Source organism: Pongo pygmaeus, chromosome 18, assembly GCF_028885625.2.
Source record: "Pongo pygmaeus isolate AG05252 chromosome 18, NHGRI_mPonPyg2-v2.0_pri, whole genome shotgun sequence".
Taxonomy (NCBI): Eukaryota; Metazoa; Chordata; class Mammalia; order Primates; family Hominidae; genus Pongo; species Pongo pygmaeus.
The window spans coordinates 1,237,203-1,345,689 of NC_072391.2; the positions used below are offsets into that span (position 1 = coordinate 1,237,203).

At 62.8% G+C, this 108,487-nt stretch overlaps 3 protein-coding genes and 1 long non-coding RNA gene across 7 annotated transcripts; 1 reads left to right on the forward strand and 3 right to left on the reverse strand.

The window, feature by feature from the left end:
* Positions 1-20,627: 20,627 nt before the first annotated feature.
* Positions 20,628-25,013, reverse strand: LOC129015502 (uncharacterized). The gene is made up of 3 exons (XR_008494603.2): positions 23,895-25,013; positions 21,379-23,061; positions 20,628-21,006 (listed from the first exon to the last, which is right to left on the reverse strand). It is a non-coding gene; the product is annotated as an uncharacterized LOC129015502 (long non-coding RNA).
* A 526-nt stretch (positions 25,014-25,539) lies between these two features.
* On the forward strand, positions 25,540-93,092 carry CACNA1H (calcium voltage-gated channel subunit alpha1 H). 3 transcript variants are annotated; one of them, XM_063655186.1, is made up of 35 exons: positions 25,540-25,804; positions 26,058-26,373; positions 65,699-65,811; positions 66,293-66,426; positions 66,787-66,884; positions 69,487-69,646; positions 71,338-71,653; positions 71,802-71,894; positions 72,746-73,535; positions 75,089-75,531; positions 76,021-76,172; positions 77,034-77,219; positions 77,920-78,037; positions 78,194-78,349; positions 78,712-78,802; positions 78,958-79,166; positions 79,979-80,359; positions 80,981-81,081; positions 81,316-81,439; positions 81,529-81,597; positions 81,733-81,917; positions 82,120-82,246; positions 82,421-82,546; positions 82,656-82,745; positions 82,901-83,093; positions 83,468-83,485; positions 84,720-84,871; positions 85,889-85,998; positions 86,158-86,291; positions 86,439-86,509; positions 87,840-87,918; positions 88,794-88,915; positions 89,085-89,529; positions 89,847-90,007; positions 91,295-93,092. In XM_063655186.1, the coding sequence occupies exons 2-35, from the start codon at positions 26,076-26,078 to the stop codon at positions 92,306-92,308; spliced, it is 7,059 nt and encodes a 2,352-aa protein (XP_063511256.1). In that variant the 5' UTR covers positions 25,540-25,804; positions 26,058-26,075; the 3' UTR covers positions 92,309-93,092. The 3 variants fall into 3 exon arrangements, with proteins under 3 accessions (XP_063511256.1, XP_063511257.1, XP_063511258.1); XM_063655187.1 differs by lacking the exon at positions 83,468-83,485; XM_063655188.1 differs by lacking the exons at positions 25,540-25,804; positions 26,058-26,373; positions 65,699-65,811 and having other exon boundaries at positions 66,402-66,520.
* TPSG1 (tryptase gamma 1) lies at positions 92,978-95,776 on the reverse strand. 2 transcript variants are annotated; one of them, XM_054453588.2, is made up of 4 exons: positions 94,743-95,776; positions 93,973-94,238; positions 93,516-93,661; positions 92,978-93,416 (listed from the first exon to the last, which is right to left on the reverse strand). In XM_054453588.2, exons 1-4 carry the CDS (start codon positions 95,060-95,062, stop codon positions 93,108-93,110), a joined length of 1,041 nt encoding a protein of 346 aa, XP_054309563.1. In that variant the 5' UTR covers positions 95,063-95,776; the 3' UTR covers positions 92,978-93,107. The 2 variants fall into 2 exon arrangements, with proteins under 2 accessions (XP_054309563.1, XP_054309562.1); XM_054453587.2 differs by having other exon boundaries at positions 92,979-93,661; positions 94,743-95,727.
* Positions 95,777-99,795: 4,019 nt separating this feature from the next.
* On the reverse strand, positions 99,796-101,652 carry LOC129016007 (tryptase alpha/beta-1). Its single transcript, XM_054454874.2, has 6 exons — positions 101,602-101,652; positions 101,331-101,391; positions 101,006-101,177; positions 100,631-100,896; positions 100,338-100,501; positions 99,796-100,253 (listed from the first exon to the last, which is right to left on the reverse strand). Exons 2-6 carry the CDS (start codon positions 101,389-101,391, stop codon positions 100,089-100,091), a joined length of 828 nt encoding a protein of 275 aa, XP_054310849.2. The 5' UTR covers positions 101,602-101,652; the 3' UTR covers positions 99,796-100,088.
* Positions 101,653-108,487: the final 6,835 nt, after the last annotated feature.

Genomic DNA, 108,487 nt, shown 5'->3' on the forward strand with positions numbered 1-108,487 from the left:
CTACTGCAGGGGTCAGGTGCCCTTCCAGGACCCCGTCGTTTTGCCCAGGAGGTTGGCAGGGGCAGTGGCTCAGCCCAGGGTCGGGGGACAGCCTGCAGGGCCCCTCGATGCCCAGGACCGTTCCTGAGGCCAGCCTGGGACAGATGCCCCTGAGGGATCCTACACTCTGCACAGGAGGCATGACCCTCCAGAAGCCCCTCTCTCCAGCCTGGAGAAGGCACAGGTGGGTGTGGGGGTCCGGGCAGTTCTGCAATTAGGGTGGTGTGTCTCCACATGAGTCTTGCTAATTAGGAGGAAGCCACATCTTCCAGTCTCGGATGGGCAGCAGCACCAGGCCCTGGTAACAAAAGGACCCCAATAGGCTTTGCAGATTTGACACTTGCCTGGGGACGGCTCCATCTTATTTGAGAAAGTGCCGTGGGCTTTGCCGGGAACCCCCCTGCTGTCCTGCACCTCTTTGGTGGAACATCTGAGCATCCAGCATGAGAACCTCACCAGGACCCTTGGAGTTGCCGCTCACTAGAGCACCACAGTTCTCCCAGTCCAGGAAGGCTTCCTGGAAGAGGAGGCGCTGAGCTGAGCAGGGTGGGGAGTGACAGTTGGGGGTCCTGGGGTGGGAGGGGGTGTTCATTCCTGGGCCACACCGCAGATTTGACACTTGCCTGGGGACGGCTCCATCTTATTTGAGAAAGTGCTGTGGGCTTTGCCGGGAACCCCCCTGCTGTCCTGCACCTCTTTGGTGGAACATCTGAGCATCCAGCATGAGAACCTCACCAGGACCCTTGGAGTTGCCGCTCACTAGAGCACCACAGTTCTCCCAGTCCAGGAAGGCTTCCTGGAAGAGGAGGCGCTGAGCTGAGCAGGGTGGGGAGTGACAGTTGGGGGTCCTGGGGTGGGAGGGGGTGTTCATTCCTGGGCCACACCGCACACTCTGAGCACCTACTGAATGCGGGAATGGCTGGGCAGGGTGCAGGGAACACTCCGGAATGGCCCCATTCAGGTGGGGGGAGGGACCGGACAAGACAACAGAGGAGGTGTTGATAAGGACTTGGGAGAGCGCAGGAAGCAAGACGATGGGATGAGAGGGGCCCCAGGCGGCCCCCGTGTCCCCAGGACACCCCCATCCCCACTGCTGTCTGTGGGAGCTGTCAGTGTCGCTGGGCTCTGGGTCCTGGGGAGCCCCTGCTGAGGTGCGTGGCTCTCCATCCCTGTCCTGGCCTCGCCCGTGGTGACCAGGCCCCACGTCCCAGCCTCTCTGTAGCCTGGGCATCAGTTTCTTGCTGGTTCTGACTGTGAGGATTGGGGGTGGGGACACGGCTCTGGAAACACCCTCCAAGTAGGCAGCTGTGTCCCTCCCTGGTCTCCCATAGGGCCCCTCCTGAGAGCCTGGGGTCCTTGGGCAGACCCCAGGGAGCCCAGGCTGACCCCTAGAACCGGCCGTTTCCAAGGTCCTCCAGGGCCTCTGGGTCTGAGCCTGCGTTTCTTCACCCATAACACGGGCAGTGGGGGCCACGCCCTGACTTCTGGGGTCCTCCACGCAGCAGCAGCAGATCAGATGCCCTGACTTGGCTCATCGGGGGACAGGCACAGTGGATGTGGGAGGATGGGACAGTTACCTGGCCCAGGGATCCTGCACAGACGCCTCCCGGCCCAGATGGACGTGTGTTGGAAACAGAGGTGATATTTGCCTTTCAAGGCATCAGCCCTGGAAACCGAATATTTTACTTTGGGATCAGGCTGCCCAGGCCGCACCACGCCAAGTCCACCTCCAGCCTGTTTGCGGGGTGGGGGTGAGGACTGAACCCCACAGTCCTGACGCCTTGGTGTGCCTGCCCCGAGGAGGCCGGGTGGGACTGGGGACACGTCTCTCTCCCCTAAACCTCCTGTACCCACATGGTGAGCCTCTGGGCACTGAGGGCCTTAGGCAGTGACCACTGGGGTGAAGTCTAAATATCCCAGCTCCCTCCTGAACAGACACGGGGGGAGGCCCGTGCCTACCGCTCTGGAGCCTCCTCTGTGGCCCTTGCACCCAGCCTGGCTGCTGTCCGCCCGGGCCCGCCCCTGCTGCTGGCTTTTCCTGGGAAGGCTGTACTGAGTCAGGATCTGCTCCCGGGAGGATCTGCTTCCGGGAGACTGGCCGGATACACCCAGGGACACTCAGCCTTCCCTCTGCTTGCCCCAGCTCCGTGCGGGCTGCCACCCCTGCTGGTGAGTGCACGGCTACTGTTTGCAGCCCCCCACCCCAGGTTCCAGCTGGGTCCACAAGGCGGGTAGCGTGCTTCACCCTCAGGTGAACACCGGGGGCCTCGTGCCTCGCTGCTGGGACATCTGCGCCATCGTGCGGGCTGGAGGCGGTGTGCGTGGAGGGCTTCCAGCTGGTGTGTGTCTCCTTGCTGGGTTCTGCCTCGCCCACCGTGCCCCAGGGCCCCTGCAGCCACTGTGCGGAGGGCAGACCCCGGCAGCCAGCCCAGGGCCCAGCCCCCGTGAGCGCACGTTACGTGCCCGTGGATTGGGAGCCTTCCTCCGGGCTGCACGCCCTGCCCAACTCTGCCTGCACCCCTGGGAAAGGGTGGGCCCCGCCCCCGCTCCCCGCTCCCCGCTCCCCGCGAGCTCGCTTCTGCCTCAGTGGACAGCTTTGCCCATTCCCCGTGGCACTGGATGGTGTTTCCTGGGGGCCAGAGGCTCACCTCATTTATATGAACAAATGGATGGAGGGCCCTCAGGGACCCCTGCCCCTGTCCTCCAGGCCCCTAGCCAGCCCGAGGTGCCTCAGGGCCTGCGGTGGCCACAGCCGTCCCTTCTGGCCTATGCACCCTCCCAAGGGACAGCCCCATGTGGAGGCTGGGGACGCCTTCACTTCGTGAGAGCTGGGGCAGGCCAGGCTCCTCAGAGACCCCCAGAGGCTGCCCAGGAGGCTGAGGGAGAAAGACCAAGGGTGTGGTCTGGGGTCCATCTGGTGAGGGCCGGGGAAGGCTATGGCTGAGGGGCCAGAAGGTCCCCGGGGCAAGGACGGCCTCAGGCCCCTTCATCCCTCTCCTCTGAGGTCTGAGTGATGGATGGCCCCATTCCCAGGTCACACTGCAATGACCTTTGACCCCCAGTTTATCCATCACCCCGATAATGCTGCCCCCCAGGCCACCAGCACCCAGGAGGCTTTCCCGGGCCCACCTGTGGATGTGTCCCCCAGCCTCACACTGGGCAGGCCCTGGGGAAGACAGCAGATGGGGGCGGCAGAGGGGGCCCGGTGCAGGTCAGCTCCTTCCCAAAGTGCCTGGCCCCTCTCTTGCTGTCTGCACCTAAATCATCCTCCAAGCTCGGTGAGGCTCCCCTGGGTAGGCTGAGGGCCAGATGCAGTGGAGGGGCCGGGGGTGCAGCGGGGGTGGGGGGGGCCGGGAGTGCAGCGGGGGTGGGGGGACCGGGGGTGCAGCGGGGGTGGGGGGGCCGGGAGTGCAGCGGGGGTGGGGGGGCCGGGGGTGCAGCGGGGGTGGGGGGGCCGGGGGTGCAGCGGGGGTGGGGGGGCCGGGGGTGCAGCGGGGGTGGGGGGCCCGGGAGTGCAGCGGGGGTGGGGGGGGCCGGGGGTGCAGCGGGGGTGGGGGGGCGGGGGTGCAGCGGGGGTGGGGGGGCCGGGAGTGCAGCGGGGGTGGGGGGGCCGGGAGTGCAGCGGGGGTGGGGGGGGCCGGGGGTGCAGCGGGGGTGGGGGGGGGTGGACCGGGGGCACAGTGTGGGTGGGGGTCAGGGGATGAGCTGCCCTTGTGCCCGCCCCTGGTCCACCATACCCAGCAACACCCCCTTCCTGGCATGGGGCTGTTCCTGGCTCCAGAGACTTCAGTATGGATCCCAAGACCGAGACTGCTGTCCGGGCTGCCTGCCCACTCCCTTGTGGGAACCTGGGGCCAGGTCCCTGTTGTGTTCCCAGAGCCTGGCTCCAAGGAAGCTCTGAGGCCTAGGCAGCCTGGACGAATGTGCCCCTTGGGTCTTCCCCAGGCCTGGGCCTGCCTGAGCTGGGGGCTGCAGAGAAGCCTTTCTGGGGGTGAGGTATCCATGGGGCAGCCCACCCGGCCTGCAGCCCCCAGACCAGGCTGCGGCACGGAGATCCCCAGACTCCCACCCACGCCCCCTGAGCCCATTACTGGCCTCTGCTGCCCGGCCGCCAGCCCGTCCCTGGCCTCTCTTGCCCATGTGCCAGCCAGTCCCTGGCCTCTCCTGCCCATGTGCCTGCCCTTGGTGTGCTTCCCGGCGGGCAGGAGTGACATACCACCTTCCAGTGCAGAAATCTAGGTGTCTCTGGGCTCTGGGTCCCCACCTTCCTTCCAGGCCTAGGGACGGTGTCCCACACAAGAGAAGGCACACGTCCCAGGTGAGGGTCCAAGTGCTAGGACCCCCCTGTGCACACCTGGACAGGCTTCGGGGCCTCCCTTGGCCCTGCTGGGGCCCACGAGCAGGGCTGTGGCTGCTGGTCGGGAAAGCTCTGCGCTCAGCCCGTGGACTGGAAGCTCGGGCAACGTGTTGGGTTCCTGCGGCTCCTGTAACACAATGCCACCCCCGGGGGGTGTCAAACGACAGAAGCATCCTCTCTCCCAGTGCTGGAGGCCGGAAGTCCAGTGTTGGGTGTGGGCAGGGCCGCATGCCCTCCGGAGGCCGCAGGGGAGGTCCCTGCCTGCCTCTTCCAGCTCCCAAGGGCTCCTGGCGTCCTGGGCTCTGATCTCTGCCCTGACTTCTGAGGACGCCAGTGTCGGAGCGAAGGCCCACGCGGACGGTCCCACCTGGAGGTCCTTGACTAGGCCGCATCTGCAAAGATCCTTTTCCCAAGAATGTCGCCTGCACAGGCTCCGGCCCCAGGCTGTGCTCACGTTCTGGGGGGTCCGCCGCCCACCCCTCCGCAGGTGACAGCTCAGGACTGCTTTGCAAGAGAAGGCACAGCCCACAGAGAGAACAGCCCACGGCCCGCCTGCTGCTGCTGTGCCCCTCCCCAGGCTTCCCCACCCCACCAGGACAAAACCCCCCAGCACTGGGACCACCTCGTGTCCCCTCCTGCTCCCTGTGGGGCAGAACCGCCGGGTCTGGGGCCGCCTGCTTAATTCCAGAGCAGCTCCCTCCTCTGATCAAACAGGGGCGCGAGATCAAACAATTCATTAGGAACCCGTCCTGGGGGAGCGTCTGCTGCCGGGAACTGACTCAGCTATCGAGGGGCGGAGGCCAGGCTGGGGCCGGGAGACGCAGAGGGGACTCGGTGGGGATTTGGTGGGGGGCGTTGGGGCTTAGTGGGGCCGTGTGGGAGCCACTTGGTTTGCATGTGGGGGCTAGGAGGGGGCGCTTGGGGGCACGTGGGATGCCATGTGGGGGCTGCATGTGGTCTGCCTGGGATCTGCGTGGGGTCCCCATGGGGTCTGTGGGCACACGTGTTCAGCCACGCCTGCAGGACCACAGTACCCACTGCCCCGTGTACACAGCCACATGAGGTTAACACCTTCTAGCACATTCTGGGGCTCACCTCCTGTTGGCCCACGGCTGGGACAGACGCTGTGTCCACCACTAGCTCTGCCTTCTCAGTGGGACCAGCATCTGCCCAGGAAGGCCCCCAGAGAACCCCGCCTGGTGGATCCAACTGAGCCCCTGAAGCCCCAAGGGCAATGGCCGCCCCTCCAGGCTTGGCTCAGTACAGGCCCAGGCAGGCTGGGCCAGGGGTGCTGCTGGGAGACGGACTAGGGCGGAGGCCTCGGCGGCCTGGACAGGGGCTCAGGCTGGCCTCTGGGCACTGGGGGAGCTGACCGTTCCACTCTTGCTCACAAAACACAAGAAGGCCCGAGTAACAGGCTTCACACTGCCCGGGTCCCCTCTGCGTCCCCCTCCCCAGGCCTGCGTCCACCCCCAGGTGAAGGGAGTGAGGGCCAGTCCGGTCGAGCAGAGAGGAGACCCCGTCCTGCACCTCCCAGGCCACAGGCCCCCACCTCTGCTGTCCCTGCAGCCCTGGACGGCGGCTGTGCTGCCGGGACACCAAACCAGAGGCGTGGTCCCCTGGGAGGCTTGCGGCTTCCCCCAGCCCTGCGGGCCTGCTAGAGCAAAACCGGGTTGTCCAAACGCACCTTACCTGCTGGGTGTTCCCTGGGGGTGGGACGGGAAGACCCCCAACCTCAGGGCCTCGCTCCTCCCCGGGATCTGCCCAGCTTCCCTCTGTCTGTCCTCCGGCAGGAAGGCCTACAGAGATAACCAAGGCAGCCGTGGACAGGCCAGGCACCCAGGTCTCAGCCAGGCATGCGGCTCCTGTGTCTCACGGCCATGGCCACCCTCTGCACAGGAACAATGACTAAACCCCTGTCACAGGTGAGGAGACCAAGGCTCAGGCGGTAAGGACACCTGCCCAGGTCACGCAGCTAGGAAGGCCATCACGCCTCAGACCCACATCAGCTCCGAGCAGCCCAGAGAGGCCAGGGCCAGGGGTGCCTGGTCCACGCGGCGGTGGGGCTGCCGGAGCGTCCGTGAGGCTCAGGCTCCCTCTGTCTTGAGGTTTCTTCCTCCCTGCCCTGTTTCTCCTCCAGCCCTGGTCACGCCCCGAGGGCCAGCCCAGGGCCTCCATACACGGGAGGCCTCAGGAAGCGCTGGGTCCACCTGGAAAGCAGCCACGGGCCTGGCCTGCATGTGGGTTCTGTCTCCCGTTCCTGGGGCCTGCAAGACATCGAGAGGCCTGCTCACCTCTTGCTTCCTCCAGGCTGATACAAGGCAGAGCCGACTCACCCCAGCCCTGGGGGCTCTGTGCCAGCAGCCACCCCACAGGGACACCCAGAGCAAACAGCACAGGGGCCCCATGGTCACGAGGGCCCGCCTGCCAGGCAGTTGGGGTGGAGACGCAGGACACCAGGACTGCAGGGCGCCCGAGGGCTTCCTGACACCACAGAGCCCACCATGGCAGGGCCGGCCAGGCCACGCTGGGAGGGACTTGGCTGAGAGCACGGGGCATCCTGGGTCCGGGACGGGCGCTGCGTCCCCTCAGTGCGTGGGCAGAAGCCCTGCTGGGCGGGGTCTTCAGGGATCACGGAGGGCAGGGGGACCAGGCACCTACCCCACCCCACCCCACTCCACTCTAAGTCCCTCTAGGAGTCCACTCGGGCAGGGGGACCAGGCACCTGCCCCACCCTACCCCACCCCACCCCGCTCTGCGTCCCTCTAGGAGTCTGCTCAGGAACACCTTTGGGGAAGGTGGGTAGGGCAGTGGCTGCCATCTGGAAATTCTAGGAGAGCTCCCCCGACCCTCTCCGGGGGCCAAAGATGCACCATTCCCAGGTGTGGGAGGGAGGATAAGAAGGGGCTGGTGGCTCATCTTCTCCTTGGGAGAGCTCGGTGAGGGATGGTGTCTCTGAGGAGCTGACTAAGGTCTGGACCCTCCCCAGAAGGAAGCCCCAGCCTCTCCCGCCGTCTTGGCTCCAAATTCAGGGGCCACACCCTCCCAGTCCATCCATGGACTCTGACCAAGAACTCTGGGTGAGCCAGCCCTGCTGCCACCTGCACATAGAGACAGAGAATGAAGTCCTCCCCTCAAGCCCTCCCCTCTGAAGGGAGGCCAGGGAGCACCTGCTGTACGCCTGGTAGGCAGGGCCTGGGTGCCCCACACTGGCATCCCTCCTCCCAATTTCAGGGCCCGTCCCCGCCGCCTCCCTGGCCGCCGTGCTCCATCAACTCCTTCTGTTTAAATATTTAATCTGGTTAAATATTAAACCTCTTCCAAGTCCCAATTATAGCCGATCGATTCTCCACCACAGCTGTTGGGGCCAAGCTGGCGCTCTGCCTCCCCACCCGACATCGGGGCAGCCTGGGGGATTGGGGCTGGGGGGTGCCTGGAGGCGGGGGCTCCTGGCGTGGACCCATCGCAGCTCCGCCCCCCAGTCCTTTACCTGTGAGACCCTGCCCAGCACGGCTGCCCCACACACAGACGGCTGGGCAGGGCAGGTGAGCCGGGGTCCCAGCCCTAGGTCCCCTCCGGGTCCCAAGGACTCCATTGGCTAGAAACACGAGAGAACCGTTCTCCGCAGCTCACTCCACAGTCTGCCCTGCCCCCGGGGCCTGGGATCACCCAAATTATTCGCAGGGTTCCTGTTTTCCTAGTTAGGGCCGGAGCTGGATGAAACCTTCCCTGGGGTGAGGCTGGGCCACAGAGGGGGGCCCTGAGAGCCAAGACCTATTTCTGTTCAAAATTGGTTTTTTCTTTTCTTTTTTCTTTTTTCCTTTTTTTTTTTTTTTTTGAGCCAGGGTCTCACTGAGTCATCCAGGCTGGAGTGCAGTGGCGTAATCACACCTTACTGAAGCCTCCACCTCCTGGGTTCAATTAATCCTTCCACCTCAGCCACCCAAGGAGCTGGGCCCACAGGTGCAGGCCACCATGCCTGGCTATTATTATTATTATTATTACTATTATTATTATTATTATTATTGAGATGGGATCTTGCTTTGTTGCCCAGGCTGGTCTCAAACTCCTGGCTTCAGGCAATCCTCCTGCCTCCACCTGCTGAGGTGCTGGGATGACAGGTGTGAGCCCCTGCGTCCGGCCTCTAAGATCTTTTAAATATACTGAAAAGTATGGAAAAACACACAGTACTAACCGTGCACCCCCTCCGAGGTCTAGGCCCCCATGGTGGGGCTTCAGGGGTGTTTAAATTCACAGGAGCAGAAACCCCGGACTTCACCTGCCTTTCGCCGGCTGCCCTCCTCACCCTTCACGTGAGGGAGCCCCCCACGGGTGCATAAATGTGCGCATTTGTAGACGTGCAGCAGCTTATTATTAAGTTTTACTGAGGTAAGGCATGTGTAGCACATGATTTACAAACAGTCATAAAATATGGGATAGGGCTCTGTCGTAAATCCCACATGGCTGACGGGTTCTGATGGGCGCCTCGGCTGGCTTCGGCCCGACTCTTACGTTGCAGCCAGCCTGAGACTCCACAGAGCGAGGCTGCTCCCCACCTGCCGATTCTTGCCCCGATAAGTGTGTCATCTGTAAATCTGGTCTGTGATACACTGTTCAACTCTTTCTCACCCTGGTACAAGTGCTGTTCGTGAAACGGAAGCTTCTTTCAGCTTCAACACTAATTGTAAGTGTATATGATTTAATTTGTAGTTGTGGATGTTTAACAAGCAGCTCACTCATTTCTTAGGTATTTAACCACTGGCTCTTATGAGCTGGTACATGTCGGCCCCACATGTGGCTGAATCACCTGTGCAGACACCTGCTGGCCTGGCTCTCCCACGTCCCTGCACTGTGACCCTTCTGCTGGGGATGTGGGGACGCCTGCCCAGCGTTAGTTCTGCCTCCTCCTCTCCTTGTCTGTTCCCCTGGTGTTTTCATGACTTTGGCTTGGCAGTAAGCCTTGAAATCTGCCCTTATTATTCTTTCTTGAAATTGAAATTGGTGGCCGGGCGCAGTGGCTCACGCCTGTCATCCCAGCACTTTGGGAGGTCGAGGCAGGTGGATTATGAGATCAGGAGATCGAGACCATCCTGGCTAACACGGTGAAACCCCGTCTCTACTAAAAAAAATACAAAAAAATTAGCCGGGCGTGGTGGCGGGCGCCTGTAGTCCCAGCTACCCGGGAAGCTGAGGCAGGAGAATGGCATGAACCCGGGAGGCGGAGCTTGCAGTGAGCCGAGATCACGCCACTGCACTCCAGCCTGGGCGACAGAGCGAGACTCCGTTTCAAAAAAAAAAAGTGTGATGTATGGGCCGGGCACGGTGGCTCACGCCTATAATTCCAGCACTTTGGGAGGCTGAGGCGGGCAGCATCACCTGAGGTCAGGAGTTCAAGGCCAGCCTAATCAACGTGGTGAAGCCCCATCTCTACTAAAAATACAAAATATTAGCTGGACATGGTGGCGGGTGCCTGTAATCCCAGCTACTCAGGATGCTGAGGCAGGAGAATTGCTTGAACCTGGGAGGCGGAGGTTGCAGTGAGCCAAGATGGTGCCATCGCACTCCAGCCTGGGCAATAAGAGCAAAACTCCTTCTCAAAATAAAATAAAATAAATAAAGTGTGATGCATGTACATGCCTGTGAAACCACCACTCCACCAAGAGTGAAAACGTCCATTCCACTGAAAGCCTGGAGCCCCTCGCTCCCCACCCCCCCTCCCCAGGAAGCGGCTGCCCCGCTCCCCATCACGGTGCGTGAATCCGAGGCCCCAGGATGACGTGTGAGCGGGATCAGCCGCACGCGCTGTTTTCCTCAGGCTTCTCCCACCCAGCACAACGGCCTTGACATTCACCGCGCCTCCGCGTCCGCAGCTCACTCGTCCCTGGTGCGGTTGAGTCATGTCTCTTGGTCTGAACGTCCACGGCGATTTAGCTGTTCTCCCGTCGGTGAACACGTGGGCCGTTTCCAGCTCGGGGGTACTGTAAGTCAAGCTGCCACGAGCACTGACGTAGGGAACAGCGTGGGACACACGCTTCCGTTTCTCCAGGGTCAACACCTACCCCCGTAGAGAGACGCGATCATGCACCCAGTACACATTTTTTTTTTTAGACGGAGTCTCGCTCTGTCACCCAGGCTGGAGTTCGGTGGCACGATCTCGGCTCACTGCAACCTCCACCTCCTGGGTTCAAGCAATTCACCCGCCTCAGCCTCCCCAGCAGCTGGGATTACAGGCACGCGTCCCCACACCTGGTTTATTTTTGTATTTTTAGTAGAGATGGGATTTCACCGTGTTAGCCAGGCTGGTCTCAAACTCGTGACCTCAGGTGATCCACTAGCCTCGGCCTCCCAAAGTGCTGGGATTATAGGCGTGAGCCACCGTGTCTGGCCAGTGGGTGCATATTTAACACTTTAAGGAATCCCAGCACTTTGGGAGGCCAAGGCAGGTGGATCACGAGGTCAGGAGTTCGAGAATAACCTGACCAACATGGTGAAAACCCATCTCTACTAAAAATACAAAAATTAGCCAGGTGTGGTGGTGGGCGCCTGTAGTCCCAGCTATTTGGGAGGCTGAGGCAGAAGAATCGCTTGAACCTGGGAGGCGGAGGTTGCAGTGAGCCGAGATCACGCCACTACACTCCAACCTGGGCAACAGAGCAAGACTCTGTCTCCAAAAAAAAAAAAAAAAAAAGAACACTTTAAGGAACTGCCAAACTGCTTTCCAAAGTGGTTTCACTATTTCACATTCTCAGCAGCCGTGCCAAGAGCTCCGCTTCCCACATCCTCACCAACGCGTGGTGCCACCGTCCCACCTTTGAGCCCCTCCGACAGGCAGGAAGGGTCATTGAGTTGTGGTTTCACTGTGTTCTCCCCTCGTGATGTGCAGTTTCACTCCTGTGCTTATTTGCCATCTGTAAATCTTGGATGGCATATTTATTTCAGTTTTCTGACCATTTTCAAATTGTGTTGTTGTCTTTTTAATATTAATTTTAAAGGGCCAGGTGCAGTGGCTCACGCCTGGAATCCCAGCACTTTGGGAGGCAGAGGCAAGAGGACACTTGAGTCCAGGAGTTGGAGACCAGTCTGAGCCACATAGATAGGCCCCATCTCTACAAAAAATTTAAAAATTAGCCAGGCACAGTGGCGCCTGTAGTTCCAGCTACTCAGGAGGCTGGGGTGGGAGGATCACTTGAGTCCAGGAGGTGGAGGCTGCTGGCAGTAGAGATTGCACCGCTGCACTCCAGCCTGGGCAACAGAGGGAGACCTTGTCTCAAATAATTTTTTTTTTTTTTAATTTCAGCAGTTTTTGGTACATTCTGAGTACCAGCCCTTTGCCATGGATCTGCACTGTGAGTATTAGCTCCCAATTTGTGGCTTACATTTTGATTTTTTTTTTTTTTTTTTGAGAGGAGTCTCGCTTTGTCACCTAGGCTGGAGTGCAGTGGCGTGATCTCGGCTCACTGCAACCTCTGCCTCCCGGGTTCAAGCGATTCTCCTGCCTCAGCCTCCCGAGTAGCTGGGATTACAGGTGTGCACCACCACACACAGCTAATTTTTGTATTTCTACTGGAGACGGAGTTTTGCCATGTCAGCCAGGCTGGTCTTGAACTCCTGACCTTAAATGAATCCTCCCGCCTCAGCCTCCCAAAGTGCTGGGATTCCAGGCCTGACCCACCATGACCGGCTTGATTTTGTGGGTTTTGTTTGTTTGTTGTTGTTGTTGTTTTGAGAGAGTCTCATGTTTTTTTGCTTGTTTGTTTGAGAGAGTCTCGTTCTATCACCCAGGCTGGAGTGCAGTGGCATGATCTCAGCTCAACACAACCTCCACCTCCCAGGTTCAAGGGATTCTCGTGACTCAGCCTCATGAATAACTGGGATTACAGTTTCGGCCACCACGCCCGGCTAATTTTTGTATTTTTAGTAGAGACGGGGTTTTGCCATGTTGGCCAGGATGGTCTCGAACTCCTGACCTCAGGTGATCCACCCGCCTTGGCCTCCCAAAGTGCTGGGATTACAGGTGTGAGCCACTGCACTCAGCCTGTGTTTTCTTTAAGAAATATTTGCCTACACCAAGATCACACCGATATTCCCCTCTAATTTCCTATGGAAGCTTCGCTGGTTTTCCTCTGGTGGGCAGTTGAAGAGCGTGTGTGTGGCGTGAGGCAGGGGTGGCAGCTCATTCTGGGTTTTTCCGGTTTCCCCAGCACTGATTGCTGAGAAGCCTCCTCCTTCAGTGTCTGTAAGGCAGCTTTTCTTTCTCTCTGCTTTCAAGATTTTCTCTTTATTTTTAGATTTCAGAAGTTTGAGTGAGTTGAGCTTAGGAGTGGTTTTCTCCGTATTGATCCCAGTTTGGGGTGGTTGAGCCTTTTGGATCCATAAATGCTGACTATCCAGCATATTTGGGAAATCCGGGGCCTTGCTCTGAATTGCTTTTTCTGTCCTGTTCTTGCTCCTCAGACTCTGAGGCCCCACCCGCATGTGCATTAAACCACTTGAACCTCACAAATGTCTCTGAAACCCTATTTCCCTCCTGCCACTCTCCCACTCCAGGGCTGTCTACTGTCCCTCATGGCCTGACCACTCAGACTCAAATCCACTGCTCAAGGCTCTCGTGCACACCAGAGTGCAAGGCCGAGACCCCCAGGGACGGCTGCCCCTCAGACAGCCTGGCGCCTCCTTCTCCTGGCGGCACTCAGGCCTCCCACCTGCACGCCACCCACGCCCGCTCACGCCTTTGCCAAACGCTGCTCACTCCCAGCCCCCACCTCGAGAGCCACTCCCGACCCTGGGCCTCCCGCTATGTTCAGGCCGGGGTCTCCCCATCCCAGACTCACCTGGCCTGGCTCCTGTCTCTGGTTACTGACATCTGACTGGGTCTGAGAGCAGGGGCTGCTTCTCACTTCTCGAGCCTGACACTCAGGTCCTGGCCAGCCGTCCTGGGCTCACATGGGATGCTGGACCTCCAGGGAAGGTGCATCTTCCTTCCTGGCGTCCCCAGACTGGGTGACTCCAGAGTCCTCTTTACAATCCAGCCTCAGCCCACCCAGAGGGATACGGCGGGCTGTGATGGCCAGTGGGGGTGAGGACAGCCAGGACCCTTGGACCTATGGGCAGGGGCTGGACCAGGAGGCAGAGGCGGCCGGGCTCTCCACCGCCTTGGACCCTGTGCCGCCCCGGCCCCTCCTGAGGCCTGTTGGGCCGATCAAGGGGGCCAACAGACCCTGACCCACTGGCCCAAGCCTGCAGATGCTCAGAGATCCTCCCAGGTGTCACCCAGTATGCCTGCCCAGGAACAAGAGGTGCCGCTGTTGATCTACAAGCCACTCCACATCCCCGAGCGGCCCGACGGAGGGGGGCCCTTTCTGCTGTCCTTATCTCAGTAATAAAGCCACAGAAGAGGCTATAAATCCAGGAAAATTAAAGCTTCAGCATCTCCCGGGCAGAAATCTGCGTCGCCTGCAGCTGCTCTCTGACCAGGGGAGGGGCAGCAGCTGGAGGAAGGTTGCGGGAGGCAGGGCGGGCGGGGGGGCTCCTGGAGAGGCCATTCTGTCATCGTCCCCAGGGCCTCCACACTGACCCCTGGGACTGGCCAGGGGTCCACCCCCGCCCATCATCCGCAAGGCCTGTCCAGCAAGCGTTGCCTGTTCCCCAAGTGCCCAGCCTGTGCCTGGGATGGGGGCTCAGGACCCAAATGGAGGGCCAAGGGGTTGAACCTCCAGCACAGGCCCAAGGCTCAGCCCCGGGCTGGGCCCCCGGCTGCACCCAGCACAGGCCCAGGTGTGCAGGTGCCCCCGTACCCTCCTGAGACCCCGGCAGTGGGCAGGCTCATCCCAGAGGAAGCTCCGCTTCAAGGTCTTTCTTCAAGTGGGCCCTGTGCTCACCATGGCCACTGCAGCTGGACCCATGGCAGAGCCCGCCCATCCCTGCTGCCCCCGAGTCCTCACACTCTGACAGCATCCCCTGCAGGCCTGAACCCCCTGGTTCCACCAGCCCGTCCCTCTGAGCTAAGGCTGTGCCTCCCTGGGGCTGGGCGGGGCTGTACGGGGCTGTACGGGGCTGGGGGCAGCCTAGGGGCTGCTGAGATCTGCAGCCTTACTTTCCAACCCCAGCCCTGCGCCACGGCACTCACACGTGCCCAGATGACCCCAAAAGCACCTGCCGCCCCGTCCCATCCTCTTCCCCCAAATCCCTGCTCTCTGCTGTCGGTGGCAGGAGAGGGCCTGAGAAATTCATTCACACTGGAATGGCGATGGCTGCTGCAGCGTGGTACACGGCCCCTCCTAGAAGGATGTGGCTTTTGAAAGGAAGAACCTAAGCCTGGGCAACGTATTGAGACCCGTCTCTACAAAAATGGAGAAAATTACCGGGTGTGGCGGGCGCCTGTGGTCCTCAGGAGCTACTCAGGAGGCTGAGGTGGGAGGATCACTTGAGCCCAGGAGGTCGAGGCTGCAGTGAACCGTGATTGCACCACCGCACTCCAGCCCGGTGACAGAACGAGACCCTGACTTTAAAAAAAGAAAAAGAAGGCTGGGCACGGTGGCTCACACCTGTAATCCCAGCACTTTGGGAGACCAAGGCAGGTGGATCACGAGGTCAGGAGATCGAGACCATCCTGGCTAACACAGTGAAACCCCATCTCTACTAAAAATACAAAAAAAATTAGCTGGGCGTGGTGGCAGGTGCCTGTCGTCCCAGCTACTCGGGAGGCTGAGGCAGGAGAATGGCGTGAACCTGGGAGGTGGAGCTTGCCATGAGCTGAGATCACGCCACCGCACTCCAGCCTTGGCAACACAGCGAGACTCCGTCTTAAAAAAAAAAAAAAAAGAAAAAAGAAAAAAAGAAAAAGAAAAGAAAGAAGAGCCCAGGTCGGCCACACTTAATACTTAACCTAAAGTAATGACGTGCTAATGGTGGAGGGAGGGGAGTCTTCCCAATGCCAGCACAGCATGGCAGGAGTCCTGCTCTCCAGGCAAGAACGGAACACCCGCCAGCCCTCCAGGGGCCACAAGCTGGTGGCTCCACGGTGGTCTGGGTGTGATTGATTTAGCAAGGACCATCCTGTGTGTCCCGCAGGCAGCTCTGCAGCCCACAAAGATAGAGACCAGATATACGAGGGGTCCGTGCACCCCAGGCGGCGGCCGGCTCGCTGAGCGAGGGGCCCTGCCAGCTCCACGACAGATGCTCGCCCGCCTCACTGCCACTGCTGCTGCTAGAACACTTACATCGGTAAAAAGATGCTGTTTTCTTTTACCTTCACCTCTGACAATTAGAAACTGATTTAGGGCCAGATACAGCAGCCCACACCTGTAATCCCAGCACTTTGGGAGGCTTAGGCGGGCGGATCACCTGAGGTTAGGAGTTTGAGACTAGCCTGGCCCACATGGTTAAACCTCATCTCTACCAAAAATACAAAAAAAAAAAAAAGTTATCTGGGCATGGTGGCAGTGCTTGTAATCCCAGCTGCTGGGGAGGCTGAGGCAGGAGAATCACTTGAACCTGGGAGGCGGAGGTTGTAATGAGCCAAGATTGTGCCACTGCACTCCAGCTTGGGTGACAGAGCGAGACTTCGTCTCAAAGAAAAAAAACAAAAACAAAAAACAAGAAATAAAAAAAAAGCTGATTTACTAGTGCAAGATGGAAAGAACAGCCTCTGTCCTCCCCTTGCTGTCTGAAGCCCAAAGGGAATGAGGGGGAAAATTATCAGGGCGCTTGATGCAGCCACGTGGCACGGAGGGGTGAACGCGCTCGTCATCCTGGCTGGAGCAAGGGCTTTGCGGCTGTGCACGTGCGCCAAACCTCATCGAACTGCACGCTTTACACACGTGCGGCTTGTTGTGTCTCACAACATGGCACTGTTTCAAAGAATGCACGAGAATGGACAGACTCCGTGCAGTGCATCTGCAGGGTGGACTAGTCCTCAGCCCCGAAGGGGAAGCGCTGACCTACACTCCCAGGATGCACCTTGAAGCGCCACGTCCGGAGAAAGCGGCCGGCCCTGCACACATCGCAGACACATCCAGGGGAAGAGGCTGGCCTTGCATACATCGCAGCCAGGCGGGGAGACAGCCAGGTGGGGAGACGGGAGGCTGTCCTTGCACACATCACAACCAGGTAGGGAGACAGGAGGCTGTCCTTGCACACATCACAGCCAGGCGGGGAGACGGGAGGCTGTCCTTGCACACATCGTAGCCAGGCGGGCAGACAGCCAGGCAAAGAGACGGGCGGCCCCCATTTCCCTGGGGTAGAGCAAGGCTGGTTTTGGAGGCTTGCAGGCATCCTCCAGGGCCTGGATGAGAGGAACCACCAGGGTCACTTGGGCTCAGACGCCCCCACCCGGGATGGCCTGGACCTCATCCCACATGGGTGACAGGGGCCAAGGCCATCAGAGTGTGGCCCAGGCCCCAGCCGGGCCTGGGGTACAGGAAGGGTGACTCACCCAGAGGAGACCCCTGTGCCCTGGAGCCCACTGAGTGAAGCCACTTGGCTGCACCGGCTTGCACCTGCCCTCGGTCCGCACACCCCACCCTGCGCCAGCCTCCAGGACACAATGGCTTCCAGGAGGCGTGGGGGTGGGGAGGGAGAGAAAAGACTCGCAACAATGGCCCCAGCCGGCCTGTTCTGTCCTGTCCCGCCCCAGCCTGCCACGAGACCCTGCCGAGTCCCCTCCGAGGCCGCCACTGGCACCCCAAGTGGCCAAGGCCCCCGGAGACCCTTAAGGGCTAGGAACGCCGAGGCTCCCGAGGCTGGGGATGCAGGGTCTCTGCCCCACGGCCAGTACCACGGCCCCCACTCCTGGGCCGGAATGGAAGGAACAGGCCTTCTCTTCAAGGCTCCCAGAGTGACCTGTTGTCACCCTCACGCCTGAGGTGCTGCCGTGGCCAGCTCTGGCCCAGGTGGCCTCGTTGTCCCTGTGTGTCCTGGGTGTGGGAAGCGGGAGCAGAGAGAAGGTGTCTGTGCTGCCAGCTTCCTGCTGTCCGGTGCCGCCTCCCGGGGAACAAAGGTGCTGATCCAGGCTGCCGGCCATGTGGGGGTGCACGGGCTCGGGCAGGCAGCTGGGTAGGGACGGCCAGAGTGGTGTCTGGCGCTCAGGGCCGGACTACAGCTCTGGTGGGCTGATTGCCTGGTCTCAAGGCAGCACCCTATTGTCAGCCCTCCCTCCCTGAATGCGGTCAGCTGCCTGCGACGTGGCCCGGCCGGCAAGCCCAGGAAGCCGGTATTAAGTGGAATCAGCAGAGCGTTAAACAAGGCACAAATGATTTGCAATAAATTATATAAATGCTGTCGGAGCTGTCAGGTCGCGGCCTCCAGAGCCCGTGAGGTCTCCTCGGGCAGCCCGGGGCACAGGCGTCCGGCACCCCCATGGCCATCCCTGGGGCAGCTATGCAGCCTCTGTGGATGCCAACCTTTGTCACGGCCAGGAGGGGGCCTCCCTCGGGAGGGGCTGTTCAAATATTGGCAGTTGACGACTTTACTCAGTTAACCGTAAAGATAAAAAACCTCCCGGGTGAGTACAAAAGGAGCTGGAATCAGAGCGCCTGGCTGCACAGCTGGGGCCCAGCTTGTCTCTGCAGCCACCGCGTGTGGCGCCGGCCCCTCCACTGGCCACCTGGGGATTGTAGTTGGCTCCTTTCCAGTTCTCCCAGGTGACGCAAGCTGCGGAGTGGGGACTGTCCCCCATGCCCGACCCCGGCCCCTCCGCACAGGCCCCCACCCCGGGTCTGGCTCAGCTGGTTCCTCAGATGTCCCTGGGCAGCCTGGCACCTTCTCTGAGGGGCCCCCGGGTGAAATTCCCCCAAAAACACACACTCCAGACCCACACGTGGTCATCTGTGGTTCCAAGGGCCTCGCCTGGCCGGGCCGAGAGCTGGGGCACCCGGCACCTGAGGGTGGGAGGGGTGACGGACCTGGGGCTGCCTGCAGATCCATGTTTCAGGGGCTCCTCTTGTGTGGATCTCCCCGGAGCTCACGGGGCTGGGCCTAGGCTGGGGGAGGGTGAGGTGGGGGTGTTGAGGGTGGTCAGGTGGCCGGACCTGGGATCTGGGGAACCTGCTGTGTTACGTCTTGAGGATTCCCTAAGAAAGAACCCCGGGACTCTGCACCAGCTCAGCCCTTCCTACAAGCAGAGGGGCTGTGCAGAGCTGGGGGCCAGTGAGGGAACCAGGCAGGGGAGAGGGGCACCCATGTCTGCTTTGCGCCGTCCATGGCCCCTTGAAGTCTGTCTGGAAGCACCCGGCCTGGGCTCACCCCATCCTGTCGCTTTCCCTCCCAGGTCAACCCTCCTCCTTCCTGCTCCACAGTGATCCGGGGGATTCAGCAGTTCAGGCAGAGTTGGGCGCTGCCAGGCACGTGCCCTGTACCCACCCCCACAAACCCCAGACTCAGCTCCCTGCCCCCCACGCCCTCGGAGGAGGCTTCCCTGACACGTTTGGGTCCAGGAGACTGAACCAGATGTGTCCACCCCGGCCTCAAGGCCTTGACCCAGGCCAGAGGCAGCCCCACCCCTCTGAGATCCTGCGGACCCCAAGGGACAGGCTGAAGGCTCTGCTCCCCCAGCCCAGCTCCATCCTGGGTTCTGTCTCCTCCCATGGGGCCATGCCCTCTGGCTCCACCCCTACAGGGAGCTGTTAAAAATGGCCTTCCTCTTTCTGAGCCTTCGTCACGTGCGGGCTCCCATCCTTTATGACTGCTTTCACAGCCTGAGGCGGGGCTCACACACGGACGGACGGCTCACCCACTTATGGGTGAGTTTTCAGTGCACCCAGCGGTGCAGCTGTCTCTGCAGGTCTCGTTCTGTCGCCCAGGCTGGAGTGTGGTGGCACAGTCTCCGCTCACTGCAGCCTCGACCCCTCAGAGTCAAGCGATCCTCCCACCTCAGCCTCCCGAGTAGCTGCGACCACAGGCACCACCACCACACCTGGCTAATTTTATTTCATTTTTTTTTTTTTTTCCTGTAGAGACAGGGTTGGGTCTCAGTATGTTGCCCAGGCTGGCCTCAAATTCTTGGGCTCAAATGATCTTCCTGCCTGGCCCCCATAAAAGCTTGGATTGCAGGTGCGAGCCACTGTGCCCAGCCCACAGTCAACTGTCACCACCCTAAAATAAGCCCCTTTCTGTGTTAGTCTGTTTCATGTTGCTGTAAAGGAATGCTTGGGACTGGGTGATTTCTAAAGAAAAGACGTTGATTTGGCTCACGGTCCTACAGGCTGTATAGGAAGTACAGCGCAGGTATCTGCTTCTGGGGAGGCCTCAGGAAGATTCCAATCATGGCAGAAGGGAAGGAGAACCCAAGAGTCACATGGAGGGAGAGGGTGCCAGGGAGAGGAGGAGGTGCCAGCTCCTGTGTGAACTACCAGAGCAAGAAGGCACTCGTCACCACTGGACAGCAGCAAGCCACTCCTTAGGAACCCGTCCCTGGTGCAGACACCTCCCACCAGGCCCACTTCCAACCCTGGAAGTCACGTTTCAACATGAGATTTGGAGGAGGGGCCACACATCCAAACCAAACAAACCCCCTACCTGCTAGCCGTCTCCCCTCCCCCACCCCCACCTCCCCAAGCCCTTGGCAGACACCCATCTTTGTTCTATGGATTTACCTGTGCTGAAAATCTCATCTAATGATCCTATGATGTTTGTCATTTTGTGTCTGGGTTATTTCACTCGGTGTGATGTCTTCAAGGTTCATCCACGTGTGTCAGAATGTCATTTTTTTTGAGACAGAATTTTGCTCTGTTGCCCAGGCTGGAGTGCAATGGTGTGATCTCGGCTCACTGCAAGCTCCACCTCCCGGGTTCAAGCGATTCTCCTGCCTCAGCCTTCTGAGTAGCTGGGACCACAGGCGCCCACCACCATGCCTGGCTAATTTTTGTATTTTTAGTACAGACAGAGTTTCACCATGTTGATCAGGCTGGTCTCAAACTCCCAACCTCCTGATCTGCCCGCCTCAGTCTCCTAAAGTGCTGGGATTACAGGTGTGAGCCACTACGCCTGGCTGTGTCATTCCTTTTCATGGCTGAATAATATTCCACCGATGGAGAGGCCGCATTTTGTTTATCTGCTTATCTGTGGGATACTTGGGATGTCTACACCCTTGGCTTTTGTGAACGATGCTGCTGTGGACACCTGAGTCCACAGTTCTGTGTGGACATGCATTTTCATTCCTCTTGGGTACACCCGGAAGAGAAATTGCCGGGTTGTATGGTAATTCCACGTTTAATCATTTGAGGAACCGCCCGTTCATGATCACTTTTTATTGGATGAAGCATTGATTTTCCAGAGGAGCAAATGTAAGGCTCAGAGAGGGTAAGACACATGTCCAAGGCCACGCAGCCAGGAAGTGGTGGAGCTGGCATCTGAACCCAGGCCATGCGTCTGCAGAGCCAGAGAAAGGCCCGGAGCTTCCCTCCCCAGGTCCCCAGGCAGCCTGCAGGCCCCTCACAGCTCAGTGATCTTTCAAGCACTCCCCAGCCCAGCCTCCGCCTGCAGCCCCTCCACAGCCTGTCCAGGGCAGGGAAGGGCCACCTCACAGGCCACGGCCTCTTCCGCGCAGTGCCTGGGGGCCGGTCTTGGGGACAGTGGTGTGGTGCCCTCGCTCCTCTCGTCTTCCACACAGACAACTGCCAAGGTGAGAAGGGTTAGAGGCATCTGGACGGCGCTGTCCACCCAGTGACAATAAAACCGCATGTTTCCGCACGCAGCACCATCACAGGCTTTCACCATTTAACACGGGAACTCTTACAATCATTACTGCTGAGTCTAAACTGTCCTGAGCTCATGGCTGAGCCTAGGAAAGGGATTGGGGCATGCGCCAGCCGGCAGCCACCAGGCTCCCCATCCCACGGTGTGGGGTCATGCCTCCCGCCCAGCGTGGTCTCAAGGGTTATAGATCCCAAAATTCTTTGGGATGCCAGTGCAGTCCCTTCAGCCACCCAGTCAGCAGGTATTTACTAGCACCTACTGGATGCTGGGCAGGAGCAAAGAACGCTCACCTGCTCCCCACTCCAGGGTCTCGTGTCTCTGACTCCACGGCAGGACAAAGGTGAGAGCCCGCCATGCTTCAGGGCAGCCTACCGGGCTCCGTCCTGCCCTAGAGTCTGCAGCTCAATGGGGCCCCACCGAGGCTGCTCCCAGGGAAGAAGCATTCTGGCCAGGCAGGGCCCGGGCCCGGGTCAGTGAGAGGCCCTGTTGCCTGCCCTGGAGGCCGATCCCTGCAGGGGCCAGTCTAGGCGGGGACGCCCCTCTTGTCTGCATCTTCCCAGGGCCTGGTTTCCTGGCCGCGTGGGCAGCCTCCTTGGTGGCGGTGGCCTGGGTCCCCGGCTCACAGACCACAGGTAGCAGCAGAACCCAGAGCTGGCTGGGAGAAGGGGTCTCACTGGACACCAGGCAGGGACCGCCACGGCTGGCTCTCCAGGCTTTGCCAGGACAGGACTCTGTCCACCAGCCCTTGGTCCAATTTCTGGCAGACCAGCCACGGGCACCACTGCTGCAGGGAGCTGAGGACCAGTCAGGGCGTGCCTGTTCCATCACGGCCATGCCGGGCCCCACTGCCGATGTCCTCCTTCCCCTGGGCAGCGTGGGGGACGCTGAGATCCATGGGAGACCCCGAGGAGCCCACCCCACCTTCTTGGGTTCCGCCACATGATGGCTGAGCTAGGAGGTCACTTGTACTCTCTACCCCCAGCTCTTTGTCAAAGAAAAGTATTGCCCTTAAAAACAACCCCCGCCAAAAAAAGAAAAAAGGAAACAGCGAAAACCAGAAGCAAATTTTCCAGAGACCTGGAGGATTAGAAACAATACATCTGAACGTTCCACAGCTGAATTAAACCATCTCAATGCCGGTCTCCAACCGGCCTGGGCTTCTGACGCTCAGCACAGGGCGCGCATCACGGCGTCACCACTCTCAGGATGATTTCCCGTCTTGTCTCACTGGACCGTCTGCTGTTTATGTCTTTTCTCGGTGGAGGCCCTCACATCGCGTTGAGGTGGTCCCCGCTCCGGCTGTGTGAACACGGCCGATGTCAGGGCAGGGAACATCCATGTTCCAGGCGTGCGGGCGCCTGTCCCGCCGGACGTGGAGTGTGCAGTCAGTGGGCAGCAGCCCAGGGGACACAGAGCCCCCAAGGACAAGATGGGCACGCCATCCGATGGGCTGGAGTGAGCGGAAGGCGGTGGGAGGCGGCTTCCCTCCCAGACCTTGAGCTGGAAAATGCCCGCCCAGGTGCTGGAGCGGCTCCAAATGGTCTGCAAGTTGTCCGTGGGATGCCTGGCGACCGCACACTTTCTCAGATTACAGACACTTTCTTTAAAAAATCGTGTCTGTGGGCTGGGCGCGGTGGCTCACGCCCGTAATCCCCCTACTTTCAGAGTCTGAGGCAGGCAGATCACGAGGTCAGGAGTTCAAGACCAGCCTGGCCAACATGGCAAAACCCCGTCTCTTCTAAAAATACGAAAATTAGCTGGGCATGGTAATTACATGCCTGTAATCCCAGCTACACGGGAGGCTGAGGCAGGAGAATCGCTTGAACCGACACCAAGAGGTGGAGCTTGCAGTGAGCCGAGATCACGTCACTGCACTCCAGCCTGGGCTACAGAGCGAGACTATGTCTCAAAAAAAAAAAAAAAAAAAAAAGTCTGTTATAGAAGTCCGTGGTCCTTTTCCCTTCTGCTGACATCTGGAAGACAGAGAGTGGCCGGGAGGGCAACAGCTGCTGTGTTTAGAATTCCAAGATACTTCCCAAGCGCCCTCTGGGTCTTCCCGCTACCCGGCTCCCTCTGGCCTGCCACAGGGCCTTTGCATGGGCTGCCGCTGCTGCTGGAAAGAGCTCCTGCTCCTCTTCTGGCTGCTGGCTTGTCCTTACAGAGGCCCCACCCTAGTCTATCTGGGCGCCCCCTGGCACTTAGCTTGGAAACTGTTTTCTCCTACCCGTAAAAGGGAAGCTGCAGGCATGAGAACTGGGTCTGTCTGGTCACAGCCAAGGCACCTCCACCCTCCAACCGGGCCCCGTGCACTGTCCACCCTCAACTACCATTTGTCCAGCAAATCAACGACAGCCCCCAGCTAGAATCTGGAGCTTCCGTCTGTGGCTTTGCCTTAGCTTTAATTAATTAATTTACTTATTATTTTTTTGAGACAGAGTCCTACTCTGTCGCCCAGGCTGGAGTGCAGTGGCGTGATCTCGGCTCACTGCAACCTCTGCCTCCTGGGTTAAAGTGATTCTCCTGCCTCAGCATCCCGAGTAGCGGGGATTACAGGCATATGTCACCATGCCTAGCTAATTTTTGTATTTTCGTAGAGATGGGGTTTCACCATGTTGGTCAGGCTGGTCTCGAACTCCTGACCTCAAGTGATCCACACACCTTGGCCTCCCAAAGTGCTGGGATTACAGGCGTGAGCCCCTGCACCCGGCCCACCCTAACTTTTAATGAGCAGGGTGTTGAGAAAAAGATCAGAGGTTCTGAGTGCCCTCTGGACTGGACTCCGATTCAGCGTTTGTTGTCTCCCTACCTGCTCCAGCCTCCCTCCACGGATGCGTCCAAAGCACTGGGCTCTCCTAAGTCCTGCTCCTCTGTAGCTGGGACCTTAACTGGACCTTTGAAGGCCTAATTCACCAGCTGTGGCCCTCCATCGCTGAGTAGTTGCATTAAAATAGACTAAATGTTTTCCTTTTCTTGAAAAGTTCGCGTATACAGGAAGAGGTGCTGCTGAGAGAACCTGTACCCCAGCCGGGCCCCCACACTCCCGCCTTTCAGTTCCTCGGCCCACCCCAGGTGCTGTGTGTCCTTCCGGGCCCCAGCTGGGCAGGGCCTCTTCTTCTCTCTGCACGGTGTGGCCCACCCAGGGGAGGTCCTACTTCTCTGCTGCTCACCCGCAGGTGGGAAGCCACAGCCGCCCCACAGCCTCTCCGGGTCTGCGGTCTCAGGGTGGGCCCTGCAGCAGGGCCTCTTTGTCTGGAGGGAGAAGGGGTCTCTTCCACTACCAGGAGCCCCTTGTTGGCGGGCGTGCTGAGGCGCACACCTGGGAGCTCAAGCTCCCTGGTGCACAAAGCAGTGGTCCCAGAAGCGAAACCACCCTTCCAGCCTGGAGGGGTGCCCTGGGGGGAGTCGGGAGCCTGGGCACCTGCCCCCACCTGCTGGCACCTCGAGGTGAGGCGAGCCCTCCCTGGGACAAGGGCCTGGCCATCCCCAATGCCTGAAGCGTCCACCCCTTCCCGACCAAACCACTTGCTCTGAGGGTCCAGGGGAAGGCCCTTCTGCTGGCCTGGCTGAAGGAGCAGCTGCTGGCAGGGGGAGGGGGCCTGCACTTGTCCTCGGGGGACCCTCGGTGAGTCTCGGTGAGGCGGCGGCGTTGGAGGGTGCTGGAGCACCAGGCTGCCGTCCCCAGGGTCCCCCAGATCCCCGCGCGGGAGGGGGCTGGAGACGGGGACAAGTTCGCGGAACTGCCCGTGCCTGTCGGGGAGAGATGCGAGTGCAGAAGCGCCCAGAATCCCACCCATGGACTCAGAGCCGCAAAGCACACTCCCGCCCGCCCCCGCGCCCCATCACACACGCGCACGGGCACACCCGGGACACACACGCGGCGGGGAAGGGGCACGCAGCCTCTCGCCTTCCGCGGCCGCCCGGTCCCCGCCCCTCCGCCGACCCGGGCCCGCGTCGCAGTGGGGGTGGGGGCGGCGGCGGCGCGCGCGGCGGCGCGGAGGGGGAGGGGTAGCAGGAGCGGGAGGGGGAGGGGCGCGGCATCGGCGGCTCGGCCGCCCCCGCAGTTGGGGGCGGGGAAGGACGTAGGTGCTCCCCCTCCCACCCCGCCGGAGCCTCCCGCGAGCGCCCCCTGGTGCACCCCACGCCCGGCATTGGGGGGGAGCACGATGAGCGGGGAGCCCAGTGCGGGGGAGTGGAGGGGGCGCGGGCGAGGTCCAACTTCCCGGACCCAGGCGGGGGGCGGGGCGCCGGGCGGCGACAGGGAGGGGTCGCTCGGGCGCGCGCGTCTCGGGCCGGGGGCGGATCCTCCCCGGCACCCCCCGCCCGCCCCGCCCCCGGCCCCGCTGGCCCCGCCCCGGCCGCGCCGGCCCCGCCCCGCCCCGCCCCCCGCCGCTCAGCCCGAAGTTTCCTGCGCCGCGCGCGGACGGGCTCGAGGCTCGCTCGCTGCCTCACCGGCCCCCGGCCCGCGCCCCGCGCCCCCAGCCCCGGCCTCACCCGTCCGCCCAGCGGCCTCCACGCCGCGCCGAGGCCGCCGCCGTCGCCTCCGCCGGGCGAGCCGGAGCCGGAGTCGAGCCGCGGCCGGGAGCCGGGCGGGCTGGGGGCGCGGGCCGGGGGCGGAGGCGCTCGGGGCCGGGGCCGGGGCCGGGCGCCGAGCGGGGTCCGCGGTGACCGCGCCGCCCGGGCGATGCCCGCGGGGACGCCGCCGGCCAGCGGAGCGAGGTGAGACGCGGCGGGGACGCGCGCCCGGGACCGTCTTCAACTTGCGCGGAGCCGGCCGGGGAGCCCCTCGGGGTGGGGGTGGGGCCGCCGGAGGGAGGGAGGGAGGGGGCGGGCGGGGGCGGGGGGCGCGTTTGTCTCTAATAAGAAAAGACAAAGACATCCCGGCGGCCGTGGCTGTTCCCGCAGCTCCGCGCCGCGGGAGGCAGGGCGGGGGCGTCGCCACCGGCCCCGGGTCACCCCTTGTCCTCCGCAGGTGCTGCCGGCCGCCACCATGACCGAGGGCGCACGGGCCGCCGACGAGGTCCGGGTGCCCCTGGGCGCGCCGCCCCCTGGCCCTGCGGCGGCGGTGGGGGCGTCCCCGGAGAGCCCCAGGGCGCCGGGACGCGAGGCGGAGCGGGGTTCCGAGCCCGGCGTGTCACCCTCCGAGAGCCCGGCGGCCGAGCGCGGCGCGGAGCTGGGTGCCGACGAGGAGCAGCGCGTCCCGTACCCGGCCTTGGCGGCCACGGTCTTCTTCTGCCTCGGGCAGACCACGCGGCCGCGCAGCTGGTGCCTCCGGCTGGTCTGCAACCCATATCCTTCCCGGCCGGCGGGAGGCGGGGGGCGTGGGGAGGGCGGGGGTCCGGGGCGCGGGACTCCCTCGGCGTGCGCCCCCGCGCGCCGCTGTTGGTGGGATCTGGCGTGGGCCGGGCGCGCGGGGGTGCAGGGCAGGGGCGCAAGGACGGCGCTCTTCCTTCCGAGAGTGGCGGGCTTGGGGGGCCACTGGGCGCCTCCGGACTCCGTTCCCCAGAGCCGGCTCCGGACGGAGAAGGTTGAAGCGAAGCGGCGAGGCCCCCGCGGGCTTGGAGGGGAGAGGAGTCGGGGAGGGAGCGAAGGTCCTAACTCCTCGCTCCCTTAAGGGTGTTGGCCAGGACGGGAGTTTCCCGTTTGCCCACACCTCACTGTCTGAAGGTCCTGCCCGAGGCAGGTCCCTCGCGGGTGAGGGGGAGGCCAGAGGAGCTGGAGTCAGGGGCGCAAAGTTTTCAGCCGGCGCCTGGTGGTTCCGAGTGCGTGGGGAGACCCGTGGGGCCTGTGAGTGCTGCCAGGGCCTTTTCCATGGAGAGAGGCGGTGACGTTGGTTGTGAACTCGCTTTTTCTGGCTGAACTCGGTGGCGGGGCTGATTTAAGTCATGCGCAGCTTAAGGGTGGGGGGCAGGGAGGCAATTGGCACTGCCCAGGGGGAGTCTTCTCCCCAGCCCCTTACCTGGCTGGAGAGGAAGGGGCAGCACCTTCTACTCTTGGCGAGAGCGGCACAGACTGCAGAGAAGGTTCCAGAACAGACTTGGGTCAGGGCCAGGGGCATTTCTGGGATGTACACGGAGGTCCAGGGGGGCCCCCAGCAGGTGGCCTTGGGGGCGGGTCTCCTCATGCCCTGAGAAGGGCTTTGCCTGGTGCCTGTGTCAGGGCTGGGTCTCCCCACTAGCCCCTCTGAGCCGGCAGCTGGGGTGGCCAGGCCGTGGCTGCTGCTCCGTGCCTGGGGACGGGCGGAGAGACCCTACCCGTAGACGTACCCCGTCGGAGGTGGGGAGACAGGCTGGCAGCAGGAGCGGCCTGTGTACACTTCCCTACCTTGTGTGTTTAACTGTACAAATATTAAACACAAAAGAGAAATCTGTACAAAAAAAGTCATACAGCCCGTGTTTCTCCTTTCCCAAATCCAAACATTAAGTGAGTCAGACTCATCTCTGCTTGTAGAGGAAGAGGAGGTTGCCGGGATCCCAGGGGCAGCCGGCCCGGCCAGAGGGCTGCCTGGGAGCCCCACACCCACTTCCCGGGAGGCCTTGGCCTCTGTAGCCTGAGGGTGGTGTCTGCGGGTAGGTGGGTGTCCCCAGGAGCCGAGGTGCAGGCCCGGCTTTGAAGAGCGGTTGTAGGTTTGTCTCCTCTCTAGAACCAAGGCGGGAGGTGGTCATGCCCGTTTGTTCTGGTGGAAGGTGACTGGGTGTGGGGTTAATCCAGCGGTGCCAGCAGGCTGTGGGGAAGGGGCTAGAAGGGACTGCATGGGTTGCAATGGGAGGCTGGCCCTGAGCCAAGGCCTGCGTTCCTTGTTTCCAAACGTGTGCAGACCGGAGAGGGGAAAGAGTTGAGCAGGGCCTGGACTCTCTCCTCACAGTCCGGGGCCTGGCTGCCCCATCCCCAAGCAGGGCCTGGACTCTCCTCACAGCCCCGGGCCTGGCTGTCCTGTCCCCTCTCGGCTGAGAGACTTTTGGAGCCTGGCCCTAGTGTTCTGGGCTGGCTGTGTGTCTCAGGGCTTCCAAGAAGGTTGTTTGCGTTGCTGTGTGCAGGGAAGGTGTTGGCTGTGTGGCCTCATGCGGGTAGGATGAGCCCTCCAGGAGGAGAGGAGGGCTGGGGCCAGCAGCATCACGTGACCCAGGCCCTGTCCCCAGGTGGCCTGAGGAGCTGTCCTTTTGGGCTTCATGACCTGATAGGAGGATGCTCTGGTAGCCCAAGAGTGATTTGGGTGCTGTCCTGGTCTCGGGGGCTGGATGGTGCTCTCAGCTTGGGAAGAACAGAGCGTGCCCCATCCCTGGTGTTCTCAGGGCTCTCTGGGCTGGCAGAGAACGGGTGGTCGGCCTCCTGCCCTTCGATGGCATCCCTGGCTTGGAGCACTGAGTCTGCCTGCAGCACGGCGGGACCCCCACCCTCCTCGCTGCCAGCACCTCTGGCATGCTTTGGCCCTCCCAGCTCCAAACCCAGTGATGTGGGGTGTCCCCAGTGCCCTCCACTCCAGGAGACATGGGAAGCAGAGCTCAGACCCCAGGCTTGGTTCATTCTTGGCCCCGTGGAAATGCCCGTCGGTCAGGTGGAGTGGGCTTGTAGGGGCCCCGGCTGCATGGGGGCGGATGTGACCACCAGCAGATGCCTGGCTTGTAGCGAGGGTGTGTGTCCTGGCCTCAGAGAGAACCTAAAATAAGCTGGCAGGCCTGGACAGGTGGGGGATTGGCTGAGCTGGGGAAGCCCGTGTGGGCCGTGGCTGAGGCTTTCCAGAGCTCTTCAGATTCCTGCGAGTTGGGAGGGGGAGGCTTGCAGGAGGCGGCGGGGGCGGTGGGCGGCTGGTGTGGCTGGGGCGTGTCCTGTAGCAAGAAGGTGCTTCCTGGGCCTCAGCCTCCCCTCTGCAGGGCCCCGCATCTCTCCTGAAGAGGGTGAACTCTGAGAGGGAGAGATAATCGGATTTGCTCAGGGAACCCACACTCAGTAAAGTGACTCCATGCTCCCGGGGGGTTGGCAGAGTCCCAGCTGCTGTCCGCCAGGCCCAGCCTGAGCTGGGGTTCAGTCAGCACAGGAACCTGGGGGAGGGCCCGCGTTTATCCCTGAACCTCTCTGGAACCCCCAGGTAGACGCCCGGTGCCAGGGAGCACGTGCGTGCTGGTTTCGTCTCCAGGGTGACTCCATCCCAGGCAAAGGAGCCTCCAAGGACGCCCTTATCCTTATTGATTGGCTTCTTAAAAATATAATTGTCTTAGAACTTTTGGGGCGAGTGCTGCTTCTCCTCCACAGGTTTATTTTTAGAGGAAGGTGGGTGGGATCTGTGTGTTGTCGCCCGGCTGGGTTATGTGCTGCCCGGACTCCCGGGGTTCCTGACTCCGCGTTCGCCTGCGACACAGCTGCCGCTGTCCCGGCACATGGGCGGGGCGGGGCCCCCGGGAGTGCTTGGAGGCCAGGAAGGGGGACCCTGCTTTGGTCCCTGCGAGAACAAGGGAGGTGGGCCGTGGGTGTGTAGGGACCAGAAGGTGACCAAGGGGTGCTTGGGGGCTGGGGGTTGGCAGGACCCTTTGGGAGGCGTCTCCCAGGGCCCAGGCTCCAAACACCCCGCGTCACAGAGCTCTGAGATGGGGAAGGATATATCAAGGTCATCGGGATGCTGAAGGGCAGAGCCGGGTGAGCCCATCCTGGCTCTGAGGGCCACGTGTTTGGCAGAGCGCTGCTTGGGTGGGGACGAGCTGCGGGAGCCTGAGACAGCCCTTCATGGCATCTCTGAACACTCGGTGCTGGGGCTGTCACGCTGCTCCGCGGGCGTCCCCTGGGAGTGTGAGAGGGCACCCATCTGGAAAGGGCCAGTCCCGCCTGCACCCGCCTCCCCGGGCTCCACGTGCTCCGCAGGCCCCGCCTGGGCAGGACGGGGCTGGTCGTCCCCTGCTGACTTTGCATCGTGGGACCCTCTTGAACACTTTGTCTTAGCAGCGTCCGGACATCCGAACTGGTCTCAGAGGGGCTGCCTCAGTGGTCGGAAGTCACAGGCCCAGGAGGGCCCAGAGCCGTCCCGTGACCCCTGGGCCTGAACTCCGAGCTGGGGGTCACTCGAGAGGGTGGGGCTTGGCAGAGGCTCCATCACAGACCGGACGTCCCTTCTGCCTGGGTGGACCAGGATGTGAATTCGGCAGTCGCGCCTGACCCACGGCCTGGCTTCCCTCGGCCGTGCTAGGGCGCGTGTCTCCCGGGGACCCTGGGATGCCTGGCCCTGGCGCCCTTGCCCGCATTCTGACAGGAAGGAGAGTTGCAGGGATGGGTCCATTAGTCTCTGAAGCCACCGACTGGCGTCGCAGTGTTCCTGGGACAGGTGTGGGTTCCCGCTGAGCCCTACGGCCTCCCCACGACGGGGCTGGATGTGTCCCTGCCTCCTCGGCTAGTATAGGGTGGCAGAGGCTGCCTCCCCACCCCCACAGCTGATCCTGCAAGGAAGCAGAGACACAGATGGGGCTGAGACGAGAGCGTCGCAGGGCTCGGGGGAGGGGTCTTCCCACCCACCGAGAGCTGGGGGAGCCATGGGGGCAGCTCATCCTCACCAGGGTGATGGGAAGAGGCCCCCGGGGGTGACAGCAGGGTAGGGGTCTGCCGAGCGCCTGTCGGAGTCATTCCCTCCCCTTCGTGGACGCATCAGGGCCACACGCCCCGTGGGACGTCATCTTGTTCCCGCTAGGAAGTGGGCGTGATGCCAGCAGGTTGAGCTCACCCTCCGGGTCAGGGCTACCCCGATGGACTTGGGACTCAGGCCCCGCTGGGGAGGAGGGAGGAGATGGAGCCCAGAGCAGGCCGGGCCCTGGCGGGGACCGTGCGCCTCCCAGACCCGCTTCTGCGGCCGGGCTGGCGGGAATGTGACCTTGGTGATCTTGGGAATGAGTTTGCCGAGAGAGCTCTGGTTCCGGAACCGCTCCTGCTCAGCCCGCACCCCCGGCCGCACAGGACCCCTGCTCAGCCCACAGGGATCTCGGGTTCCACCGTCCTTCTCTCGCCCGGATCTTTCATCGCTGGGATCGTCCTTGGCATTGACTGACCTCAAGGCCCCTGTTCGCCTGCCCGAGGCACTTCACGGTGGAGGGAGTCCCTGAGCGCGGCCTTCAGCCCCCGGTGGGGGGACTTGGGGAGCCGTGCAGAGTGGGGAGAGCCTCTGAACGCCTTGGCAGATGTCTTCACGGCCAGGTTCCTGCAGAGTGACCGAGTGTCCGTATCCTGGGGTAGAACGAGGGTGGCCTGAGCCCTGTGACCGAGACAGGTGGGGGCCCCTTGGACGGTGGGGTGGGCTGGACGGGCAGATTCCGTGAGCCCGGTGGGTACAGGAGCCTGTGTGGGAGGAGGCGTTCGGACTGAGACCTGGATGGGGTGTGCCGAGGGAAGGACGTCCAGGCAGGGGGACAGTGCAGGCCCTGAGATGGGGGGATGTCTGTATAGCAGATGGGAGGGAGGGTGAGGGGCGCGTGGCCATGGCACACCGGCGTGATGACCCAGGCAGGCCCCGAGCCTGCCCTCGGGAGCTTGAGGGCTGTGAGGAGGCAGAGTGAGGGTGGGGACAGCAGGTGGTGGGCTGGCCTGGGGGTCCAGGGCTCAGCTCTGCCTTTAGCTGGCCTTACAACTGCTCCTTAGGGAGGGGAGGCCTGGGGGCCAGGCTTAGCAGGAAGTCGATGAGAGAGACAGGGCTGGAAGGGCAGATGAGGGCCGTGCAGGGACAGAGGCTGGGAGTGGGGAGCGCTGGTGTCCCACACCCTCAGGCCCAGAGGGTGTGGCTGCTGCCAGCCCCTAAAGGAAGCTCTCGGACTCGTGGGCAACACGCTCCAAGCATCCGAACTTCATTCTTGCCGGGGCCAGCTGCGGGCGCCCTCCCTGGACTGGTGGAACACTCAGGGGTGGTTCTGCATGCTCCCCTCGCCTCCCCGGAGGGCTGAGAGCCGAGGGCGATGCAGCCCCACCAGGCCGGGCTCCTGGAGCTGCAGAAGAGACGTCCCGTTCCGGGGTCAGGACAGGAGGAATGCAGGGGAGGGGCCAGCCTGTCAAACACTCCGGGGATGGATCCACAGCAGCTCTGCTGGCTGAGTCCAAGCCACGGTCGCACAGTCAAGGTCAGGCGAGGAACGCCTTACCTTTGTTTATGCAGATGTCGGCCAGGCCATCCGTCCAGCCGCCTGTGCCGAGCCCGCTGTGGGAAGGGCGGGGACTGTCCCTGCCCGTCCTCGTGAGTGGGCATTCCCCTCCCTGGCTGGAAGAGGAGTCTCTTCTCTCCTCAGTGGTTCATGTTGGCGTAACTTGGAACAACTCTAAGTCGCGCAGGCCCAGGTTGAATTTCCAGGCTGGAGATTAAAAGACCGGCCACTCACCCTGGACAGATACAAGGGGTGAAGTCAGCCGGTCGCGCCCTGAGCGGTGATGTACGGCCGCCTCGGTCAGGGATGGTGGGGGCGGGGCTCGGGGAAGGAGCTCTGCTGGCTCTCAGCCCCTGCCCGGCTCAGGAGAGCTGGCAGCAGGTCTGGGCACCGTCCCCAGAGCACTGTGCCCGCCGAGGATGACAGATGGGGACCGAGTAGCAGCTTGCCGTGGTGCAGGGGGTGTGCCGCCACGTGGCCACTGGTGTTCCTGGCCTCCACGTACACTCCTCATGGGGCGGAGGTGGGCCCGGGCTGACGGGAGAAGCGGGCCGTTGGCGGGGCCGTGAGAGCCCCAGGGTTTGATGAGCCGGACGGTTGATGAATGTGCTCCACGAGGCCTCCTTTGTCCTCTTGCTGCCGCCTGGACGCTTGCCGGGAGCGGGAGCTGTGGGCAGAGAGAACCTTAGGTGGGTGTGGCCGCCGCCTGTGTTCGGAGGCCCAGTGCAGCATCGGCCCGGGAGGCCAGAGCACCCATCCTCGGGTGTGCGGACGGCGAGGAATAAGGCGTCAGCCCAGTGCGGCCCCCACCCAGCCTCGGTGCAGCCCTGGGCTCTTTGCCCAAGTTGAGAGCAGGGCTGGCAGGGAGAGGACCCGGAGGCCCCCACGCTGCCTCAGGGTGAAGAGGCCCCTCTGACCCCCAAGGGGTGTAGACCTGACACAGGTGCACCCCCAGCCCTGCTTTGATGTCTGCGGAACTGGCTCCTGCAGAAAAGGCCTTGGGCGAGACGTCAGCCTCTGCTGGCCCCGCTGGACTCGTCTGACCCTGGGCTGCTGGTGGTGTGGGTGCTTCTGCTGTTGGCGACTGATGGGAACGAAGCTGTTCCCTTGTGGATGGACCGTTAGGTGACACGGGATGTTGGCATTAATGAACGCCGTCACTGAGCCGGTGGCAGAGGTGGGGGCAAGTCCAGTGGTCTGGGTACAGAGTGGTCTTGGACAGCAGGGAAAGTGCCCGGAGCTGGGTGGACACAGACCACATCTGAGACCCTGGGCGTTTGCAGGAGTATGCTCAGCCGGGGTGGGGGGCTCCTGCTCACTCTCTGTCCCATCTGTCCCACCTGGGTTCTGCCTGCCCCTGAGGGCAGGCTCCAGGTGGGGTCGGGGCCAGGGGGAGGGCTTGGAGCCCCGCTCAGGGAGCCCTCGCCTCTGTTGACCCCCAGGCTGCCCTGTGGTCTCGTCCCTTCTCTCCTCCCCAGCTGTCTGCACCCGGGCAGAGCCCCCTGGCTGGAGGTGGTTGTCTTCTGGGCCCCTCACTGGCCTGAGAACTGAGGTGGGGACACCTTGAGGCCTTTTTTGGGCAAGGTGGTCTTTAGTAGCCCCAGATGTTAAAGACTCAGCCTCAACTGGGTGGAGCCTCCTGGGATTCTGGGGTTTCCCTGGCCACAGGAGGGGGGCTAGCGACCCCTGCCAGCCTGGGCATTGCCTCCACATGTGCCTCAGTTTCCCTGTCAAACCACTTTGGTCTGTCATCTGGGCCACTGATGGAGTGAGGCTCCCAGCAGGCGGGTGGGAGAAGGGGCCAGATGCGGTCCCGGGAGACAGGCTGTCGGCCCTGTCCAGTCGGTGGGTGGCCAGTGCAGCGGCTGATGGGGGACAGACCGCTGGCCAGGCCCCACGCCAGCCCTGTCCCCATCTGTGAGCAGCACTCTGACCTCGGGTCCCCTTGCCGCAGCCTGCCTGTGGGGTGGGCCCGTGGAGTGGGCCTGGTCGGATGCATTAATGGAGCTGCAGGCGAGGCTCGGGGCAGATCTTTCTAGAAGGCAGCAGAGCCGTCACGGTGGGTCAGGCTGTGTCCCGTGAAGTCTGAATTGGACTGGCAGAGGTGGGCACCGAGGCCCCTGCTCCAGACCCTGTCAGGGTCATGTCATCTCCTGGCCGTTGGTTTTCTCATCTGTGAAATGGGCCTGCTGCCCTCCTGGCCTCTGGGTGTGTGACGGGGACTCCTCGTCCCCACTCAGTCCCCAGGGTGGTGCAGGACACGGGATCCTATCAGCCCCATGATCCCTTGCCCTGGGCCTCTGGCCTGCAGAGCCCCAAGAGGCCATTGCCGTCCGAGGCCCCCCGGCACCTGCTTGGCCGCTTCCCCGCCTCACCTGCGGGCCCCCCGGAGGGAGAAAAATGGCCCGTGAGCAGGAGGTGCTTGACGCAGTAACGGGAGTCAGCCCCTTTCTGGATGAATCGCGATTGGTCGCCCACTGTGTCAGGCTCCGATGAGGAGCAGCCCCCAGAGAGAGAGGACGCTCAGCCTTGAAATGGGTCATTTGGAGCCTCGGTTGGCGCGGGGGCTGGTGTTGTGGTTGTGTCTCTGTGCCCTGGTTAGAAGCTGCCCCGCACGGCCAGCTCCTGCGGACACCTGGAGTGGGGGGTCCATCCTAGGAGGAGCCGAGCATCTTGGGACCCTGTGAAGGAGTCTGGGGGCCGCACTTGGCTCTGGTGAGCGGGGAACAAGATGGATGAGACCTGGGCCGCAATGACGCCGGGAGGGCAGTGTCCAAGCTGGGGGACCATCCGCCAGGGCTGTGGCGTGAAGGCCGAAGGGGTGTGAGCAGGGGGTGGGATAGTCCCAGGTGGCTGAAAACAGCTGTGGTCACGTGGGCGAGCAGTGGTCAGTGGCCCAAGGCCCTTGGAGCCCCTCTTCTCACAGCCACTCCACGGGCGCCTGGCCCTGTGGCCACGCGGAGCTATCCTTGGCTCCAGCCTCAAAGGCTGTGGGGGCACAGTGGCCGGTGCTCTGCCTGCCTGGACCTTAGGTTCGTCTGACTCTGTTTGCTGTGTGTCCCTCACTCGTCACCCAGCCTCTCTGTTCTGGGCAGGTGAGGCAGCCTGCAGAAAGGGGTAGTGTGGGCCAGTCTGCCCTGGGGGGCCGATCCTGGGTCCGGAGAGGCCACAGCCACCTCCACCAGCTCTGCCATGGACCTTGAGGCTCGAGACTGTGCCCTGGTGCCCGTCTGCAGGGCGGTGGGGGTGGCCTCGGCCCAGCAGGGCCAAGTGGGCGTCAGGGGCGTTGAGTGGGGCCCAGGTGGAGCAGGGCCCGGGAGGCAGGCCCCGGGGTACGATGTGGAGATAGGAGTCTCCCCACGGCACCTCGTGTTCCCGGAAGGGGGTGCTAGTCTGGCTTGGGAGTGTCCAGTGAGCAGCCGGCCTGTGCCCAGCCCCCTCTGAAGCCCCAGCCACACACAGCCCGGCCTGCCGCAGAGGGGAAACCCGTGTCCAGATGGCCAGAGAGCGGCCACGGCCTGCCGGGAAGGTGTGGAGGGGTGAGGGTCTCTCTCGGGGCCACACACACAGTCACTGCCGCGGCCTTTGAGGGCAGCCGCCAGCCCTGGCTGTGGTCTGATGAGTCAGCCTGCATTAGCGCCTCATTAAAATGGACGGGAACTTGTCCCGGGCTCAGGGGGAAGCTGGCCGCTGTCTCTGAGGATGGCTCAGGGTACTGCCTTGGCTGGTAGCTGGGACCACGCTCGCCCAAGGCCACTGAGCCACCGGTTCTCGTGCCAGTGCTGACCTCACGCTTGGGTGCTGGGGTGAGACGCCCCGGGACGCCACCTCCTCTCCCTGGGAAGCCTGGTGGTTGTGATGAGGAGCTGGGCTGCGTGGCGGCCACCTCGAGGGCCGGGTCTGGGGACCTTCCTGCCAGTGACTCAGCGGCTCAGCTTCTTGGTTAGTGAGGAGGGGAGAGGCCGTGTCTGGCTCAGCTGTCCCTGCCCCAGCCGAGGAGCAGCCGATGGGTGCAGCCTGTTGGTGCTGCTGGAGTGTGAGGCTGTGTGCCCGCCGGCCAGGTATGGAGGCCGGCACAGGTGTGGGGGCCCTTTTGCCTCTCCTGGAAGCCACAGAAGCAAGGGCCCTGGGCCTGAGTCCCTGACACAGAAAACCCAGGACGCTCGTTCAGTTACTTTTGGATTTCAGTTAAGTAAGAATGCTTTAGGGTGAGGGGTGTCCATGCAGTGTTTGAGACGGACGGCAGTGTCCTCAATTGCAGGGGTGCAGTCCAAGGTCCCGGGGATGCCCAAAGCCTCAGATCTGATGAACCCTGTCCTGTACGTACTGTTTTCTGTTTTCTTTTTTGAGACGAGGTCTCACCCTGTCGCCTAGGCTGAGTGCAGTGGTGCAGTCACCCTCACTGCAACCTCGATCTCCCGTGTTCAAGCGACCCTCCTGCTTCAGCCTCTCCAGGTGCTAGGATTACAGGTGTGAGCCACCATGCCGGGCCTCATACTCTGTTCTTTCAGCCTGATAGCTGAGATGGCTGCTAAGTGGCCATTGGGTGGGCAGTGGCCTGCAGCGTGGGTCCACTGAGCACAGGGGCGATTTGGACCCTGGGCGGTGCCGAGCGTGGCTACACCAGGCTCACTGCTGCACATAATGGGGCACAGTTAAAACTTGGGAGTGAGGCCTTTCTGTTGGAGACCCTTCAGATATCTCTTCTGTGAGATCCTGGCCCTCAAGCCCCGCAGAGGGGCCTCCTGGGGTTCTGTCGGTGGAGCTGGGGTCTGGTGGTGCTGCCCTCACTGGCCGGGCTCAGGATTTGCTGCTCGGGGTGGAGGGCGGCTGTCCACAGCCCTGGGGTCTGGAGGAGGTGTGGGTAAGCCCGTAGCTCCATTTGGGTTTTTGGGGGTGGGTCGAGTTGCCCCTTTTGCCGGTCCCTGGTTTGGCAGATGTGTGTTTTCTCCTTGGGTGCAGCAGGGGGGGCCCCTCTGTCCAGCATGGGCTGACCCCAGGGTGGTTTGGCTCCATGGGGTTCTGGGGCGTGAAGGACACCTGTGCAGGGGTGGGAACAGTGGTGCTCACCTGACCGGCGCAAGGAGGGGGCTCATGGGGCAGGAGGAGCGGAGAAGGTGCTGGCGTGTCCGGGCCCGGGAGTGGGTGGGGATGCAGCAGGCACCAGCTGACCACCGTGGCGCAATTGCTGGGGAGACGGCGGGGAAGAGCAGAGAGCACAGGAGTCACAGGCCCCATTGGAGGAACATTCTAGAAGCCAGATATATCGTCACAAGAATGGCTCCAGCGGGCGTGGGGGCAAAGGCTCAGAAGCGGCAGACCCAGACCGCAGTTGGTGTGTTTGAAAGCTGGGCCTGCTGGTCCTCCTGGGCCACGCTCTTTCGTGACGGGGCAGAGTTTTTATTTTCTAACCTTCCGTGGAAATCTGGGTCACTCAAATAAGGAGGATGAGGCCGATGGTCGCAGGGAGCCGCGTGGGCCGAGCCCCTGTCCTGCGCACTCACAGCCGGGGAGCTCCAGGTGGAGAGGGAGGCACCTGGGCCCCCGCAACCTGGGCTCCGGTGCATCTGGGCATGGGGGTTCAGGCAGCACAAGCCGGCCCGGAGCTGAGGCGCCCTCCCTTTTCCCCGCCAGGCGCAGCTGTGTCCCCCCGAGGCCGTTGCCAGGTGGCTGCATGCTGGGGACACCCCTCCTGAGGATGTAGAGGGGCTGCCTCCCCGCCCCTGCCCCAGCTCACAGTGCAGGTGGCTCCCGGCTCTCCTGAGTTGTGCTGGCCTCCTCATGTTCCCCACCAGATGCACCCACCAGCCCAGGGTTTCCTTTCTCTCCAGGAGGTTTGGGGCTGGGAGCTGGTTCCCCTGCTCCCCTTGAGAGAGGGGTGGGTCCTGTGGCCCCTGCTTGGGTGGTGTCTGGGGCCCGGCCCGGCCGTGTGGGGCAAGAGTGGCGGGCACGCCGGCCCGTGCGTCGTTTAATTGTGGTGCCTCTTTCTGGGCTGAGGTCCCTTCTCGGTCCTCTTCGTGCTGCTGGCACTGTAGGGGACACGTTCCCATTTGTGACTTGGAACTGGGTGACTCTGAGAGCTGACGCCGAGATTTCTTGTTTGTGTTTTCTCACTCAGACTCGGAGGATGGTGAGGCCTGCAGAAGGGGCAGGCAGGCCTGAGAGGACAGTGGGTGTTGGAGTGAGGGTGCCTCTTGCCCCTGGGGCAGGCGGAGTGTCCACGAGCAAATCCTTTGAGTCTGGAGTGGGGTCTTCGCTGGCTGCTCCATTCCTCTGTGTGGGGAGCGGAAGACAGGAGTTCCCTGTGGCTCAGACCCTGCTCAGCTCCATGGCTCCGGACCAAGTAACGGTGCCCTGAATCCCGGCCCCTGCTTTCCTCTCAGCCCTGCAGAGGAGGCCGCCGAGGCTAGAGGGCCCTCTGGCCAGCCCGGCACCAACTCATTCCTGTTGTTGGTCTTTTCCCAGGGTTATTGAGAGGTAATTTATCCACCATCTAACTCGCCAATAAAGGGTCCAATTCGGTCATTCTTCCTGTATTCTCGGGGTGGTGCAGCCCCAGCAGTGATGGGTTCCAGAATGCTTTCCTTGCCCCGAGAGGAAACCCTGCAGTCAGCTGTCTCGGCATCTCCCGCTGGCCGTTTCCGTCTCCGAGGTTGGCCTGTTCTGGACATTTCCTGTATATGGAATCCCACGTGGTGTGGGCTCCTGCGCCAGCTTCTCTGGAGCTTCGTGTGGACCGGTTGTCCATCCTCCCCGCAGAGCCCTGACCCTTCCACGGTTAGATGTGCCCTCATGTAGACGCCGCGGTGTTTATTTCTTCACCGCTAGTGGATGTCTGGGCCATTTCACCCTTTGCTGCTGTTCATGGCGCTGCTGGGCCGTCCCTGCTCCAGGTTCGGGGGAAACCCTGCCTTCATGTGTCTTGGACGTAAATCTGGGAGCGAAATTGCTGGGTCAGGCAGGAACAGTGTTGAGTCCTCCAAGGAATGGCCAGGCTGTTTTCCAAAGCGGTGCCCACCTGTTGACCCACCTCTCACCCCCAGCTTTTGGGTCCCTGAGCGGTGGTTCTGCAGCAGTGAGTGCTGACAACCACACCCAGCCGGAGTCCAGGGCTGTGGGCAGCGGACACAGCCCTTCCTTTCCTCGCTGACCCTTTGGGGCGTCTCCCGTCGAGAAACGGCAGCCCCTGACCTGCCCCGTGGGGATGAAACGGGGTCTTTGCGGGGGGCCTGTGGGGTTTGGGCCTTCTGTCAACAGCCCGTCCCGGTGGATGGGGCTTGCCGGCCGCCTGCGAATGTCAGGAACCTTGGAGTCCTGACGCACAGGGGTGCGGGGGCGATATTGGTGCGGAGCAGGCGGGGTGGCGCCCGGGCCGCGGGTGGGAGAATCTGGCGTGTGTGTTTGCACGGCATCCATCCCTCCATCCGTCCTCTGGAGAATTTCAACACCCACACTTGGAATAAAAAAAAAATTATTAATGAGCTTGGTGCGGTTGCCATGGGAACGTGTTGCTAATGAATCTCTGGGGTTTCCTGTTACCTTTGCTGAGCCGAGGAAGGCTGGAGCCACGCTCCTCACCGCGGCGGTGACACTAATGGGGTTGCCGTGGCAACGCATGTCACTAATCCCCAGCTGCTCCTGGTTGACCGGCCCGGCCTGTGTTACATAAAGCGGTTTGGCCCATGCAAGCCGGCTCCTGGCTAGAAACCCCGAGACCCCTCCTTTGCTCCCTGAAGGGTGCCCACCCCTCCTTCAGGGACACACCTAGACACGGGAAACGGGACACCTGGAGCCGTGGCGCTGGCGTGTGTTTAGAAAGTGCACCTGCGAGGTTGGGGCTTGGCCTGGCCGTCCGTCCACAGGGCCCGGGCTGCCCATGGCAGCAGGTGCTCAGTAAGCACTCACCCCACCAGTGCGTGGAGCACGTGGGGCCTCGGGAGCCAGGCCTGTTCCCCGGGGCTGCCTGGAGATGGCCGCTTGTCCCCAAGGCCTGGTGACCGCACCTCTGTCTGCCCTACGTCTTCAATTTGGGGGACATTTTGTAAGGAGCCACTGTGTCTAGGCCAGAGATGTTTTCGGAGGGGTGCCTGTACCCCGAGAGGTGGACCAGAATTCCCCTGGGGCACGGTGTCGGGAGACCACGGCGGCCTCTGATGCCCCCGCTCCCTCCAGTTGGGGCGGTTCATGTGGGACCCCCCCCCCCCCAGTGACAGTGTCTGCCCACCTCGCCCCGATGAGCCCACCATGTCCAGTCTGTTTGGACGCTGGCCATCCAGCAACCCCCATCTCCTCCCTCCCAGAGCCTGAGGCCTGCAGTCCCCGAAGCAGGAAGGTCTGAAGCTGGTGGAGTCCATGCAGTCCGACCACCCACCCCGGGCTGTGGTTCTAGGATGGGGCCAACGATGTGGGGAGTCTCCTGGGCGGGCGGGGAGGATGCTGGACTTGTGATTGTGGCTCCTTCATGGGCCGCTCTGGGGGACCCTTCAGCTGCCCTGCCGGGTACCCAGGTCACCCCACAGCTGGGGAGATGTACCCTGCAGGCAGGGAGGGCTCCCTGGAGGTGGTGGCAGGTGGGGTCAGGGTGGGGAGGTTGATGATCCAGTGTGTCTGGTGGTCGTCAGTGCCCCCCGAGCCCCTCATGCATCGTGCTCGGCCGAGTTGGCCCTGTGTCAGGAGCCTGCTGGGCCCCCACTCATTGCCCTCCAGACCCTTCCAGAGTCCCAGGGCACCATGCCCCACTCTGGGTGCCTTGTCCTAGGGGGATCGTGGCACCCCCCAGCCTTGCCCTCCAGGCCTCTCCTGGAGCCTGAGGCCCGAGGAGGGGTGAGGCTGTCTGCATCGGGCACTCCCTCCTACTCAACCCGCTCCTCACTTTAGGGGCCTCAGGGGGTGTCCCGCTCTGAAGTACCCTGGCCCATGAACCTCTAGGAGGTGGGCTGGGGCGAGTTTGCCCACAGTGGAGTCTAGGGTGATGCCAGGGGGTTCTCTGTCAGGGTTACGAGTGCGGGGGCTCGGGTGCTCCGTAAGCACAAAGCCTTGGGAGCAGGAGATGGAGGGAGGGAAGGTTCCGGACTATTCCAGATACCAGAACGCTGGGTGCGCATCCCAGAGCCTGCCTGGCAGCGGGCGGTCTTTCTGCGGCGGGGTGGGGGTGGGGCTTTCTGGGGGTCTTAGCCTGGAACGTGGATGTGGATGGGCTTCCTTTGCTGCTGTGTTCACTGTGGGCGGCACCGTGGCTGGTGGCTGAGTCTTCTGCCCCAAACAGCAGTTGGTGAAGGCCTGGCATCAGATGATGCCTGGGCTGGCAGAGCCCCCGACCTGCCCTCCCATCCTCCGACACGGGCGTTGTGGACGGGGCTGGTGGGGTGGGCCCCGAGAGGGTGGCAGGGGCATTCGCCTTGGTCCTCGCCAGCATGCCCGCGGCCCCTGTGACGTTCCCCAAGAAGCAGCAGCAGGGCTTGGCGGGCGCAGGCGCGTGTCTCGTGTTCCCCGTGGGCAGCGGCCCCACGCTCCAGCCTCTCCCGCCGAGAGACACTTCGGAGCTGTGCGGGCCATGCTTTCGCCTCCGCCCATCAGCCGGCTCCCAGGGTCCCGGTGCTTCCCTCAGAAATCAGGGAGGCCCCAGCCCACTCGTCTGGGTCGGCCACAGGCCGCTGGGGGCAGCTGACATCACTGTGGCTGTGGGGGCTTCAGGCCAGCCGACTGGTGCTCATTCCCAGGGACGTTTGTCTGTCTGCCTCCCAGGCCTGGTCCCTGGCCCCAGGGTGAGCGGGGCCCGTCTAGAGCCCAGGACTGGCTTCCCCATGAGGCCGGACATGGGCGTGTGCGACCGCCCAGCCCTGCAGTCACGTTGGGAAGCTCAGGGGTTTGGAGCTGGGCGGCTGGGGTGTTTTTCTGAGCATTTGAAATATGGCCTGCCCACGGGTCGGGATCAAGGATGTTTTAATTCCTAATTTAGACTGTTTATGTGCAGGGCTCAAGTCCCGGTGGGAAGAGACAGTGTGGGCTGAGCCCCCTTCCCCCCCCGCCTCTCCAGGGCGGCCTCCCTGCTTACAGCGAGCTCCCAGCCTCTGGGGGGTGCAGGGTCTGCCTGCGGGTGTGCCGGGGGAGGGGCCTGACCTCTGCACCCTGACCCCAGCCCACCCGGGGGTGTCCCAACTGCAGGGTTACTGAGGCTCAGCCCACCGTGTTCCCACCCACGGCGGAGCCTTCTTTGTGAGGGGCGGGCCCCTCCCCACGCCTTTGGGCCTTTCCCTGGGTGGGGAGCTGAGGTCGCAGCACGGCTATGGGGCAGCAGGGCTCCCTGGGGCGGAGCCACCGGACAGGGCCCGAGGAATCCGGGGCAACACTGGGCAGACGCAGCTGTCAGCCTGGTTTTCCGTAAAAGAGACTGGGAGAGAGACAGAGGCAGGGGAGGGGAGGGGAGGGAGTGGACGGGAGGGGACGGACCGTGAACAGCGAAAGACGCGCCCCCCACACCGGCCTGCGGCCCCCCACAAGCCCAGTGGGATTTTGGGGTTTTCCAACTTTAATCAGGGAATACATCTGTCTCCCCTGCATGAGTGATCTGTGGGGCCTGGTCGGCATCCTGATTGTCATGCCGACCGAGTTTGTGGGGCCCTCCTCGTGCCCCCACGATCTGGACAGGGGTTTCGGGGTGAGGGAAGCTGGGCTGGGTTGGGCCCCACCCCGCCGTGTGCAGGAGGAAGACGCCAGGAGACCAGGGCACGGTAGGGCAGCTCCCCACTGCGCCCCTTCTTTCCTGTGGGCTGTGCAGGTTTTCTTTTTGTTTTGGGTGCTGGCCCTGGTCCTGTGGGTCAGGGTGGAAGGCACCAACCTCGCTTTGTCTCTTTGGCTCAGTGGTTCTCGTGTAGAGGGTCGGGGTGCCTGGTCTGGGGGCCTTCTGCTCCCCAGGGGGACAGGTGCAGCCAGGTGTCAGGACAGGGCAGACCCTCTCTCTAGCTCTCCCCCCATCCACTGCACCCACAGCCCCTCTCTCTCTCTCCTTTCACACCCTTGGCTCCCTGTCCCACTCCACGACCAGGCCTTTGTCCCTGCTGAACCCCTCCCCTCCCCTAGTGCCTTCCCACCCACACCCCTGGGGTGCTCTCTGGGGAGCCCTGGAAGTCCCTGCCCTGCCTAGCTGTCTGATCACCCCCGCGCCGCCCAGGACCACCTTCTCGTGGGGAGGTCTCTAGGGCAGCCTGCTCTGTGGGGCCCTCCTGGGCGTCTGGGGGGATTGTGGGGCTTTGGGGCTGTCAGCAGCCCAGGGGGGTAAGAGGATGAGGCCCAGATGGGCCAGTGGCCGTGGGGACAGGCTTTCCTTAGAAAGTCACTGGGGTCCCGGGCAGAGAGCCCCCGCAGCCCATTTTTTGGCCTCGGGCTCTGACCACAGAGTCTGCAGAGCCTGGAGCCTGGAGGAGGCCCTCGGGAAGCTTCTGGAAACAAAGTTTGAATGGAGATGGGGGTCACGGTGGGTTTTATTTTCCAGGCATTAAACTCTCTTGGCTGCCGCAGAAAACCAGAGGAGCCTCAGGCGGCTTTTGTCCCTCAGAGCTGTGGGGTTCCTTCATTTCCTGTTTGCCAAGGCTGCCTGGGGGCTGGCTCCATCCCTCCCGCCTCCTGGGCCGCGCCTCGGCCCACAGGGACCATCACCCTCCCTCCCTCCTGGAGTCCCTGGAGCTCTGGGCAGCCTCCCACTGTCCACAACTTTGCCACTCTCTCAGGCTGGGCAGACACTGCCCCCAACTCGGCTCCGTCTCCGAGCGCCCGCTGGGTCTGAGGCGTCTGTTCTGGGCTCTTCTCACCCACTGACGAGAGGGTCAGGGCAGAGCCCAAGGCCGGGGAGCAGTGTCCACGGGTGTGGGTATCTTCACAGGCTGGGCGGGTGCCGGGCGGGCGCTGGGTTCCAGGTGCGGCATGGGGCTCGCGTGGGCCCCACTGCCAGGTGCTGTGGAGTCAGAGCAGGTCGGCTCAAGGTCCTGGGGTCTCCAGCAGCTTTCACTGAACTCTGAAGCCGGCCTGCAGGTGCCCGGACATCACTGGGAAAATGCTGGGGTGGACAGGGCCCTGGGCCGCAGGGGGTGGGCCGCACATGGTGGGTGTCGGAGCCGAGAGTGGCGGCGTGCCTCAATCCGGCTGGCCCAGGGTGAGTCTGCCTTTCCCGCCGGACAGCGCACCTGGAGCTTGGCAGAGTTGGGGCTGGGGCTCCCCCAACAGTGCGTCACCTCGGCCTTCACTATTGAGTAGAAAGGAGCTCGGGGAGCCAGGCCGTGCTGTCCCCAGTGTTCCAGGCTCTACCTGGGCCCCCCTCACCCCATCCCTAGGCTGCCCCCAGGCATTCTCCCTTCTTAGACAGTGGCAGCGGGGCTGCCCTCACCCTGCCCTGGGCCTGGCCCACCTCCGTCTGGGGTGGCCGTGGGGTCCCCAGCAGGACACGTATGTACCTGTGTGTTGTCACGCGCATCACCCGCTCTGTGGAGGGAACCCCGAGACGTGGGAGCAGCGGGTAGTCTGCACTCCACGCCGCTGGATCCTAGCAGGAGCTCCCGGCTTCCATAATTAAACGATTTATTGTTAAAGCAGCCGCTTCCCCATAACCAGCTTCCTGCAGCCACAGGGGCAGACCCGCCCGCATGGGTGTGGGGCAGGGAGGTTCATGGGGTGAGCTGGGGCACCCTTCTCCCCAGGGCACCCAGGGGCAGAGTGGGCTGCTGCTGCCTGGGTGCCCCCGAGGGCTCCTGTCCAGGCCCAGGGCTGTGGGCTGGGAGGACTCACAGCTTTGCTCCTCCGAGGCGGGGCAGGGGCTGTGATCAGGGCCAGGACGGCCCCGTGGGGACTCTCGCAGTCACTGGCCCTAAGCCTTGTCAGCTGGCCCCAGGGACACCAGGGCCCTGCAGGTGGGTGCTGCCTGGGAGGGAGGGGAGGGGTGGGGCCAGAGTCCCAGGGCCGCAGACCTGCCCTGGGTGTGGCGTGGGGAGCCCTCCGTGTGGCCGTGGGCCTGGGGAGTTGGGGAGCCCAAGTGTCTTTGTGGATATTGGGGTGTCGAGGTATGGGGCAAGTTGGAGGTCCTAGCGTGTTTAAGCGGCTGATGGGCACGGGGTGGAGGTGCCCAAAAGGCTGAGGGTGGGAGGGGGCAGCAGATGGGGTGCTGGTGGCCAGGCAGGGAGGAACGGGGTGCGGAACTTTGCAGGGGTTTGAGCGGGTGGCATCGAGAGGCCCAGCAGGCACAAAGGTGGCCAGAGCCCCGGGGTGGGGGGATGCCCTTCCAGAGTGTGGGACGACGCGTGCTCCCCCACAACCTCCAGAACAGCGGCTGCGCCTCCGGGCCTTGGGCCCCTTCACGCTGGTGTGGACGGACGAAGCCCAGAGCCTCTGCTCCTGGGTTCTCTCTCTAACTATTTACTTTTTTAGTATTTAACATGAGGAATTTTTAAAGATTGTTTACTAACTCACTTAACCACAATAATAAGCTCTTTGTGCGTTAACATAACACGTTCTTTTATGGAAAAGGTTATATTTCTCAAAACATTAAAAACTCAGAAGAAGGGCTGTTTTGCAGTTTTGCAAAACCCTCTGGCCTGGTGGAAGCATCCGGGGACGCCCGTCGGAGGGGTGAGGGAAGGAGGGTGGGGCTCCCCTGCCGCCGTGCTGAGAACCACTGGTCTAAACCAGCAGGCTCACCCCGGGAGAATTCCCCCACTCCTGAAAGGCTGTGGGCGTTGACCTGTGCACACCGTGGGACCTCACACCACATGGGGGTTGTGGACATTAACCTGTGCACACAGTGGGACCTCACATCACGCGGGCCTGTGGAAGTTGACCTGCGCGTACAGTGGGTCTCCTGATACGGGGAGCTGTCACCTAGCTAACCTCATAGTCCCTGCAGCCCTGAGACCCACCGCAGAGCCGTGGCCCCTCAGATGAGGGGACTGAAGCAGAGAGTCCCTGAGGAAGGGCAGAGGTCCTGGCGGCCTCGGTTTGCTCCTCCCTCTCATGGCACCCGGCTGAAGTCTCCTGTGGGACTCCTGGGTTCAAGGCCACCCCATGACCACGGGCCAGGTGCCTTTCTCTCGTTCCTCCTGGAGCCCACCCTTGGTGGGGGCTAGACCGCAGAGCCCAGGACATGGAGGTAAGTAATGTTTCACAGCAGCCAAGCCTGAATTTAGCCCATTGCTGCCAGGTTGGGGGGCTCCATCTTGGGGTGCTGGCATGAGGCTTTCAACAGCTGCAGTCAGTGCAGCCCACCTGGCCCAGCCTGGACTCTGCAGGGTGGAAGCTGGGGTGTGGCCATGGGGAGGGAGAGAGGGAGGGAAGGATGGGGTCGCCGTGGCTCTGGAAGGGAAGCCCCTGCCACACTGAGGGCTGTCTGGGCCCCTCCCCCAGAAGGGGCAGAGGTACCTTCCAGAACGCAGCAGAACAGCGTGTGTCCAGCCCCCAGCCGGGAGAGGAGAGGCGCCCAATGTTAGTTTAAAAAAAAAATGACTCAGTTCACAGAGCCTGCCTTTTCCTGCTGGCTTCCAAGAATTCCGATCTGACTTAATGGATCGAGTTGTTGGTGGATCGATTCAGACATGGACGAGAGCCAGGATGGCCGACTTGGCGCGGCCCTGGCCTCGAGGCTCCCCGGGCCCAGGTCTGCAGCCAGCTGGCGGTGGGCAGGCAGGGGGCCAGCGGGAGGCCCCCACCCCCACCTTCACCCCGTATCCCCACCTCCACCCCCACCAGCCGGGCCTGGCCATGGCTCCGTGGTGGGTCTCAGGGCTGCAGGGACTGTGAGGCCAGCTAGGTGGTGGCTCCGTGTATCAGGAGGTCTACTCTACGCGCAGGTAAGCTTCCACAGGTCTGCGTGACGTGAGGCCCCACCGTGCGCACCGGTCAACACCCACTGCCCCACATGACGTGAGGCCCCACTGTGCACGCAGGTTGAAGTCCAAAGCCCCTATGTGGTGTGAGGCCCTACTGTGTGTGTAGGTGTGCCTACCAAGGGAAGCCCTCCTGCATGTGGGGTCCCCTGCTGGGTTCTGGGGAGCCCCGGGAGTGCCACTCACCTCCCGCGCAGGTCCCTTTGGTAGTTTTGCGTTATGCAGGCTGGTTGTGGGGCACGGCTTTGAGGGGGTTGACAGGAGACAGGGTCTGGGGCCCCCAGGACTCCCCACTGCTGTGTCCTCGCTCCTGCTGGGCCCTGGCCTGGGCTGGATGCACCCCTGCCCCTCCACCCTGTAACCTCCAGCTCCAGGGCACCACCCACTCTAGGTCCCCGTCTGCCCTCCGTGTCCCGAGCTTGTCCTTCACTGTTGCTGGGCCCACTCCTGACAGCTGGCCCCGTCCGTTGACTCTCACGTCCGAGAATCGGACGCGGTCCCTGACACACGCTAGTTACTCCGCAAATGCCTGAGGGAGGAGGAGCAGCCCAGGTCTCCTTCCTAGAGGAAGATTCCAGGAGTGGGTTTTGAGGGCTGTGTAGGAGTGTTCCCAGGCTGGGGAGGTAGGTGGGCAGTAGGTGTTACAGGTCGCAGGCGAGTTGGGCTGGGCTTGGGATGGTGCGTTGCGGGGCATGGGCCGGTGGCCCCTGCCCGTCTCAGGCAGACCCTGGGCTGCCATTCCTCCTGCCCGGACCCCCAGTGCAGGCTCTGCAACAGCCTGGAGTCTGACCCCGGTTCCTCCATCTGGACCTGGCCTGGGGGCTGCCACACTCCCAGGACATCCTGGTGGCTGCCGGGGCCCAGCCCCGTTCAGGGAGGCGCCCCCCACTCCCATCGCCCAGTCACGGGACACGCCGTGTCTAGTGGGCTCTGCTCTTTACACCTCATCGCAGATTGGCTTGTATAATGGCTCAGCTGGGTTCCAGACTTTGGGAATTTCAACCTAACCCGTTAAACACAAAGGGTGTGTGGTTAGAGATGCTGTGCGGTTAGAGATGTTTGTGCTGGAGCTGCCCTGACTGTCGGTTCTGAGCTTGGAGCTCTAATTAGTGCCCAACGGGACACCTCACCCACCACGGGAGGGCAAGGGTGAGGCACAGCAGCAACGTCTCAGAGCTTCCCTGCCTACCCTTGGGTCCAGCTGTGAGGACAGCCAGGCATGGGTCTAGGAGAGTTATCCACGCAGAGTGGGGTCGGCCGCTTCTACTCGGCAGCACCAGGGCCTCTGCGTGGACCCCAGCTGCCGGCTCTTTCTGCAGGTGATCATGGCAATGACCTGTGGCTCAGGGGCTGGGGAGGCCTGGGGCCAGTACGTCCCCCCCCATGCTCAGAGGAGACGGGCCTGGGCTGCTGTGGGGACCCCGAGAATGGAGTCTGGGTCTCAGGTGACCCCCCAGCCGAGGGGTGCCGGGTTTGAGTCTGCACAGGCCCCGGGACCAGCCACTCTAGCAGTGAGCAGGGGCCTGATGGGGGTCAGGGGGCCGGCTGGGCACCGAGTCTCCGTGGCCCACAGGGGATGCACCATGAAGCTCAGTTTATCAGCCAAGAACATCATGGTGCTGGGAGGGGAACGGGGCCGCCCTGCTGGGGAGCTGCCTCTGTCCTGCAGTTACGTCCGCCCCCCCTCGGCCCTTCCCCCGAGTCTCCTCACCCCAGGGGACGGGGAGAGGGCCCTAAGGATGGCGTGGCCTTCTGAGGGCCGAGTGTTCGTCTGCTACAGCTGCTGTGAGGATGTTCCGCGGACGGGGTGGCCTGGGTTTGGCCTAGGTAGGGGCTGCCTGGGTACAGGCAGAGTCCCCCAGGCTGGGAGGCATTGGAGGAGGCCTGGGCAACCTCACTCCCTCCCCACAGGAGCTTCCCCCAGGCCCTCCGCACCTTCTCTGAACCCTACACTGAACCCCAAAGGTCACTCTGACTTCACAGGCTGCCTGCCACCTTCAGGCGTCTGTCCTGGGCGGCCCTGTTGGTCATTCCACTGACATTTACAAAGGACATCTCGGACTCTCGGACACTTGGATTTCTAAGTGACACAGGCTGGATGGAGTTTGACTCCACCAGGCGCTGCTGTCCCCCAGGCCTCTCCCAGGGCCGATCCCCTCCGGGTCCCCTGCTGCCCGGGCCTCAGCCCTGGTCCTGACATTTACACACTGCAGACGCCGGCACCCTCGGAGACTCGGCCTGAAGTTCAGGGCCGAGGGCCCTCATGGTATGGTGTGGGGACGGCGTCTGACCGAGGCCCACCCTGCTGTCGCCCCAGAGTCCCCCAGGCTGGCACAGCTAGCGGCTCACGGTCACACATGTCTGTCATAGGTTTGAGGGCTGAATTCTGACCCAGGCAGAGAGTGCAACGAGCTCCAAGTGGGAAATGGGGTGTTGGGGTGGAAGGGAAGGGACTCCACCAGGGCAGGCTTGGGAGGGGGCATCTTGGTCTGCTTGGGCTGTGACAGAAATTCTGAGGACGTGGCGGCCGGGAACAGAGGGAGTTTGTTTCTCGGTTCTGGAGGCGGGACGTCCCGGGGAAGGGCTGGGCAGGATCAGGCTCCACGGGGGCCGCTTCTGGGTGCAGACGCCTGCTTCTGCCTGTGTCCTGACTTGGTGGGAGGTGGAGGAGTCTCTCGGGGTCCTTGTTACAAGGGACATTAACCCCATTCCTGAGGGCTCCCCCGCTCCTTACCTCACCTCATCTCAATCACCTCCCAAAGGCCCCATTGGGTCTCAGCGTCTGAACTCAGTAGGGACACAAACTCTCCATCCCCAGCAGGTGCCCAGGCTGCGGGCACTGCCCTTTCTTCCTGGGCCCCCCCGTGGTCCCTCCCCCACCCCCTCCCTGGAGACCCCATGGTCTCTCCCCCACCCCGGAAACCCCTCATGGACTCTCCCGCCCCCTCCCTGGGGACCCCATGGTCCCTCCCCCACCCCGGAAACCCCTCATGGACTCTCCCGCCCCCTCTCCTTGGGGCCCCTCATGGTCTCTCCTGGCTTTTCCTGGGACCCCACCACTGGGCTGTCCTGCCCCGGCTCCTTGGATCCCTCCATGGTCCCTCCCGCCCCCTCTTTCTGGACCCTCCCCCACAGCCTCCCCGGCTGCCTCATTTACGGGCTTCTTCTGGTGCCCCCATATTCATATCTCAGAGTCCTAACCCATCCCCGAGTCCCCATATTCATATCTCAGAGTCGTAACCCACCCCCGAGTCCCCATATTCATATCTCAGAGTCCTAACCCACCCCCAAGTCCCCATATTCATATCTCAGAGTCCTAACCCACCCCCGAGTCCCCATATTCATATCTCAGAGTCCTAACCCACCCCCGAGTCCCCATATTCATATCTCAGAGTCCTAACCCACCCCCGAGTCCCCATATTCATATCTCAGAGTCCTAACCCACCCCCGAGTCCCCATATTCATATCTCAGAGTCCTAACCCACCTCCGAGTCCCCATATTCATATCTCAGAGTCCTAACCCAGCCACCCGAGTGCCTCAGAATGTGACTGTATTTGGAGATAAGGGCCCTTTAGAAGGAGGTTAGGTTTAGGTGAGGCCACAGGGGGACAAGATGCAGAGGGGTGACAGGGGCATCTACAGTCCAAGGACAGCAGCCGCAGGAGGAGCTGGCCCTGCCCACACCGTGGTCTCAGACTCCAGCCTCCAGGCTGTGGGAGAGTGAGCGTCTGTTGCTTCAGCCGCCACCATCTAGCAGACCAACGTCCAGCCCCAGAGGGGCCACACTGTCCCTCGGGTCCCTCCCTGCCCCCTGGCCGGAACTGGCTCACCCTTGGCCAAGAGCTCCGGGGCAGGTTGGGCCCGGATGCCCCTGCCCGTCTCCGCCGAGCTCCGGAAGTCGGGACTGGGGTGAAGAGATGTGGCAGAGTGGCCGGGGCAGGCAGGTGTGGCTGCCGGGGCAGAGGGAGGACTGGACGGTGGCATTTCCCCAGCAGGGAGGCCCTGTGCCCCTCCCAGCCCCACCATTTTCCCCAGGGGATAAACTGAGGCTCTGTGACCTCTGTCGGGTCACACAGACCCTGTTGGGTGGTGAATGGGTGACCCGTGGTCACCAGGCTGTAGCGGGTGTAGGGTTCAGCCCTTCCTGCACGCTGTTCCTCACACCTGCCTGGGAAGCAAAACCACAGCAGAGCCACCCCTGGCTGGGCCTGGCCGTCGTCTCCCCAGGAGTGACAGCTGTGCTTTTATCTGACGCACCTCCCATGACTGGTGGAAGGGGTGTGTGGCGGCCCTGTGGATGGGGTTTGGCCTCAGGGGCTCCTGAGTAAGGTGAGTTGGGGGTCCCTGACCTCAGTCACCAGGCTGTGGTGGACGGAAGCCCTGACTGACCAGGCATCGGGGATTGGGGGACCCCCCTATGGACTCTCCCGCCCCCACGAGGTGGGGGAGGTGGGAGAGCTGACCGAGCCGCTGCTGAGTGGCTGCTCCGTCCTCCTCATTTATTTATTGATGTGTGTGTGTGTGGTTGTTGCTGGTGTGATCTCGGCTCACTGCAACCTCTGCCTCCCGGGTTCAAGCGATTCTCCTGCCTCAGCCTCCTGAATAGCTGAGATTACAGGCGCCCGCCACCATGCCTGGCTAATTTTTGTATTGTTAGTAGAGATGGGATTTTATCATGTTGGCCAGGATGGTCTTGAACTCCTGACCTCAAGTGATCCACCCGCCTCGGCCTCCCAAAGTGTTGGGATGACAGGCGTGAGCCACTGCGCCCGGCCTCTTTTTTTTTTTTTTGAGATGGAGTCTTGCTCTGTCGCCCAGGTTGGAATGCAGTGGCGTGATCTCGGCTCACTGCAACCTCTGCCTCGTGTGTTTAAGCGATTCTCCTGCTTCATCCTCCCACGTAGCTGGGATTACAGGCATGTGCCACCACTCCCAGCTAATTTTTTTCTATTTTTAGTAGAGATGGGGTTTCACCACCTTGGCCAGGCTGGTGTTGAACTCCTGACCTCATGATCCACCTGCCTTGGCCTCCCAAAGTGCTGGGATAACAGGCGTGAGCCACCGCACCCGGCCCATTCTTGTTTTTTAATATACATCTGGTTGCCAGGTGATACCGAGGGGGCCGGGCTCTGCAGGGATGGGGCTGAGGGGTGTCGTGTGGATGGACGGCCAGCACATTGGGTGCCCTGGGTGGGTCCCTGTCCCTGCATACCGGGTCAGCCGGCTCCTGTGTGTGCACAGGCACGTGGTGCGTGTCCGTGTTGCAGAACACTGGGTGTTGCAGGCTGGAGCTGGGTTTTCACACAGATTGAGACCAGGCGTCGCCCACAGAGCGTGCGGAGGCGAGAGGGACTCGGGCTGCTGTGGGCTGGGGAGGAGGGTCCCATAGCTGGGGGCAGAGCAGGGCAGGCTGGGTGAGGAGGGGGCATCCCAGGTGTCTGAACCCCAGGTCTGTGGAGGCCCGAGGTCTTAAGGGAAGTCCCCAGTGGTGGGACTGGAGGTGCCCTGGAGCGTGGAGGGTGGGCACGTGTCCTGGCGTCCCTGGCATCCCCATACCCCCTCCAAGGCATAGCCACAGTCTCTGGGTCCTGAGCAGGGGCTGCAGTCACAGCCAGGGCATGGAGGGGCTGGTCTCCATAGCGTGTCAGGTGGGGAGTGGCCCACCTGGCCTTGGCTTTCCCGGGGCAGGGGTCCCCTCGGCCACCGCGTGGAGTAGGACGCGGGTAGGGAGGGGCCTGGGCAGGGCGGGCGGGGCAGGGAGGGATGAGATGCAGACTGGGGAGAGAGCGCAGGGTGCGCAGGGCGGCCGGGATGCTGCTGAATGGGGGCCTGTGGCTCCCACAGGGAGGCCCCTTAGGTGAAGAGGACCAGAGTGAGGTCAGCCCTGGTCCACAGCCACCCCTGCCCTGGACTCCCCGGGCTAGCACCCGACCTGGCCGCCAGTGTGCTGAGGACAGACCTGCTGGGCCACGTTGGCAAGGGCTCGCCCCGTCTTCCCGCGGGAAAGACCCGTGGCGGGACTGCTTCCGCCAGCTTCCCGGCCAGACCCGAGGGTGGAGCTCCAGGCCATGTTCCCATGGAGGGAGCGCCTGGTCCCCTGGGGTGGTCTCTAATTTGGGCCACGGCAGCTGTGCAGTGGCGCTCAGGCGGTTATTTCTGGCATGGAGAATTCCAGCCCGGAGCAGGCCCCACAGGCCCGTCCCGGGGGCGGGCGGTCGTCTGCCCCAAGGTCCCCTCCTGGCTGGGTTTCTGCTGCCCACGCCTTTCCCTTCCAAGCCTGGGGGCCCGCAGCACCTTCATATGGGGACCAAGATGGGCAAGGGCGAGGCCAGAGGAGAGGAGCTCTCACCCGGCATGGCCGGCCCCTCCACCTCCTGCTCCCAGGACAAAGCCAGCCCGACCAGGTGGCCCTGACCGGAGGCAGCCGCCGAGCCCCCGGCAACGGTGGGAGCTGAGCCAGCGCTTTGACGCCCGCGTCGGCCAGGAGAGTCTTGGGGTCTGCTCCAGTTCAGGCAGAACATCCTGGGTGGTCGTGCACCCAAGGTACTTGCCGGCGTGGCTGCACGCTGCCACCAAGTGGCTGGCAGGGCCTCAGGCTTCTCGGCCTGCACAGCCAAGCTTCCTGCAGGCACGGAGACGAGGGCTGGGATCAGGCACTTTTCCACTCAATTATGCCTTGAAAAGTTCCCAAATCAAGCTCTTTATTAGAGATAAATAGGTATATTAGGTCTCTTCCTAATTAGCATGGCTTTTAAAATTGCGCGCAGTTAGAGGGAGCTGTCCATGTGTGCTCCGGCTCTGTGGTGGTGCTGCGAGCCAACCTCTCCTTTCGTCCCTGGAGGTGGGGGACCCGTCCTCGTCTCAGGCTGAAGAGGGCTGTGTGTGTGTTCTCCACTCGTGTGTGGGGTGAGCCCGGCCCATGCACATAGGCAGCTACACACATCACACACCCACACCCGGACACGCGCCTCAGGTCCCCACGCTGCCCTTACACACGCGCCCCTTGCACATGCATGCCCCCCTCGCACACGCATGCACACAGGCCCACTCTGCTGCCTGTCCCTGGCTGCTGTGTGCTTCCGGCCCTCCCTGTCCCCCCACACAGATGGACACGATGCTCCCCAGGGTGAGACGTGGCCGCCCAGGTGAGCCTGGTGATTCCCCGGGCCGTGGCAGGGGCGGGGTCCGTGCCTGAGACAGCGCAGGCGATGTGATTGTTTTGGCCCCTCTGGTGGGTGGCGGGTGGGAGGCTCTGTGGGGTGAGGGAAGCTCTGCGGGGTGGGGGAGGCTCTGCGGGGTGGGGGAGGCCCTGCGGGGTGGGGGAGGCGGGCCTCAGCCCACCTGGGTGCAGCCCTGCAGACATAGAGGTGGAGGCCAGGGCCGCTCTCTGTGGGGCCCGAGTCTCCCGAGGCCATTGCTCCTCGGGGAAGGAGCTCCGTTGAGGCGGAACGTTCCGGCAGCCGGCAGTGAGCCGTCCACTCATGGAGTGGTGACTTCAATCCCCCAGGTGGTGGCCTGTGGTGGGCGTGGGTTCCCCGCACCCCTGCGCTGGGGGCGGTGCTCTCCCACGGGCAGCCCAGCCCCCGCGCCCTCCTGTGACCCGCGGCGCCGGCTGGAGACAAACACTCCATGTTTGGCCGCTGCCCGGGCTCTCCACCCCCCACCGCCTGTGTGAGTCACGCAAGTCCAGGCGGCTGGCTCCGGCCATGTTCCCCTGGCCAGGCCCCTGGGGAGAGGGGCTCCCACATCGGGGGCCTGGCTGGGGTGAAAGCTCCAGGCAGGCTGCACATTGAGACGCAGAGCAGACTGGGGGTTGGCTGGGAGAGGCCGGAGTTGAGGACCAGGACAGAAGCCAGGAGAGTGTGCAGCCCCCCGACGAGGCTGTCAGTCACTGTGGTGGGGACCCCCACCCTGGCCCTCCTCTGACGTTGCCCAGACCCTCCGTTGCCTGCCTGGGATGGGGTGCAGGTGATCTCTGTGGAGATGAGTCCTGAGTCCTGGGCCCAACCTGAGAGCTCCCCAGGGCTGGTACAGGTGCCTGTGAAGGAGGCCTGGGCCCCACCCACCACCCCGGCCGCCGCCCTCCATGACCTCTGACACCCCCAGCAGCAGGGACTGGGGTGGGACACGGTGGGGCCCCAGGTGGCCGTTTCTGGGAAGTTCTGTGTTAGGCGTGGAGCCGTGGAACCCGGTACCCTCCACCCCCGTGCAGCTGTGGAAATCCTGGGGCTGCCCTCGGGAGCCGGCCTCCCCGGGACCCCTGACGGGTTCTGTTGCGTCTGATGGCGCCGCGTTCCCCCAGTTTTCCCCAGCACAGAGGGGTCCTCAGGACCTCACCCTTTCCTGAGTTAAAACCCTGTGGTGGCTTCTCCCAAGGGAGGAGACGGGCGTGGGGGCCGCCCTCAGCGTGGAGCCGGGGATCCCTCCCGGCCCCTCCCCCCAGCCCTGACCGGGCTTCCTCCTCCCTTGTCTCCATGGCAACGGCCTCCGGGGAAGGAAGAGAAACCTCCTTCAGTCAGCGCATCCTTGGCATCCCTGATCCTGGATCGTGTGGTTGCTTTGCCGTCCCCCTTCCCACCCAGTCCCCTCCCGCTAAGAGGCCCCGCTGGAGAACAGGACATGTGCCTGTGGTGGCATTGGGGTCAGGGGTCCGGGGGAGGTGACACGCTCAGGGCAGACTGGAGCTCCCCGGGCACTGTCCCGTCCTGCAGGTTTGATGTACTTTCTGTCATCTCCCCGTGAGGCTGGGGGGCGGCCCTGGGGGGAGCATGCGAGAGCAAATGCGTATACACGGGTGTGCACGTGACCTGGCGTGTTGCCCCCCCCCAGTGAGGTCTATCCCGTCCCACCTGCTGGGAGACTCCAGAGTCTGCAAACGTCTGGCTCCAGAATTTCGCCACTGCAGAGGGAGACTGAATTAATTCCCTCCTGGATCGGTTAATTAACGACAGGTGCTCTGGAGCCGTGTCCGTGCCGCCTGGGGAAGGTGCGTCTGCCTGGGCGGCTGTGGCTGCCCCGGTGCTTCATCGGATGCCAGGGACAGAAGAGTCAAGGCCAGCTGGGCTGTGCCTGACCCCTCAGGCCTCGGTGGAGCTGGTAGGGGAGATGGGACACCAGCCCATTGCGCAGGGTGTAGGCGGGACCGCACTAGATTCCAGGGCGTCACTCCTGCCCACAAGGGACTTCCGGTGCTTCAGGAATAGTCAGGCCCAGCCTGCCGCATGCACAGGGCCCCTCCCCGAGCCCTGAGACCAGGGAGCAGAACCTGGCCAAGGCTCTGGCCCACTGAATCCTTGACAGCTTTGGGCCTTACTGCCCGAGGCAGAGGCCGGACTGTGGAGGCCGGCAAGTGTGGGACCGAGGCTCAGGGGTGAATGGGGCCACCAGCCCCAGAGGACTCCAGGCAGCTTGGCCTGGGCACCTGCGCACAGCAGCTGTCCTGTCTTTGAGGGACATCGGTGGGGAGGGCTCATCACTGCCGGCATGGGCTGCTCGTGTCCCGGCCCTCACCCTCATCCTCTGTGAGCCTGGGAGGAGGCACAGATGCTGCATCAGCCTCCGAGCGTCCCTGCCCTCTCGTGGGCATCCGGTCCCCCTGGTGGAAGGCAGGTCTTAAGGGGCTGGAGGGTGCCAGGAGTCGTCACGTGGCCGGGTGGGCCCAGGGCAGGTGGGGGCCTTCTGCCCAGCGAGAGTGGAGGCAACGTGGCAGGAGGAGGAGACACCCCCACCAACCTACGCCTGCCCATGTGCCAGGTCTCAATTCCCGGGCCAAAGGGCGCCTTGAGTGGCGACTGCAGACAGGTGCTGGGCTCCAGCGAAGGGAAGCTGCCATTTAAAAGCAAACCTGGAAACGCAGGTTGTGGTGATGACTGAAGTGAGGTTCACGTACCACGGGATTAGCCATTTTATTTACTTATTTATTTGATGACCAGCGGATTTTAAGGAATTAATATTTTAAAGCGCACAGGTTAGCGACCTTCGTGTTGTTGAACCATCACCTCTGCCTAGTTCTGGAACGTTTCCCTCGTCCCAGAAGGAAACCGTGTCCCCATCAGCCGTCACTGCCCAGCCCTGGCAGTCTCTACCCCTGCTTTGTCTCTGGGTTTGCCTGTGCGGGACTTTCCATGTGACATGTGGTCCTTCTGTGCCCAGCTCCTCCCGGCATCATGTTCCCGGGTTCACCCGCGTCGTGGCGTGCCGAGCTTCCTTCCTTTTTGTGGCTGAGTAATATTCCACCGTGTGACCAGACTGTGTTCCGTTTGCTCATGGGTCTGTCCAGACTGTGTTCCGTTTGCTCATGGGTCTGACCAGACTGTGTTCCGTTTGCTCATGGGTCTGTTGGTGAACACCAGGGCTGTTTCCATCGCAGGCGGTTGGGGTCAGTGCCGCTGTGGATACACGTGGGCCCGTCTGCCGTGATTGCGTTTCCTTTGTCCCTGGTGTAGGCTGGATTGAAGTTCATGGCCTCACCCACCGGTTATCCGGAGCTTAGACGTGCCCTGGGTGGGAGCTGGACGCCTGGACGGTGTCTGTGGGTCCTGCCAGCAGCAGCCGGACTCCCACGTGGACCCGGCCATCTGCAGAGGGCCCCCCCGAGTCTGCCTTTCTGGGGAACCCCGGAGATGCTCAGAAAGCCTAGTGGGGCACGGGGGTCCATGGCGGGTGAGTAGACAGTCGGCGTGCGTAAGGGGCTGGAGGCGGGGTGTGTGCGGTGCCAGGGTGTACCACGCTGGTCCTCCCAGGGCTGCTCGGGGAGAGCTTGTCTCCTTTGTGGTGTTTTGAATAAAAATGCGCGGCTCCCTCGGGGTGTCCCAGCAGGGCTGTTCAGAAGCTGGGCCCAGGGAGCCCGGAAGGCGGGGGCCCAGCCTGCTGTGACCGCACAGGCCCAGACTCCTGGACATTTCACTTTCGTAATTTCACACGCAGAGCCTGGATTCGCAGTGCAGAAAGCCGGACGATGCCGCGGCGTGGGGTGAACGTCAAAGGGTCACTGTGGCTCTGCCCACATCCTGAGTGCCCTCGTCTTGTCCTTCCCCACGGCGTTCTCATCCTCCAGTGATTCCCAGGGAACGTCTCTGTACCTCTGCGCACACGTGCACACGCACACGCCCCTCGAGATGGCCTGCACTGTGGTTTCTGTCGTGAATGGGGTCACGTGTCCTCCGTGACTCGCTCTTCCCGCCCCGTGTGCCCTGGACCTGGCTCGGTCCTGATGCTCACGGCACCACCGCCTCTTTTCGGGTGGCCACGTAATGCTTCCTGGCAGGGTGAACGTGCCACGTCAGTGGAGATATTCTGCTCTTCTAGCTCTTCTCTATACAAGCAGTGCGCCCTGGCTCTCAGGGCCGTGACCACCACCGTGACCGGCAGACTTCAGGGCGGTCGGTCCCACCCCCGTGGCCTCGAGGGTCCTTTGGAGCTGCCGGGTTCTGAGTGGGGGTGGACACGGACACAGGGCTGGAGGGTGGAGGCTCTGTGAAGGTGGTGCACTGCGGCGTATCGCTCTGACCAGGCGGCTGGTTCCCGGGGATCTCTTGTACCACCCACTGACTCCCAGGGTCTGCAGCTGGCCCGGCCCTTCCTGGGTCTCTTGAGGTGGGACCGAAGCTGTTGCTTCCCCTGCGGCAGAGGCGACAGAGTCCCTCAGAGCACGCAGCCGTCCCCTCCGCACTGTGGGCTGATAGCTCTTGTGGGAATGGGCTTCCCCCATGAATACACATAGGTCTTTCTCTTGAGCAAATTGGGAAAGTAAGGTTGAGTGTTCCTGAGAATGAGGGCTGGGAGGGGAGGAGGCGGCCAGCGCCGTGTGGGGCCGTGGGCAGAGCAGGCAGGGACGAAGCGGCCTCAGCCTTGGCACCCTCTACCCAGGGCAGGGAGGGGTTTGCCCAGCCAGGGTTGGGTGCAGAGAGGGGAGCACGTGGCTAAGAGTCCTGGCTGCCTGTGACCTCAGCTGCAGTCTGTGCCCTGCAGGGCATGGGGTCCTGAGTGGGGGGCTGTGGCCCACCTTGCTGCGGGCTTCTCCTTCCTGCTGTGGGTGCCTTCCCCGCCCACGCCTCTGCCCCTGGCTCAGGCCGCTTGTGCCCAGCTGTTGCAGATTTGGCCTAATGGGGCTCAGCTGGCTGAGCAGATTGCTCTGGGGGACAGCGGGTGCGGCAGGAACGGCCCAGCCTCCCGATCCTCCCAGCTGCAGAGCTCTGCGACCCCGGCACCGATGTCAGGATGCAGCTGAGCAGGGAGCCCCGCTGGGATCCCTGGAGGCCACAGCCCTGTGTGGGGGCCACTCTGACCATAGAGGAGGAGCCAGGCAGCAGCCGCACCTGGAGACGTCTGTCCCTTCGCTGGGCTAGCGCTGCTACAGTCCCCTCCCTGGTGGTCTGAGGAGCTGAGGCTGGCCTGTGGCTTTGACGCCTTAGCCATCTCTTGAGGAGGGACACACAGCCCCGCCTCCGTCCCTCTGTGGAAACATCTGTCCTGACCTTCGGCAAACGTGGAGGCCTTGGTGTGGTGAGAACGTGTCCTCCAGGGCCAGCAGGAGCCAGGCCGAGTCATGTCAGTCAGGAGAGTAGATGGAGGGGCTTGTTTTGCAGGAGGGTCTGCATGAAACCTGTCAGCGCCAGAAAGATGAAATAGCTCTTTTGTACAGATGGGGAAGCTGAGGCTTAGAAAGGGGGAGGCGCAGATGGAGGTAGAACTGGAGTCAGGCTCTTGCCCCACGGCCCTGGCCTGAGGATTAGTCACGGGGCAGGGTCGGGGAGGCCCTGGCCCCACGATACCTGAGCCAGCAGGTCTGGGCGGTCCCGAGAGCTGATGTTACCTGGGATGTTAGCTGGTGTTTCGGGTTGGGGTTGTCTGGGACCACCCTTTGGGCCACGCTGGTCCCACAGCACATGGGCTTCTGAGGACCCCCTGTCCCGACCCAAGACCCTGGAGACCGCTGGCTCTGGGGAGAGGGGTCCCACAGCACCTCAGGGCTCAGTCGGCACTGTTCGGGGGTCTGGCAGCCCCAACATTGGCTGAGCCGCCCTGAGACTGGCTCCTGGCCCCAAGAATCCCAGGTCTCCAGCATCTTCGGCGCACAGATAGCAGCTGCCAGGGTTCCCGCCACTCCCAGACACTCCCCCTCACCCAGCAGCGGGAATGCAGGCCTTGCTGCCCCCCACACAACAGGCAGTGGCTCTGGGGCTGCCCACGCCCACGCCCAGGGGCCGGGAGAAAATGGTGCTTCAGAGCTGTGCGCTTTCAAACTGGGAAGAGCAGTTCGGGAGTCTTTTTCCTCCTCGACTACCCCCAGATGAGAAAACGGGGATCAGTGGAGCAGCTCCAGTGAAGCTCTGTGTTTCCGGCCAGGAGGCCGCTTCCTCGCCCCCTCATGGATGTGTCCCCCACACCTAACCCCAAGCTCTCCCAGCTCTGGTACATCCAGGACAGGCCCAGGCGAGGCTGCTGCTTCAGCACCACGGACAGCAGCCGCCGCAGCACTGCCCGCTCTGCGTCCGCACCTCCTGGCCCGCCAGGGGCTGGCATCTGTGGTGCACTGGACCTGGGCCCCTTGGAGGGCCCCCCAGTTCCTGAGAGCTGAGGGGCTTCTGTGGACCTTGATGTGGGCCACCATGGCTACAGGCGGTGCCCATGTGGGAAGGGGAGCACTTACTGCCACAGAAAGGAGGCTGGGGGGCTGCCTTTGTTCCAGGGTCCCAAGGGAAGCAGCGGTCTGCAACAGGAATCCTGCTGGGGTGAGAAAAGCAGTTCTCCCGGAGACCGAGGAGCTGGTGTCCCTGAAGCGTCCTGGGCGGGACTGGTTTTCTTCATGGGTGCCAGCTGGGGAGGCCCGGCCCCCGGCAGGGCTGCAGGAGTAGGAAGGGGGCTTAGCACCTGCCCAGCCCCTCAGAAGTGCACAGGCCTGGAGACCTGAGGAAGGGGAGGTGGCCAGGCTGTGCTGCTGTGCTGGACCTGGCAGGTGCCCTGAAGAGTGTCTGGTTTTTTTTTTTGTTTTTTTTTTTTTGAGATGGGGTCTTGCTCCGTCACCCAGCCTGGAGTGCAGTGGCACGATTGTGGCTCACTGTAGCTTCCACCTGGGGTCAAGCAATCCTCCCACCTCAGCCTCCCCGAGTAGCTGCCACCACACCCCAAAATTTAATTTTTTTATTAAATATTTTGTAGCAATGGGGTCTCACTGTGTTACCCAGGCTGGTCTCGGACTCCTGGGTTCCAAATGATCCTCCTGCCTCAGCCTCCCAAAGTGCTGGGATTATGGGTGTGAACCACCGCACCCAGCCTGAGAGCACTGATTATAGAGTGTGGGGCTGAGGGACGGGATGGGTACTGTGCCTGAGGGGTATTTCATCAGACAGGGCGCCACCACTGAGGGGGTCTTCAGCCCTGTTCCCATGTTCAAGCCTCTCTCTGGGGGGTTTTCTCCATTATGAGCCCCTGGCCTGCATTGTGGGGCATGTGATCCCAGTCCAGCGGGGGCCACCCGGGGAACATGTCACCCAGGCTGGAGAAGGCCCCTGTGGTCCCCCCAACCTTGGTCTGTCAGAAAAGAGGGAGAATCACTGAGGTCCTGTGGCTTGGTCCAGGCACATGAAGGAGGGAGGGTGAGTGGGTGCGTTGCTGCTGGCTGGGCCTCAGGGTCTGGTGGAGGCTCCTTGCCTGAGGGAGACCCCGTAGCCGAGACCACCTCACTGCGCCGCTGCCCGGCCCTTCCCTGGCTGGGTTCCCTGACCGTTCTGCCGCCCTGCAGCCACCAGGCCCCCTCCCAGGGCTGTTCCCGGCTACGTTGGCCTGCCTTCTCCAACCCGCAGTGGAAATTGATTCTAATTTGTAGAAGTTGATTTGAAACCTAAAGGAATTTTTAATTAAAACCCAGAAAATCCATCTGTATAATTAAGCTTCCAGAAGTCACCAGGCTCCGTGCGATGCAGCCGGCAGACACTGCCTGTCCTCAGCTGCCCACAGAAGTGTGGCCGGGATGGCGTGACACATGAGGGCCAGCCTGCTCAGCCCAGAGCTGCCCGAGCCCCTGCTGGCCTGTGCGGGATGTGGGACCTGGGCTGGCTGCTCCCCTCACTAGGCAGAGCCCCAGGGGGGCACTGGGACCTGGTACATCTGGCAGTCCCTCTCCAGGGCAGGGAGGGCTGGTGGCTGGGGTGTGACCCGGTTGGGAGGCACCCAACATGCCTGACTGTCACATCATCTGTTGTGAGAGGCCTCCTTGGGGCCCCCCAGACCCTGCTACACCACCGTCCCCTCCAGAGCTGCCCCACAGGCACAGGGATGGGGTCTTTGCCATTGGAGGAGCTCTCTGGGATTGTGGGCCTAATTTTGGGTGGATGCTGGGGGAAGGGGAGGCAGAGGATCTACGATGGGTAGGGGCCCTGCAGACCCAAAAGCTGGGACCCATCAGGCTGGCCTGGCTGTGTGGCCTCAGGCACACTCGGGGTTTCGGTGACCCAGCAGGCTGGCCTGGCTATGTGACCTCAGGCATACTTGGGGTCTCTGCGAGCCGGCACCTGTGCAGCACCACAGGTCCAGGAGATTTGGGGTTCCATTGTCGCCAGGCTTAGATTGGGAGGCCGTCTGCAGCTGGCGTGCCTGCAGGCCCAACCTTGCACCTCTATGGTCTTCAGCTGTGTGTGTGATTTTGGGGGAGGGGGGGTGCACCTGGATGGGAGGGGCTCACTGGAGCCACACCCCTGCTTGGAAAAGACAGTGCCCCATCCCCCACTAAACCAGACGGTCTGAGAGGTCGGGGAGGGGCACCCAGGCCCCGTCCTGGCTTCCCTTGCAGCCAGTCACAAAGTGGCATGGCAGAGGGGCCAAAGGTGTCCAGGTAGGACCCTGGCCTGGGGACCCCTAGCCAGCTGTCTTTGAGGATTTGCCAGGCACTGGGTCCCACCCATCCCTGCCAGCCCCTCTGTGCCTTGGGCAGCTGTCGTGGTGACTGGCACTGACAGGCCCTGGGCTCCAACACCATTCACTCCACTCTGCCGGCTGGACAGGCCTAGAGATGGCTGGTCAGGGGTGCCGGCCCCTTCTCTTCTGTCCCCACTGGGCCCTCCATCTCAGGGTCTGGGCCGGGTCCAGAAGTCAGCGTTCCCGTCAGTTCCAGGGAAGCCATGCCATAGCTTTAGCTCAAAGTCCTGAGCTGGCTGGGTGGCAGGAACTGCCAGGGTCAGGCAAGTGGCTGGGGGCCAGCCAGGGTGCAGGGAGGGTGTGAAGGGCCTTGTGTTCAGGTAGCCCCCTAGCCTAGGGCACCCCCCGCTCCTGCCTGGACATTTCTGGGGGGTCTCTGGGGTGATCTCAGAGCAAACATGGGGCAGGCCTGGGAGAAATCAGGCAACGGCTGGAGACATCTGGAGGCGGGTCTCAGCCCTGAGTCCTGGAGTCCAGGGGTGGCTGGAAACTGCCTGCTTTAGTAGTGGAATGTGTGTGTGCTGGTTGGGAGCCGGCCCAATTTGAAGGAGAGTGTGGAGAGAGGGGACAGAGAGGCGGCCCCAGGCACCCACGGGACAAACAGTCCCACAACCCCCATTGGGTAGATGGGTAAACTGAGGCCTGGGTTGTCCTGTCCTGGAGAGTGTGGAGAGGGGAGACAGAAAGGCAGTCCCAGGCACCCACAGGACAAACAGTCCCACTACCCCCCATTGGGTAGATGGGTAAACTGAGGCCTTGGGATGCCCTGTGCCCAGGGAGAGGCAGTGCCACCTACAAGACCCATGGCTCAGCCAGGCTGGGGTAGAGTGCGGTGGGGGCTCAGGTGAGGGAGCACCGTTCCCCACACCTGCCTGCTGTGTCCTGTTCTGGCCGGGTGTCTTTGAGCTCCTCCGCCAGCCTGTTCCGTTTACCCAAGAAAACCCCTCCCGCCAGGAAATGATGGCCCTCAGAGATACACAAAGACAGTCCCCAGCCACCCCCGCAGAAAGGTGCTATTTGCAGCAGTTAGGGAACAAAGGTGCCCGAGACTGGGGGCAGAGCCGCCATCCACCATCGCTCCCTTGCACCAGTGCTGGGTCAGGAGGCCGGGAGCGGCCAAGGGGCCTGGCACGGCTTCCACAGCGGGGCCTCCGCTCCTGCCCCCACCACCTTGAGCAAGTCACGCAAACCCCACCCCCACCTCGTCCAGCAAGGACCGTGCTCTGAGGCTTGCTGTGAAGGCGCTCACACACTCTGGCCGCTGGGGTCGCAGTGGGTGCGTCATTGGTAGGCGGCAGTGCATGCTGTGGCCTCGCCCACCTACGGGACAGTGGCGTGGCCGTGCCAGCATGCCAGCTGCCTTGGTGGGAGGCTGATTTCGGCTTCTTGCAGTCGTGTTACAGCAGAGGCGCCTGTTACTGCTGAACCCATTAAGTGTAATTACCGCACTCTTGGCGGGAATACGTAATTACATTGGTGGCCTGGAGCTGTGGCAGTGGCATCAAATGCTGACCTGCTAGGAGGCTGGGCCCTGGCTTGGTGGGAGGGAGGGTTCCAGGATGAGCTGCTGGGGTCCCTGGGGGAGGACCTCTAGGCTGGAGTGACAGGTGGGGGCAGGGAAGGCCCTCGTCACCGAGCCTCTCCCCTCCTACCGTGGCAGCTGCCCTTGCTGTCATCCCTGAGAGTTTGAGACACTCAGACCCTGACCCCAGTGCTGCACGCAGCACCCAGGACCTCCGCTGTAGTGAGCGTGGCCCGTGTTGGGCAGGGGGCGCTGCTGCCACCATCATCCGGGTCCCAAGCAGGCCTGCCAGGGGTGAGGGTGAGCCGCGGGCGCTAAGGCCTGTGGTCTGCGCCAGGTGGGTGCTAGGAAGGGCGGCCCCAGAGAGGTCAAGCACAGGCCCAAGTCCAGAGCTGGGGTGGGGGCAGCCACCGGGCTGCCCCTGAACTAGCTGTGAGAGGATGCCCAGCTCTGTTCCCTCCTCGGTTCCCATGTGTTGGGGACGGCAGGGACTGGCAGAGCTGGTGCCTGACTTCCCAAGGCTGTTCGCTGACAAGTTGGCGTTTTCCAAATGCCAACTTCTGTCTACCTTAAGGAAGGTCTCTCCGGGTCCACAGTCAGCCGGCGGATTGCCCCTCCCTCCTTCCTCTGGTTCCCTGGTCAGGGTGGGGCCGTGCAGCCCTGGGACCGGGGCCCCGGAAAGCCTGAGCCGAGTGTGTCGCCGTCCAGGCCTGGAGGGTGGGATGGGGAGTCCTGTCCGGTGGGTTGCATGGCGGTGCCCCGACATTCCCCCTGCCCTGGGGCCCTCCCAGTTGCACAGGGCGCACTGCCTGCAGCCCCCCAGCGTGGGAGCCGTATGCAACCTGGGCCCCATGTGGGCAGCTAGGCCCTGGGAGTCTGAGTGGCCCTCACTGGGGCCTCACTCCCGATGCGGCCAGCCCACCGAGGGCTCCTGCACCCCGCTTTCCTGATGAGTCAACGCCGGGGGCCTGGGGGCCGGCCCTGGGACCCCCACAGAGCAGAGCCTGGCCAGGCGCAGGCCCTGGGCGCCACCTGGTGGCTGCTTTCGGAAGGGGCGGCCGTCGGTCCCGAGTCCCCCACCCCATCCTGGACGTCCCCACGCGCGCACACGCATGGTGGGGCACCGGCTGACCGGGTGGGCATTTGGAGGGCCCCGTGGGGGCGGGTCCCGGGCCGCGCCGGTGTGCTCCTTAACCCGCGGCGACACATGGTTCGAGCACGTGAGCATGCTGGTAATCATGCTCAACTGCGTGACCCTGGGCATGTTCCGGCCCTGTGAGGACGTTGAGTGCGGCTCCGAGCGCTGCAGCATCCTGGAGGTGAGGGGCGTGGGTCGGGGTGGGGAAGGGGCGTGGCTTGGGGGTGGGGAAGAGGCGTGGCTCGGGGGTGGGGAAGGGGCGTGGGTCGGGGGTGGGGAAGGGGCGTGGCTCGGGGGTGGGGAAATGGGCGTGGATCGGGGTGGGGAAGGGGCGTGGCTCTGGGTGGGGAAGGGGCGTGGCTCGGGACGAGGTGGTTCAAGGCGGAGTGTGGCGGGGGCGGGGCAAGGTTCAAGGTGGGGCGTGGAGTGGGGCGGGGTCGGGGCTCAGGGCGGTGTTCAAGGCGGGGCGCGAGGTGGGGCTGGGGGCGGGGCGAGGGGCGAGGTTCAAGGCGCAGGGCTCAGCGCCTGGGGCTCAGGGCGGGGCAGGGGCGGGGAGAGGGGGGGTGTGGCCGGGGTGGGGCGGGGCTCTTGCGGGGGCGGGGCTGGGGGGCTGCGGGTGAGCTGAGCCGTTCCAAGGGCCCTCCTGATGCCTCCTCCTGCAGGCCTTTGACGCCTTCATCTTCGCCTTCTTCGCGGTGGAGATGGTCATCAAGATGGTGGCCTTGGGGCTGTTCGGGCAGAAGTGTTACCTGGGTGACACGTGGAACAGGCTGGATTTCTTCATCGTCGTGGCGGGGTAGGCCCCGCCTCGGAGAGGCCACAGCGCTGGCGAAAGGGCCCCGCCCACCCCACAGGGATCCCTGTGTCCCACCTGTAAAGAAAAATGGGAGGTGTGTTCTAGAGGGATCCAGGTAGAGCCAGGGACCCTGTCTGGGATTCCGGAGACCCTCCCTCCTGGGTGCAGGTGAGGGAGGTGGCCTCCTGGTGTGACCAAGGGTTGTGCTCCTGCTACCTTGGGGCCCATCCAGGCCAGTAGAAGGTGCTCCGGGTGCCGGGATGGCCGGTTCTATGCCTGCCCACCCTACTTTGCACCCCAGCCCCATCTTGGGCCACCTGGGCCCCTTGTTGAGCTGCTCCCCCTCGGCCCCGCCCCCAGCATGATGGAGTACTCATTGGACGGACACAACGTGAGCCTCTCAGCTATCAGGACCGTGCGGGTGCTGCGGCCCCTCCGCGCCATCAACCGCGTGCCTAGTAAGTGACCGGCCCCGACTGGGCTGGAGACCAACAGGCCTGCGTGTCCGCCAGCCCTGCAGAGCCCTCTAAAGCGCCCACAGGAGCACAGTACTGGGAGGTGAAGGTTACCAGGCACTCCGGCCCCAGTCCAGACCCCAGCACTGGGGTGGCCCCTGCCGCTATCCGTCGGCCTTGCATGTCAGGGGAGAGTCAAGCTGGGGTATGGGGGGCAGTCAGCATTCACAGGGTCCCTGGCTCCCACACGGCCAAGTGACAGGGGCCACTCCGAACCTCGGGTTCCTCCTCTGCATGGCATCTGGGACAAGGCTGGAGGCCGAGCAGATCCCTGGTGGCTTTGCTGTCTGGCGCATCCTGGTGTGGCTCCTGGCTGGTGGAGACACTCTTGTGGGTGCAGCTCAGCTCAGCTCACCTGGGAGCTCTGTGCAGCCCCGCCTTCACACCCGCACAAGCGAGGGGAGAGCCTGACACCTGTCCTGAGGACACCTCGCTCTCCCCACCTGCCACTGCTCTGGCCCCCACCCACCTGCCAGGATCCCCACCTAACGGAAGAGGGGAAGCTGGCTGGCCAGGGCTGGGCCTCCGTGTCCCCTGCTGAGCAGCTGATTTTCTAGAAGGAAGGCTGGAAATCCTTCAGGACTGGGCCAGCAGGTGTGAGGAGGGGGCCTGGTTGAGAGGAGCTGCTGTGTGTCCGCTGTGCGGGGGGGTGGGAGGGGACGCGGAGGAAGAGCTTCCGGGAAGTCATATGCCTGCTTGTTCGGGAAAGATCCTGTCAAATCCGGGCCACCCACCTGCATCAGGGGATGGGGTGGGATCATTCTTTAAAGCACTCAGGGCTACATTCAACTGCTCCGGCTCCTGGGGGTCGGCGCGGCCCCCACGAGGCCGTACCAGGTTCGAGTGCATACTGCGTGTAGATGTGGCCCCATGTGTGCGCGTGCGGGTATAACACAACCTTTCTGGCTGCCTGACCTGGGTTCTGGTGGCCTTGGCACTCAGAGCTTGACCTGCAGCAACCCCACAGAGTCACAGACCCCCAAGGCTAGGCACTCCTTCCCATGGGGCCTCTGGCTTCCCGAAGGGCAGGTGGGCCATCCTTGTGCGGCTGGTCGCTGAGCCTGACTTCCACCTGCCTGCCTTGGCCCTTCTGTGCGGCTCAGATACAGCTTGAATACTGTGTGACTCCGAGCAACTAACTGAGCCTGAACCTCAGTTTCTCCTAGAATAGTGGAGTACAGGGATACCCATGACCCCAAGGGTGGCTGAGCATGCGGTGAGGGGACGCACGTGTGGCTGTTGGCCCTTTGCCCGGCACCCACTGTATGCTCAGTCTGCACGCCGGCCTGGCCCCAGCTGTTGAAACATGAAGCAACCCAGCACACACAGCGCCTTCCTTTCATGGATGTTTACTTTTCAGGTTAAATTCCCAGAGTGGTTCTAATTGTCGCCAGCAGCCTGGCCTCCTGGGGACCTGCTCCTGTCTCTAGGAGGGAACTAGGGAACTCTTCCAGACTGGATAGTACACTTCTCATAATGAGGACACGTTCAGGGCTGCATCCCGTTTTGTTGGCTTGGGGTCCACTCTGACCTCTGGATCATCTGTGATCTTTGAGGCAGTTGCGGTCTGGCCAGGGCAGTGCTCACTGATTGTCTGCTCCTGTCGGCTCTTTTGACACTTCAGTGCCGCTCCTGGCTCTGACTCACCCTTGTGACCTGAGGGGCCTGTTTTGCCATTGATACTCCTGGGTGCTGGGTGAGAACTCAGCGTCCCCAGGTTCCTGGCCCAGGGCTTTACCTGCTGCCTTAGCCTGGCCCTTGATTAAATTTGGGGGAAAGGACGTCTTGGGGGAGTAGGCCCGGGATGGAGCGAGGGGCGCAAGGGGCTTGGCTGACCCACTTGCTGGATTAATCTGGAGTTCACGTAGCCCATAGCACCCAGGACCGATGGCTTCAGTGCTACCTCCTGAAAAGCCACTGCCTGTCCTCCCCACCGCCCCCAGCAGCCTCTCTCTGAGACGGGGCTCTGTTCTGGCAGGATTCTCACTGGGAATCAGACAAAGTTTTCAGGATCCCAGACCTGCTGCAGATATCTCCAGGAGGCAGCCCACCATCTGAGGTTCTGGGCTCCTGAGGCTGCTGCTGCCTTGTTGGCAACTTCAGGGTGTCGCCAGACAAGCCTTGAGGGCCACTGGGCTCCGCCTGGTCATCCTGAGCCCGAGATGCCGTGTGGTCAGACCTGCCTCGGCCAGTCCCCTGCCTCGGCCAGTCCCCTGCCTCCACTCCCGCTCCTCCACACCCCAGCGCTCCAAAAGCAGCAGACCTGCTGCCCTGGGATGGGTGGAGGTGGAGACCTGGCGCCCCTCCGGATGCATGTCAGACCCCAGGGTGTCAGTGTTCCTGGAGGCCGGCGGTGGTAGGAGGGGAGTCCCGATCACACTAGGGATGCGGGAAAGTCACCAGGGGGTGGCCCAAGTCAGTGTGTGGTGGGCGTGGACACCCACTGTGAACAGTGGATGGGGCTCAAGGGTCCCGGGAGGGGCTGCAGCCCTGAGGACACTCCTGCAGGGCTTAGCAGTGCCAATCCTGGCCCTGCTGCCCACAGGCATGCGGATCCTGGTCACTCTGCTGCTGGACACGCTGCCTATGCTCGGGAACGTCCTTCTGCTGTGCTTCTTCGTCTTCTTCATTTTCGGCATCGTTGGCGTCCAGCTCTGGGCTGGTCTCCTGCGGAACCGCTGCTTCCTGGACAGTGCCTTTGTCAGGTGCCCAGGCCCCACCCCCGTGAGGCCCCTGCCCATGTGGCCCTGCCCACCATGCACATAATGCATTATGTGGCTCCACCCAACACGCAGTCCCCACCCCACGTGGCTCCACCCAACACGCAGTCCCCACCCCACGTGGCTCCACCCAACACGCAGTCCCCACCCCACGTGGCTCCGCCCAACACGCAGTCCCCACCCCACGTGGCTCCGCCCAACACGCAGTCCCCACCCCACGTGGCTCCGCCCAACACGCAGTCCCCACCCCACGTGGCTCCGCCCAACACGCAGTCGCCACCCCACGTGGCTCCGCCCAACACGCAGTCGCCACCCCACGTGGCTCCGCCCAACACGCAGTCGCCACCCCACGTGGCTCCGCCCAACACGCAGTCGCCACCCCACGTGGCTCCGCCCCCCCATGCAGTCGCCACCCCACGTGGCTCCGCCCCCCCATGCAGTCGCCACCCCACGTGGCTCCGCCCCCCCATGCAGTCGCCACCCCACGTGGCTCCGCCCCCCCATGCAGTCACCACCCCACGTGGCTCCGCCCCCCCATGCAGTCACCACCCCACGCTCCGCCCCCCCATGCAGTCACCACCCCACGTGGCTCCGCCCCCCCATGCAGTCACCACCCCACGTGGCTCCACCCCCCCCATGCAGTCACCACCCCACGTGGCTCCGCCCAACACGCAGTCGCCACCCCACGTGGCTCCGCCCCCCCATGCAGTCGCTGCACCTAGCGGCACCACACCGTATGCCCCACCCCCAGTGCCACCTTCTCTCAGCCCCCAAGACAGGTTAGTCCCAACACTTCGTCCCCTCCCCACCCCCCAGAGTCCGTCACACCTTACCCCAGGGTCTCCCCTCGGCCCACACCTTGCAGTCTCTTCTCAGCCCTCACCCCGGGGTCCCCTCAGCCCTCATGCCGGGTTCTCCCCTCGACTCTCACTCCAGAGTCTCCCCTCAGCCTTCACTCCAGGGTTCCCTCAACCCACACCCTGGGGTTCTCTCCGCCCTTGTCCTGGGGTTCCCTCCCCCACCCCAGGATCCCCGCAGCCCTCACCCCAGGGCTGCTTCCTCTCCCTCACCCCAGGGCTGCCTCCTCTCCCTCACCCCAGGATCCCCGCAGCCCTCACCCCAGAGCTGCCTCCTCTCCCTCACCCCAGGGCTGCCTCCTCTCCCTCACCCCAGGATCCCCGCAGCCCTCACCCCAGGGCTGCCTCCCCTCCTTCACCCCAGGGTTCGTTCCCCTCATCTCTCACCCCAGGATCCCCTCAGCCCTCACCCCAGGGCTGCCTCTTCTCCCTCACCCCAGGTTCCCTCCCCTCGTCCCTTGCTCCTCACCCCTCATCCGCTTGCAGGAGGAGCTGAGGTTTGAGCCTGGGTTTCTGGCTCCTGGGTCTCCCTTCCTGTTTCTCTGTGCTGTTCTTTGTCGATTTCTGTGTCTATTCCTGTTCCTTTGTGTTTTTGTGTCTCTGTGGACTTGGGCTGAGGAGGGTGTGGTTTCTGCAGCACCAATGTGTTCTTGACCCTGGTCCTGGCTGTGTCCCCTGATCCGGGTCTTGACCCCCGGTCCTATCATGCCCCCTGACCCTACCTGTGCCTCCCTAACCATGATTAGTCCGCGGACCCTGACCCTGATCACATCCCTGACCCTGATGGTACCTCTTGGCCCCGGCTGTGCCCATCCCCAGGAACAACAACCTGACCTTCCTGCGGCCGTACTACCAGACGGAGGAGGGCGAGGAGAACCCGTTCATCTGCTCCTCGCGCCGGGACAACGGCATGCAGAAGTGCTCGCACATCCCCGGCCGCCGCGAGCTGCGCGTGCCCTGCACGCTGGGCTGGGAGGCCTACACGCAGCCGCGGGCCGAGGGGGTGGGCGCCGCGCCCAACGCCTGCATCAACTGGAACCAGTACTACAACGTGTGCCGCTCGGGCGACTCCAACCCCCACAACGGTGCCATCAACTTCGACAACATCGGCTACGCCTGGATCGCCATCTTCCAGGTGGGCGGCAAGACGGCGGGACGGGGACCCTGGGGCACGGCCTGGGAGCGGGTGCAGGACTCGCCCCCGCGGCCCAGACCCCAGGGGCATGGGGAGGAGGAGGAGGGACTGGACCATGCGGGCCCGAGTCCAGCCACCACCCTCCTAGGTGATCACGCTGGAAGGCTGGGTGGACATCATGTATTACGTCATGGACGCCCACTCGTTCTACAACTTCATCTATTTCATCCTGCTCATCATCGTGAGTGTGGGCGGCAGTGTTCGCCACGATGGGCCCTGGTGTTAGCTGGCTGGGGGTGGGGTGGGGCACCTGGGTGGCCATAGGGGCTCCTGTCTGGCCTCCAGCTGAAGGGAGCACACGGGAGGGAGGCAGAGCTTGCGGGGGTGGGGAGGTGCGGCTGGGGACCCCAAGAGGCAATGGCATCACCTAGACAGGGTCCAGGCCTCTGGGTGCTGGCTCAGGGCTGAAGAGCCAGGAACACCTCTGGGGAGCGCATAGCCTCCCAGCACGGCTTTCCACGGCGTGTGTGGCCCCAGGTGTGCTCCTCACCTGGTCCTCTCATAGGCCCCAGTGGGTGCCGGCAGAGTTGGGTTAATTAGGCCGCAGACGTCTGTGGGGTCCTGGGTGTACCTAGAGCCACCCTGCGAGGACCCAGCAGGTAACAGAAGCAGATAGACGTCCCCAGCTTGTTCTGAGAGAGCAAGCGAAGAGAACGATTAGAGACTTGCCGCACGCTGGCCTGTGCTAAGGAGGAAACACACCTGGGGTGCTGGGGAGGGGAGAGTGGCCTCCGTTGAGAGGGCCACCTCAAGGGCAGACCTGCAGGCGAAGGAGGGGCAGAGCCACATAGAGAAGCAGGAAAGAGGGTTCCAGGTCTTTTTTCTAGATAGGCACAAAGCAGCTACTGTATGCCGTCTGCTCCAGACGTGGGGCCTCAGCATCGAACACCGCAGCAACCTGCCCATAGCAGGGCACCCGCCCACTGTGCCTATGGCATGGTCCCCACTCGAACAGGCAGCGCACAGTAGGGCTCAGTGGCGAATCAGAGACTCGCTCACTCACTGCCACCCATCCGCCCGCCCCCGTCACAGGTGGGCTCCTTCTTCATGATCAACCTGTGCCTGGTGGTGATTGCCACGCAGTTCTCGGAGACGAAGCAGCGGGAGAGTCAGCTGATGCGGGAGCAGCGGGCGCGCCACCTGTCCAACGACAGCACGCTAGCCAGCTTCTCCGAGCCTGGCAGCTGCTACGAAGAGCTGCTGAAGTATGTGGGCCACATATTCCGCAAGGTCAAGCGGCGCAGCTTGCGCCTCTACGCCCGCTGGCAGAGCCGTTGGTGCAAGAAGGTGGACCCCAGTGCTGTGCAAGGCCAGGGTCCCGGGCACCACCAGCGCCGGGCGGGCAGGCACACAGCCTCGGTGCACCACCTCGTCTACCACCACCATCACCACCACCACCACCACTACCATTTCAGCCACAGCAGCCCCCGCAGGCCCGGCCCCGAGCCAGGTGCCTGCGACACCAGGCTGGTCCGGGCTGGGGTGCCCCCCTCACCACCTTCCCCAGGCCGCAGACCTCCCGATGCAGAGTCTGTGCACAGCATCTACCATGCCGACTGCCACATAGAGGGGCCGCAGGAGAGGGCCCGGGTGGCACATGCCGCAGCCACTGCCGCCGCCGGCCTAAAGCTGGCCGCAGGGCTGGGCGCCATGAACTACCCCACGATCCTGCCCTCAGGGGTGGGCAGCAGCAAAGGCAGCACCAGCCCCGGACCCAAGGGGAAGTGGGCCGGTGGACCGCCAGGCACCGGGGGGCACAGCCCCTTGAGCTTGGATAGCCCTGATCCCTACGAGAAGATCCAGCATGTGGTCGGGGAGCATGGTGAGGACCCAGCCCCACCCCACGGAGGAGGCGGTGGGACCTAGGCAGGGCGGGCAGGATCTCCCGTGTGTCATTCCCACACCCACTCTGGACACTCTCATGAGCCCAGCTTTGACTTGTGGAACAGACCAGCTATGCCTCTGGAGCCCATAAGAAGGGAAAAGAGGCAGGTCCCGCCCCTGACAGTGCTAAAGCAAACCCCCAGTGGCCCACAGCTCACAGCAGGAGTGGTAGCTGCGGAGGTGAGATTCTGAATCTGACAAGGCCTGTGAGACCCTCCTGGACCAGCATCCCGTTGCCCCTGCCAGGTCCCGAGAGGGACCATATGCTTGTGTCCACAGCCTGGACGCTTTCCTGGAGGACATGCAGAGTCCTTTGTGGCCACTGAGGCTGGCCCCCCTTCTAGGTGGGGGACACTGAACGGGGGATGTGGGGGAGGCACTGTCGCAGAGTCACCGAGAGTCAGGAAGAGAGGCTGGCGTGGGGTCCTTCTATGCGGGGCCTGGTCCTCCGTCTACCAGGTGAATGGGAGACTCCAGGACCCCCAGGTGGTGGTTCCACACAGGCCTGGGGCCCTTCCTGGTTCTGTACACAGAAGTAGAGACGCAGGCAGGGGTGTGTCCCCCGTGGCGGGGACAGGCGCAAGCGAGGGTGCCGGGATGCTTTGTGCCCTCGTGCACTGGTACCCAGGGCGTGCAGGCAAGAGTGCCAGGGGCACGTGCTTCTAGCCCTTGAATTGTGGGAGTCCAGCCACTGCGTGTTGTAAGAGGCACACGGGCTCCAAAGACAGCGTGAAAACATCACAGGATGGCTCATTGGTCATTTTCATGTCAGTTTCGTGTTGGAGTGACCATGGTTTGCTCCCATCGAGTCAAACAGAATCCCGTAGCTAACTTTGCCTGTGTGCTGTGGCTGCTGGGAAGTGGCTGGTGTTACGTTTCTGTGGATGGCACAGCCCAAGGCAGGCAAATGTCTGTGCACCTAGGTGTGTCTCCCACTACGTGAGCAGAAATGTGGCTGTGGGGGTTGGGTGTGCGTGCCCAGGTGTGTGTGCAAATGTGCCCGGGTGTGTGCCCAAATGTATGGCTTTTCTGATGTCTGTGGCTGCTGTACCCACGAACTAGTGGGCTTAGAACAGCAGGAAATCACTCAGCTCTGGAGGCCAGTGGTCCAAAATACAGGTCTTTGCAGGGTTGCTTCCTCTGGAGGCTCTAGGGGAGAACTCTCCTCGCCTGTCTTAAGTTTTGGCGGTTTTGCTAGTCCCCGGCTTGTCGACACGTCCCTGCGGTCTGTCTTTGGTTTTTTCTTATCGGAACAGTCATGGCCCAGGGCCCTCCCTACTCCAGGATAGCCTCATTCCTTATTGTAACTCATGACACCTGCAAAGATCCTACTTTCTGTGAAGCCCACTCGCGGGTTCTGGAGGTTGGACTCTGGATGGATCTTTTGGGGGGGGGCACGTTCACCCCCACCGCTCCTGTGTGCGTAGGTTCCCGGGCCCCTGTGGCAGCATCACTGAGTGGGCCTGCCCCTGTCTGTGCCCTCTCCCGCAGGACTGGGCCAGGCCCCTGGCCATCTGTCGGGCCTCAGCGTGCCCTGCCCCCTGCCCAGCCCCCCAGCAGGCACGCTGACCTGTGAGCTGAAGAGCTGCCCGTACTGTACCCGCGCCCTGGAGGACCCGGAGGGTGAGCTCAGCGGTTCAGAAAGTGGAGACTCAGATGGCCGTGGCGTCTATGAATTCACACAGGACGTCCGGCACGGTGACCGCCGGGACCCCATGCAGCCACCCCCTGCGACGGACACACCAGGCCCAGGCAGCCCCCGGCGGCGGGCACAGCAGAGGGCAGCCCCGGGTGAGCCAGGCAGGCTGGGCCGCCTCTGGGTTACCTTCAGCGGCAAGCTGCGCCGCATCGTGGACAGCAAGTACTTCAGCCGTGGCATCATGATGGCCATCCTCGTCAACACGCTGAGCATGGGCGTGGAGTACCACGAGCAGGTGCGGGCTGGCCTGGCCACGGGGTGGGCTCCTTGTCACGCTTGCAGGGCCGGGGGAGTCTCAGGAGGCTTCCGGCAGCCCCGATGCCTGACCTGATGGTAGGACGGTCAGGCAGGGCCCCAGAAAGCCGGGGATGGTGAGGATATGAGACCAGGTGTGCCGATCCTCCGCTGGAGGGGATCTCCTTGGATTCCTGGCCTCCTCTCTAGATGGCAGCTGATTAGGCTCCTTCTGAGATGCTGCTGCAGCTCTTGTGACCCCTTGGCTCTTGATGCAGCCAAACCTGCTCCCAGATCAGTGCTGAGGAGGGGTGGGAGCCGCGGGTGGGGGCCCCAGATCAGTGCTGAGGAGGGGTGGGAGCCGCGGGTGGGGGCCCCAGATCAGTGCTGGGGAGGGGTGGGAGCCGCGGGTGGGGGCCCCAGATCAGTGCTGGGGAGGGGTGGGAGCCGCGGGTGGCGGCCCCTGACCTGTCCCCACCTCTGTCTGCAGCCCGAGGAGCTGACTAACGCTCTGGAGATCAGCAACATCGTGTTCACCAGCATGTTCGCCCTGGAGATGCTGCTGAAGCTGCTGGCCTGCGGCCCTCTGGGCTACATCCGGAACCCGTACAACATCTTCGACGGCATCATCGTGGTCATCAGGTGGGTCCCCACCCTCTCCCCAGGCCAGAGGGGCCCGGGAAGCTCCACTCTCTGGCAAAAATCCCACCTGCAGAGCAAAACCCTGAGCATGGGGGGAAGGGCAACGGCAGCTCTTTATGACAGGCCGTGGGAAGCAGGTGCTTGGTGACCCCAGTGGCCTAAGGGACCATCCTGGGCAGAGTCCCCTCCCCAGATCCTAAACTTCTCTGCAGGCACTACGGGGTGCACACCTGTTAGGTCAGCTGCGTCTCGAATGTTTCTAGAAACTAGCGGAGCTGTTCCCTGCAGGAGCAAAGCAGGTGTGCAGTGGCCTCAGGGCCGCGCTGTTCAGGGCCCAGGCCGGCGAGAAAGACCAGTTTAAAATGCTGAATCCTGCTTGCTGCTGGGGGAGCATTGCTGCAACAAAATTAAACCAGAAAGGATTGGGAAAATTGGAGGGGAAACTCCCCCCGTCTTCCACTAGGAGGATGCTCATCCCTCAAGAGTAGAGAAGGATGCGGGGTCTCACACCCCGGGGCAGGGAGGGAGTGAGCAGAACGGACAAGCCAGGTCTGGCTGAGGAAGGCCCAGGACAGGAGAGCGCCCTCGGCGAAGGAGCTTCCCCGACCTGGCCAGAGCCAGGCTTCTGCTTTCCCAGGGGGTGCTGGGGGCCGGGTAGCCACCGGTGCCATCAGCAGATCAAGCGGCTTTTGAGGTGCTTCTGTAGCTGCTCATGCGCCTTGATGCAGCCAGACCCGCTCCCACCTGTGGGATGCAGCACAGGCCGCTGTGGCTCCCTGGCTGCTGATCCTGCTTCCAGCGGGAGGAGGGCTGGGTATCAGGGATCGTGACCCCGCTGACCTCGCCCCCACCCGTCTGCAGCGTCTGGGAGATCGTGGGGCAGGCGGACGGTGGCTTGTCTGTGCTGCGCACCTTCCGGCTGCTGCGTGTGCTGAAGCTGGTGCGTTTCCTGCCAGCCCTGCGGCGCCAACTCGTGGTGCTGGTGAAGACCATGGACAACGTGGCCACCTTCTGCACGCTGCTCATGCTCTTCATTTTCATCTTCAGGTGGGCCCCCCCCCGGCCCGCCCAGCATCTCACCCCAGGGCAGCTGGGAGGCAAAGGCCCAGGGCACCCCCCAAGGAGAAAGAGCCCTCCCACCACCAGCCCCAGAGCATCTGCAGACACTTGGCCTCCGCTGCCTTCATTTGAGAAGCAGTGATTGGGCACCTACTGTGTGCCACGTGCTGGACATGCCTGGAGTCAGATGGCAGGGGTCAGAGATGGGCTGCCAGGTGGACAAGCTGGGGACTTAAGAGCAGAATACTGGGGGTGGGGGCGGGCACCAGGCTCCAACTGGGCTGTTCTGAGTGCCCGCTGGGTGCCAGTCTAGCCTGGAGCTCAGGGTCGGGGTTGGCTGGAGGCTAGGCAGCCGGGCAGGCTGGGCTCTCACAGTCCAGAGAGGCTGAATGAGGCGGGTGTCCCAGGTTCCAGTTGCCGCCCGAAGCCAGAGTGGCCTCCCTGTGTCTGTCCCGCCTCTGGTCTTGTTTCTCTCGCCTGTAGAATAGACGCTACCGAGTTGGAGGAGTAGGAAGTCCCTTCTAAGCCAGAGAGCTCGGGCGCCCAGGGAGGGTAGGAGGCCAGGAGAGCCAAGACGGGCAGAGCCGGTCCTGCCCCTCCCTCCTCCCACCCTGTCCCGTTCCCCGACCTTCTTCCGCTCAGCGCACCCCTGCTTCCACCCTCAACACGCCCCCGCCCCCGCCCTCAGCATCCTGGGTATGCACCTTTTCGGCTGCAAGTTCAGCCTGAAGACAGACACTGGAGACACCGTGCCTGACAGGAAGAACTTCGACTCCCTGCTGTGGGCCATTGTCACCGTGTTCCAGGTAGTGCCCGGGGTCCCCGCAGCAATGCTGGGTGCTGAGTCTGGTCCCCAGAGAGGTGGATGTGCCATCCTGCACATACAGAGCTGCCTCCATCACAAGGACTTGCCGGCGTTTTGGGGCTGGGCTGACCAGCCCAGGCCCCCTGCTGTCCCCCAGATCCTGACCCAGGAGGACTGGAACGTGGTCCTGTACAACGGCATGGCCTCCACCTCCTCCTGGGCTGCGCTCTACTTCGTGGCTCTCATGACCTTCGGCAACTACGTGCTCTTCAACCTGCTGGTGGCCATCCTCGTGGAGGGCTTCCAGGCAGAGGTGAGGGGGCAGGGAGAGGGGCTTCCAGGAGAAGGGGTTGCTGCCGGGAGGAGGGCGATGAAAAGAGAGAGGGGCTTCAGGTCGAGGGGAGGGGTGTGGGGGGCCTGCCAAGAGGTGAGGGATAGAGAAGGGAAGCTGGCTGCCACGAGGAGGGAGGCGGCCAGGAGCCCAGCGGAGTGGGCAGGTGTCGGTCTGGAGAGGCAGATTCCTCACCTACCTGTCTACCCTGACAGTGACATCGTCCTCTGGGCCCTTCTGTCTACATCCCACCTCCCAGGTTGGCCCAGCCTTCTGTCCGGCATAAAGGGTCCCCACTCACTCACAGGGCCCCTCATGCCTGCCTTGTGCTTTGTTGGGTATAGGGCGACGCCAACAGATCCGACACGGACGAGGACAAGACTTCGGTTCACTTCGAGGAAGACTTCCACAAGCTCAGAGAACTCCAGACCACAGGTGCGTGTGGTTGGTGGGTGGTCCGGGTTCTGGCGGGTGGAGTATGCCAGGCCGGCCGGGCAGGGGCCCCATAGGGCAAGTCCTAGGTTGGGGGATTCCTGGTCCTGGGAGCCTGGCAGCTCTAGGGGCCCCCCATTCCTCCATCTGTCCTGCAGAGCTGAAGATGTGCTCCCTGGCCGTGACCCCCAACGGGCACCTGGAGGGACGAGGCAGCCTGTCCCCTCCCCTCATCATGTGCACAGCTGCCACGCCCATGCCTACCCCCAAGAGCTCGCCATTCCTGGATGCAGCCCCCAGCCTCCCAGACTCTCGGCGTGGCAGCAGCAGCTCCGGGGACCCGCCACTGGGAGACCAGAAGCCTCCGGTAGGGACCATCTCCTGCCCCAGCCCTCAGGCCCCTTCAGGTTTTCCCTGCCTGGCTCCTTATGGCCTTCCCCAAAGATGAGTGAGGGTCCCACCCCCCACACCCATAAAGTCCCAGCCCTGTGCAGAGACTGAGGAAGAGTGTTTTGGTTTCTGTAAATGGAAGCTGTGGCTGCTGTTCTGCGAGGCCCAGTGTGAAGGGGCAGACGCGGAAGCTCTGTGCGCCCGACAATCTAGCAGAGTGCGCAGCGCACAGCACAGAAAGACCGAAGCAAGCAGGGGCAAAAGCGTGCCCGGCAAACAGATGGCAGGCCGGGCGAGGGTTCCGCTGCCACAAGAAGCAGCCCGATTCCCATCACAGCCAGGGCATCTCTCTGGGTCCAGGGGGACTGGAGGGGAGCAGTTTTGAAACGAACTCCAGGCAGTACCGCCCACAACAGACACGGAGCACGGGAGTGAGCCAGATGCCCTAGCGGGGGGGAGACGGGGCAGGTGTGAGGCAGAGCCACAGGCCCAGTGTGCTCCTGGGGACACTGGGGCCACCCACACTTTGCTCGTGGGCTGGTTCTGGCCCCTGACCCAGCAGAGCCCAGGGCATCACCCCCGCGAGGCGGACACCCTGACCCTCATGAGCTACGCCTGAGGCTGGCTCGGTGTCCCCCTAAAATCACAGCCTCCACCGTGCCTCCCTGGCAGGGCTGTCTGTGTGTTAAATGATCCACGTGTGGCTTGCACACAGTAGGTGCTCCATAAATGCCAGCGGTTGGCGTTAATAGTGGTGCCGCCAGGTCACTGACTCCCATCACCCCCCAGGCCAGCCTCCGAAGTTCTCCCTGCACCCCCTGGGGCCCCAATGGCGCCTGGAGCAGCCGGCGCTCCAGCTGGAGCAGCCTGGGCCGTGCCCCCAGCCTCAAGCGCCGCGGCCAGTGCGGGGAACGCGAGTCCCTGCTGTCTGGTGAGGGCAAGGGCGGCACCGACGACGAAGCCGAGGACGGCAGGGCCACGCCCGGGCCCCGGGCCACCCCACTGCGGCGGGCCGAGTCCCTGGACCCACGGCCCCTGCGGCCGGCCGCCCTCCCACCTACCAAGTGCCGCGACCGCAACGGGCAAATGGTGGCCCTGCCCAGCGAGTTCTTCCTGCGCATCGACAGCCACCGTGAGGATGCGGCCGAGCTCGACGACGACTTGGAGGATGTGAGTGCGTGGCCCTGGGCCCATAGCTGATTCGCTTTCCTGTGTCTGGGACAGGTTCCCTGAAGTGGGATTTGAGATGGGATTCAGGGCGTGTTGTTGACTGAGGGGATTCAGAAGGGGAGAGAAGCACGCCAGGCCAGGGAGGAATCCAGCAGCATTCAGGGATTCAGCCACCGATGATCCCAGAGTCCCCCCTCTGCCGTCTAGGGGCTGTGAGCTAAATGCTCCACGTGAGCTAAATGCTCTGCACTGTGGGTCAGCCACTGGCCGAGAGCTGCTGCCGAGGCGGGGCCAGGCGTCCGCTACACTCTCAGGCTTCCGTGGGTCAAGGACCACTCCCAGAGCCAGGGACCCAAGAGCACGCACTCACCTGGCCCCGTGGACTCCAGCACGGGTCACTCTGTCGTCACCAGGGTAGGGAACGGGGAGGCTCCGTGGTTTGGGCCCCAGAGGCCAGAAAACCAGAGCCCAAAGGCCAGCGGGTGAGGAGTGAGGATGGAGAAGGCCGAGAAGGTGTCGGGAGGAGGGCCGGGAGGGGTGGCCAAGCTGAGCACAGAGGGCCCTGGTGGGGGGCCGGGCAGGCAGGCACAGGCTCTGAGAACCCGCCTCCTCATCCCCCAGAGCTGCTGCCTCCGCCTGCATAAAGTGCTGGAGCCCTACAAGCCCCAGTGGTGCCGGAGCCGCGAGGCCTGGGCCCTCTACCTCTTCTCCCCACAGAACCGGTGAGGCGGCCCGGGTCAGCAGGCTGCATGGCTAGTTCCACCCCGCGGGACCCCCGCCCCCAGGTCCCCCCTGGGTGGGGCTAGCACATAGTGGATATTTCCGAGTGGGCACCCCTTCTCACACCGCAGGGACCGAGGCTGAAGTGGAGGCCTGGCCAGGGCTGGCCTGCGACCGACCCCCATCCACTGCGCTGTCCATGCCGCCCCGCCTCTCACCCGCTCCCGCCCACCCAGGTTCCGCGTCTCCTGCCAGAAGATCATCACGCACAAGATGTTTGATCACGTGGTCCTCGTCTTCATCTTCCTCAACTGTGTCACCATCGCCCTGGAGAGGCCTGACATTGACCCCGGCAGCACCGTGAGTCAGCCAACCCCATCGTCCCGGGCAACCACGACCCCCAGGGAGGGGTGGAGTGGACACAGCCCCCCACCGTCCTCTCTCGGCAGGAGCGGGTCTTCCTCAGCGTCTCCAATTACATCTTCACGGCCATCTTCGTGGCGGAGATGATGGTGAAGGTACTGCGGGGCCCGGGGACTGCCCTCGCTCCCAGGTCCCCATTCTGCCCTCATCCCCACCCCCACCCAGCGGCGCGCCAGCTCCCCAGACCCCCCACGCCTGAGCCTGAGCTCAGCGCCATTGGCACTCTGCAGGTGGTGGCCCTGGGGCTGCTGTCTGGCGAGCACGCCTACCTGCAGAGCAGCTGGAACCTGCTGGATGGGCTGCTGGTGCTGGTGTCTCTGGTGGACATTGTCGTGGCCATGGCCTCGGCTGGTGGCGCCAAGATCCTGGGCGTTCTGCGTGTGCTGCGTCTGCTGCGGACCCTGCGGCCTCTGAGGTGGGGGGGCAGGGGCACCCGTGGGCTCCCGGGGCAACCTGGAAGCATAGTCCCCTGACCCCACTGCCCATTACCCCTCTTGCGGTCCTGGGCTGTTCGCAGGCCGCCCACTCGGCCCCACCTTGGGACCTCTGCTGAGCTTTGCCAGCGCCTGGCAGCTGCTGCCATAGATGACTGCAGTGTATTCTTCACTCTCCTCCAGGGTCATCAGCCGGGCCCCGGGCCTCAAGCTGGTGGTGGAGACGCTGATATCGTCGCTCAGGCCCATTGGGAACATCGTCCTCATCTGCTGCGCCTTCTTCATCATTTTTGGCATCTTGGGTGTGCAGGTGTGTGGCCCCCACGTGCTCGGGGGTCTGCCCCGTCTGCCTTCCCAGTGTGGCTCCCAGCAGCGCCGCTGCGGGACAGGGAGGGACAGCTCAGGCCTCACTCGCGCCCCAGGAAGTCCGGTGTGGGGTGGGGCACGGGCCAGGCCCTCCGTGGTGACCGTCGCACCCCGTCAGCTCTTCAAAGGGAAGTTCTACTACTGTGAGGGCACCGACACCAGGAACATCTCCACCAAGGCACAGTGCCGGGCCGCCCACTACCGCTGGGTGCGGCGCAAGTACAACTTCGACAACCTGGGCCAGGTGGGCTAGGCGGCCGGGCGGGAGTTGGGGGTCTCCAGGACCCCCTGGAGCGAGAGGGCCAGCGACCCCAGCTCTAACCCTCGTCGGTGACCCTGGCTCTGGCCCTCAGGCCCTGATGTCGCTGTTCGTGCTGTCATCCAAGGATGGCTGGGTGAACATCATGTACGACGGGCTGGACGCCGTGGGTGTCGACCAGCAGGTGCGCACAGGCGGGTGGCAGCCCCTGGGGTGGAGCTGGGTCACCTCAGGGTCTGCCCCGAGCGGCTGTCTTGGCCTCTGGGGATTCGTGGGGCCATCCTGGGTAGGGCACTGGGCGGAGCAGGTGGGCGGGGACCCACCGCCTCTGTGCTGCAGCCTGTGCAGAACCACAACCCCTGGATGCTGCTGTACTTCATCTCCTTCCTGCTCATCGTCAGCTTCTTCGTGCTCAACATGTTTGTGGGCGTCGTGGTCGAGAACTTCCACAAGTGCCGGCAGCACCAGGAGGCGGAGGAGGCGCGGCGGCGTGAGGAGAAGCGGCTGCGGCGCCTGGAGAGGAGGCGCAGGAGTAAGGCGCTCCCGGTGGCGGTGGCGGTGGCGGTGGCGGGTCGGTACCTGTGTGCCCACTGGGCCCTCCAGCCCCGCCCACTCCTGCCCCGGCCTCCCCGAATGGCTCTGCACGCCGCCCGCCTGGGCCTGCATGGGGGCCGGGCCTTGGAGGGGCTGGCCCGAGAGGGCCGTGGGGGAGCCCGCCACGGCAGGATAGGAGGAGACACCCCCAACCCCACCCCCAGTGCCCAAGGGGCAGGTTTCCCACCAAGTCCTCACTCCATGAGGAGCCAGCACAGCCCCCGAGACACAGGGGCTGAGGGAGAGCAGGGAGGGCTCCAGGTCCGAGTGCACCACGCCCTCGGACCTCAGACAATCTCCTTGTCTTTCCAGGCACTTTCCCCAGCCCAGGTACCGGCCCTGCCCCGCATGCCTCAGGCCCCGCTTCTGCTCGGGGAAGGGCGGGCATCCCAGGCCTGCGGGGGTCCTCCGCAGGGCGGGCACAGGCAGCCGGAGGTGCTGGGCGTGTGGCGTGGGGAGGGGCTGCGCTCGCCCGCTGGTGTCCGGGCTGCTGTGTGCGTGCACGCGTGCGGCTCTGCCCGGCTCACAGTCTGCCTGCATCTCTGCCGTGCGCCAGGACACCCAGAGCAACGAGGGGCCGCCCACACCTCTGCAGGCTTGTGGCTGTCCTGTGTCCTTGCTGGTCCAGCCTGACTGGCCGCTGGCCCCCTCTGGCTGCCCAGGCTGCGCTGAGTGCTTCAGTGACTGCATGCCAGCCCGCAGAGAATGAGGGTGGGGCGAGGGGTGGATCCTGCTCTTCCAGGCCCTGGGCCAGCGGTCCCCACCGTTGTGTGGTTCTGTGGCCGAGGCAGGTCCTGGGGTGTGGTGGTAGCTCATGCCTTCACCCGTGGGAGCTCCTCCCTGTACGTGGAGGGGCCCTGGAGGCCGAGCATTCAGTGCACACCTGCCTGGGGGACACACGCAGATCGCGGGCACCGACTTCAGATGGTCTGGAGTCCGGCAGACCCTAGACCACAGCCCATGGCCCCTTGGAGGATGGGGAGGGGAGGGACTTGGGCTGGTGGCCAGAGTGCAGGTTACACTCTCATCTCTGCTCCAGTGAGGCCTTGTGAGCCCAGACCCAGAGATGGAGTGGGGCTGCCCTGCCCAGCCCTTCATCAGTGTCTCAGCCTGAGGCCAGACCAGGAGTAGACCACAGAGGCCCAGCCACGTGCTGTGCCAACCTGGGAGCTCCAGGAGGGCAGGGTCTGCCAGGCACCCAGTTGGGATGTGGGGGAGCCATCTCAGCTTCGTACCCACGCCTGGGGGCTGCCTGGGACGCGGCCACATTGCTGAGGAAGAGGTTAGTCAGTGGCCTGCCCCAAAGGCCTGCTCCAGCCCAGGCCTCTTGGCCTAGCCAGCTCCCCAGGGAGCTGCATCTCACCTAGAACAGGGTCCCTTCCCTGAGAGAGTCCCCCTTCTCCAGTCTTATGTGAGCCCTGCCATGAGGCAGGGCCAGCCCCATCTTCACATGAGCCATGGGCCCCCACTTCTCTCCTACACTCGGCCACCTAGGAGGAGAATGGGGTCTGTAGGAGCGCCGGGCGACCCTGCCGTCCGGCGCTCATGGCCACCCTCCCCGCAGAGGCCCAGCGCCGGCCCTACTATGCTGACTACTCGCCCACCCGCCGCTCCATTCACTCGCTGTGCACCAGCCACTATCTCGACCTCTTCATCACCTTCATTATCTGCGTCAATGTCATCACCATGTCCATGGAGCACTATAACCAACCCAAGGTGGGTGCGAGAGGGCTGCAAGGGGGCCCAGGGGCTGGGGCACCCCCAGTGGGGCAGCCAACACAGTGGGTGCAACCCTGGACTGGCGCTCCGCCGAGCCCTCACTGGGGGTTTGCGTGGGGGATGTGGGGTTTTGTGTGAACACAGGTCTTTCTTTTAACATTGATTGAAACTCCCCTCCCCTTGTCCTTGGGGCCCCTCCCCAGCCTGGCCGTGACTGTCCCACCCGAGGAGGGGCTGGCAGGCCGTGAGCGTCCCACCTGTGGGGAGGGGCTGGAGACAGGCAGGCCTGAGGTGGAGTTTTTCCTTTATTCGGGTTCCCCTGCATCCTCTCCTTTCCTCAGTGGAAGGACGTCATCCTCCCAGCCTTCCAGAGGAAGGAGGTAGCCTCTGGGTAGCAGTAAGCCTTTGAGGCTGAACAGACTCAGCTCTATGGAAAGCGTTTTGTATGGAACCGAGGATGGGTGTGGCCAGAGGCCAGGAGCCTGGGCTGGGAGGGGCAGGATCTTCCCTCTCCAGAGGTTTGTCCTCAGAGGGTGGGGGGCTCCCAGGTCCATCTGGGCAGTGCCTCCCAGCCCAGCCGAGGCTGCATACCGTCGGTGCTCAGATTTGGGCCCTATGAGCCCATGTCCCCATGTCCCCGAGGTGCTCAGGTCAGTAGAGGACGGGGTGGGAGGTCAGGACACTGCCATCGGGGCACACAGACGGCTGCAGGTTGTGAAATGGGCTGGCGGCTCAGGGTGGCTTCCCGGAGACAGTGGCATTCAGCTGGGCTTGTGGATGCTGGGAGGGTACCTTTCACTCATTCACCTGATCAGATACTTACGGAGCACTTCCTGTATGCTGGGCTGAAGGAGGGCCGAAGAGGCTCCCGGTGCCCAGGGAGGAGCTACTGAACTGACCTGGGAGCCTCCAGGGCCGGCCAGCAGGGGCACTCACAGGCATGCAGAGTGGGTGCCAGGGGGAAGAGGGGTGGCCCCAGCCCCACCTCAGCCAGCCCGACCCTCCACCCCCCAGTCGCTGGACGAGGCCCTCAAGTACTGCAACTACCTGTTCACCATCGTGTTTGTCTTCGAGGCTGCACTGAAGCTGGTGGCATTTGGGTTCCGTCGGTTCTTCAAGGACAGGTGTGTGTGGTGGGACCGTCTTGGGCTCTGGGGGCCCCTCAGGGCTCTAGGGGCTGGGGCAGGTGAGGCCGCAGGCTTTTCCACGGGGGTCTGCAGAAGCGGTGCTGCTGAGCCGAGGTGGGGACCCCAGACGCGTGCGCTGAGCCTGCGGCCACACAGGTGGAACCAGCTGGACCTGGCCATCGTGCTGCTGTCACTCATGGGCATCACACTGGAGGAGATAGAGATGAGCGCTGCACTGCCCATCAACCCCACCATCATCCGCATCATGCGCGTGCTCCGCATCGCCCGTGGTAGGTGCCGGCGTGCCCGCCAGGTTCCCTCTGCGGGTGGAGGGTGGGAGCTCAGCCTTGGGTGGGCGTGAGGGGCGGGGTGGCCAGGGTCCCCGCGCAGCAGGGAGGGTCCGTCCAGCCCTGCTGACGCTCAGTTCCTGGCCCTAGTGCTGAAGCTGCTGAAGATGGCCACGGGCATGCGCGCCCTGCTGGACACTGTGGTGCAAGCCCTGCCCCAGGTAGGTGGAGCCCGCACCACCCTCAGCGCAGGCGCCCGAAAGACGGGGTTGCAGGGAGCGCCTCGCCGTCCGCCTCTCCCCCTCTCCCCCTCTCCCCCTCGCTCGTCTCTCTGGTCCCTCGGTTGTGCGGCGGCTGAAGCTGTGTCCCTGCTGTGTGCGGTGTGTGGCTTGGCTGGGCTGACAGAGGTGGATCCAGCCGCTGCCCTCTGGCCTCAGTCCTCTGGGCAAGACTCATAACCGGGGCCACCTCCCCAGTGCACTTGGAGAGGCAGGGGCCGTGGAGAGCCAGAGGGATCCAGGCAGAGGGCAGCAGGTGGCCCAAGGTGGGTGTCTGTGGGCACAGGAATACACCCGGGATGCAGGCGTCGGAGCCCACACGGGCGCAGGCTCCCTGCTTCCTGTGCCCCTGGCCGCTGCCCAGATCCTTTCTGTCCTCCAAAGCCAAGAGACCCAACGTGTTGTCCCATCCGTAGCCTCTAGTTCACCTATCCAACCCCCATGTGTCCGTCCATCCACCAGGCCAGCCATGTTCCCAGCCACCCCCGACCCCCACAGCTGCCTATGCACCCGGCACCCCCTCCTGTTCCCACCCATTTCCTGTCCCTGCGCCATCTGTCACTTGCGCCCTGCCTGTCTTCTGCCTCCCACCTCAGCTGTCCCCACTCACCCTGTCCTCAGCGGCGTGCCTAGCTTCGCCCGAGTAACACTCCCGAGGGCCCGGTACCGCTCCACCAGGTGCTCAGCTGTGCAGAGGAGGCGCGTGGCATAGGGCAGGCCTGTCCAGCCTTGGAGGGTGCGCTGGCCGTTGGGGCCGTGTGTGCAAATGCTGGAGCTGGTGGGGTGGCTCACAAGAGAGCTGTGGCAGGGGAGGGGTGAGGCCCAGGCCCACCTGCTGGGACCCCTCAGTCAGCTGCGTGCTGGCCTGGGCCCTGCCATGGGATCTCTGAGGTAGCCGCTGAACGGGGCGGGCCAGAGCCCCCAGGGAGAGCATGCTAGGCCTTGGGGAACCTGCTGGGCAGAGTGTGGGCTCTGGGCCAGAGGCTGCTGCTCAGGGGCAGGGCGGAGGAAGAGAGAAGCCAGTGTGGGCCAGCAGGGAGCGGGGGGGCTCTGTCTACCTGGTGAGGTCATGGAGCCCCAAGAGGGGCATGGGGCTGAGGAACAGGGGTCCCCGCCCAGCTCTGGGAACTTGCTTCCACTTGGCTGGGGCCGGGAGCTCCTGGGAGAGGGTGGGTAGGTGGGACCTGGTGGCTGAAGCGCCGACTGCCCTGCAGGGTGTGCTGAGGCCACCCTGCCCGCCCGCCTGACCCTGCTCTGCTTCTCTCTTGTGTAGGTGGGGAACCTGGGCCTTCTTTTCATGCTCCTGTTTTTTATCTATGCTGCGCTGGGAGTGGAGCTGTTCGGGAGGCTGGGTGAGTGGCCCCTGTGCCCTCCTCCTTGCACACACGGGGTCCTGACAGGCACCCCCGTGCCCATCCACTCACACGCCTCCTGGGCGTCCTCACCTGGCCCTGCTTCCGGAGCCTTTTCTGCACGAGGCCGAGTCTCACGTGTTGACGCAGAGGCATGTGCTCAGGCTTGTGACACGTGTGAGGACGTGCACACAGCAACACAGACACAGGGATGCCTGCCACACATGAGGGAAAGCAAGTACACCTGGAGACGTGCACACACAAACATCTGGAAACACACACCGTGCCCACCGCCACGTGGTCCCTGGAGACAAATGTTGGCTGTGTTCCCTCACCTGGTGGCCGTAGCCTCCTGAGGCCCCCACCCAGGCCTCAGCCTCGGCCCAGGCTGGGCGGGGCAGGTGGGGACCCTCCTTAGACGGCCCAGCCCTGCCCCTGCCGGGTTCGACTTCAGACAGCCCAGTCCCTGCAGGGCCCTCCCCCGGTCCCTGTCCTGACGGTGGGTATGACATTGCCACAGTCCAGTGTCTGTCCACCGGGTAAGCTTGATTCCGGTCAGCCGGCGCCTACTTATCCCCCACCACGCACAGTCGTAGACACAGACAATAATGATTCTTCTATGGACTGGGGTCGCAGCCGCCGGGCCCGATGAGCCCCAGCCAAGGTGCGGCAGCAGAGGCCTCAGCCCAGGGGCTCTGGCCTCACAGCCAGGGTCAGCCTCTGCCAGGCAGGTCGAACTGCCAGGGCCTCATCATCCACATCCTCAGGGCTGACCCTGCCTCTGGGCTTCCCAAGGGGCATGTGGAGGCCGGGTGCGTGTCCCACCTCCACCCGGAGCGGGCGCGGCTGACTGCGCGGGGTCTCCCTCCCCGCAGAGTGCAGCGAAGACAACCCCTGCGAGGGCCTGAGCAGGCACGCCACCTTCAGCAACTTCGGCATGGCCTTCCTCACACTGTTCCGCGTGTCCACGGGGGACAACTGGAACGGGATCATGAAGGTACCTGCTGCGGCCGTGCCCCTGGCACCTGGCAGCCCCAGCGGTTTTTCAGGCTCTCCCAGGACTGGGTCGGCTCTATTCTTGCAGGGCAGGGGGAAGGGGATGGCACTGCCAGGGCGGCGCCCGCGGGTGGGTGTGGACCCCGGCCCACAGCTGCCCCCCACCGCAGGACACGCTGCGTGAGTGCACCCGTGAGGACAAGCACTGCCTGAGCTACCTGCCGGCTCTGTCGCCCGTCTACTTCGTGACCTTCGTGCTGGTGGCCCAGTTCGTGCTGGTGAACGTGGTGGTGGCCGTGCTCATGAAGCACCTGGAGGAGAGCAACAAGGAGGCACGCGAGGACGCGGAGCTGGACGCCGAGATCGAGCTGGAGATAGCGCAGGGCCCCGGGGGTGCACGCCGGGTGGACGCGGACAGGCCTCCCTCACCCCAGGAGAGTCCGGGCGCCAGGGACGCCCCAAACCTCCTGGTTGCACGCAAGGTGTCCGTGTCCAGGATGCTCTCGCTGCCCAACGACAGCTACATGTTCAGGCCCGTGGTGCCTGCCTCGGTGCCCCGCCCCCGCCCACTGCAGGAGGTGGAGATGGAGACCTATGGGGCCGGCACCCCGTTGGGTATGGCAGCCAGCGGGAAGACGTGGGCTGGGTGGGCAGCAGGACAGGGCAGTGGGAGGGAGGAAGATGGGGGCAGGTGGGGGGATGGGTGGGAAGGAGGATGGGGGCAGGCAGGAGGGAGGATGGAGGCCGGATCGAGGAGGCCGGGTGTGGGCCGATGGGGGGAGGACTGGGGTACACAGGTGAGAGGGAGGACAGATCGGGCTGGGGCTGGCCAGGAAGGAGGGTGATGGCGGGTTGGGGGAGGACCGGGGTGGGTGGCAGCTGGGCAGGAAGGCAGGGGCAGAGCTGCCAGCTTAGATTTTTCCTTGCCCCAGGCTCCGTTGCCTCTGTGCACTCGCCGCCCGCGGAGTCCTGTGCCTCCCTCCAGATCCCATTGGCTGTGTCATCCCCAGCCAGGAGCAGTGAGCCCCTCCACATCCTGTCCCCTCGGGGCACAGCCTGCTCTCCCAGCCTCAGCCGGCTGCTCTGCAGACAGGTAGGAGAAACCGTTGCCTGCAGTGGGGGCTGGTGGGGGTGGGGGGCTTGCAGGGATGCCTCGTCTCATCTGAAGGACCAGAAGATGAGGACAAGGCAGGAGGAGGGTGGCACTGGGTCCTTGGGGCTCCAAAGTTTTCTGCCTGCTGCTTGGTGGATCTCGGAGCATTGGGCCCAGGTGGGTCTTCAGGCCTGTTGAGCCTGTGGCTACAGAGCTCCTGGCTATGGGGACCTGAGTCTTCTCCTTGGACCCACAGCTTCAGGCCCCACGGTGGGCAGACAGCGGTTTCTCAGCCCCCACGGCGGGCAGACGGCAGTTTCTCAGGCCCCACGGCGGGCAGACGGCAGTTTCTCAGGCCCCACGGCGGGCAGACGGCAGTTTCTCAGGCCCCACGGCGGGCAGGCGGCAGTTTCTCAGGCCCCACGGCGGGCAGGCGGCAGTTTCTCAGGCCCCACGGCGGGCAGGCGGCAGTTTCTCAGGCCCCACGGCGGGCAGGCGGCAGTTTCTCAGGCCCCACGGCGGGCAGGCGGCAGTTTCTCAGGCCCCGAGGCGGGCAGGCGGCAGTTTCTCAGGCCCCGAGGCGGGCAGGCGGCAGTTTCTCAGGCCCCGAGGCGGGCAGGCGGCAGTTTCTCAGGCCCCGAGGCGGGCAGGCGGCAGTTTCTCAGGCCCCGTGGCGGGCAGGCGGCAGTTTCTCAGGCCCCGAGGCGGGTAGGCGGCAGTTTCTCAGGCCCCGTGGCGGGCAGACGGCAGTTTCTCAGGCCCTGTGGCGGGCAGGCGGCAGTTTCTCAGGCCCCATGTGGGCATGGGCCCCACGGTGGGCAGACAGCGGCTTTTTCGGTCCTGGCTTGTGTTCAGATGTCCCAGCCTTGCCCACCTGCAGCCTCAGCTCCTCTTCCTGCCCCTGCCTACCTCTTGCTGCCCAGTACAAGACCCCTGTACCACATGGGAGCAGTTAGGAGAGCCCCATCCTGGGGGTGCCCAGCTGGGCTGCTGGTGTCCAGGGGTGGGGAGGTGGCCTCATCCTCAGCTCTGTGCCCCTGGGGGCCATGGCATCTCTGCCCACAGAGCAGTGGATACAGGCTTTCCTCGGGTGCCTCACAGGTCAGGAGTGAGACTCGGACGTCCACACCAGTGGCTTCCAGCCCCATCTCGAGGGTCAGGAGCCACCCAGGGGACCTGCCCACTTTGGCCTCTCCAGGACCTGGATGGTGAGGGGTCCCCAAGCCCTGGCCACTGATAGGGCTCTCCCAGGGCCCTGCCCCTCACTTTGACTCCACGCCCCCACAGGAGGCTGTACGCACCGATTCCTTGGAAGGGCAGATTGACGGCCCTAGGGACACTCTGGACCCTGGGGAGCCTGGCGAGAAACCCCCGGTGAGGCCAGTGTCCCAGGGGGGCTCCCTGCAGTCCCCACCACGCTCCCCACGGCCCGCCAGCGTCCGTACCCGGAAGCACACCTTCGGACAGCGCTGCGTCTCCAGCCGGCCGGCGGCCCCAGGCGGAGAGGAGGCCGAGGCCTCAGACCCAGCCGATGAGGAGGTCAGCCACATCACCAGCTCCGCCTGCCCCTGGCAGCCCGCAGCCGAGCCCCGTGGCCCCGAAGCCTCCCCGGTGGCCGGTGGCGAGCGGGACCTGCACAGGCTGTACAGCGTGGACGCTCAGGGCTTTCTGGATAAGCCGGGCCGGGCAGATGAGCAGTGGCGGCCCTCGGCGGAGCTGGGCAGCGGGGAGCCTGGGGAGGCGAAGGCCTGGGGCCCCGAGGCCGAGCCCGCTCTGGGTGCGCGCAGAAAGAAGAAGATGAGCCCCCCCTGCATCTCGGTGGAACCCCCTGCGGAGGACGAGGGCTCCGCACGGCCCCCCGCGGCAGAGGGCGGCAGCACCACACTGAGGCGCAGGACCCCGTCCTGTGAGGCCACCCCTCACAGGGACTCCCTGGAGCCCACAGAGGGCTCAGGCGCCGGGGGGGATCCTGCAGCCAAGGGGGAGCGCTGGGGCCAGGCCTCCTGCCGGGCCGAGCACCTGACTGTCCCCACCTTTGCCTTCGAGCCGCTGGACCTCGGGGCCCCCAGTGGAGACCCTTTCTTGGACGGTAGCCACAGTGTGACCCCAGAACCCAGAGCTTCCTCTTCAGGGGCCATAGTGCCCCTGGAACCCCCAGAATCAGAGCCTCCTATGCCTGTCTGTGACTCCCCAGAGAAGAGGCGGGGGCTGTACCTCACAGTCCCCCAGTGTCCTCTGGAGAAAGCAGGGTCCCCCTCAGCCACCCCTGCCCCAGGGGGTGGTGCAGATGACCCTGTGTAGCTCAGGGCTTGGTGCCGCACTCGGCTTTGGCACTGGGGTCTGGGGGCCCCGTTGGGGTGGAGGCCCAGGCAGAACCCTGCATGGACCCTGACTTGGGTCCCGTCGTGAGCAGAGGGGCCCAGGGAGGATGACAGCCCAGGCCCTGGTTCTCTGCCCAGCGAAGCAGGAGTAGCTGCCGGGCCCCGTGAGCCTCCGTCCATTCTGGTTCGGGCTTCTCCGAGTTTTGCTACCAGCCGAGGCTGTGCGGGCGACTGGGTCAGTGTCCCGTCAGGAGAGAAGCCGAGAAGCCGCATCTGTGGGACGAAGACCAGGCACCCGCCAGAGGGGAAGGTACCAGGTTGCGTCCTCTCAGGCCCCGCATTGTTACAGGACACTCGCTGGGGGCCCTGTGCCCTTGCCGGCAGCAGGTGCGGCCACTGCGGCCCAGTGTCACCTTCACTCACAGTCTGAGTTCTTGTCCGCCTGTCACGCCCTCACCACCCTCCCCTTCCAGCCACCACCCTTTCCGTTCCGCTCGGGCCTTCCCAGAAGCGTCCTGTGACTCTGGGAGATGGTGACACATCACTAAGGGGCCGACCCCGTGGAGTAACGCGCCCGGCCCCGATGCGAGTCACGCCTCCCCTACATCTGGGGGCGTTGGCCGCGAGATTCCCGTTGACACCTTTGTTTCGTGTGCTTTTAAATTCAGGTTAAATGTTGCAATAATCTGATGCAGAAGACTCAGCTTCTCCAGGGAGAGGGAGGGGGCGGAGCGGAATAAATAGTAACTTATTTAAGAAACGCACTTGGATTCCTGCCGTCAGTCAGGGGCGGGGAAGGGAGTGCCATCCCCAGACGGGTGCAGCAGGCACTTGGCCAGCAGGACACAGGAGACTAGCAGAAGGAAGAGGCTGGGGAGGAAGAAGCCAGCCGCGAGGGGGAGCCTGGGATACCCAGACTCTGAGCCCCCTGATGCTGTGATGTGGCGGCGGATCCAGTTCACGTAGGCAGAGACACGAGTGTAGACTCCTGGCTTGTTGGGGCGGCCGCAGCCCTCACCCCAGCTCACAATGCCAGCCTGCACCCAGGCACCGTTTACCTGGCAGACCAGAGGCCCCCCGGAGTCATCCTGAGGGCAGAGAAGGCGAGCATTGGGAGCCGAGAAGGTGGGGAGCCCCTGCCTGGGCTGCAGCCGCCCCCGTCGTCTGTCACGGCCTGGCGGGCTCACCTGGCAGGCATCCCCGGGGCCCTGGGCACACAGCATGTCGGGCTGAAGGATGCTGCCCCCGGGGCCGGGGTAGTCCCGGCGACAGGTCTCTGTATCCACCACGGAGACTTCCACCTCCTGCAGGCTGTACGGGGGTGGCAGAGGCTCTGGGGTGGGGGGGGACAGGCTTCAGGGAAGGTTGGGGCACCAGGTCCTGCACTGGGGGGATGGGAGACCTTGCCAGACACAAGTCCCATGCCACCGCGATCCTCGTCACGGCACGTGGGTTGTGATCTGACGTTTGGCTGCTGCTCTGGATCCACATGACAGGCTTTGAAAAGGGACAGCCAATGGGGGCGGCCTTGGCCGGGTGTGGAGGCTACCAGGAGCAGATGGTAGCATCAGCGTCCCTCAAGCCAGCTCTCTTCCTGCCGCCCTTGCCTTCCTCCATCCCAGCATCCCCATGGGGGCTCCTCACCTCCCTCCTGCGTGTAACCCCAGCCGGTCACCCAGCACTGGGTCCCAGGGCAGAAGTCATCCGAGGCCTCCGGGAGGCAGACAGGGAGGATCCGGCTGGAGAGGGTCACGGGGACACTGAGCCGCACCAGGGCGATGTCCCTGCTGGACCCCGGCGGTCCTGGGAGGCTGGAGTGCAGGATGATCTGCCTCACGGTGGAGAAGTGGGGAGACAGAGTGATCTCCAGTTCCCCCAGGTGCACTTGGTAGTCGGATGAGTTCAGGGACCTGGGAGGGAAGGTGGGTGGGTGAGAGGGGCCAGCTGCAGAGGCCAGAGGTCAGCGTCGGCCCCGCCCAGACCCCACCCCTGCGGGCATCCGAAGCCCAGCTCTTCCCTCCTGGGCTTGGGACGCAGAAAGCCTGGGCAGTGGCCTCGCCCTGCAGGGCCCAAGGACCACAGCAGCACCTTGGGGTTCCTGCCAGCCCCTGAAAAAGCCAGCAGCATGCCTGAGACCAGCAGGGGCTGGTCAGGAGGCAGATTGCAAGCTCAGCTCCACATGAAGAGACAGCGGGGAGGGAAGGAGGGAGGGAGCTGTCCGTCCCTAGAGGTGAGCGAAGACCGGCAGAACCTCACGGAGGGTAGGCAACCAGCTCCTCCCTTTCCACTGGGAGGAAACAGGCTCAGAGTTCCCAAGCCTCAGAGTGAGTCAAGACCAAGTGGAGGCCTCTGCACTGGCACATGCCCCACTGGGCCCTGGACGTTCAGACTGCCCTGCCCACTCAGACACTCACCCGGAGAAGCAGTGGGCAGCTGTGAGCACCCACTGGGGGCTGAGCAGGGACCCGCCGCACACGTGCACCCTCCGCAGGCGGAGGCTGGCCTGCCATGGCCATGCGCTGGCCGGGGCAGCGTGACCGCCTACGATCCGGCCTACTGCATCCGAAACCTGCGGCTGGCCACACCCTAAGTCGAAGGAGGAAGGGGTGCCTGGTGGGGATCCCAAGAAGCCCACTGCACTTCCTCCAGGAAGCCTGCCCTGACCACACCTCCATGCCTTCTTGGGGACTTTGCTCTTCAGCTCCCCCGTCTGCTGGACTCTCCCCAGAAACATCGTGGGTGCAGCAGAAATGACGCCTCAGGAGCAGTGAGCGCGCCCGGGGCCCAGGTTGTGGTTTCTAAGCGCCATGCTCCACAAACTAACCAGGGCTCCTGGAGGCAGTGGCAAGGTTGCAGAGGGCCCCTGGGCAGCTAGAAAGGGGCTCAGAGAACGGTGGAGCCCCCGAGAAGGCCCGGGATGCTGGGGGTGGCTGCCTAGTGGGCCCTGGTTTTCCTTCAGGGGTGGTGGAGATACTCGGAGCTGGATAGAATTGGGGGGGGGGGCACACGGCAGTGTCCAAGGTGCTCAGAGCCTCTGAATTGGACGCTTGATAATGTAACTTTATCTTCTGTAAACTTCACCTCAGTAAGTTAAAAAGAAATTAAGAGGAAGTCAGCTTGAGACCCACTGGCCACACCTGGGACCGCCTGAACTGGATAATTTTGCTGGTGATGGAGTGTGGCCACTGGGCTGAATGGAAGGGAAGCTGGGATGTAGACAGACGTAGATTTTCATAGATAGGGAGCGGGTCTGGGGTGGGGCACGGGCTCTCCCGCATAGCAAAGCCCCCAGCTGGTTCCCGGGCCACGGTGGGGACGCTGCGGGGAGGAAGTTCGAGGAGGGCTAGGTGGTTCCATGGCCTCAGAGCATCTTTCAAGGTACAGACTGACTGCAGTGGTGGTGGGGGAGACAGCCCTGCAGCAGACCCCGGCCAGCCCCCCTCCACCCAGAGATGCGAGCAGAAACCACGGTGACAAACTATGACCTCCACGGGCCCCCAGTGGGACCCCAGGGAAGGAGAGGGTCACCTCCGAGGCCCTCCTGCCAGGCCTTGCCTGCACCCTCCCCCACACCCCACACCTGTCAGACACGTACCTGGCTGCAAAGCCCTGAGGGACACACCTGCGGGAAAGAGACGGAGGGCCCAGGATGGAGGGGACTGCCAAGGAGAAGGGTGTGCAGGCTCCAGAGGCCCCTGCCAGACACCTGCCAGGCCTCAGGGCAACACTGGGGTGGGGCCTGGTCCTGAGCAGAGGGGCCCGGCCTGGTGAGGCTGGGTCAGCCGCTGTCTCACTGGCCCAGGGCTGGGTGGGACGAGCCACGGGCCATAAATGGCAGCTGGAGACCGGGAGCTTGGCCTCAGGCCTGGACCTCCTCCCCACCCTCCAGGTCCTGCTCAGGGGAGAAATCACCAGTGTTCCGGGGCCTGGGACTCCCGGCCCCCCAACTCCCACCCACACCCCCAACTCCAACCCGCACCCCCAACTCCCACCCACACCCCCAACTCCCACCTGTACCCCCAACTCCACACCCCGAACTCCCACCCGCACCCCCAACTCCCACACCCCCAACTCCCACCCGCACCCCCAACTCCCACCCATACTCCTAACGCCCGCACCCCCAACTCCCACCCGTGCCTCCCTCCTGCCTCTGTCTCCAGGCACAGACAGCCGGGCCTCCAGCCAGGGGTGCATTCTCTTCAGAGGAGACACGGGGCCCCACAGGGTGGGGGCTCAGCATGTTTCTCCGTCTCAGACCAGCCCCCAGCTCCCATCGGGGTCCAGGCGAGAAGCAGATGCCCCCCCATCCCCACACCCAGGCCAGGTCACCCACCGGGCACAGCCAGGAGCAGCAGGAGGCCACAGGCCCCAAGGGCCATGGTGTCTGCCCACTGTAGGGAGGAGGAGGAGGGCCCGCCTGATCCTTGGACCTGCTGGGCGTGGGGGGTGGGGGTGGCCACACACCTGCTGTCAGGCAGGGCGGGAGGACAGAGGAGGAGGCCGGAGCTCCACAGACCCCACCTGTTCCTTCTGCACATCTGCAGAGAAGAGTTGTCACCTCCATTTATCCCTATGTGGACGCCACAGCCCTGGCACCAAGTGGCTGGCTCAGTCAAGGGCAAGCGGGGAAGGACAGAAGGCAAGCACTTTTCACCGTATCTCTGCTCCAGGGCCAGGGCTGAGGGAGAGGTGAGTGTTCCTATCAGTGCCGCCCCCTCCAAAAATTCCTCCCTGGTTCCCTCGGGGCACACTGGCCCCCTCTCCTTCATCCTCTGGGAGCCCAGTCCTGGGGGTTCCTCAGGAGGGTCCCAACTCAAGGCCCAGCAGCCCCATGGAGACAGCTCAGGCCCTCGTGACAACCACCCTTTGAGAAGTCCCTGTCCCCACATCCGGCAGCAGGTCTCGTGCTCGCGCAGCAGATCAGATGGGCACCGCTTCACGACCCAGCCTGGGTTGGCCCTTCCTAACTGTCTTGGCTGCCCCAGCCTGATGACTCAGCTGATTAGGGGCCCTGGGCAGTGCCCAGGACTTTCCTGCCTCCCTCCCCAGATCCAAATCACAGGCCAGGCTGGAGGGTCCAGCTGAGATCCTCTAGGTTAGGGATCTCCTCTTTGGTGTGGAGAAACTGAGGCATGGGGGGGGAGTTGCCTGACCACCCACTAGGATGTGGCCTCCCGGGCACAGACTTGGCCTCCTGCACGCCAGCACGTGGGGTAGCCAAGGCTCAGAACTGGAGGTTCAGTGTTTTTCCTGGTGATGAATAAGGACAACACCCGCATGTGGGGCCAGCAGTGCACCCATGACCGGGCACCCTCCTCCCTCACAGCAGCCGCACACCTGGAGGGGGCGCCTCAGGGGAAGCAGGACAGTCCTACCCCACACAAGGGAGTGAGGTCTGAGCCACGCGTCCCCGGCCCAGGGTGCCCCTAACAGGGCGATGTCACCCAGTGGGGAGGGAGCCTGAGGAGCAGGGTCTTCATGGAACCAGGTCCTCTAGTCCTGACCTCTAGGGCTGTCCCCAGGTCCCCACAGGCGGGGACTATAGGGCCCTCACCTGTCCCAACTCAGTTCACCTGCAGCACTGGGGACCCCGTCTTTCTGCCTGTGCCCCAGCACGCCGCTCCCCGCAGAGTGCTCCACACCACCCAGATTCCAGGCCTGCTGGGGAGGAAGAAGCTCCACGCACCATCCCCTGAGCCCCAGCACTCCTGTGACATGGCGCCGTTCCCCCCACCATTGGACAGGATGCCAACTGAGGAACGGGGAGGGGGGCCTGGCCCTGGTGATGGCCCCCGGCTTGGTGGGGTTTCCTGTAGTCCAGGACCCTGGGAGACCTGGGGTTGCTTCTGTCCGCGGTGGCCTGGCCACCTGGGCGCTGTCTTCTCGGTGGGAACCCTGTCCCCCCACTCGCCGTCCCCCTCACACCCCCGTGACAAGGAACCAGGGCCTCCTGCCGGCAGCCACGTGGATGACCTTGGAGCAGGTCCCCCTGTCCCAGTCAGAACGCAGGTGGCTGCAGCCCTGGCCAGCAGCCTGCCTGCCACATCCTGAGAGACCCTTCCTGCTGAAGCCGACGCTCACATCTGCCAGTGTCACTGGGCTGAGCTTCACTGAGCTTCCCAGGGATCCTGGATGTAATTTAGGAAGCTCTGGGGCTGGAGCCTGCCCCGCCCCGTACACCCAGTGACCGGCCCTTGCTGTCCACCTTTCCTTACACCAGAAGCCATGTCCTGAGGGGCTGTCTTGCTTCCCTTCGGGGTCTCATCCCTCCGACTCCCACCCCGCAAAACCTCCACTGAGCATGTGGAAGTGCTTCTAGGGGCTCAGTGTTCACTGGGGGTCACCCCACGCTGTCACTGTGATCCCTAGAAGGTGGGATGGGCCAGCGGGAGGAAGGAGGGCCCGAGTTCCAGGTCCATCTTCGTAAACAGGACGCTGGGCCTGCAGAACAGGAGCCGAGGGTTGGGCCCTCCAGGGGCTGCAGAGGCAGAGGTCACGTGGGGCTGGAGAGGGCTCTGGGAGTCGAGTCCACCCCTTGTGAGGACAGAGGTCATTTGCAGAGATTTGGGAGACTAAATGCACATCTCTGCATCTGACAGTTGGAAGGAAAGAGTGAATGTTTCTTTAGGGAGTTTTTTTCCAACTAGAATAGCCCCACGTTTCATTTATGAGTGTAATCATGTTCAAATATAAAATGCAAACAAGAGCCTGGGATAAAACGCAACACTCGCCAGACGCAAAGGGCTCACGTATTGATGTAGAGAAAGACCTCAAAATGAATCTGAAAATCTGAAACTCAGGCTGGGTGCGGTGGCTAACACCTGTCATCCCAGCACTTTGGGAGGCCAAGGCAGGCAGATCACTTGAGGTCAGGAGTTCGAGACCAGACTGGCCAACATGGCGAAACCCTATCTCTACTAAAAATACAAAAATTAACCGGGCGTGGTGGCTCCCTCCTGTGGCGCAGCTACATGGGAGGCCAAAATGGGAGGATCACTTGAGCCCAGGAGTTCAAGGCTGCAGTGAGCCCTGATCACACCACTGCACTTCAGCCTGGATGACAGAGCGAGATCCTGTCTCAAAGCAAACAACTAGGCAAAGCAAAAGCAGTGGACGGAGGGGCCGGGAGAAGACCTCGTGGGAAGCGTGGGGTAAGGGCTCGTGACGGGCAGCCCCGGGGCTCCCAGCGACCATGCTCTGTCTGGACCCGGTTGCAGGGACCTGGCTGTCCTTTACAATCATCTAAATTGCCCGAGTGGCTCTGTGTGACCCGAATGCTGGATGCATCATGTGGGGAGAAGCCAGCGCCGGGGACCAGGGCTGCCCAGGAGACCCGGTCCGACAGTGACTGGCTGTGCCTTGAGGGCCAGGACCTTACACTCCGGCAGCTGTCCTCAGCACACCTGGATCCTTTCTCCCCCAATGACATCCACAACCAGAAACACAGCGACACACACCAGTGATTTCCATGCACTTTAATGAGGTCCAGCGCTCAGGAGGATTAGCACCCACCACTAGCTACCTGGGCAGGGGAGGGCCGGAGGGCCCGGTACAGGGGTCAGGCTTAGGACAGGGGAGGGGGCTCAGGATGGGGAAGGGTCCTCAGGACAGGGGAAGGGGCTCAGAACAGAGGAGGGGGCTCAGGACAGGATGGGGCAGGGAAGGTGTGGGGGGCAGTTGCCGCCTGGGTAGGAAGCAGTGGTGTTTTGGACAGGAGGGGCTGGTTCTCCAATGACCCGGGTGGCCACCCCAGGCCTGGCTCAGGGCTTCTTGGGGACGTAGCGGTGGATCCAGTCCAAGTAGTAGGTGACCCGGGTGTAGATGCCAGGCCGGTTGGGCTGGGCACAGCCCTCGCCCCAGCTGACCACGCCCGCCTGCAGCCAGGTGCCATTCACCTTGCACACCAGGGGCCCTCCGGAGTCGCCCTGGGAAGGTCAGAGGTCAGCACTTGCCAACCAGGCCCGGGAGTGGGGGTTGTCGTGAGGGGGCGGTGGACACGCGGGGCCCACCTGGCAGGAGTCCCTCCGGCTGTTCCCGGCACACAGCATGTCATCACGGACGATGCGGACGTCGTCTCCCGTATACAGGCCAAGGTGGTATTTTGCATCACAAATGTGGTTTTCCATTATGGGGACCTTCACCTGCTTCAGGGGAAATGGCGGTGGGAGGTGCTCTGCAGGTGGGGAAGAGGGTGCAGGCTCAGGAGGGGGCCCGGCAACCCCCACCTGGAGGCCAGAGGGAGCCCAGGGGCTGGGCTGTGGCTAAGACCTTGCACACCACCTCCCACTGTCCCCAGACCCACCATCATTGTCCACATCACCCCAGCCAGTGACCCAGCACGGCATCCCCGGGGGGAAGGTCTCCGAGGCAGGGGGCAGGGTGACTGTGTGGACGTGGCTGGATATGTTCACGGGCTCCTCCAGCTCCAGCAGGGCGATGTCCGCTCCGGTCTGGGCAGTGTAGAACTGTGGGTGCACGATGATCCTGCCGACCGGCAGCAGCTGGTCCTGGTAGTAGAGGTGCTGCTCCCGCAGTTGCACCCTGAGGGCGGCCAGATCCTTGACGTCCCTGGGCAGCAGAGGCTCCCACTCAGGGTCCTGGGCAGGCCCCAGGAGCACCCGGGAGGCAGGGTGCACATCCAGCCTTTGCCCACCCCTCCAGGCCCCAGGAGACTCACGGTCCCACGCAGTGTGCCGCAGTCAGCACCCACTGGGGGTGGATGAGGGAGCCCCCACAGAAATGCATCCAGTATTGGCCGTGGACTCTCAGGCTCACCTGCCAGGGCCACTTGCTCCTGGGGGCCTCCTGCCCCCCGACGATGCCCACTCGCTGCAGGGCCTGGCCTGGGGCTGGGGCAGGAACCAGTTCAGGACCAGGAAGCAGCCCCACGCCTGGGCCCAGCCCTTCCCTGTGTGGGGGCCAGCCCGGCCTCCCCAGAACCCACCCAGGCCCTGACCTGTGGAATGTGGTGAGGGGCAGAGTGGACCCCGGCTGGGACTCACCAGGGGCCGCGTAGGCCGGGCTCGCCAGGACGAGCAGCGCCAGCAGCAGCAGGCTCAGCATCTGGGGAGCAAGGAGGAGCATCATGGGCCTGGCCGGGCCTCACAGGGCAGGGCTGGGGGCTACAGATTGTGGGGTGAAGAATGGAGCTGGGACGGGGGGACCGGGGTGGGTCCAGGCCTGCGGGCCTGGGTCTTGGTATTCTGAGTCTGAGGCTGGGCCACTCTGCTCCAGGTGACGCTGATGTCAGGGTCTCTGAGAGTGGGGACTTACCCTGGCCGCTCTCTGTTCTTTCTACCCAGTGGGCTGTTTCCTCCCCATTTATCCTTCCAGATCAGGACGGGGCAGAGGAGGGGTGCTGGGCCCTCCCATCCAGACGCGGAGGAAGTGGATGACTCAGACCCAGGGCCCCCGTGTAACACGTGCCCGCGCCACCCCGATGCCCTCTGTGTGTGGGGCTGCCAGGCATGCCCCGCCGAGGGCTGAGCACTGGAGGCTCGCAGCTCCACCTGTCAGCTGGTCGATCCCGGCACCGGAACGCACCACCTTCCCGCTGGTGGGATCTGCTCCTGCCCCTGTCTCGGTGCCAGGAGGCCTTCAGGCATAGCTGCACCCAGGTGGCCTGGCTGCCCCATGCTACAAGACCCGTCACCCCTGAAACCTGTTTCCCCAAGAGGGACACGGGGCAAGGAACTCATGTCCATGGGCCACCCTCCAAGAGACGGGAAGGTGCCCACGGGGTGGGGACATGACGGGTGACACCCCTCCTACGGACTCCGAATCCACGGGGGTGGGGCCAGCCCTCCTCAACTCACTTGGTGGGGGCTCACATGAGACCCCCTTGTCAGATGGGGAAACAGCCTTGAGAGGGGACAGCACCAAGTGTCCTCAACCAGGAAGAGGCCCTGCTCCCCACCCCCCGTATGAGACCCAAGTCCTCCTACGAGTCTTCAATGTCAACCTCTGGGGCTGTCCGTGCAGGTCCCCTGGTCTGCAGTTGCCTCCTTATCATGGGATCTGAGCTTCATCCGCAGAGGGAAGAGCAGACAGGAGTGCAGGTGCAACCCCAGGAGACCCAGCCCAGCTCCCCACGGACTCACCCCCAGCCCCCGCCCAGCTCCCCATGGACTAGTCCCAGCCCCAGCCCAGCTCCCCATGGACTCACCCCCAGCCCCAGCCCAGCTCCCCATGGACTGACCCCCAGCTTCAGCCCCAGCTCCCCATGGACTAGTCCCAGCCCCAGCCCCAGCCCAGCTCCCCATGGACTCACCCCCAGCCCCAGCTCCCTGTGCTCTCCGTCCCATCCAGCACTGACACTGTCCCTGCAGGTCCGTCCACCCCACCTCCCGACTCCCCTGGGCCTGCTGGTCACTGGGGCCTCCAGCCCACCTCCTCCCCTTCTGAGCCCCAGGACCCCCTGCCTGCCCCCCAACCCCCAACACAGGGCCACTCCGGGGCTCCTCCTGCCCCCACCCTCCCTGGGACCAGCCTGGTTTGGGGCTGACTCTGCACGGCGGGGCCATATCCATCTAGACTCCTTCCGGGCTGCCTCCCCCGGGGGACAGGCAGGGGTGGCCCAGACCGCTCCTGCTCATGACCCTGCTTCTCTTCCATTCTCTGGACAAACTCCCCAGAGGCCTCTACCTGCCCCGTCCTGGTTCCATGAATGAGGCCCACAAGATGGGACCTTCAGGAGCCCAGGAAGTGAGGGGATGGGGTGACGGGGGACACCAGGGATGAGGGTGTGGCAGGGACACGGGAGACACCAGGGCTGACGGTGAAGAAGAGACTCAGGGGACACCAGGGCTGGGAGAACCCAGGGACACACGGGGACACCAGGGCTGTGGTGTGCAGAGGGCTCTGGGACCCCCGAGTCAGGGGTTCTGGGACCGCTCCTCCTAGGAATGCTCCGATGGGGTCAGGCCTGGGAGGCGGACCAGTCAGCACCATGGGGATGCGAGTGCTTTGATTGGCTAACACTGGGCCAATCAGGGCGAGTCCTGGGCACCCTGCCTCGATCCCCGGCCGCTCACCTGCGGGTGCTGCAGGGCTGGGGTCCCAGGCCATTGACAGACATTGGGCAAGAGGCCACGTGGGGCAGTGTCCCCGAGAGAAGGGGGGGGAGCCGGGTGAGACGACAGTGACCGCGTCCAGACTCAGGGCAGCAATGGAAACTCAGCGCCAGGAGCTTGCTGGGCTGGGGAGACGGACACGGGCGTGTGGAGAGGCCCAGGCAGCCGGGACTCACGAGGCAGAAAACCGGAGAGGAGAGAACTGCACGGAGAGCTCTGGGCACCCGCAGGGGTTTCCGCCTGGCGTCCTTGGCCGAGTGCCGGAGATGCAGAGACACGTGGGGGCTACGTCAGAAACAAAAACCACCAGATAAGAAGGGCAGAGAAGTCCGGGAGTGCACGCAGGGCTGGGAATATCGCGTGTTCCCAGCAGCTGAGTGGAGAAACCTTGTCAGAGGCAGGCATTGGAGAGTCCTCAGAAGGGTATGGAAGGGTACTAGGGGAGAAAACTATCCCGAAACCAAAGGCTTCTCTGGACCCACCCTCACAAAGCTGAAAAGCAAACCGCAGACGGATCCAAATGATTGCAAGTAACTTAACTGCCTGTGAGAACACATCTCAGAATGATGTCAACGAATATAACACAACCCAGCACGCAACAAAACACTCCAGTGAGTATTCACGAGATCCGGGGGCTAGTCAAAAACGAGCAGGTGGCCGGGCGCAGTGGCTCATCCCTGTAATCCCAGCACTTTGGGAGGCCGAGGTGGGCGGATCATGAGATCAAGAGAACGAGAGCAGCCCGGCCCACATGTTGAAACCCCGTCTCTACTAAAAATATAAAAATTAGTTGGGCGTGGTGGCACGTGCCTGTAATCCCAGCTACTCGGGAGGCTGAGGCAAGAGAATCGCTTGAACCAGGGAGTCAGAGGTTGCAGTGAGCCGAGATTGTGCCACTGCACTCCAGTCTGGCGACGAAGCAATATCCTGTCTAAAAAAAGAAAAAGCAGGCATGAAAAAGGATGACCTCCCAATAAAAAAAATCAATCATGTCGGGGCACAGGGACTCACACCTGTAATCCTAGCACTTTGGGAGGCGGAGGCGGGTGGATCATCTGAGGTCAGGATTTCAAGACCAGCCTGGCCAACATGATGAAACCCCATCTCTACTAAAAATACAAAAATTAGCCAGGTGCGGTGGCTCACACCTGTAATCCTAGCACATTGGGAGGCGGAGGCGGGTGGATCACCTGCGGTCAGGAGTTCGAGACCAGCCTGGCCAACATGGTGAAACCCCATCTCTACTAAAAATACAAAAATTAGATGGGCATGGTGACACATGCCTGTAATTCCAGCTACTCAGGAGGCTGAGGCAGGAGAATCACTTGAACCCGGGAGGCAAAGATTGCAGTGAACTGAGATTGTGCCACTGCACTCCAGCCTGGCGACAGAGCAAGACTGCGTCTCAAAAAAAAAAAAAAAAAAAGGTAGAGGAGACAGAGGGCTGGTGACAGTAGTGTAAGCTGCAGAGGAGACTCAGGCAGAACGCCTGGAGATGAACAAATGTCTACACTGAGAAAATATAATTTGCATGGAATTATCAACAAATGAGAGAATGCAGAGAAACAACAAACAACTCAGGGAAACTGTTCAAAATGAAACACAGAGAGGAAAAGGCAGAAACGGACCACGGAGTCACTGGCACCAGGAAGCATCTCAGTGTCCATGATGCACCTGGGGTCCCGAAAAGAGAAGAAGAGGAAGAACAAATGATGTTTGAGCAGTCAATGGCCAAAAGTATAAACGGACAGAGTTAACCATTTCAGCAAGCCCCCAGTAGGATAAATCCAAAGAAAAACATACAAGGGCACATCAGACATGGCTAAACACCAGTGATAGAAGATAGTAGGCATCCAGAGACAGAGAAACACATGACTCGGAAACAGGCAGGAGCAACAGGAGACCTCTCCTCAGAACAGCAAGGGAGGCCCAGCACAACGCAGCTTTTAAAAGATGGTTGACATCCAGCTACTATTATTATTACTTTTGAGACACAGTCTCACTCTGTCGCCCAGGCTGGAGTACAGTGGTGCAATCTCAACTCAGTGCAGCCTCCACCTCCCGTGCTCAAGCAATCCTCCAACCTCAGCCTCCCAAGTAGCTGGGACTACAGGTGCCACCATGCCTGGCTAATTTTCGTATTTTTGGTATAGACAGAGTCTCACTATATTGCCCAGGTTCGTCTCAAACTCCTGAGCTCAAGCAGTCCTCATGCATCAGCCTCTCAAAGAGCTGGGATTACAGGCGTGAGCCACCCAGTGGCTTTTCCAAAAATGAAGTTTAAACAAAGACTCTTTCAGCAGAACAAACATGGAGAGAATTTATCAGCAGCATATCTGCACTACAAGAAATGTGAAAGTAGGCCGGGGGTGGTGGCTCACGCCTGTAATCCCAGCACTTTGGGAGGCCAAGGCGGGCGGATCACGAGGTCAGGAGATCGAGACCACCCTGGCTAACAAAGTGAAACCCTGTCTCTACTAAAAATACAAAAAATTAGCTGGGCGTGGTGGCGGGCACCTGTAGTCCCAGCTACTTGGGAGGCTGAGGCAGGAGAATGGTGTGAACCCGGGAGGCGGAGCTTGCAGTGAGCCGAGATCGCGCTGCTGCACTCCAGCCTGGGCGATAGAGTGAGACTCCATCTCAAAAAAAAAAAAAAAAAAAAAAGTGAAAGGAAGTTCTGCAGGAAGAAGAAGATAAGAGATGAAAATCTAGACCTAGACTAAGGGAAGATAAGCTCTGGAAATGGAAACAGCTGTGACTGTGTAAGACAGTTCTCTCTCTCAAAAAATATTTGAAAGAGAATTGGCAGTTTGAAGCAACAACAGCAAAGCGAGTGCAGGTATTGTGTGGTTTATGGAATACACAAGGGTGCAGCATGTGCTACAGTAACAGAAGGATCCAGGGGAGACTAAAAGCACGCTGTTGCAAGGTGAAATTGCACGTGAAGTTGTATGGCGTTTTGGAATTAATGCACTTATTTTTTTAGAGCCGTTTTAAGTTTACAGACAACTGGGCAGATAGTACAGATCGTATCCCCCCCCACACACACACCCACACACAGAGTTTCCTGTTATGAACATTTTGCATTACTGTGGGTGCATTGTTACAGCTGATGAACAATATTGACACATTATTGATACATGTAACGCCCACAGTTTACATGAGGGTTCACTCTCTCTGTTGTACATTCTGTGGGTCAGTGGCAAGTGCATAAGTCATGTGTGCACCATTACCGTATTATGCGGAATACATCCCCTGCCCTCAAAATCTCATGCTGCACTGCCTCTCCCTCTCCCCGTCCCCCTGGAAACCACAGATATTTTCATTGTCTCTGAAGTTTTGACTTATCCACTATCGATGATACACTATTAACTTTTTCCGACTGGCTTCTTTCACTGAGTAGTACGCAGTTATGGCCCCTCTATGTCTTTTCAAGGCTTGATAGCTCCTTGCTTTAATTTATTTATTTTGAGACGGTGTCTTTCTCTGTCTCCCAGGCTGGAGTGCAGTGGCGCGATCTCAGCCACTGCAAGCTGCGACTCCCGGGTTCACGCCATTCTCCTGCCTCAGCCTCCGAGTAGCTGGGACTACAGGCACCTGCCACCATGCCCGGCTATATATATATATATATATATATATATATATATATATATATTTTTTTTTTTTTTTTTGTAGAGCTGGGGTTTCACCGTGTTAGCCAGGATGGTCTCAATCTCCTGACTACATGATCCGCCCGCCTTGGCCTCCCAAAGTGCTGGGATTACAGGCATGAGACACCGCACCCAGCCAGCTCATTGCTTTTTATCTCTGAATGATATTCCATTGTCTGGATGTTCCACAGTTGTTCTACCCATTCACCTTTTGAAGGACATTTTGGTTCCTTCAACTTTTTGGTAATTATGGGTAAAGATAAAGCAATTATGGGTAAAGATGCTATCAACATCATGTGCAGGTTTTTGTGTGGGCATAAGTTTTCAACTCCTTGGGTAAATAAATACCTAGGAGCACAATTGCTAGATCATATAGTAAGAGTATGTTTAGCTTTGTAAGAAACTGCCAAACTGTCTTCCCAAGTGGCTGCACCGTTTTGCCTTCTCATCAGCAGTGGATGAGAGTTCCCGTTGCTCCACCTCCTTGTCAGCACTTGGTATTGTCTGTCTTGGGGACTTTAGTCATCCTAACGGGTGTGTACTGGTATCTCACTGTTATTTTAATTTAATTAATAACGTTTGATGCTGAGCATCTTTTCAGGTGCTTATTTGACATCTCTATATCTTCTTTGGTGAAGTGTCTGTTCAGATCTTTTGCCCATTTTTTTTTTCTTTTTAATTCTTTCAATCTCTTTGTTAGATTTATCTGATATGCCCACTTTTTAATCGTGTTGCTTGTTTTCTTTTTTCTTTCTTTTTTTTTTTTTTTTTTTTTTTGAGACAGAGTCTCGCTGTGTCACCAGGCTGGAGTGCAGTGGCATGAGCTCGGCTCACCACAACCTCCAACTCCCTGGTTCAGGTGATTCTCTTGCCTCAGCCTCCCGAGTAGCTGGGATTACAGGCGTGTGTCACCACACCCAGCTAATTTTTATATTTTTACTAGAGACAGGGTTTCACCATGTGGGCCAGGATGGTCTCGATCTCCTGACCTCGTGATCCACCCACCTTGGCCTCCCACAGTGCTGGGATGACAGGTGTGAGCCACCGCACCCGGCCAGGTTGCTTGTGCTGGGGTGACACGTGTGACTCTGTGCCCAGCCGGGTTGCTTGTTCTCTTTAATGTTGACTTTAAGAGGTATATTTTGGATAATCATCCTTTATCAGATATGAGTTTTGCAAAGATATTCTCCCGGTCTGTGGCTTGTCTTTTCATTCTCTTAACAATGTCTCTTGTAGAGCAGAGTTTTTTTAATTTTTTTTTTGAGATGGGGTCTTGCTCTGTTGCCCAGGCTAGAATGCAGCGGTGCAATCCTAGCTCACTGAAGCTTTAACCTCCCAGGCTCAAGCAATCCTCCTACCTCAGCCTCCCAAGTAGCCACCGGTCTGTCCAGTTTGGGGGCTGTGCTTTGTCCTGTGAGCTCGGTTCTCAGATGGCTG

Excerpts from the sequence above, each read along its gene's own strand:
- TPSG1 (XM_054453587.2), bottom strand. The coding sequence starts at position 95,062 with ATGTTTCTGGGGAGAGTCCAGCAGACGGGGGAGCTGAAGAGCAAAGTC. Across the intron at positions 94,239-94,742 it reads GCTGCCCACTGCTTCTCCGG|GTCCCTGAACTCATCCGACT; the intron begins GTGAGTGTCTGA and ends CTTCCCTCCCAG. Across the intron at positions 93,662-93,972 it reads GGGTTACACGCAGGAGGGAG|AGCCTCTGCCACCCCCGTAC; the intron begins GTGAGGAGCCCC and ends CCCCCACCCCAG.
- LOC129016007 (XM_054454874.2), bottom strand. The coding sequence starts at position 101,391 with ATGCTGAGCCTGCTGCTGCTGGCGCTGCTCGTCCTGGCGAGCCCGGCC. Across the intron at positions 100,502-100,630 it reads GGGTGATGTGGACAATGATG|AGCACCTCCCACCGCCATTT; the intron begins GTGGGTCTGGGG and ends CCCCACCTGCAG. Across the intron at positions 100,254-100,337 it reads GCCGGAGGGACTCCTGCCAG|GGCGACTCCGGAGGGCCCCT; the intron begins GTGGGCCCCGCG and ends TGACCTTCCCAG.
- CACNA1H (XM_063655186.1), top strand. The coding sequence starts at position 26,076 with ATGACCGAGGGCGCACGGGCCGCCGACGAGGTCCGGGTGCCCCTGGGC. Across the intron at positions 69,647-71,337 it reads CTGGACAGTGCCTTTGTCAG|GAACAACAACCTGACCTTCC; the intron begins GTGCCCAGGCCC and ends GCCCATCCCCAG. Across the intron at positions 71,895-72,745 it reads ATTTCATCCTGCTCATCATC|GTGGGCTCCTTCTTCATGAT; the intron begins GTGAGTGTGGGC and ends CCCCCGTCACAG.